General features: G+C 42.1%; 1 protein-coding gene across 1 annotated transcript; it reads right to left on the reverse strand.

Moving 5' to 3' along the window:
- Window positions 1-23056: 23056 nt before the first annotated feature.
- Window positions 23057-111848, reverse strand: LOC149278684 (transcription factor HIVEP2-like). The gene is made up of 8 exons (XM_089501871.1): window positions 108560-111848; window positions 106857-108247; window positions 86045-86196; window positions 71699-71874; window positions 52391-52492; window positions 49310-50187; window positions 24341-24626; window positions 23057-23061 (listed from the first exon to the last, which is right to left on the reverse strand). Exons 1-8 carry the CDS (start codon window positions 111822-111824, stop codon window positions 23057-23059), a joined length of 6255 nt encoding a protein of 2084 aa, XP_089357997.1. The 5' UTR covers window positions 111825-111848.
- Window positions 111849-144179: the final 32331 nt, after the last annotated feature.

The following is a 144179-nucleotide window of genomic DNA, read 5'->3' on the forward strand; positions in this document are numbered from 1 at the left end:
GCATGTGGTAAGCGTCTATGACTTTTCAGTGTAGTCCACACAGAACCGGGTGGAAACATCTCTTTTGGGGACTAGGACTACAGGGAAAGCCCATGGGTTGCAGGTGGGGCTCTATGACTTCCAGTAACTTCGTTTCCTCTAGCTCTGGCCGGGGGTCTCTACGGGATGGGTGGCTAAGTGTTATGCCAGGGAGGGCTATAGATTTGGAGCATCTTTCGTAATATGCAGGGGCTTTGGTGTCGGCCAGCGCCTTATCCCCTTCCTCGGTAAAGGAGGGGGGTGCATATGGCCACTATATCCGCAGGTCTTTCGTGGTACAGCCTGAGAGCATTGATATGGAACACGCGTTTGACCTAAATACTTGGTGACTACCTCCTATGGTCCCTCCCAAGCGGTCTGCATCTTTTGTCGGGTGGGGTGATATAGGAGTACCTTCTGTCTTAGCTGTAGTTCCAGGGGGGTAGAGTGGGCATTGTAGTACTCCTTCTGTCTTTTCTGCACTATTCTGAGATGCCCCTGAGCTAGATCCATGAGCTTGGCCAGCTTGTCCCTAAGTTCTACCACATTGATGACCACCGGGATCTCCTGGTGATTCCACTTTCCTTCCCAAATTTCCTGCAGAATGTCCAGGGGTCCCCGTATGGGTCTACCATACAGTAACTAAAATGGTGAGAACCCTGTTGATTCCTGAGGAACTTCCCTCTAGGAAAAGAGGGCATGGGAAATCGGTGTACTGGGCTGTGATCATCTGTTTGAGCGTCCCATTAACGCGCTCACAGAGTACCTACCCTTGATCAGCGAACACTTTCAGAGGTGATGATAGACCTCATAGGACCCCTAGCCAAACCAAACAGGTCTGGGAAGAGGTATATCCTCACCGAGGTCGACTATGCTACTCCAAGGTAATAGCTCTTCCCAACATCACCACTGAAACGTTGGCTGACTCCCTTATAGGAATCTTCACCCGGGAGGAGTCTCTTCGCTTGCCATAGATCACAGGTGGGGCATTATTGTGCAGCATCCTAAGCCAATTTGTCCAGAAAAAATGTTTTCGCTAGTTGTGGCGGGTCTTGGTACTCCCTAGGGGGGCAGCTAGGGCGAGGAGGGGGGCTCTGTAAAGAGAGGGGACAACTAACTGTAGGGGTGTAACAGTGTGGGGATCAGAGGTGTCTTCTAAGGGGGGCTGGTACAGGAGCCCATCTGTGATGGGAATGACCTGTACCCCGACTGATTACACCCATCAGACATTGCTACCTTCTGCCCATAGTCACCAGGAATACAAGACTTGGATCATTAGGTGGAAATAGTCTCTCAGGAACCTCTGTGATACTGTAACATAGCTTTACTGCCCTGACAAGGGCAGCACCGAGGCTTTCCCTAATAACAAGACAGAACCCGTATTGAGGTAAAACAGGAACTGCTTTATTTGAACCAAATATAGAACTATATATATACAAGTAAGAAAAAAATATCAAAGGATCTAATTACCATGTCAGGAAGGAAGTAATTAAATCACATCCTGCAGCACAATATCTGGGGAAGGACAGAATAACCTGAGACATAAATAATTATATTAAATGGGGAGGTAGACATAGAATTATGACAGACATATAATTGAATTGAAATAGACAATGGTTGGTAACAGAGCTAACAGAGGCTAACAGGATTAACAGCTACTGGCTGTGTATTTGGTAATTACATACATACATGGCATTAGAGGGAGTATAAGTTAATCAAAACACACATATATCCTGACATTACAAAAGATGGCAGGAAAGTACTTACACATTACACCTTAATGCACATTTCTTCACACAACACAACAATCAGCCTTCACCAGGATGTCCAGCTGGCATTTACAGTCTGAGTAGGAAATATGGTAAAACATGTACCAGGGGAAAATCAGTAGAATGGGGCCCCCCCAAGAACAGAAGCCCTTTCAATGGGCCCTGGCCCATTGTCAGCAGGCAGGAGGCTAGCCACCAGTCCCCTACAAAAGCCACAGCGATGGCAGGTTCCATCCCGTTTCTCCCCCTTCTGAACATGACTGACCCTGGAGGAGACCCCAAACGGGTTGACTTTGTAGTCAGTTCGCTTGGCCCATCAATCCCCTCCCAAAACTGGTGCCCCAAACAATATGCCCCTCCTAGAGCAGTACTGACCCACCCGACCTCTGCCTCTCCTGAAAAATATAACTGCCGCTGGAGAGAAGTGCCAACGGCATCTTCTCCCTGAAGGTTTCTCAGCCACTGGGAAGAAGACAGGGTTTCAGGGGTCCTGTCAAGATGAGGTTGCTAATATGGGCATTCTATCTGGTAGCTCCGGGGACCACAGGTAGTGACCATAGTCTCATCCATCTGCATTGTAAAAATACCCCCCAGAGTTAAATTTGTAACATCCGCTGAGAGGGGAGGAAAGTCACATGTGCCCTCTCCCGGTTGCTCCCACTGCCTCTGGAGAGGAAGGACAGGTTTCTCAACTCCTATCTGCCGCCGGGGAGATGTGCCAGGTGTGTCATTTACTACGCACTCACTCAGCCATTGGGGAGCAATGCTGTCTGCGTCCCCTCCCTGGTGCTGTTGGGGAGATGGGCCGGCTCCTACATCTCCCAGACACTCACTCAGCCGCTAGGGAGTGATGCCGCCTGTATCCCCTTCCTGGAGTTCCTGCTGCCGCTGGGGAGATGGGCCACGTGGCAGGACACCCTGTACCCCGACTGGGTACTCCTGCCAAACACGTCCTCCTGCAGGGTCACCATCGATGAACTCCAAACAGCTCCAGACAGAACCAGAATTGTAGAGAGAACGGGGGGATGTCGCTGCACCAGAGCTGCATTGGCACTGTGGCTAGCTGAAGCTTAGCTGCACAGTGTGACTATTGTCCTAAAAAAGGACAATAAAGGATCATAGCAGTCCACCCCAAGCATCAGACAGCACTCATGTTGCGGTGAAAACAGGGTTCTGTTTATTTAAGACAGAACAGATATTTATACACACAAACATAATAGGATTAGGGTTTTAATACCATCAACTACCAGACAGTCCCGTGCCTCCATATAGTTCTATGGCCAGCAGTGCCCACCTGATAAAGAGTCACTATTTTGGGGTGATCCCGAGGGAGCGGTGTCAAAACCGGGGTACTAATGGAGAGCGCAGCCGTGGCTGGGTAAACCCCAGTCCTAAAGATTGGTAATACAACCAAGGTTCCCAAATGAGCAACCTCTCTGTAACCACCACTGAGTGTTGTCCCACCATGTCGCTCTTTTTGGGTTACACTATGCTTGTGGTGGACAACAGGTGTCCTTAGTGTCACAGTTCTGATTGTTGACGGACATCTCTGCAGTTCCTAGACCTTACTCAGCTGCTATGGAGGGATGCCAATATTTGCCCACTCTTCTTTGCAAAAGCGATCCAAATCTGTCAGATTCTTTTGTACCCTTCTCCTGACTGATATCTTTCAACAATGGGATCCCTCTGATGCTTTGGAAGCTCTCTGCGGGCCATGGCATTTGGTCTGAGATGCAACTAAGCAAATGTCAGGTAAATCCTACTAAAACAGCTGAACTTTATTTGTGATTAATCAGCGTCACTTTAAATGATGGCAGGTGTGTAATGACTTCTATTTAACATGAGTTTGAATGTGGTTGGTTAATTCTGAACACAGCCTCAGTTATAAGAGGGTGTGCAACCAGGTTATTGTGAGTTTTCGTTTTTTCCCCCTCAAAGATTTCAGTTTGTTTTGCAATTGAATTGTTCACGTTATAGGTCACATTAACCCCTTCGTGACAGGCTGATTTTACTTTTTGTACCCTTCGTGACAATGGCCGTTTTAACATTTCTGCGCTGCTCGTGTTTAGCTGTAATTTTCTTCTTTCCCGTTTACTGAACCCACACAAGTTATATATTGTTTTTTTCAGGACAAGAAGGGCTTTCTTTAGATAACATTGTTCTGATTGTATCATATTATTTACTATTAAAAAAAAAAGTATAAAATATGGTGAAACATTTAGAAAAGACTTTTTCTAAATTTTAGTTGAAAAATATTTTACTCATCTATAAAAGGTAATGAAAAAACCTGCTAAATAGATTCTACTATTTGTCCTGAGTTTAGAAATACCAAATGTTTTTGTTTTTTGGTTTTTTTGCTTTTTTTTCTGCATGTTATGGGGCAATAAGTACAGGTAGCATTTTGCTATTTCAAAGCCATTTTTACCATATCTGGTAATTCTTCTCCCCATGTGCCATTTCGGGTATCTTTGAAGCCGGCCAATGCAATTTATCCCATCAAATCATATATTTTTGAAAACTAGACCCCAGGGTATTTCAAATGCTGGCATTTTAACTCTTTCCATGCACCATATCTACCACCAGTCTTTGTCAAACTTTGTGGTACTCATTTTTTGGCATTTGTTTTTTCACACACATTTTACTTCAGGTATGAATTAAAAGGTTCTGGTATATGTCACTATCATAAAATACCCCAATATGTGTTCATCAACATCTCCTGAGTACAGCGATACCTCACATGAATGATTTTGCCTGGCTGTTTGGGGGGAAAAGGGCCACATTTGGGGCATGCGCATTTTCAATGCTGAACTTTGGCATTTGGGGATCCACTGCTATGCCCTATTTGGTACATCTTTGAGTCGGGCCATTTCAGTGTGACCCATATCTTTTTGAAAACTAGACACCCCAGGGTATTTTAAATGCTGGTATTTTAACTCTTTGCATGCACACATTTTACCACCAGCATTTTTTCTAAGTTTGCCGTAGTATTTTTTTGTGTGTATTTTTCCCCCCACACACCTATTTTATGTATGAATTTACATGACACCCCAATATGTGTTCAGCAACATCTCCTGAGTACAGTGATACCCCACATGCATGGGTTTGTAATTTTTTGGGGGAACTAAAAGGCCACACTTATGCAATTGGAAATTAGATGTGTGGCCATCGTTCCCCCCCGTGTTAATGGGCACATTGTTGAGCCCAGCCAATGGGCATTTAATATGCCAGTATTTTAACTCTTTCCATGCGAGAATTGATTTAAGCTAATGTGCTAATTAGGGCTGCAACTAACGATTATTTTCATAATCGATTAGTTGGCCGATTATTTTTTCGATTAATTGGGTAAAAAAACCAACAATATGCAAATGTTTCGTTTATTTAAAATAAAAACATAATTTACAATGGCATTTCACGATTTGCCTTCTTATTTTACTGACATGTTAAAATATAGCTTTAATTATTAAGAACCCCAAAAATACCAAAAAAAAGCTTTACTAGTAAATATTCATGTTAACTATTTTTGCCCAGTTATGCACATCTCACCCCCATCTTGCCTCTCTGTCCCAGAAATGCTTTGTACCCCCTATATGCTACTCTGCCCTATATATGCCTTATATCCTCCTATATGTCAGAGATGCCACTGTGCCCACTTATAGCCCCCTATATGCCACTCTGTCCCCTGATATGCCTTTTACCCTTGATATGCCACCATGCCCCTGATATGCATTTTACCCTTGATATGCCACCATGCCACCTGATATGCCTTTTACCCCTATATGCCACTGAGATGCCACTGTGCCCCCTGATATGCCTTATACCCCTTTATGCCACTGTGCCCCCTGATACACCTTATAGCCCCTTTATGCCACTGTCCCCCCTGATACCACTGTGCCCCCTGATATGTCTTATGCCCCCCCGATATAAGAAAAACTGACATCGCTAAAATAGTTTTTTTTATATTTATTAAATATAGACAAAAAAATACACAATACAATATAAATATATATAAATATATGGACAATATAAACAATAAATCAAATATTACAGACATCAAAAAATAAAAAAACACAAATGAAAGAATGCACATAATTAATAGATCCCGCAAAAATTCTACCTGCCCCACCAAGGCTTAATATATCAACAGAAGAAAAACAGGGCAAATGAACATAATTTGCCCTGGGTAAGTATTTTCTTTAGAAAATACTTACCCAGTGCTGCTTACTTGTCCTGTTTTTCTTCTGTTGATATATTAACCCCTGGTGGGGCAGGTGGAAGTGGCAGTGAGATGAAGTAGCGGAGGCACATCACGTACTAAAATTCAAATCCCCTGCAGCGCTGCACGGGACCTGGATCCTCTCCGGCAGCCGGTAGGGGTCTGTGCAGGGTTCAGTGATAGAAGCCCCGGCGGAAGTGGAGGGGAGAAGCGGAAGGGGAGGGGAGAAGCGGAGGATGTCTGCGCATTTTGCACAGACCCTCACCGGGTGGCAGAGAGGATCCAGGTCTCCTGCAGCTTTGCGGGGGATCTGGATTCTAGAGTTATAATCCGATCTCTATTAAAGTATGTGAGTTATGCTCTACTACTTAGTTATGTGACTGACTTACTATTTAATGATGATGGTTATGCTATATCACTGTCATTGTCCAGCGCAACATAGAATGATGGGAGTTGTGCAGTACAGCCATCATTGTCTGGATTCCTATACAATGATAGGAGTTAAGCTGTGAGGGGACGTGGCTTGGCTGTCGTGCGAGATGGTCGCTATTTAGAGGACCTCCGGGAAACATCGAGCCATTATTGAGAAAAAACAGCAAAAATCATCAATCCTTTTTTAATAATTATCACCTGCTACTTCAGAACTGATTTGGGTGAGAATTATGATGAAAAAGCCGGATAAAACTTTGTTACTTATGAGAACGAGTGACAAAACAACTTCTCCTTCCGGAAAATCAGGGGATAGTAAAAGGCAGATGGCCTCACAGGCATCATCCAGTTTCGAGATGTCGATAATCACTGCTTCTCTATCCCCCCCCATAAACATAAATGGTGTCGCTGGAATGCCTCGATCAGGAGGCATTCAGCGACACCAAACACTTAGCCCAGGACGGGCTGTGATTGCTCCGTAGAGCGGTCACAGCCACAGCTGCATGTAATCTTCACTATCCGCAAGATGGCGGCGGCCCGGGAAAAAAATAATAAAGATGAAAAAGTTCGCTAGAAGGTCTCCAGACCCTCTAGAGAACTCTGGCTCCACTTGCAGGTTGAATACAGGTACTGCATTCAACCATGCAAGTCAATGGAGCCCAGCTTTCTAATCACGGTGTGATTAGTAAAAATAAATTAAAAAATAAAATAATAATTAGAAAAAAATTGTTAAAAAAACAGTAAAATGTAAAAATTATTTCCCACTATCAGGGGAACCTTCAAGTTGAAAAAATGTAAAAAAAAAATGTAAAAAAGGCAAAAAAAATAAAATATATATAAAAAATATATTTTTGTGAGCAAGTCCTAAAATTAGCACATTAGCTCGCATGGAAAGAGTTAAAATACTGGCATATTAAATGCCCATGGGGTGTCTACTTTTAAAAAAAACAAATGTATGATCTGATGGGGTAAATTGAATTGGCTTAGAAATAGCAAAACGTTACCTGTACTTATTGCCCCATAACGTGTAGAAAAAAGCAAAAAAACATTGGGTATTTCTAAACTCAGGACAAATAGTAGAATCTATTTAGCAGGTTTTTTCATTACCTTTTATAGATGAGTAAAATATTTTTCAACTAAAAGTTAGAAACAGTCATTTTTTTCAAAATTTTTCACCATATTTTATACTTTTTTAATAGTAAATGATATGATACAATCAAAACAATGCCATCTAAAGAAAGCCCTTCTTGTCCTGAAAAAAACCAATATATAACTTGTGTGGGTTCAGTAAACAGGAAAGAAGAAAATTACAGCTAAACACGAGCAGCGCACAAATGTTAAAACGGCCATTGTCCCGAAGGGTACAAAAAGTAAAATCAGTCTTTGTCACGAAGGGGTTAATTGAAGTTAATGTGTTTACATGGTTCAAAGGGGAGCTCAGAGAAGAGATACGGAAAGACTTTGTTGGTGATTTAGTCGGGATTCGTAAAGATATTAACGAATTCCAAATTAGAACTGACGAAATTGAAAATAAGGTATTTCAACTTGAAACGAAACTTGAAAGTGCTTTAACCAAAATATCAGATTTGGAGGACAGGAGCAGAAGAAACAATGTCCGTATAAGGGGAATCTGTGATTCTATTAAGCCTCAAGAACTGGAGGACTTTGTTAAGTCCATCATCCTGGCTGTGTTGCCAAATGCCACAGAAACCCCCCTCTGCTCCTAAAGATGCTCCCATTGCTAGGATCCATTATTACAAAATTAAGGAAAACTTTTTAATTGCCTTTAGAAGTGTAAAGATCCTTGCAGAATTTCAGCATATAACATTTTTTCAAGACTGTTACTATGAGCAAGAGAAAGGAATTCATGCCCCTGACCTCAGTGCTGCAGAAGCTGAATATTCGATACAGATGGGGTTTCCCCACTAAATTGTTATTTCGATCTGATGGCAAAGACATGATTATCACATCTGCAAAGGAGGCTGTTGCCGTGGCTGCACAAATTAATCCTGAGGAGCCCGAAGACCCACTTACTCCTAGACCTCATAAGAAGATGAGGAGGAAAAAATTGATGTATTAATCATCTCTTCAACTGTTTGTTATTACAAATATTTTACATAGTTACATAGGTCTTTTTTCAACCTTATGAACTAAGTCCATCAAGTTCAACCCTTCTACCTAACCTTCCTATTCTTGATCCAAAAGAAGGCAAAAAACACCTACTTCGAATTCTGCCATCAGGGGGAAAAAATCCTTCTCGACTCCGAGAGGCAATCAGATTTGGATCAAGAATCTCTAAAATATTAATGTTATTCTATTTATATCCCTGTATGCAGAGGCATATCTAGGGTATGGCAGCTATGGCTCGTGCCATAGGCGCCATTTGAAAGGGGGTGCCAGTGAGCGGCTTTTAAACGCCGTCTTTTTTTTTTGATGGGGAGGAGAGAGAGGGGCGCCTAGCAACGGCTCGGCGCCCCTCATTCTCCTCCACGAGCCCTCTACCCAGTGGGGGGGAGCAAGGATTAACCTAGGGGGACCCCCCTTCCCCCCCTCTGTTGCCCCCCTGCCGAATTTAGAATAGTCGCAATGCGACTTTAAATCCCGTCTGTTTGGGGGTTTTTTTAATGCAGAGGAGAGAGAGGGTGTGGCCCGCGTAAGATCGGCAGCCAGGGCAACCGATCTTACGCGAGCCGCACTTCGAGCCCTGCTACTTACCTGTGGGAGGGTCTTCTGTACTGCATAGAGGAAGCGGAACCTAGCAGAGTTCACGTGACATCACATGACTGCTCCAGTCCTGCTTCCTCTGTGCACTACCAGAGAACGCAGAGGGAGGCCGCGCCCTCTGCTGAAGTCTGTGAGCGGCATCGAGGAGCTGCAGTGCAGGTAAGGGGGTGGGGAGGGTGTTTGAATGAGTATGCGTGATTGAGGGAATTAATCTGTGAATGAATGAGTATATGAATGAGTGTGTGTGTGATACCATGGATGTGTAAGTGCTGGAACCTAGGCATGATGGGACTGTGATTGCTGTTAGCAATCACACTCCTATCATGCCAAGTCAGCCAGTACATGCTGAAACCTAGCTAGCTGCCCCCCTTGTGTATTGATGCTGCCAGCAGTATGGGGTCTCCACATCACTTACAGCCATCCTGTACCAGCATGTACTGGCTGACCTGGCATGATAGGAGTGTGATTGCTAACAGCAAACACAGTCCCATCATGCCTAGGTACCAGCATTTACTGGTTGCCTGGGTATGATAGGAGTGTGATTGCTGTGTGGGCAGTGTGGATGCCAGGGCTGGCTTTGGGGTGTGCAACCTGTGATCTATGCCTGTAATTTAGGGGGTTTTAAATATACCTTTTAATGACGTGTTTTTATGTGAATTCCAGCTGCAAAGCTGGGTTTTTGCGTTATTCTGTAGATCCATATATATATTTCCATACATTATTTATGTATACCTGCAAATACAGTGTTTGTATGTCTTATTCAGTTGATTAATACCTGCAATGCTGTTTCCATGTACTGATTCTGTTTATTTGATCTATACATACAAAGCTTGGTTTGTGTGTTAATGTGTTGATCTATACCTGCTATCGGCAACTGGGGCTAATATTAATATATATGGGCAGCAGGGGCATCAATACACAAGAGGCAAAAACACTAAGGGGGGTATAAACGACAATGCAGTGTGAAAAATCCATCCTGATGTAGACGTCTTGTGTGTTTGGTCATCTGTTTCATGGCACTTAATTTACAGTAGGAATTATTTAATTTATATTTATCCAGAGATAAAATGCCCTCCAGAAGTTGTAGTGACTTCAGGGGACAAAACGTTCAAGGCCCTCAAATTATTTAGTGGAAAAGTTATTTATTGTGTTATAATATTTATTTCAAGGATTAGTCGCACTCAATTGTGGCTTCAGGCTTCCCATGTTGAATGATCAAGTATTATTTTAGCCCAATAACAAAAGTATAATTCCATAGCACATTACTTTTGGAAATTATGAATGCCCCCCCCCCCCAGTTTGACTGTTGTATCTTGTGTGCCCCCCTATATATATATTGTTTCTAGAGTCGCCACTGCCTCTACCTCCGTCCCGGTGCCGCCATTTCATGCTGAGCGCCCTAATATGACGTTATATTTCGGCGCTCAGCAGTGAAGCAGCGGGCACCAGCGAGCGGCTTTTAAACGCTGTCTTTTTTTTATAAATGAATTAAAAAGAAGACCGAGGACAGACCCCTGAGGCACTCCACTTAATACCTGCGTGAGAAACATCCATTCACAACAACCTTCTGCATTCTATCTTTTAGCCATTTTCTGATCCACATACAGACATTTGCCCCTAATCCCATTTCTGTTAATTTATAGAGTAACCTTATCAAATGCCTTAGCAAAGTCCAGATAAATCACATCTACAGCCACCCCCAGGTCTATATTTTTACTAACTTCTTCATAGAATGCTAATAGGTTCGTTTGACAAGACCGGTCTTTCATAAATCCATGTTGACTTCTACTAATTGGATTATGGATCAAGATATGTTCTTGAATGTATACCTTTAGCAACCCTTCAAATATATTTCCCACTACCGATGTTAAGCTTACTGGCCTGTAATTGCCCGGTTGAGATTTTGATCCCTTTTTAAATATGGGCACAACATCTGCCTTGCGCCAATCTAATGGAACTATGCCCGAGCTGAAAGAATCCCTAAAGATAATGGTTGGGCCAGAATTAGGCTCAGCTCCTTCAGTACCCTTGGGTGTATACCATCCGGTCCAGGGGCCTTGTCTACCTTAACAGTATTTAATTGCTTGAGCACTTTTTCTTGTGTCAGCCAATCCCATGTTTGCTGCAACAGTTCCTTAAAATTAGCCAGCAGGGGCTCCTTCATTGGTTCTTCCTTGGTATAAACAGAAGAAAAAAAAAGCATTTAAGATGTCGGCTTTCTCTCTGTCCTCACTAACCAAATTTCCAGTTTCAGATAATAACGTACCAACGTTCTCTACCTTTAACTTTTTTTCCATTTACATACTTAAAAAAATCTTGGGATTGGTTTTACTTTCCTTGGCAATAAGTTTCTCATTTTCTAGTTTAGCCGTTTGAATCTCCTTTTTGCAGGCTTTGTTGGCATCTTTGTATGCCATAAATGATACTACCGACCCCTCGCTTTTTTAATGCCTAAATGCCAATTGTTTATTCCTTATTTCCTGTTTTACTTTCCAGGTAAGCCACATTGGTTTTGATTTGTTTCTTTTGTATTTGTTTCCCATAGGCATATATAGGCAATGTGTGCTTAAAGGTATTCTATTTGTCCTCTGTGTTTAACCCAGAGAACAATCCATCCTAGTCTATACATTCCATGGTTGACCTTAGCCTGTCAAAGTTTGCCCTTCTGAAATTAAGTGTTTTGGTAGAGCAGTTACCCATTTTCTTTTTGGAATTAATCTCAAATGAAACCATGTTATGGTCACCATTTCCCAAGTGTTCTCTTACTTTCATGTTTGAGGTAAGTTCCTCATTGTTAGAGACAAGACAGGCATCCATTCTGGTTGGGGTCGCTACTAATTGTGACATAAATTGGTCATTAAGCAGGTTCAGAAACTTGCTGCCCTTAGTGGAACAAGTTCCACTATTTCAATCTATATCTGGGTAATTAAAATCTCCCATGATTAAAACTTAATTCCTATTTGCAGCCTTTTCAATTTGAAATAGCAGCTGATCTTCCCCCTCATTACTAATGTCATTACTCATTACTTACCAATATTTCCAGCTCACCCATTTTGTTTACCAAGCTTCTCGCATTTGCTAGGACATTTAAGGTTACTACCCATTTCTGGTGTAACAGTTGACAAATAATTCTTGACAGCAAGTTTTGTACTATGCAGCATCCATTTTCCCATAGCTAGACCCCCTTCCCAGTCTATTCCAGCTAGCACTTCATTTATATCTTTATCCTCCCCCCCAGAACCTAGTTTAAAAGATCCTCAATTCCCCTAGCCATCCTCTCCTCTAGCACTGCAGCCCCCTCTTCATTGAGGTGCAGACCATCCCTGCTGTAGAATCTGTAGCCAACTGCAAAGTCTGCCCAGTTATCCAAAAAACCAAATCCCTCTTTCTTACACCACACTCTTAGCCACGCATTGATCTCCTTAAGCTCCTGCTGTCTCCCTGAAGTAGCACGTGGTACTGGTAATATTCCAGAGAACATTACCTTGGAGGTCCTTTGCCTAGGTTTCTGACCTAGTGTCCTAAAATCATTTTTAAGGACCCCCCCACCTGCCCTTAACTATGTTGTTTGTACCAACATGCACTACGACTGCTGGATCATCTACAGCCCCTCCCAACAATCTGTCTACCCGGTCCACAATATGTCAAACCCGAGCACCCGGGAGACAGCATACAGTTTGGCATTCGGGCTCCTGGCGACAGATTACCCTATTAACCTTCCTTATAATTGAATCCCCTACCACCAGCACCTGTCTAGCCTTCCTAGCCTTCTGGCTCTCCAATATGCTGGAGAGGCTACTCTCCTGGCTGCTAGGAGAGTCAGCCTGCCCCAGAAATGCTTCCTCTGAGCTGGTCTCCCCCGCATCTTCGCACAAACTGGCAAACATGTTGGGGTGATCTAGCCCAGAACAAACCTCCCTAGCTCTCCGGCCCCTGCTGCCCCTTACACAACTAACCCTCTGCCCTCGAGACCTCTTCTTTCCCATCTCCACCCCCCTCAGCACTGGCCCTAGCCAATGCCTGCTCTGTAAGCAGTAAGCTCTTCTCCATGTTGTCTATGTCCCTCAGTGTTGCCAGTTGCCTCTTTACATCTAGTATAGTACATTCCAAAGAAGTAACCTGCTCACATTTACAACAGCAGTATGGCCCCTGGGGAGCTCGCTCCAAGAGCACATACATTTTGCAAGACATGCAAGTAGCATTATCCAACATTTTTTTTTCTTTTTTCAACAAAACTTTACACTGAACACCACACAAACAAACACAGTGCTTCCTCTTGTAATATAAATAAATATACTCTCCTTCTTTGCTTGTAACTCCTCACTTGACTATAAGTAAGGATAATTATCTGTCCCAAATGGTACAGGACCCGACCAGAGGGGGCGCCCTACTGGACTTAATATTAACCAACAGACCTGACAGAGTAACTAATGTGCAGGTCAGGGGGCATCTAGGAAATAGTGATCACAATATGATACATTATAACTTGTCCTTCAATAAGGGAACTCTTAGAGGAGCCACAAGAACCATGAACTTTAGGAAGGCAAAGTTTGATCAACTAAGAGAAGCCCTTAACACTGTAAATTGGGAAAATGTCCTCAAAAACAAGAGTACAGACACTCAATGGGAGATTTTTAAGGATATCTTAAATTCTCACTGTGAAAGGTACATACCGTATGGGAATAAAAGAGTCAGGAACAAGAGAAAACCAATGTGGATAAATAAAAATGTAAAGGGGGTAATAAATGGCAAAAAAAAGGCATTTAAGCTACTAAAACAGGAAGGCAGTGAGGAAGCACTAAAAAGCTATCGGGAAAAAAATAAAATATGTAAAAATCAGATAAAAGCAGCAAAAGTGGAGACAGAAAGACTCATTGCCAAAGAGAGTAAGACAAACCCCAAAATGTTCTTTAACTATATAAATAGTAAAAAGGTTAAAAATGAAAGCGTTGGCCCCTTAAAAAGTAATGAGGGAGAAGTTATAGACGGGGATCAGGAAAAAGCTAATCTATTAAATATATTCTTCTCTGCTGTATTCACAGAGGAAAATGAAATGCCAGGTAATATACAGCAGGATGAGATAACTGCCCCAGTACATGTCGCCTGTCTAACCCAGGAAGAAGTGCAGTGCCGCCTAAAAAAAATCAAAATAGACAAATCACCAGGTCCAGATGGCATTCACCCCCGCGTTCTAAGGGAGTTAAGTAATGTAATAGACAGACCCCTATTTCTAATATTCAAGGACTCTATAGTGACAGGGTCTGTTCCCCAGGACTGGCGCATAGCAAATGTTGTGCCAATATTCAAAAAGGGGACAAAAAGTGACCCGGGGAATTATAGGCCTGTTAGTTTAACTTCTGTTGTGTGTAAACTGTTTGAGGGTTTCCTAAGAGATGCTATTTTGGAGTATCTCAATGAAAATAAGTGTATGACTCCATATCAGCATGGGTTTACAAGGGATCGGTCCTGTCAAACTAACCTGATCAGCTTTTATGAGGAGGTGAGCTCAAGACTGGATCGGGGTGAATCGCTGGATGTCGTATATCTTGATTTTTCCAAAGCATTTGATACGGTGCCACATAAAAGGCTGGTACATAAAATGAGAATGCTTGGGCTGGGGGAGAATGTGTGTATGTGGGTAAGTAACTGGCTCAGTGATAGGAAACAGAGGGTGGTTATTAATGGTACATACTCTGAGTGGGTTACTGTTGCTAGTGGGGTACCACAGGGGTCAGTTTTGGGTCCTATTCTTTTTAATATATTTATTAATGACCTTGTAGAGGGATTGTATAGTAAAGTATCAATCTTTGCAGACGATACTAAGCTCTGTAACGTGGTTAACACAATAGAGGACAGTGCACGATTACAAATGGATCTGCATAGGTTGGAGGCTTGGGCTGGGATGTGGCAGATGAGGTTCAACACAGATAAATGTAAGGTTATGCACATGGGGAAGAAAAATCCAGGCTGGGAATATGTATTAAATGGGAAAACACTGGGGACGACTGACATGGAAAAGGACTTAGGAGTTTTAGTTAACAGTAAATTTACCTGTAGCGACCAGTGTCAGGCAGCTGCTGCTAAGGCAAATAAAATCATGGGGTGCATCAAAAGGGGCATAGATGCCCACGACAAGGAAATAATTCTACCACTGTACAAGTCACTAGTCAGACCACACATGGAATACTGTGTACAGTACTGGGCACCAGTGTACAAGAAAGATATAGTGGAGCTGGAGAGGGTTCAAAGACGGGCAACCAGAGTAATAAGGGGAATGGGAGGACTACAGTACCCAGAAAGATTATCAGAATTAGGGTTATTTAGTTTGGAAAAAAAACGGCTTAGGGGGGATTTAATAACTATGTATAAATATATAAGGGGACAGTACAGAGATCACTCCCAGGACCTATTTATACCCAGGACTGTATCTATAACAAGGGGACATCCTCTACGGCTGGAGGAAAGAAGGTTTCTACACCAGCACAGACGGGGGTTCTTTTCAGTAAGAGCGGTGAGATTATGGAACTCTCTGCCAGAGGAAGTGGTTATGGCAAACTCAATAAAAGAGTTCAAAAGGAGCCTGGACGTGTTTCTTGAAAGCAATAATATTACAAGTTATGGATATTAGATTAATAGGGACAGAACGTTGATCCAGGGATTTATTCTGATTGCCATATTTGGAGTCGGGAAGGAATTTTCCCCCTCGTATGGGGCAATTGGCATCTGCTTCATAAGGTTTTTTTTGCCTTCCTCTGGATCAACACAGTAGGGACACAATATGTATTTAGGTTGAACTTGATGGACTTTGGTCTTTTTTCAACCTTATGAACTATGTTACTATGTTACTATGTTACCTAGAGATGTCACTTAGGAGATGGCAGTAAGATTTGCCCCAGCTCAGGATTCGCTTGTGTGTCCAAGCTAAAAGCCACTACAAAAGCCAAGCAGAACTCAGAGTTCTGCTTTTTAAAGATTTAATACTCTGGAGTTCATTGATTTCAAGTGGATATACTATTGTGACCATGCTGTTTGTGCCATGTCTTTTTCGTTATTATTAGTTTACCACAAAGTAAAGATCACATGTTAAAGTTTGGCTTTCTGGAACTTAATGAACCACACGGACATTACTTTACTTTCCAAATACTGGTTTCAATTGCGGTCGAAGCAGAACTTTCCACCACTTGTGAAAAGTGCCGAGCTGTTACAAATTAATATAGCGGAAATGCTATATCCTATCGGCGCAATGAAAAGGTTATTTGGTTCTTTCATATTGTTGGTTGCAAATTTGTTTATAATTGATGATTGTTGCACAATGGTTATAATGTATAAGTGTAAGCTTTGGCTTGATGCTTCCCCTAACCTCCTCTACTCCCCCACACATGGGCCTTCATTTTTGTTTGAGATGGGGAAATTTTTTCTCCCCTCTCACTGGCCCTATTTTTTGTAAGTTTTTGTTTTGTTTATCTTTTTTTTCTCCCATGTTTGGGAGAGTTTTTGTCACCTCCACGCCATCCATTGTGGTCCATTATACAGCAGATCTTAATTTCCTAGGAATCATCGTATTTATTGTTACATTGATACCCAGTATACAAAGATACTTATGCATTCTTTTGTGCCAATTCATATTTTTAAAATTACTTTTTCTCTACCCCCTAACATATATATTTTTCTTCTTGTCTGTTTACACATTTGTTTTATATATATTGTTATTAACGAAAGTATGGTGTTAAAAATTTCTCACATAATGTTAGGGGGTTAAATATATGGCATAAGAGACGATTGCTTTATAAAGAAGCCAGATCTCTGCAGGCTGACGTCTTATGTGTTCAAGAAACGCATTTTAAGTTAAACTACGTCCCTAAAACTCTGAAAAAACCTTATCCAATACAATTTCATTCAGCTTATACCCAGAAATTTTTTTTTTAGTAAATATGTGGCTGTGACGACTGCAAAGGTGATCACTGACACAGAGGGACGATGTATTGTTTGGGTAGGCACCATTAATAATATCTCTAACACAATTATCAATGTTTACTTTGCAAACTCCTGTCAATTTCGGTTCGGTTGTCTAAATACCATAGCAATAGAAACATTATATGTGGGGACACTAACTTTGTCTTAGATTATGATTTGGATACTACTAGAGAAAGAACAGATATTCATAATGTTCTGCACCCAAAAGATTATTTGCTTTATGTTCACAATTTTTATATTCCCAGGGTTTATATGATATCTGGAGAATGTTTCACGAAGGTGAGAGGGATTACTCATATTATTCCACGGCATGTAATATGTATTCCAGACTTGACAGGTTCCTGACGGATGGGCCCACTATTTCCGCTATAGAAAAGTGTGAGATACATGACATCTCTTGTTCTGATCATGCTCCTATTTCTTTACATGTCTCTGAATTGATCTCTTTATCTCCACACAGGTCCTGGAAACTCGGTGATTATTTATTAGAAGGGGAAGAGAATGCGGAATTGGCTAGGGATCGTATTAAAGAGTATTTTGCAGATAACACGTCTCCTGAGGTGAGTTGCAGTACGATAAAGCATGCACATAAGGCGGTTCTCCGGGGTCATTTTATTCAAAGAGCGTCCTATTTGAAGAAAGTTAGATCACGTAATTTGGTGTCGTTGGAAAAGAACTATAATTTAACTCGGGCTAATAAATTTGGGCTTTCTGCTTCGGTGACTGCTTTACTTGCTGACACGAAGAAAAAATTAGATGAACTCCCCTTGCAACATACCGCTTTAGCCTTAAAGAGAATGAAACAAACCTTCTACGCCAAACGTAATAAGGCCTCTTCTCTTTTGGCTTCAAAATTAAAGCATACAATATCGTCCACAAGAATACCTGTTAGATGAGAAAATTCTAAAAGTATCCCATCCAGTTAAGATTAGTAACTTTATTTGCTAGTTATCATCAGCGTTTATATAACCTTCATGATAATCCTGAAGAGTGTCATCTGACTATAGAGCAAATCACTACATTTTTAACCCCTTAAGGACAATGGGCGGTCCCTAAACCCATTGAAGACAATGCATTTTGAGCCCTACATGTACAGGCTTTGTCATTAAGGGGTTAAATTCAGTAACTTTACCATCTATTACATCTGATAAAGCAAATGTATTGCAGGAACCTATCTCTTCGGAAGAGATTATGTTAGCAATCAAGCAAGCTCCTACTGGTAAAGCCTCTGGACCAGACAAGTTATACTATGCATTATTATAAGAAGCTCTCTGATTTATTAACCCCGTATTTAACTACTTTATTTAATATGTATTGGAGAGAAGGTAAAATGCCGACGGAGGCCTTAGGTGCCAAAATTGTAACATTACCTAAACCAGGTAAATCACCAACTTCTTGTCCAAACTTTAGGCCTATATCTTTAATGAACAACGACACCAAGCTATACGCTGAAATCCTGGCAAATAGACTGTCCAAATTAATTCCATCTTTGATAAATGATGACCAAGTAGGCTTTGTTTATTAACTTGATTCAACACATTCATTCAGTCAAGTCACCTTCGATCTTTAGATATGGAGAAGGCGTTTCATAGACTACATTGGGGCTATCTGAGGGAAGTTTTGACTAGAATTAACCTGCCTACACCGTTTATCACTGCTGTGTTCGCATTGTACTGCAACCCTACAGCGAAGGTTTCAGCCTCGGGATATGACTATTATGACTTGCTTTGACTAATGGAACAAGACAGGGTTGCCCTTTGTCACCTTTACTCTTTATCTTAGCAATTGAACCTTTGGCTGAGACCATTAGGTCATCTCAGACTATAGAAGGTAAAACTACACATAAAATAGGTTTGTTTGCAGATGATGTTATTCTTTCTTTGTCTGGTCCTGCCTCTACGCTTCCTTTGATATTTGAGTTGTTACAAAAGTTTGGACAAGTATCATACTATAAGGTTAACACTTCTAAAATGCAAGCCCTATTGTTTTATGTGCGAAGAACTGTGTCCTGTGGAGAGAGACATATCTTTCCTTTTTGGGTATCCACCTTGCCAAGGACCTGTCAAAAATGCACTATAATAATTTAGCTAGGGCATGGACAAATATGAAGGCAGACTTGCATAAGTGGTGCGATTTTGAATTGTCTTTAGTGGGTCGAATAGCTTCGATAAAGATGAATATCCTCTCGAAATTTCTATACTTTTTGAGAACTATTCCCCTAACTATACTGATGTCCTTTTTTAAAATGGTCCATTCCAATCTATTAGGTTTCATTTGGCGTAATAAATTATGCAGGATTAAATTGGCCACTCTACAAAACCTTAGAAATTGTGGTGGACTAGGTATTCCAGATTTTAAGTGGTATTACTATGCTACTAATGCTGCCTCAGCTATAAGATATAACTCTAGATCATATAATTCTAAATGGCTAGCAATGTAAAATGCAAGAGTATCTCCACATTCTTTCTATGAGCTAACTTGGCTTCCTAAAGGTAAAAGACCTGTTGTTAGAAAAATGTTCCCAACAACTGAATTAGCTTTAAAGGCTTGGGATATTTTATTTTCGAAGGCCCATTCCGGGAAATTTTGGTCTAGAGCAATGTCCCTGTCCATATTAGAAAAACATTCTTTACAAATTTTCCCTAAAAATTGGCAAATTTACCAAATTACCCATTTGGACAATTTTTTTTCCTGGTAATTCTTTACTAACTTTTAAATCAATGAAAGAGAAATTTGGCCTACCAGAGGGTATGGAATCTGAGCACACCATGATTATGACTAAATTGCAGGACTGCTATCAGGTTCCTGTGTTGGGCCAAAAAATGAGAGAATTGCAATTATCATCCTTGGAAAGAGTTTGCATCCATAGTCCTTATCAAAGAAATACAATTTCTCTCTGTTATCAGTCACTAATGGGCAATTCAATTTTGTAGAGAAATTAGATTTCATGCTTGCGTGGGAGAGGAAACGTACTTTACGATTCGATTTGGAAACATGGTCTTCAATAGTGTAAGCTTTGAAAGGCATCACGCAATGCTCCAATCATCTGGAAACTCATTATAAAATAATTTACCGCTGGTATCTTACACCTGCTGGGCTCCACAAGATGAACTCTTCTGTAAGCGATAGATGCTGGAGAGGATGTGGGGGTGAGGGCACCATGTCCCATGTTTGGTGGGAATACTTGTCCGAAAAATCAGAAGTTTTGGAGGGATGTTTATAAACTTGTGAGCAATATAGCACCCTTTTCCCCAGAACTTTTGTTACTCAAAATGCTATCGACCACAATAACTAGGATTGATAGGATACTAATAGGGCATGTTTTAATTGCAGCCGCATCAGTTCTGCCCAGATATTGGAAGTCCTCTGTTGTTTCTACTGTTACGGAAATTGTTTCCTTAATAGTGGAGAATAAAGGATATGAACTGGCAATGCGACGTGTAAACAACCTCGGGTATTTCTGGGATATGTGGGAAGCTAATAATTTGAAACAAACTCCATAACTAGTAATTTTTTTCATGTTCCCCCGATGATATTTCCATATTATATTTACTTTACATCTCTTATTTTTTATATTTTTATTTCTCCTGCACTCATTAAAAACAACCATGGTATTTCAATATGTCTGTTTGTGTATATGCCTAAGAGGTACTGTGTTCTTACATTTGACTGTATGATACTGTCATTGATACTTATGTTTGATGGATGGAGACCCTTTCCCTCCCCTGTTTCATCTTGTTTATCCCCTTATTTTATTGTTGTTATATATTGCAAACTTTAATAAAATATATTTGAAAGGAGTTAAGCTGTACCACCATCTGTGCCTGGATCACTATGTAATGATGGAAGTTTGGTGCCACTGTCAGAATCAGTATATATAGATTATACCAAACCACCTTTAGGCTCAGTATATCAGTAGATAATCATCATCAATATCTGACGTGCATAAAATGATGGGATTATGCCGTACCACTATCATTGTCCAGCTCAATAGATAATTCTATGGGAGTTATGTAGAACAACCATTGTTGTCTGGGTCAATATATATAGTAATGGGATTAATGCTGCATAACATATGTCAGGCCCTCTATGTGTTTATTTTCACTATGTGCTACACTGTACCATGCTATGCTATAAGAACTGTACATGAATAATGGGGATTATAGTAATCCCCATTATTAACAGTTTATTTTTTATTTATTTAACCTAATAGTTTATCATGTTAATTTTCATTTAAAAAAATAAAAAGTAAACAAAGAAAAAGCCAAATCAATTCTGTGTTTGGTGCGTCCGCCCCTTTGCCTTCAAAACATGTTGGTGACTTGTGAGTTCACTATTTGTAAGTCACTCCCAGTTCCATCATGGTCTTTTAAAATTTAGGTGAATAAATGCTACATTTAACCTAATGGTCCAGCCTTGTTGAGATTTTTTGCATGGTCCTACATTTAGCTCTTTTTGGAAAATTGTCAGACTTGCATAAAGTCAGGGATTTTATATGCATATAGTTAGGAGCATGACTAAACAATTATACCAAACAGGTGCTAATCATTAACTGAAAGAGAAAAGGCTCTGTAGGAGAGAGAAAAGGCTCTGTAGGAGGAATAAGACTGGCTAAGGAACAGCCAGACTCACTAACAAGGTGAGGTCGCTGAAGAAAGTGTAATGTCAAAAGTCATACACCATGGTAAGACTGAGCAAAGCCACAAGACACAAGGTAGTCTTTAACATTTAACTGCATTAACAAGAAACGGTTAATGTTGAGGAGCATGGACACCCTTGGTCGGCCAAGGAAACCTAGTGCAGCAGATGACAGACATGTCATTCATACTTCCCTTCTCAACCTGAACATCTCCAGCAGTGCTCGACATTGGCAGTAAACAGTGGGATTGTGGTACACCCATCTACTATCCGCATACGTGGTCTTTCATTGAAGACTTGGAGCCAAAAAGCCATACCAGCCTCCTCCCTACAGACTATGGGCCCTGGTAAGGCTGCTATGATCCCTTACTGTCCTTTTCAGGACAATAGCCACACGGTGTAGCTCAGCTTCGTCTAGCCACAGTGGTAAAGCAGCTCTGGTGCAGCGACGTCCCTCCTTCTCTCTGCAACGCTGGTTCTGCCTGGCGATGAAGGGGTTAATTGTTGGTGTCCCGGCAGGAGGAAGCAATGTTTGGCGGGAGTACCCAGTCGGGGTACAGGTCAGTCCCGTCACAATAGAGAAAAAAAGGTGCACAGGACTGACAAGAAAAAAATGTAAATATTTGGCTGTAACAAAAAGCAGTTTGTTCTCTGAAGGGCTGGAGAGCGGTACAAGAATGAGTTTTTGCAGCCAACAGTGATGCATGGTGGAGGTTCCTTGGAAGTTTGGGACTAAATGGAGTTGAGAGCTTGGTCAGCATTAATGACCGCTCCAATGCTGAGAAAGGCAAATGCTTATCCATCTATATTTCATGATGGATAAGTATCTGCCTTTCTAAAAAAAACTGTGTGCAATTGCATCTGGAAGCCACCAAATATTGAGTTTATATACATGTTTCTTCTGTTTACGTATTTCACATTTTGTTAAATAATAAAAATAAAATGTTATATCTATTTTTGAAACTATTCTTACTTTAAAGCATTTTTTCATAACTGCCTAAAAATATTTTTTATTTGATTTGTAATGCAATATGCAAACTTCCTTTCAGAGAATTAGAATCTACTAAAAAGTACAGCAGATAACTCTGTTCCATACAGTTTGATGTGCTTTAACACTTTTTTAAGACACTGCACTAAATTGAACTGGTGACTGTGTGTCCAACTGAGAGTTGCATATCATTACACAAGTGATGCACCTGTACATATACATTTTGATAGAATGTTTACCCATAAGTAGTAACTAAGTATACACAATAACATGTTGGCATAAGCTGAAATACTTGTTATGTAGTCATACTATGTTGAGAGCAAAAAAGGCATTATAAGCACATTCATACTTTTAATGCTTTACATTACAATAGTTTTAAAATCACAATCAGCACTTAAGTTATAATCGATTAAGCAAAGGACACAATAGTACAAGCATTAAAAACGGACTATTACACCCTTAATCGGATTTGCTTAACCATTTTTTTCAGTTTAAACATCTTGTTTACACTATACATTTCTGTTCTAATTATGCAGCCTCATGCTTCACATAGAAAAAAGTAATTCACAACATTAAGAAAAAAAGGACAATTTGTGAAATAAAGAAAATAAATATCAGTATTACACAAAGCTGTACATAAAAGCTGCTTAGTTTCAGTTATATAAAAAATATGCTTTAGTGCAACCTCACATATATTGATGCTATTTTACTTTACATTGACTTTACTCAGTGCCCCAAAAAGGCAAGGAAATTACATTTATTACAAAGCAGATACACAAACTCTAAAGAGTAATGCTAAAATGCTTATAAGAATATAAGCAAAGGAAAGAAAAAGGCACAAATATCTGTACAATGAGTACTATCAAGACCCAATTAGGAAGTTTATTTTGGTCAGATCTTGGGGGGTATATAGTTAGTGATTTGAGAATATATCACATTTATATATATATATATATATATATATATATATATATATATATATATATATTATAATATAATATATATATAGACACACACAATTACTTGTTCTAATAAAGGTAATTTCAGGGAGAATTTCTTTAAAGTAAATCAGACATGCCGTGAATGTGTTTTCTTCCACAAGAAAAACTCATAAAGCTTACATGCCCATCCAAGTCAACAGAATTCACTGGATTCAGGTGACGTGCCTTTCACTTAATGTGTGTTTTGTGGATCCTCTTTCTTATGAAATCCTAATTTTGCTATATCTTTTATAGAATTGTGAATGAGCTGGTGTAGACAGTCATGTATTCAAATTGTCTTTTTCTATGTGCAAGTCAACATGGGTGGTTGAAGGACATACCTCAGGTTCAGTAAAGTGTCTAATGCCAAGCTGTGCGCGTAATGATTTTTTTTTATTGGGTTCAGTTGAGAGTTGGTCCTGGTTCAGTGGTAGACCTTCCTCTGTGGCAATCCTTAGGCAAGCAATGCCTTTTGTACAAGTATGTATATTTTCTTCCTGCTCCCCTTCTGTTGGTTTGAAGCGCTGCCTTGCTGCATTTGAGATGGTCCAGGCAGCTCTTGAAGGGTCTTTTGAAGAAAAATGTTTCTCATGATGCAGTATCTTACATGACTCAGAGGCTACATTTCCTTTCTCTGGGCTTCTTGGGTTCAGGGATTTGGTTGTAGAGGGAGGGGGACCAGGCTGAATTGTAGAAATTGAGTGAATCATTTGGATCCCCCCTATCGGGATCATTGGTAAAGGTGCTCGAATCTGTTGCTGTGAGTGCAATGGAAGGTGGCTAAAAATATAGTCACTGTGACCATCTGGAGTCATGCTAGTGCTTTGATGTTCAGGAACATCTTCTGTTGAGAGTCCTGTATATGGAACCTGGGTCCAGCTCTTTCTTAAATTCTGTAGAAGTAAAGAATATATAATACATAATTTGAAAATGGTGTCCACAAAGAAATATCTACAATACTAATCTATAGTTAAAGATCCCCAAAACATGAAAAATTCTTATTTGAAATATTAAATCAATATAAGCCAAATCTATGTAAAATAGTTGAAAGCAATAAAAAGTACAGAGGCAAGACAACAGAGAATAAAACGTAATATTGCTTTATAGAAATCACAGGGTTCTAACTTGACCTCGCAAATCGATGTCAAAGAAAAAACTACAAATCAAGTCTATAGATCCAAAGTACATAAAATCCTTATTTGCAACAATATGACTTTTTTGTACCCTCCGTGACCTAGGCTGTTTTTAACATTTTAATTTTCTCCTCTCCCATTTAGTGTACCCACACACGTTATATATTTTTTTCAGGGCACGAAGGGCTTTCTCCAGATATGATTTTTTTATCATATCTATTTTCCTATAAAAAAAAGAAAATATGCTGAAAAAGGTAAAAAAAAAAGCATGTTTTCTCACTTTTATTAGAAAAATATTTTACTCATCTACAAAAGCTAATGAAAGAAAACTGCTAAATAGATTCTACTATTTGTCCTGAGTTTAGAAATACCCAATATTTTAATGCATCTTTTTTTTGTTTTTTTTGTTATAAAAGTATAAGTAGACTTTTGCCATCTCAAAACCATTTTTTCCAAATCTGGTCACTCTGCCCCATGTGTTATTTGGGACATCATTGGGCTGGTCAATGCAAATTAAAATGCTGGTATATTAAACCTTTCCATGCACTAATTCTACTACCCCCCCTTTGTCAAACTTTTTGGTAGTAAATTTATTTTGTGTTTTTTTTTTTTCAACTTGTAATTCAGGAATACATTTATATCTCCTGGTATATGACACTGCCAAACAACCCTCCGATATGTGTTTAGCAACATCCCCCAAGTACAGTGATACCCCATCAAACCATATTTTTTTGAAAACTAGACACCCCAAGGCATTTCAAATGCTGGTATTTTAACCCTTTTAATGCATGAGATGCTACCACCAGCTTTTGTGGTAGTGATTTTTTCTGTATTCTTTTTCACACACATTGTACTTTAGGTATAATTTAACAGCCCTTGGTATATGTAACTGCCAACAACACCCCAATATGTGTTCCGTAAAATCTCTCGAGTACAATGATATCACCCATGCATGAGATTGTCTGTTTCGGGGCTAAAAGGCCACATTTGGGAAGTGTGCTTTTTTCATTTTAGTCAGTCTGTACCTATGTCCTATTTGGGACATCTCTGAACCCGATCCACTCAAATTTAACCCATTATACCATTCATTTTTTTTTAAAGACGACACCCCTTAGGTATTTGAAATGCTAGTATTTTAACACTTTCCATGTCAAGATTTTTAGGAAGATACAGAGCTAATTTTAGCACATACTTTTTTTTACATTTTGTTGGAACTGAATGGTTCCCCTGATGGTGACATCACTGCATAATTATTTTAAATGTTACTACAGTTTTATTTTATTTTTTAGCTAAATGGAATTTTTTTCCATTTGTCCCGTCTCGCTAGAGTTTCCTCCCGTCTCGCTAGAGTTTCCCCTTTGCTGTAATCCATTCCTGGATTTCCAAATGCTCTGTTCTGTGCTTCTGATTCCTTGATTCCGGTTTTGCTCTTAGCTTCTGCTTCGTTTCCTTTATAAGGTGTGCCCCACCCGTTTGTTATGTTTGTCTCAGTCTGCAGTCTATAGGTATGTCCTTCTTGGTTTTGTGTTTAGAGTCAATGTTTAGTTTCAGTTTATTAGTAATTCAGTAGAGAGGGTTTAGTGCTTCTATAACTTTGGCATAGTGGTGGGCTAAGCATACTATGGCCATATGATGTGACGGAATCTCCAATTGTTATCACATAGTCCAGGGCCGGCCTTTGGGGTGTGCGACCTGTGCGACCGCACAGGGCGCCACACTCCAGGGGGTGCCGCGGGGTCCGACGCCACCGTAGCGTACCGTTGCCGCCAGCAGCGTACCTAGCGGGGGGGGCGGTCCGCACCGGGTGCCGCTCATCGGGGGCACCCGGCACCCCACCAGAGACGGACAGTAATGTCCGCCGCTGGAGGAGCAGGCTCGCAAGGGAGCGGTATCGGAGGTCTTTAACAGACCTCCGGCTCCCTTGAGTGATTTTAATCCGGTTCAAGGATCTCCCTTGAACCCGGTTTAAAATCACTCAAGGGAGCCGGAGGTCTGTTAAAGACCTCCGATACCGCTCCCTTGTGATCCGCGCGGCAACAGCTGCTGTGCGCCGGGGTTTGTTGTCAGATCCCGGCGCGCAACACTGAAGCCGCGCCCACCGCTGTCTGTGCCCTCTGACCCGGAAGAAGACAGAAGAACTGAAGAAGAGGAGCGAAGAGAAGGCAAAGGAGCTGTAAGGAGAAAAGAGGAAAGGTAGGAAAGCATTCAGTGAGAGTGAGAGTGGATTGGTGTATATGTGTGGATTGGTATATATGTGTGGATTGGTGTATATGTGTGGATTGGTGTATACGTGTGGATTGGTAAGTGTGTGAGAGTGATGGGTGTTATGCTGTACCATTTCCAATGTCTTTTTCATGATCTAATTATGCTCTAAAAGTACATCATAACTCCCATCATTCTATACTGTTCCATACAGAGCTGGGAGGCAGAGGCCTTGCACCCCCACCGCAGGACTCCTGAAAGGTAAGTGAACTTCAAAGAGAGGGAAAGGGTAGATAGTTAGGAGGGGGTAGATAGGGAGAAGGGAGTGAGACAGGGGAAAGGGGGTAGATAGGGCAGAAGAGAGTGAGAAGGGGTAGATAGGGCAATCATACTCCTATCATGCCAAGTCTGCGAGTAAATCCTGGAATATGGGCATGATAGGAATGTGATTGCTGTTAATTTTATATATATATATATATATATATATATATAAATATTATTTAATTGTTTTGTCCTATTTTGGTGTGTTACTTACTTTAAATAAAAGTGTTAGATTTTTTTTATGGTGTGGGGGGGGTCATATTCGGTTTTGGCCAGGTAAATGCTGCACTTTCGGTTGCAGTCCAGAATTCGTTTCGGTGCATCCCTACTACTAAGCCAGACAATGAAGTGGTAGGCCTAGACCACATCAATGTTTGGCGTAGTATATAGTGATTGGGGTTTTGTTACAAGTTTTGTTACAAGATTTTATTCCTTTCTTTTTTTGGGATGGGGGGGCGCCAGAGGAGTAGTCCGCACAGGGCGCCGGAACACCTAAGGCCGGCTCTGACATAGTCCATATAGTTCCTGTATGTGTTCCTTGTTCCCTGTCCTTTGTTGTGTCCAGTACATGTATGTCTTGTCTGGCTATGTTTCTTGCTTGGTCTCCCTGTCCCTTGCTTGGTCTCCCTGTCTCTTGCTCACTCTGTCCGCCTTGCTTGCTATGTCTCTGCTGTTACTCTGCTTAGCTTCCCTACTCCCAGCCTGCAGCATCCTGTACATGATTCTAGTGCTATGTTTCATGCCTGCTCCAGGGTGCCTGCAGGATATCTCCAAGTTCTGGTCAACATCAGCTGCTATGTCAGGGCCCTGGTATGTGGCCACACAACCCTAGATGCCCACTGGGAGAGTGCAGTCGCCCTGCTCCAGGCCCTGTCCAACTCCGCTTCTGCGCAATAACTCCTGAACACAATCTTTGGGCGCTCTGGGTCATTACAGTCGTCTGTATGGACCAAGTCCATGACAGCCCTCTCCCCTTAGGTCTTTCTCTGTGTCCCCTGCCTTTATCCCATAATCCTATCCATTCCCCAAAAGCATTCTCTAAACTTCCTTGCCCTGTCTGTGCCTTTGCCCTATTCTCTGCCCCCTCTCCATCTACTCACTCAACTTCTCCAGTCACTGTCTGGTCTCATCTGATATCTCTATGCAGATACAGAAACAATGCTGATATGGGACAGGGGAATGAGGTGTACACAGGGCATTCAGTAGAAGTTGCCCTAAATTATAACATAATCCTTGCTTGCCTGTAGAGGTAATACACAGCTTTCTTTATGGGTACTGAAATGGTTAATTGTCATTTGCATATCTATTCTGCTAGATTTTATCAGATGTATTAGTCTGAGAAAAATGGTTCCTCTGCCCAAACCATGTATGTTTAGCTTCAATACCCAATACCCCAGTTTTATTTTTCAATTTTTTTCTTTTTTTTAAAAACATAAAAATGAACTTCACTGCAGATAAGAGCCATTCAGCCTGTTGTCTGCCTGTTTTATCTCCTGTAAAGGCTCAAAAAATAATGTAGACACAAAAAACCCTCACAATATACAGATGTCCCAGATGCACAGGTCTGTCATGCTTTTGGAACATTGTGGGGTCTAAATTGGTACATTTTTTCAAATCTAGCATACTAATGGTCTTACTTGGGCAAGCACTTGCCACATAAATGTTTTTTTAACATTGCTTTCTATTGAATGCTTTCATGCACGTGATGCATTTAAAACCCCATCCCATGCGTGTAAGTACCTTCACTGGTATCCATGCAGCATCTAGTAGCTGCTCTGCTGCCGATCGTTGTGAAAATGCTACTCTTGAGGAAAATTAACTACATTGTCCTACGTCCTCAGAGGTAAGAAACGCAAGCTGTGTTAGTACCTCTTGGGTCAGGAAGGGGTTAACAGTTAAAATCATGATATAATAGATATGAAAATTGTTATATTTAAACAATACTTCAGAACAACAAGATAAGGAAATATTGTGGATTTAGGGATTGTGATAAATGCTTATGGGTCATAACTTAATTTGTTAACTTAAAATTGACTCACTGCATCTAAGAGGCTCAGTAAAAACATATCCTTTTGAGTGATGGGGGTTGTACCGATTTTTCCCTATCAAAGGCAGAGACAATTTTTTTTTTTTTTTGGTATAATTACATTTATGTGACAACTTACATTTTAGGCATGGAGACCTAAATATTTTATTCAGGAAAAATAAACCTATTCATAGATACCTAGTTTAGGTTTCCATATTATTATTATTATTTATTATATATTGGTAAAAGCATAAAAAAATGAAATTTTTTCTCTTATGTCCCAAAAAATCCAAATTATAAAAGTTATGGAAATAGAAATAATGTTCTTAAAAGCAGTTGTCCGCTTGGTTACTTTATCCAACAGATATGGTTGTACATTTACCTAGATTAAACACATAGGTGAGAGTGCATAACATATCGGTTTAGGCACATTTCATATACATTAGACTTACAAATGTTCATCTACCCATTTTAAAAAAATAAATAAAAATAAAATGTATTTCAATAAATAAATGTATCTCTGTTTTCAGTTATTAATGGAGAAGGTGGTGTTTAGGGACACACTTGTAATGTTACAGTCTCTGATCCCTGCATGATATGTATACTGTATATGTGCCCTCCATGCGCTATTTCATTTATTTACAATTAGTGAATACTTTATGGAAAACCGGTGACTGGGTACGGTGACTCAAGAAAAGCTAAAGAAAACCTAAAAGGCTAAAGAAATATTCTTGATCTTAAGAACTGTGAGAGAGACCATGTGTAAAATTAAAACTGTTTTACCCTTTATTACTGTAGTGGACATGGATTGCGCCGTCCATTATTAGTGATCCACGTCACAGACGCAATAGCTGTATCTCCCTTTGGATAAACCACTCCCCTAACTGTGGCATACATTACCATACCAATTAGTTCTATTGTTTAAGAAGTGCATTACCTCTACCACCAGGTAGCACAATAAACAATATATGTACACATCATCACTCACTCTAGAGAGTGAGTTATATTGTATATATTGTTTATCTAAGACCATAGATAATGGCTGCCTACATGAAAAGCCATGTGGGCTATACCCATGGGCGTAGGAACCCCTAAAAATCTGGGGGGGCAGCATTTTCCCCCATCAGATCCCCACTTTCTCCCCATCTCTTTTTTTGCAAACACGTATAATAATATATAACTTGAAACACTGGTAAAAATAATGTACGTTTAATACATTAAATATAGGAAAACACTGCTTTGTAACAAAAACATTTTTTTTAAATATTGAAAAACTGGACCCTAGGCAAGCATTTCCTTTGGATGCCCTACATACTCCCTAGCATGCAATCACTCCGTCCGCTCCCAGATTAGGGGAAGACTGTGAGAGTCAGTGCAGTCTTCCCTCCTTCTGACTACTCCTTGACATTAAATCCAAAATAGAGAAGCAGAGGCTCAGCACTGAAATGGTAAATTGAGTTTATTTCACACAGGCAATGTTTCGACACACAGGTCTTTTAACGTTGCCTCTATGAAATAAACTCACCTTACCATTTTAGTGCTGAGCCTCTGCTTCTCTATTTTGGATTTATTGAAGGACTTGGTGGTACCCTGGCTTGTACACCATCTCACAACTGAGTGCTGCATTCCAACCTTTGTTTCTGTGTATACTCTGTGACATTGAGAGGTCCTCACCCCCCCCCGTAATCATCCCCTAAATCTCTTTGTCCCTCATTCACTAAACCACACCTCTCTTTTACTTACTCCCTGTAGTTCAGGTATAGATCAAATAAACAACACATGGAAACAGCACGTGCAGGTATAGATTAACTAAATAAGACAAACCCTGTATTTGCAGGTATATATAAATAATGTATCGAAACACAGCATAGTAGATATAGATCAACAGAATAACACATAAACCCAGATTTGCAGGTATAAATCAACTGGAATTCACATATAAACTCGGCATTAAAGAGAGAAACCCCCTAAATTACAGCATAGATCACAGGTTGCACACAACAAAGGTCAGCCCTGGCATCCACATTCTCCACATAGAACCTGACCAGCACTCAGATTACACAAACAAATTACAGCCCAGTGTGAGCCAACTTTGTCCCCAAACAGCCCAGCGTGAAGCAACTTTGTCCCCAAACAGCCCAGCTCAAAAATTAAAGCAATTCATCCACACATTAATACCCCCTTCTCACACTATCTACCCCCTCCCTACCCCCCTTCTCACTATCTACCCCCTCCCTACCTCTCCTCTTCTCACTAGCTACCCTCTTTCCCCCCCCTTGTCACTAGCTACCCTCTCCCTACCCCCTTCTCACTAGCTACCCTCTCCCTACCCCCCTTTGTAGGTCACTTTCCGTGCAGTCCTGTGGTGGGAGCGCGAGGCCTCTGTCTCGCTGCTCTGCCGCCATACGCGCAGCTTCAATGCTGAGCGCCGGCACCGAGACAGACGCCTCACGCTCCCACCACTGCAGTCGGGTGGCGGCAGGGAGCAGAGGAGACAGAAGGACGCCGAGCGGTTGCTGAAAACTACCGCACGGCACCCCTCTCTCCTCCTGCGGCGCGGGGGATTTCTTTATTCTCGGTCCCCCCCCCCCCCCGCATGAGTTACTAGGGGGATCTTATTTATTGTTGTATTGTTAGATGTGTTTTGTCTAAATTGCCTATTAAATATTAGCATAATTCTGCATAAAACAGGCCATGACCACAACAGTTGGCGTAGCTGGCAGGATACAGTAAAGATTATTAATGAGAATACCGTGTATTTACTGTGCATTTATCGCATAAAGTTACAGATTTGTATGTTTACGCTCTAGTGCTCTAAAGCCATGTGTTGGTGTGTTTAAACTCTAGTGCATAAGCCCTATATTACAGTACAGAGTCTAGTGCATAGAACTCGCTTGTAATAGTGTGTAAAGATGTTCAGAACACTCAAACAGAAAGCAGCTGTGCAAGAAAGATCAAAATATGGAACGATTCCTGTATGGGCAGAAGTTGGTAGTTGGAAAGCCATTGCTGATAAAATATGCAGCTCCCGTCTATCCTGATGCTGGTACTGAACTTGGTGTGCAGGTGTTCAGACCTAGGAGTTTACTCCAAGAAAGAACGGAAAGTCCCTGCCACCACAGGCTGGATAGTTGTGCAGGCCCTTAGCCGTGAGGTGCAGAGCAATGATGTATTAAAGAAAGAGTTGCAGGAAGTCAAAGATTCTTAAGTTATGACCAAAGAATGTATGTGTAGTAACGCATGCCATGTGGCTGCTCTAGAAGAGAAATGTACTAACTTAGTGGTAAGCAAGATCAAGCGCAGGTGGTTACAGAGATGTAGAAAACTAGTGCCTGTAAGTAAGGTGCGAGCAATGGTTGCAGGTCCCACATGGGATCCTACATCCGATGATGCGTATGTGTCCTTGTCTGAAGATGATAATGAACCAGACAGGCGACAGGCCTGCCCTATCATTATACAACAGCAGAAAAGGAGAATACACTTCGACCAAGATAGGGAGCATGGTTTGATAAATGGTGCACGTGATAAGATGACGGAAGTGGTAAAGAGTTACAAGCAAACGGAGCTCATGGAGCTGGCTAAGACATATAAACAGCAAGTGGGTGAAAATGTGGGCGAGTCATTACTACGCATGTGGGATGGAAGAACTGACAGTATGCTGTTGAGTGCAAGGGAAGCCATAAATATGGGGCAGCTGACACTGAATTTGCAGCTCATGCAGGCATTACGGAGGGTGAGAGAGATTAGGGGGGACTTTTCATTGGTAGACATGGTTTGCCATGCTTTATTACAAGTTTATCCATCACACTCAGATATTGAGCCATTGACCCCATTGGTAACAATTAAATATGCCATAAATCATGTAAGGGTTATGGGTTGTGTTGCAGGATTGAACAAGGGTAATTGGAAAAGCCCTTATACAGGTAGCATGCGGTCAAAGCTTCTAAAGACTGCACCGCCAGATCTAAAAGTTCCCCTGTTATCTCTGCTCTATGGAATGGGAAACAATAGAAAAATACACTGTGTAACCACCCTATTGGCTGAGATAGAAGAGTTAAACATGGAAACCAAAGGGACAGATTGTTTATACAGCAGAAAAGGCTAGAGTGCAGTTTTCAGAGCAAAAGTCAGATGGGAATCAGAGTAGCATGACTAGAAGGCAAATGTGGCAATCTGTAGTGAGAAGGCTTAGGCAGGTACACAAAGTTGCTTACAACCCTTGTAGTATTAGTGGGTCACTGACAAAGACTTCTCCACATTTAAACACACATACAAATGCACATTTAGAAGAGCCACCCCTACCTAATGATAAAGATGGAGGGACGATTAACAGGGCCATGACCTCCCCATTATTACAAGATGGTGCGCTTCCAGTGGTACATGTGGCAACAGTATTCACTAGAGATTCGGTGCCAACAGGTTGCTGGGGGAGGGATAAGGCAAGGAAAGAGAATGGGGTATGGATAAGGGGGGCCAGGAACTAAAGAGGTGTTGCAGGACAGCCCTTTGACAATTGAAGTCCCTGCAGATGTTTTAACTCTTTCCAAATTTGCAAGTCAGAAGTCAGGGGTTAATCATTTGAAACGGGATAGTACGGAAACTATTAGTGAGGGGTGTTTGTTTTCGTGCGTCCCTAGTAAAAACCACTTAAGGGAACCTGTAAAACCTGTAAATGTTTCTTCCTCAGCCATGCTGGTTTGCCATATGCAGAACCAACAGCCTGGAGGACAGAAAAGAGGTAGATATTCAACCAGCTGACAGCTCTATTAACACGTTTGTCTTGCCTGTTTTTAAGAGTCAGATGACTCTGAGTTGACTGCTGACGATCTGGATGTGAATGCAGCAGCAACATCAGCGAGTGCTGCCGTTCAGAGTAAGTCAATACAGATGAATGTATATGTATACAGGCAGATGCGTGATAAGCTGGGATTGAATAAGAGAATGCTCTCTCTTAAATTCTCATTGCACCAGTGGTGAACAAACAAGTTGGCTCTACCTGGAAGAAGAAATTGTATACATACAGGTAGTGCATCAAGACACAGTGGACTGAGTATATTTGAGCATAATGCAAGAACAATTCACAGTGGCAGATTATGAAGATACAAAGAATAAAAATCGAGCAAGATTGCCAGTCACAGAGTACTTTGTAATTCCGTACTCCTGCAGCTGCAAACCTGTTAGAAAACGGGTCACAGAAGATGTGAATTTACTCAGAGAAAGAGAATGAGTAGTTGATTCCTCATGAAGAGGGTGGCCATACAAAGTAGCCCTAAAGAAAAAAGATGGGCAGGTTACGCAGTTCAGCTGTGGAGACTGAAGACCTAAAGGTGGATTGAATTGCCAGAAGAGTTGTGGCTTGTAGTGGATCCAGCAAGAAGACACTGTTAAAAGAATTCAAGAAAGAACCAAAAGAGATGAACTTATGCATATATGGACTTTTGTATTATCCAATTACCACTAAGCATATAGTGGTCCCTTGCCTATGACCTAAAGCTACTAGGATGGTAGAGTGGTGCAAAGAGTTTTTAGGAGAGCTCATTCGAGTACTGTCCCCAGTAGTGATAGATTGAGAGTGGGTTTGCAACCATTAAAGACCACAAAAGATTATAGTGTGGGAATTTGGGTTAAATAGGATGTTAGAGTATGAAACATGTTTTCAGGTGGCGTGCTTGTGACTGAAGGGACACCTTGTCTGATTAAACTGAAACCGGAGGGGTTGATGTAAAGAAATGAAACATTGATGTTTGCTTTGTGGAAGGGTTGTATTGTTTTCAGAACCCTGGGAACTGAATTGGATTAGAAATCTGTTTGGATATCCAAATCAGCTCTGGTAGTATAAGGATGACCGAGGGATAATGCTATTATAGGAAGATGATATTAATGGAGGTTACTAGGCTTTAGGCAGGAAGGCAGCAAATGTACTGTTGTGCATGATTTGTAGTGCAATGATAAGTGTGATGCTTCACTGTGTCTTATTTTCTCTCTAGCAGATTGGTGTCCTTTTTAAGACAACCTGGATTTCTATTGAGGATAAGACACTTCAAACAGCAGGGAGCTTGGAGTTCCACTTCCAGGGATTTTATTGGAATTGCTGTCTTGACAGGATCAAGATCAAGAGGAGTGTCACATGAGGGAAAGATTCAGTTGGACATTATTTTGGGAATAACATTTAGGGTTATTATAACTGACAAGATATCTGTGAAATGGGTGCCATAGTGGGGGGGGGATTATTTTCTGGAGAGATACATTTATGTATCATTGCTATATGATGTGAATCGAGGTGGAATGTAGTGGAAGTGGATTGCGTCATCCATTATTAGTGATTAACATCACAGGCGCAATATCTGTATCTCCCTTTGGATAAACCCCTCCCCTAACTGTGGCATACATTACAATACCAATTAGTTCTATTATTTAAGAAGTGCATTACCTCACCAGGTAGCACTAGAGAGTGAGTGATGATGTGTACATATATTGTTTATCTAAGACCATAGGTAATGGCTGCCTACATGAAAAGCCATGTGGAACAAGAACAATGGGATATCCGGAACTCAAGAAAGAAGTGGGAGGAGCAGAAGCAGCTGGAAGGAGGGGAAGGAAGCAGAATGGCAGAAGGTAAGGGAGCTGTGAAACCTTTTTCGATATATTGTTTTTTACTGCTAGAGGTATTAATAAAGTATATCATTATATATCATAACATCTCTTGGTATTCATCTTTACATAATTTAACTGTATTCTTGAATCAAATTTATTGTTGTATTGTTAGATATGTACTAATTCCAATTGTAAAAATAGTAAATTCTTCAATGACACAGGACAAAGAACAAAATAATAAAGAAAACAAAAAACCTCAATAGTCACCAAAGTGTTTTGTCCATGTTGCTGGACTAGATACACACCCATTCCTTCTAGGTGGTATTTATAGCAAATACTTAATGAGGGAGTGTGTACAACTTGGGCCACTATCCCACTATCAATTAAAACAATTATAGGTAAAAACAATCTTTGAGATATTGTCAGGAACCACTTTTTCGCTGCCTGAACCATGGCTTTTTCATACCTGTGGTATATAACTCTGCTACCACTAGTGGCCACCCTCCACCCTCTGAAGCACTCAGAACTCAATTACTAGGATCAGGTGTGCCTTGTTACCTGGGTTGAGCCGTAGTTAATACATCCAGCTGGGCCTTGTTACCTGGATTACCCTGCCTTTATGAACCTGCCCTGCCCTTTAGTCAGGGCCTTTGTATTGAAGTCTGTGGACCTTTCTGCTGTGGCTCTGCACCTGTACCATTCCTGGTTGTGCCCTTCCAAGTGGGCTCCGTGCCTTTCGTGCCCATCCAAGTGGGCTCCGTGCCTTTCGTGCCCATCCAAGTGGGCTCTCTGCCTTTCGTGTCCTCCCAAGTGGGCTCTCTGCCTTTCGTGTCCTCCCAAGTGGGCTCTCTGCCTTTCGTGCCCTCCCATGTGGGCTCTCTGCCTTTCGTGCCCTTCCAAGTGGGCTCCCTGCCAAAAGACTTATTACCGGTATTTATTTATCCTGCCATACGTCCGGTTTCTTGCTTACAGACTGTATTAACCTTATTTGCTTGTCCTGTCGTATACATACAATACATTGCATTAGATTTCCTTGCCATTCCAGGTGGCACAGGAGAAGAGAAGGCCTACCAGGTAGGGCAGGAAATACTATAAAAAAAGGAGACCTCCCCCTTCCTCCCCAGTGTTGTTTCCTGCCCTACTCAGGTAGCGGTTAGGCTGAAGCTTACCTTTCCCTCCTTTTTTTGTTTTCTCGGAGCCCCGGGGGGGCATCCTTTTCTCATACCCGGCAGCGATCCCGTGTGGATGCAGGGTTTGTGCGGCAGCCTCGGAGGCTGTAACTCCGCGTTCATCGCGGCACGCACACGAGGCTCAGTCCTCGTTCAGCTCTGCCCACAGCCCAGCCCACAGCCCAGGGGGCTCACTGGGATGTGTATCCTCGGGCTCCGGTTCACCCCGTCCCGGGGAATCCTCAGAGTGCGGCACGGCAGGAGGAGATCTCTAACCGGCTGTGCCGGTTTCTCGGCACTCGTTTGTTCACTCTCAAATTCGGCATCACTTCCGGCGTAGCGACCTGGGGTCACGAGAGGTCAATTGGCTGGGAATTTCCCGATGTGAGGTTTCCGGTCCTGGGCACCTAAATGCCTCTGTATAAAACGCCAGAATGGGTAAGATCTTTCCTTGCTCCTCGTTTCTGTGCTGTAGTATTGTATCTACTTCTCTACTATTGTGCCTGCCTGTGCCTGAGGATTGTTTACTGCCATTTAAAGTAGGTGTTTTCCTTTCGGCGTGGAAGGAGTTTCCGTTGCCTATGCCATTGTTTTTCTGCGGTTATATCTTGTGTTTTTTCTCCTCATGTCAGACAAAAATCCGGATATCCCTCCTGAGGCCTCCCCACATAGGAAATCTGTGGGAAAAATGAAACACAAAGCCTGCTCATCCTGCAAAAAGACCCTGCATGACCCTTCGGCCAAAACGTGCAGCTCCTGCTCTCGGCCTAAAGAAGTTTCCACGACAGAATTTACCTCCTGGTTGAAGGGGGAACTTCAGTCTACCTTTGACTGTTTTCGAGCCATGGCTAGCTCCTCTCAGGCGCCTGTACCCCAGCAACAACCTTACCAGCAGGGTCCACCAAATTATCTCCCTGATAACCCAGAAGATTATTCGGCTCCTTTTTCTGAATATGACTACCAGTCGAATGACCCACAGTCTTCAGATGAGGATGGGGAGATTAAAGAAGAAACCTTTTTCTTTCCAGTCGAAGAAACAGGGAAACTCATCTCTGCAGTCAGATCTACTTTGAATCTACAGGATGACATGCCAGTTGCAAAACCAGATCCTTTTCAGGGTCACTCTAGGAAACCGCAGACCTTTCCAGTCCACGATTCACTCTCTGCCATTATCACGGAGCAGTGGAAATATCCTGACAGGAGATTCTTCACATCCACCAGAATCAAGAAGCTTTTTCCCTTCGATAATAAGAATTCTGAGGCCTGGGAGGTCCCGAAAGTCGACACCGCAGTAGCCAAGGCCACGAAAAAATCAGCCATTCCGTTGGAGGACGCGTCCCATTTCAAAGACCCCATGGACTGGAGGGCTGAGAATGCCGCCAAAAGGTCTTTTGAAGCAGCAGAGGCGAACTTTCGTCCAGCTATTGCTATGGCGTCAACTTCTAGAGCCATTAAAATCTGGCTCCAGGGGCGTGGCTTGGATGGCTGCCTGAGCAGACGTGCCTAGTGAGAGCTCCAAGGCCCGAGATCTGAATCGCACGGCATCCGTATTGTTTATGGACTTCTTTTTTTTACAAAGTGCTCCCTTGATGATGGCGCACTCCCGCTCACGTAAATCTACTCATATGCCCGTTTTTTTCTAACCTAAAACTCGAAAGAAACAGTCGTCCCGGGATGGCGGCCTACTGCGTGCGCCAGATGAAGACTCAGAAGTCTCCCAGGACCCGCACTCGCCTTCTAGATCTGATCCGCCTTCGCCAGCCATGCAATTTTCACATCGTAATCCGGATGACCACGACGACCAGCAATTTACCTCACACATTCTCAAGTCCCTACTTAAGGACATGAGGGAACAACTTAAAAGAGACTTTCAGGAGATTGCATCCTCTCTCCGCAAAGATATTGACGACATTGGCGACCGCACGGATCACCTGGAGAGGAAGATGGATGACTTCGTAGAAGCCCACAATACTCTCTTTGATGGTTATGCTACCATGCAGGCAGAGTTGGATGACCTCCGTACGAAAGTTATGGACCTTGAGGACCGCTCACGCCGTAACAATATCCGGCTGCGGGGCATCCCCGAAAAGATATCGGCGACTGACTTACCTCAATTTGTCCAAAGCCTTTTTCAAGCCCTTCTGGCTGATGAATCCTCTTCACCTGTTCGCATAGACCGCCTCCACCGTGTCGCCAGACCTCCGTCAGTCAAATCTAATCTACCTCGTGATGTTTTAACCCGGATTCATTACTTTGATGTCAAGGACAGACTCATGCAGGCTGCTCGCCGCAAACCTCAACTGCCTGATCCTTTCCACGATATCCTGCTCCTGACGGATCTATCACAGCTTACTCTCCAGCGGAGACGGCTCTTTACCCCCATCACGTCTCTCCTACGAGCTCGACAGATCCCCTATCGCTGGGGATATCTGGTACGCCTCTATATTCAAAAAGATGGCTCAACCTCCACCGTTACCTCACCTGACGACGGTCTTACTCTTTTGGCCTCCTGGGGTCTTCACCCGGATCAGCCGTCCCGCGCCGAGTCCTCATCTACAACGCTGCATCACACTTCGCCGCAGAAGAAGCTCCAAAAAGTTTGGACGACCCAGGCGAAGCCATGAACCTCCCGGTGATTGTTGTCTCCCATCATCGCTCTTCACGCTGCATCCCACGTTTGTTACGAACAGACTCTCCTGCATCTCCGCTTCCATCGGTTCCTTCTCCGGTCAGTTTCGCACGTTCTTCTGGATAGTCGACGCTCCTTCTTCGTGCCGCCTGATTCCACGCTTCCCACCGTGACAACAGCCGGACGCACCTCGACACCGTAGCTCTTGGACCCACGCTCGAACTTTTCACTTCACCTCTGGGACTCTTTATCGCCACTCAGCTAAGTGTATTATAGGCTCTAAGCCTTCCCTCTTACGTTTTCTATTCTGGGGAGCCTTATAGTGTATACCTACCGCACCTTTCCCTCCCTACTCGGCTCTCGGGCCCGACAATGGCTCTCCTTTCCACCCCATAGCGCTGGCACTTTTTGTGATTCTATTTGTTTTTGTTTTTTTATGTTGATTTGTTATACATATGGTTCTTTTTTTTGCTTTTTGTTTCTTATTTTTATTCATGCAACACCTGTAATATGGCACACATTGCACGCTGGTCGGTGCGCTGCACCTCCCTGGGATATACGGTACCTCCTTATTTTGCCCTCCTGCGTGCCTTCCCTGTGGGTCCCGGACACACATTCAGATCAACTTAACTGCCACATCACCTTATTTACTCCCGCACATGGCCAGTCTTAATATCTTGTCCTTAAATACTAAGGGCCTTAATTTTCCTCATAAACGACGTCTGCTGTGGGATGAGGCTAAACTTTCAAAAGCGGATATTATCTGTGTGCAGGAAACACATTTAAAGAAAACCTCTAACCCTATTCTTTACTCGAAATTTTTCCCTACACAATTTCACTCTATGGCTTCTACTAAAAATGCTGGAGTCTCCATTCTCATCTCTAAACGCCTCTCATTTACACTCAATCATAAGCTTCTGGACCCACGGGGGAGGTAAATTATCCTCAACTGTATTATAAATTCAGTAGAATATACTGTGGCCTCGTTCTATGCTCCCAATACTGATCAATTAACCTTTTTCTGTCCCTTTCTGGAAAAACTAGACCGCACTAAGAAAGGCCAGCTTTTATTATGTGGCGACCTTAACGCCTCTTTACACCCCCCGTGGACACCCTTAAACCCCGGGGTTCTCCACATACCCAACGTTCCCTGTGGCTGGGCCATGACTTGTTGGGCTTACTCCACCTACACCACCTTTATGACACTTGGCGCGTTCTTCACCCTACTGATAGGGATTATACCTTTTTTCCAATCCACATAAATCTTACTCTCGCTTAGACTATTTCTTCTTGGACAAACTATTACTTCAGCTAACTATCTCCTGCCGCATAGGCACTATTTCCTGGTCTGATCATGCCCCAATAATCCTTACCCTGAAGTTAGCCCACCCAATAGCAGGCAAGGGCACTTGGCGACTCAACGACACGCTCTTACATTCCGAAACTCACAAATCACAAATTCTCTCACATCTCACGCAATACTTTCAGGACAATCAAGATCCTGAAGTCCCTATCACCACCCTCTGGAATGCCCATAAAGCGGTCATCCGAGGCAGACTTATTAGCTTAGCCTCTCATGTAAAAAAACAGGCCATGACTTCCCGTGACACCCTTCTCCTCAAACTTTATGACCTAGAAACAGCTAACAAACTAGGCCCCACAGATTCCCTTCTCACTGAAATCAAACGTCTCCGGCTCCAGCTGGCTGACCTTAACTCCCAACGTACTTCTTACATGCTCATGAAACTGACGTTTTATGCTAAAGGCAACAAAGCGGACACCATCTTGGCCCGTAAATTGCGTCAAGTTTTAGCACAATCTCGCCCGTCACACATACTTGACCAAGCCAGACGTAAAATCTCTAACCCATCTCGAATGGTGGAAGTCTTCGCAGACTTTTATGCTCGCCTTTACAACCTCCACAATGCACCGACGTCTCCTCATCCCACCTCCTCTGACATTGATTCTTACCTCTCTTCACTGGCCCTCCCTTCTATACCCTCGACCGTAGCAGAGAGTATTAACACACCAATTGAGCTCCACGAAATTGAAAGAGCGGTCGCCCAACTTAAAAAGAATTCGGCTCCGGGCCCCGATGGTTTCACCTCCTTTCTATTACCGCACCTTTCTCGATACCTTAGGCCTCCATATGCTAACCCTCTTCCGATCTTATATGTCCTCCGGTTTAATCCCCTCAGAAAATTTACGTGCCCATATTATCACAATTCCCAAACCTAATATGCCCACCGATGTTTGCTCTAATTATAGGCCCATCTCCCTCCTTAATAATGATATCAAAGTTTATGCTAAAATTGTTGCCAACAGATTAAGTCCCCTTCTCCCATCTCTTATACGCAATGATCAGGTGGGTTTTGTCGAGGGTAGGCAACCCTCTGATAATACCCGTAAATTTATAAATGTAATATGGTCAGCTAACCGACGCAAACTCCCGACTCTCTTAGTATCGTTTGACGCGGAAAAAGCCATTAATAGGCTCCATTGGCAATTTCTAAAAGCGACACTTCACAAATTTGGCCTCCCCCCCCTGTTCATACAAGCTATTTTAGCCCTTTATACCTCTCCGTCGGCATGTATCTCCATGTTAAGCTTTTTATCTAATGCATTTCCAATCACAAATGGGACCAGGCAGGGATGTCCTTTATCCCCCCTCCTTTATGCACTTGCACTCGAGCCACTAGCAGAAAGCATCCGTCAGGACCCTCTTATCTCAGGTTTCCCTATGGACCCTGGTCCCCCCTGTACTCTCGGTCTCTTCGCCGATGACATCCTAGACTGTATTACCTTGCCCATTATCTCCCTACCAGCCCTTATACGACAATTTGACACTTACGCATCAATTTCCTATCATAAGTTAAACATTTCTAAGACTCAAGCTTTATGCCTTAACATAGACCCACCCCTCGCACGCACCCTCTCTACACTCTATTCTTTTGAATGGAGGAAATCCTCCTTGACTTACCTGGGCATCCAACTGACTAATGACGTAGACTCCCTCAACACTCACAACCTACTTTCTGTTTGGCGACGAGTTAAACTTGACATTTTACGTTGGAAAAGCTATGAACTATCATGGCTGGGCCATATCAACGCTCTCAAAATGACTGCCCTTCCTAAACTCCTATATGTTCTCTGTACTGTCCCTATCCAACCCCCCCCCTCGTTACTTCACTCTATACAATCTTACTTTACTGACTTCACCAAACATAAAGGTAAATCGCGAGTGGCTAACCGTATTAGGTTTCCCCCCAGGCTTTGTGGAGGGTTGGATTCCGCATATCAAATCATACCACGAGGCTTGTATTCTTTCCCACATCCTGATGTTTCACGCCTCCACCAATGTTCCAGCCAATGTTTGGCCCATGAAAATGCCTATATCTCTCCTAACACTATTCCTCAACTTCTATGGACCAAACACAGTTTACACCCTCCATTACCCCCGCTCCCCCCTACCACCTCTTACATGCTCACGACTTGGACTCGACATTTACGGAGGTTTCCCTCCCTGGCCAGGGTTTTTTCCTTTTCTCCCTTAGAGACACTTGACCTCATGGTCCCAGACTTGGCCATTTCCAACTGGCGGCGCCCGACTTTACAAACTCTGGGAGACTTATATCTTAATGGCTCTCTGAAGCCCTTTGCACATTTCACTCAAACGCATGACATCTCCCATCGAGACTTCTACAAATATTTGCAGTTACGGCATGCCCTCGCTTCCTCTACTTCCCCCGGTAGCACCATCCCACTATGCCCTTCAGCCCATTCTCTCTCTATTCCGTTCGGCCCCTGTGGTATGAGGAGCAATTTCTCGCTGGTACTCCCTGGTAGTCTTCACTTTCTATGCTAACAAACTCCCTCATATGCGAGCCTGGGAGAAAGAATTGAACCAAACATTTCCACTGGAGTCCTGGCTGGATTCAGAATCAATGATGAGAGGGGTCTCCCATTGCCTCAATCACTTGGAATTACAGAAAAAAGTTTGCTGTCGCTGGTATCTGACTCCATCCCGGTTATCCCACATGATTACTAACTACTCTAGCTCCTGTTGGAGGGGCTGTGGCCGGGAGGGTACCATGCTCCATATGTGGTGGTCATGTCCACTCTTGACCCCCCTTTGGCTCCAAGTATTCTCCACTATACATTCCATTCTACGCATCCGTTTGGAACCCAGCCCTGAGATTGCTCTTCTTCACATGTTTCCAGACCCTCTTCCTAACCCCCAACGCAAATTAATAATCCATATCTTTTTAGCCGCGAAATTATGCATAGCGAGACATTGGAAAGCCACTTCTCCCCCTTTGCTCACAGAAGTATTCTCGATTATTGATCATCATAGCGTTTTAGAACGGATGTCTCACACTGCCTCTCACACACCATTACACTTCCAAAAGGTCTGGACGCCGTGGCTTCACCGTGACACCGGGGCGCTGTCTACCCCCTAAATATTTCACACCCACCTCATTTTGTGACTCCATACCTCTACTCTTACCTACCGCGCCTGACCAGCTGTCGCCACTTCCTTTACAGCGTTCCCCTACGAGACGCTCCTGTTGTGAGGGTTTCTCCTTTTCCCCATCACACGTTCTGTCTGGCATTTCCCGGAGCACAGTACAGATCCTTTGCTTTTCATTATTACCAGACTCACGCCATATACCCTATTGTGCCACACTTATGTACTTTGTTTTAAGGTTATGGTTAATTTTTTATTTTTATGTTTTCTTTCCTTTTGTGAGCGCATAATCGACATTTGTAGATGCATATTTGTATCATTATTGACCTTTTCTTTTTTTCCCAGACCATGCTCACATGTTATATGTTTATTATAAAAAAAAAAAGTCGTCACGTTTCTAATGATCATTTCTGCCTTTTGATGCGAGACGATTTTTACAATTTCGTTGTATGCTCTTGGTATCTGTAACATTGTTCTTTGTTGTATCTCACCTGCCTCATTGGATCAGAATAAAAAACTTTTAATTCAAAAAAAAAAAATCTGGCTCCAACAGGCGGTGGAACACCTTGCAGCCATTCCAGGGACAGGTCGCAAGAAACCTGTCCGACAACTGCCTAGCAGTTGATTTCATCTCCGATGCCTCCATTGAATCAGTCCGTACGTCTGCTAAAGCCACTGTGCTTTCAGCGGTTTCTAGGCAAGCTCTCTGGATTAAGTCGTGGTCTGCAGATAATGCCTCTAAACACAAGCTGTGCAGCATTCCGTTCCAGGGGAGCCACCTCTTCGGCAGCGATCTAGACACGATTCTAAAATCCACCACGGGGAACAAGCGCACTGGTTACCTCGGGGGAGAGGACCACCTCGTTTCAGGTCAAATTATTACAGAGCTCCAAGAGACAGAGAGTCCTACAGGCCCTCAATCTCCAATCAAGACTACCAGTCCTTTCGGGGTAAACCCTACACAAGAGGAAGATTCCAGAGAGGAAGAGGAAGAGGCAGGGACGGTAAAGCAGGAAGGTTCTGACGCCAGCAGGCTTCAGGTAGGGGGCAGGTTGACTGGTTTCCTTCATGCCTGGGAAGAGATCACCTCAGACCCCTGGGTCCTTCGCATCATCGAGCAAGGCTATGCTCTGGAACTTACTCACCTACCTGCCCAGAAATTCCTGCTGTCCATGCCCCCCGCAGATCCTTGGAAAAGATTGGGCTTCTTCTCCACTCTCAACAACCTAATTCACGAAAGGGCTCTGGTCCCGGTCCCTCATCAGGAGGTAGGAGAAGGAACCTACTCCCACGTCTTTGTCGTGCCAAAACCATCTGGGAAATTCAGGCTAATAATCAACCTACAGGTGGTGAACACCTGTATAAGATACAACAGGTTCCGGATGGAATCCCTGAAGTCCGCCACAGAGATCATTTCTTCGGGGGACTTCATGGTCACCATAGACCTGTGGGATGCCTATTTACATGTTCCCATCAGAAGAGACCACCAAAGGTTCCTCCGTCTGACCGTTCCATTACCTAAAGGTATTCGACATGTTCAGTTTTTGGCTCTTTCTTTTGGAATTGCTTCAGCACCTCGGATCTTCACGAAGCTCATGTCGGTGGTCGTGGCCTTCGTGAGGCAAAAAAGGCATAAAGGTGGTCCCATATCTGGACGATTGGCTCCTCGTAGCGGCCTCAGCAACTTTGATCCAGTCCCAGCTGGAGGTTTCTCTCAGGACCCTCCACAACCTAGGATGGCTAGTAAACATACTCAAGTCACAGTTGCCAAACAGACGTTGTACCTTTCTGGGACTGATCCTCGACACACACGTACAGAAGACGTTTCTCCCTCGGGACAAGATCCAGAGATTGAGGGAATTCACGCACGAGGTCCTAAAGAACAAGTCGGTGTCCATCAGAGGCATCATGTCATTGCTCGGTCTAATGACCGCCTCCATCTCAGTGGTTCCCTGGGCACTTGCTCACGCAAGACCTCTTCAACAGTTCCTACTGGATCACTGGGATCGCTCCAGGATGTCCTTTCGCAAGAAGGTCCGACTTTCTCCCTTCGTTCAGGAATCACTCCGATGGTGGCTGACAGCCAAGAATCTTTCACAGGGACTCTCTTGGCAGACAAGAGACTGGGTGGTAATTTCCACCGATGCCAGTTTGAGAGGCTGGGGGGCTGTTATGGGAAGCAATATTACCCAGGGAACTTGGTCTCCTCAGGAAGCAGACCGGCACATCAATTTTCTAGAACTGTTAGTGGTCTGGAGGGCTCTAAGGTTCTGGTCTCCAATCCTGCGGCACAAGTCCATCAGGATCCTTTCAGACAACGTCACCGTTGTGGCCTATCTTTCCAAACAAGGTGGCACCAGAAGCAGTCATTGCACTCTCTCCGCAGTTCATCTCAAGGGTTCACTGAATCAGGAGGCAGATTACCTCAGCAGGAACTCAGTACTTCCGGGAGAATGGTCCTTAAACAGAGGGGTCTTCGCCTTCATCTCACAGAAATGGGGTACTCCTCAGATAGACCTGATGGCCACGCACCTAAACAAACAGGTACAGGAGTTTTTCTCTCTCTCTCTCTCTCACCAGTCGGCCGTCCCCGAGCCCTGGAAGCACTCTCGCAGACCTGGGACTTCGATCTCGCATATGTTTTTCCTCCGCTTCCCCTTATCTCCAGAGTGCTCCGGAAGATTCGGGAAAACCCTCAAAGAGTCATCTTGGTTGTTCTATTCTGTCCTCGAAGAATCTGGTTTTCGGACCTTACCAACCTCGCCATAGACGAGCCCATGCTTCTTCCTCAGGTGAAGGATGTTCTCGTTCAAGGCCCTGTTCTCCACCCAGATCCCTCCCGGTTCAACCTCTCAGCATGGCTTCTGAAAGGGAGATCCTGACCTCAAAGGGATTAACTTAAAAAGTGGTGGAAACGATTCTCTCCAGCTGCAAGAAGACTAATGCTGCTAAATACCAGAAGGTTTGGGAAACGTTCATCACCTCGTGCAACGGGCACGAAGTATCCTCTCCATCCATCCGTGAGGTGCTGCGCTTTTTACAAGACGGCTTCGATAAGAGGTTACAACCCGCTACTATCAAGGTCCAGATCTCAGCTCTCAGCAACTTCTTGGACTCCGCGGGAAGAGTACCTCCCTCCGGCCTGAAGGCACACTCGACCAGATCCGTCTCGACTTCCTGGGCTGAATTCTCCGGGGTGAATCCGTCTCTCATTTGCAAGGCAGCGACCTGGAGGTCGATTCATACGTTCGTAAGGCACTACAGGCTGAATCTTCATCTCTCTGACGAGTCTCAATTTGGTCATCGTGTCCTGCAGACTGGAATCCTTCCCTCCCTATTTCGCTAATTCTTCTCCTGTGCCACCTGGAATGGCAAGGAAAGTGAGAATTCTTACCTGGGAATTCCTTTTCCTTGTCCATTTCCAAGGTGGCACACTTTTACTCCACCATTAAATTTACTTTTGCTTGTCTATTATTTGTCTGAGTCTTTCTTTTTAACCACACTGGGGAGGAAGGGGGAGGTCTCCTTTTTTTTATAGTATTTCCTGCCCTACCTGGTAGGCGGAGCCTTCTCTTCTCCTGTGCCACCGTGGAAATGGACAAGGAAAAGGAATTCCCAGGTAAGAATTCTCACTTTCTGCTTGTGGTGTCTTTGTTTGTATAATCATGCAGACGAATCCCAAGTATCCCCTGCGCATGGGCTCCTACCAGACCTGATTACCCTGGTCCTGACAGATATTTATAAATCATTTAAATAGATAAATAATTAAACAGGATACTAGGACCTGTTAAATACTTTTACATACTATACATTTATAAAGAATATGTGAAAACTTTATAACTTAACCCATATAAGTAATGCTAACTCCTATCTATATTTAATGAGAATGTACTATGACCATGTCTAATAGTCAATGAAAAACCTGTATATTGAGGAGTTGCTAAAAGAAATGACCTACATTCCATTCAGAATGTAAACCCACTGGTATATGAGTGCCCAAATAAAAAATATAAAAGATCTCCCTTTGACAAAGAAATCTCATCCTATCGCCGCGTCTAATAGACGTTCTAACTCTATTATTTGGCATTTGAAAGGTTTAGTGCCTTCCATATGGCTACTAAAATGTAAACCCTCTGGTTTATTAGTGTTGGAATCTCTAATTGCACAAAGGTGTTCTCTCATTAAAATTTTTAATTCTTTACTTGTGTGAACTACATATTGCTTTTTTCAGCATATGAGTATGAGTATATGATCTGCCCGTGACTAAAGGAACAAAAGTAGGTGATCCTATAATGAAATTACAGCACATACACACCTTATTACCACATTTTTCTGATGTAGAAAAAAGGAGCATACTAGGTGCCAGAATATTACCTAATACTTTGGCCCTACGGCTGGAGAAGCTGCATCCATTCTGTATGTAATGTTTCCATTACTTGTCAGAGTAGAAGATGGGAAGATGTTTGTCAGCTTACAAATAAGTGGGTATTCTAAACTAAAGTGAAAAGTAAATGAATAAAACATGGGAATCATGAATTTCAAAAAGTACAGAGGTTTCCGAATATTCCAGGAACATAGCTGCTTGCTGTGGTATACTTTAAGAAATTCTGGAAAGTAAAATGTTACAGCACAGGTGCCAAATCTTGTCACAAAAGGTTGCAAATGTTCTGATTTATTCAACTAATGTTGAATAATGTAATGTAGTAACAGTAATGTAAGTTCAAAACTTTTTTTAACATTATTGTTGCATAATTGTCAGTATTTTGCAACAGAAAGATAAACTAACATACTAGATAGGATGAATTTCAGTGACTGCAATAAAATCAAAACATGTAAAGTTAAATTAAATCACAATTCTGTGTGCAAGTGATGGTACGTGTTGGGCTGATTTTCTTGCCATTTAGAGAAACCCCAAAGTTAGGTTGTGAGAAATCCGTTTTTTACACTAAACTCCTCAAATGCACATTACAGACAAATTAGATTAAACTTAAAATAATACATGGATTTTCAATATTTTGTTAAATTGTAACTTACTCCATGTCCCAGAAGTTCTGGGTCTGAGTGTAAATAGTGACTTGAAGGTAAACTTGTGTTACGGTGTAAACGTCTTCGTGGAGAAAGTGCTCTAAATGAGGCCATGTATCTCTTCTCTTGTCTTGGAGACAAATCTCTCCCAGAGATCATATCTTTCCCTGGTGACATTGGCCTCAGAGGTGAAATGTTTTGTCTTCGTGACACATCTCTTCCAGGAGACAATTCTCTCCCCAGTGCTGCTTCTTTTCTGGGCGATAAGTGCTTCATAGGTGAAGCATCTCTTCTTGGTGATAAGTGTCTTCTGGGAGACAAATCTCCTCTCAGTGATAAGTACTTCTTTGGTGAATTGTCTCTACAAGGAGAAGGATCATATCTTGGTGAGGAAAGGCGGCTACAAGAAGAGAGGTCCTTGGAATAGGAGCTGGGTGCAGAAGTAAGCATGTAATCCTCATCTATGCCATCATGTACATCTATTTTATCTCTGTCACACTCTAGACTGGTAAAGGAAAGAGTTGGATATTCCACCATTTGTGAGTCTCTGAGCGTAGTACTCTGTTTCATGAGATTGGTAACCTGAATACTAGGCAAAGTGGACAGGTAACTCGTTATGAATGAATGCCCTATGGAACCATCTGGTGAAGCTCTGTGGCATGCTGAAGCTACTGTGACAAGCTGTGTTGAGAACCTGGGTGGCTGGGGGCTAGTACTCCTTGATCTTGTTTTGGGTGTAGAATCTCCATGGGTGTCATCAAAATCCTCCTCATCATCATCCTCATCCTCTTCAGCATCATCTACATCTGATTCTTCAGCATCTGAAAACTGGTGATCTGTTGCAGCTATGCCCTTTTCTGATTCTCTTTGTATATCTTCAATATTTCCTGGAAAAAAAAAAGCATTTACACATGAACATTTACGTTATATTAACTATATTACTATATACTGTATACAGACCTGAAGAGGAAATATTTTTATTTGTCTTAATCTATAATTTTTGTAGAATTGGTGGGATATATTAAAAAAGCCAGAGTAGTCGTATACAGGGCCGGCCTTTGGGGTGTGCGACCTGTGCGACCGCACGGGGCGCCACACTCCAGGGGGTGCCGCGGGGTCCGACGCCACCGTAGCGTACCGTTGCCGCCAGCAGCGTACCTAGCGGGGGGGGCGGTCCACACCGGGTGCCGCTCATCGGGGGCACCCGGCACCCCACCAGAGACGGACAGTAATGTCCGCCGCTGGAGGAGCAGGCTCGCAAGGGAGCGGTATCGGAGGTCTTTAACAGACCTCCGGCTCCCTTGAGTGATTTTAATCCGGTTCAAGGATCTCCCTTGAACCCGGTTTAAAATCACTCAAGGGAGCCGGAGGTCTGTTAAAGACCTCTAATACAGCTCCCTTGTGATCCGCGCGGCAACAGCTGCTGTGCGCCGGGGTTTGTTGTCAGATCCCGGCGCGCAACACTGAAGCTGCGCCCACCGCTGTCTGTGCCCTCTGACCCGGAAGAAGACAGAAGAACTGAAGAAGAGGAGCGAAGAGAAGGAAAAGGAGCTGTAAGGAGAAAAGAGGAAAGGTAGGAAAGCATTCAGTGAGAGTGAGAGTGGATTGGTGTATGTGTGGATTGGTATATATGTGTGGATTGGTATATATGTGTGGATTGGTGTATATGTGTGGATTGGTGTATACGTGTGGATTGGTAAGTGTGTGAGAGTGATGGGTGTTATGCTGTACCATTTCCAATGTCTTTTTCATGATCTAATTATGCTCTAAAAGTACATCATAACTCCCATCATTCTATACTGTTCCATACAGAGCTGGGAGGCAGAGGCCTTGCACCCCCACCGCAGGACTCCTGAAAGGTAAGTGAACTTCAAAGAGAGGGAAAGGGTAGATAGTTAGGAGGGGGTAGATAGGGAGAAGGGAGTGAGACAGGGGAAAGGGGGTAGATAGGGCAGAAGAGAGTGAGAAGGGGTAGATAGGGCAATCATACTCCTATCATGCCAAGTCTGCGAGTAAATCCTGGAATCTGGGCATGATAGGAATGTGATTGCTGTTAATTATATATATATATATATATATATATATATATAAATATTATTTAATTGTTTTGTCCTATTTTGGTGTGTTACTTACTTTAAATAAAAGTGTTAGATTTTTTTTATGGTGTGGGGGGGGTCATATTCGGTTTTGGCCAGGTAAATGCTGCACTTTCGGTTTCAGTCCAGAATTCGTTTCGGTGCATCCCTACTACTAAGCCAGACAATGAAGTGGTAGGCCTAGACCACATCAATGTTTGGCGTAGTATATAGTGATTGGGGTTTTGTTACAAGTTTTGTTACAAGTTTTTATTCCTTTCTTTTTTTGGGATGGGGGGGTGCCAGAGGAGTAGTCAGCACAGGGCGCCAGAACACCTAAGGCCGGCTCTGGTCGTATACACCACTAATTAGTGGGTAACTAAACATATAAAATAACTCTGATTGGATTCCAGTCAATATGACAAACAATTGTTTTTGCTTACTTTAATGTTGGGCATAATGTGTTAAACAGATCTGAAAGTGCACTGATATTGGCCCCTAATAAAATAAAAAATTAAAGCATAGCTCTAAAATGTCGTTCTGTAGATAATACTGTCCGTATGTATACAACTAGTCTTAAGTATATAGCTTAACAAAGCACCACAAAGTTAGAAATCACTGCATTGTACAGAAGTGAAAGTGTTGGTTTTGCATAATGTAATTCTACTCTACAAAAAAAGGAAACAGAAAGCAGAAGTGGAGAATAAGCCAAATTGTGGAACCACCTGCTCTCTGAGATGATGAAGTTAACATACAGCATTAAGAACCTATGAGCTAGTTTTGAATGTTAATTGTCTATTGTTATATCACTAAAGGATGACACTTAGAAAGCCAGACCACAGGATAGAATGTGTTCCTTATCTGCGAACAGAGACACCAAGACCCTAAAGAAGCTGCTTTTAAGAATAAGCATTTTTGTGGTCACAGAAATCTGTCTTATATATGACAATCTAGTCAAAGACACTGGTGTCAACAATACCGATTCAGTATTTACACATAAAGTCAGATGTGGTACCTGATTCTTCAGTCTCCACATCATCTATGGATGACATTGCTACTCCTAGCTCCAGACATTTTTTCATGTGAGCTTTTGACTTCATATGTTTTGTAAGGTTTCCTGTAAGAAGACAGATATAAAACTGATAAATTAGTTGCAGAATACAAGGTTTTTTCGGGGGCATTTACATTTTGATCTAGAATGTACCTCTGATTAAGGCTCGATTTTCAGAACAGTACAGTCTGCCCTTTTCTTAGTATTTTAATGTCCAAAATATCAAATGCAATCAATAAGCAGCGGTGGAACTACAGGGGTCGCGACTGCGACCGGGCCCTGGAGTTCTGCCAGCCAGGGGGGCCCAAGGGGTGCCGGGCGGTCGTTTTCAGCAACCGCTCGGTGCCCTTCTGTCTCCTCTGCTCCCTACCACCACCGCCTGCCTCAGCGCTGCCCCGACTCCAGTGGAGAGTCGTGAGGCATCTGTCTTGGGAAGATCAAATACGACTTATTGGATATAGAATTTCAGCAATCAAAATTCCCAAACATTCTGCCTCATTTCTTTAGCCTAAGGGTACACATGACACTAGCTCATGGTGCTGTTTAGCATTTGTAAGCTTGTGAGCAGGGCCCTCTTCACCTAATGTATTGGTCTTTCTTATTCTGCAATTCTAGTCTTGTCATACCCCTTGAATTATTGTATTAAGTGCTGTGTAAATTGTTGGTGCTATATAAACAAGATAATAATAGTTTGTTAAAATATTCCTTAGACGTGAGGGCGTGATGACGTGACAGTGATAATATGATTCTGAACCAATTAATGCCTATTTGGGCAAAATTAAAAATGAAACTAGGTCTTTGGAATAAAATAATCGGCCATGTCGATATTAAAATTCTAGAACAATGTATGGATGACCTGACTATTCTGCAGTGGAAGAAGAGAGGAATTAAATATATTAGAGACTTGACATCTAACAACTCTGTTAAACCCTTTGAGCAGTTAAAATCTGAATTTAATCTATCAAATGATAATATATTTAAATATCTAAGAATAAAAAATTTCCTAAAAAATCACTGTATCCTAGATAAAGAACTAGTAAATATAAAAGTGATTCAGATACTAGAACAAAGAAAAATTAAAAAAGGTGCATCAAGACTTCTAGATGCCCTCCAAGTAGAAAATAATCTGACAAAAAAATATAAAACTATAAAAAAATGGGAAAATCTATTAAAAGTCCAGATCAATCCAGAGGAATGGAACAAGGCCTTCAGAAATGTGTCTAAGGCTGTAAGAGATTTGTCTCTAATCGAAACACATATATTAATGCATATGACAAAAAACATATCAACAGTTGACATATTATCACTGTCATCACGCCCTCACGTCTAAGGAATATTTTAACAAACTATTATCTATTATTATCTTGTTTATATAGCAAAAAGAGATGAAAATCAGCTGGGTAAAGGCAAACTTTTAGGGAATATTTCCTATACTTTTATTTTAGCTAGCTTCATGCAAACTTAATAATCTATTAATATACCATACAGTATCTATTCAATTATAAGCACAGTGATTACATGATGTTGTTGCCAATGAGGTTCCTACAAAACCGAAGTCACCCTGGGCCCACACACCACTAGGAACAATACATACTTATACTTAGGAACACTCTGGAGTCTCTGGGTGAAGCTCTGCTTTACTCTCCTAGTTCTCTGGGGCAGGGAAGTGACATTAATGCTATCTGGGGATAGCTGTCACAATCCCGGCTCCGGACGCCGCCGGGCGAAGGGTTGTCCGCGGGTCCCGGGAGAACATCTCCCCGGACAGCGGACAATCCTCCGCCCGAGGTATAGGGAGACGGGGAGGATTCGGCTCCGGGAACAGCAGTTCCCTGAGCTTGCGTACTTACCCGTCCTCCGGTCGTCGGTCCGCCTCTCGGGCACGCTGCACGTTGCAGGAAAAGTGATGGATGGCTGGGGGGCGTGGTTTTGGTTCTGGTCCGGAAGGGGCTTGTGGAATGGCGCCAGTTTTAAAAGCCGGCTGTGCCTTTCACAAGCACCCTGTTGTGGTCTTACAGTTTGAGTATACTGCTCGTGCAATCTAGTTTTCTGTTTTTGACCTTTGGCTTGCCTGACTCTCCCTTGCACTACGATTTGGTACCTTTGCTTGTGATCTCTGGTTTTGACCCCTGGCTCGTCCGACTATCCGCTCCGTGCATCTGACCTCTGGCTTGGCTGACTACCTGCTCCGTGTATCAGACCCCTGGCTCGTCCGACTATCCGCTCCGTGCATCTGACCACTGGCTTGGCTGACTACCTGCTCTGTGTATCTGACCCCTGGCTCTGCTGACTACCCGCATTGTGCTCCTGTCTCGTGCTGCGCCTTGCCGCGGCTGCTGCCGCTCAGAACCTATCTCCGGCTGGTGGGAGGTTGTCCACTGTTGGGATCGTCTAAGTCCTGGACTGCTGCTGCCGGGAACTCCCCTCTCAGTAGCGGTAACATAGTAACATAGTTCATAAGGTTGAAAAAAGACCAAAGTCCATCAAGTTCAACCTATATACATATTGTGTCCCTACTGTGTTGATCCAGAGGAAGGCAAAAAAACCCTTATGAAGCAGATGCCAATTGCCCCATACCAGGGGGAAAATTCCTTCCCGACTCCAAATATGGCAATCAGAATAAATCCCTGGATCAACGTTCTTTCCCTATTAATCTAATATCCATAACTTGTAATATTATTGCTTTCAAGAAACACGTCCAGGCTCCTTTTGAACTCTTTTATTGAGTTTACCATTACCACTTCCTCTGGCAGAGAGTTCCATAATCTCACCGCTCTTACTGTAAAGAACCCCCGTCTGTGCTGGTGTAGAAACCTTCTTTCCTCCAACCGTAGAGGATGTCCCCTTGTTATAGATACAGTCCTGGGTATAAATAGGTCCTGGGAGTGATCTCTGTACTGTCCCCTTATATAGTTATACATAGTTATTAAATCCCCCCTAAGCCGTCTTTTTTCCAAACTAAATAACCCTAATTCTGATAATCTTTCTGGGTACTGCAGTCCTCCCATTCCCCTTATTACTCTGGTTGCCCGTCTTTGAACCCTCTCCAGCTCCACTATATCTTTCTTGTACACTGGTGCCCAGTACTGTACACAGTATTCCATGTGTGGTCTGACTAGTGACTTGTACAGTGGTAGAATTATTTCCTTGTCGTGGGCATCTATGCCCCTTTTGATGCACCCCATGATTTTATTTGCCTTAGCAGCAGCTGCCTGACACTGGTCGCTACAGGTAAATTTACTGTTAACTAAAACTCCTAAATCCTTTTCCATGTCAGTCGTCCCCAGTGTTTTTACATTTAATACATATTCCCAGCCTGGATTTTTCTTCCCCATGTGCATAACCTTACATTTATCTGTGTTGAACCTCATCTGCCACATCCCAGCCCAAGCCTCCAACCTATGCAGATCCATTTGTAATCGTGCACTGTCCTCTATTGTGTTAACCACGTTACAGAGCTTAGTATCGTCTGCAAAGATTGATACTTTACTATACAATCCCTCTACAAGGTCATTAATAAATATATTAAAAAGAATAGGACCCAAAACTGACCCCTGTGGTACCCCACTAGCAACAGTAACCCACTCAGAGTATGTACCATTAATAACCACCCTCTGTTTCCTATCACTGAGCCAGTTACTTACCCACATACACACATTCTCCCCCAGCCCAAGCATTCTCATTTTATGTACCAGCCTTTTATGTGGCACCGTATCAAATGCTTTGGAAAAATCAAGATATACGACATCCAGCGATTCACCCCGATCCAGTCTTGAGCTCACCTCCTCATAAAAGCTGATCAGGTTAGTTTGACAGGACCGATCCCTTGTAAACCCATGCTGATATGGAGTCATACACTTATTTTCATTGAGATACTCCAAAATAGCATCTCTTAGGAAACCCTCAAACAGTTTACACACAACAGAAGTTACACTAACAGGCCTATAATTCCCCTGGTCACTTTTTGTCCCCTTTTTGAATATTGGCACAACATTTGCTATGCGCCAGTCCTGGGGAACAGACCCTGTCACTATAGAGTCCTTGAATATTAGAAATAGGGGTCTGTCTATTACATTACTTAACTCCCTTAGAACGCGGGGGTGAATGCCATCTGGACCTGGTGATTTGTCTATTTTGATTTTTTTTAGGCGGCACTGCACTTCTTCCTGGGTTAGACAGGCGACATGTACTGGGGCAGTTATCTCATCCTGCTGTATATTACCTGGCATTTCATTTTCCTCTGTGAATACAGCAGAGAAGAATATATTTAATAGATTAGCTTTTTCCTGATCCCCGTCTATAACTTCTCCCTCATTACTTTTTAAGGGGCCAACGCTTTAATTTTTAACCTTTTTACTATTTATATAGTTAAAGAACATTTTGGGGTATGTCTTACTCTCTTTGGCAATGAGTCTTTCTGTCTCCACTTTTGCTGCTTTTATCTGATTTTTACATATTTTATTTTTTTCCCCGATAGCTTTTTAGTGCTTCCTCACTGCCTTCCTGTTTTAGTAGCTTAAATGCCTTTTTTTTGCCATTTATTACCCCCCTTTACATTTTTATTTATCCACATTGGTTTTCTCTTCTTCCTGACTCTTTTATTCCCATACGGTATGTACCTTTCACAGTGAGAATTTAAGATATCCTTAAAAATCTCCCATTGAGTGTCTGTACTCTTGTTTTTGAGGACATTTTCCCAATTTACAGTGTTAAGGGCTTCTCTTAGTTGATCAAACTTTGCCTTCCTAAAGTTTATAGTTCTTGTGGCTCCTCTAAGAGTTCCCTTATTGAAGGACAAGTTATAATGTATCATATTGTGATCACTATTTCCTAGATGCCCCCTGACCTGCACATTAGTTACTCTGTCAGGTCTGTTGGTTAATATTAAGTCCAGTAGGGCGCCCCCTCTGGTCGGGTCCTGTACCATTTGGGACAGATAATTATCCTTACTTATAGTCAGAAACCGGTTTCCTTTATGAGATTCACAGGTCTCTGTTTCCCAGTTTATGTCGGGATAGTTAAAGTCCCCCATAATAACCACCTCATTGTGATTTGCTGCCTTGTTTATTTGCTTTAATAATTGATCTTCTGCTGCTTCCATTATATTTGGTGGCTTATAGCAAACCCCGATCGGTATTTTATTATTTTTCATTCCATATATTTCTACCCATAATGACTCCACATTATCATTTCCCTCACATATATTCTCCCGCAGTGTGGCCTTTAGGCTGGACTTTACATAAAGGCAAACTCCTCCCCCTTTTTGTTTTTTTCGATCCTTCCTGAATAGACTATAACCCTGTATGTTAACCGCCCAGTCATAGCTATCATCCAACCATGTCTCTGTTATACCCACTATGTCATAGTTTTCTTCAGACATTATTAACTCCAGTTCGTCAGTTTTATTGGTCAGACTTCTGGCATTAGTAAGCATACAATATAGTGATAGGTGTTATGCTGTACCCCAGTCAATGTGTGCCTCAGTATATAGTGATAGGTGTTATGCTGTACCCCAGTCAATGTGTGCCTCAGTATATAGTGATAGGTGTTATGCTGTACCACCATCAATGTCTGCCTCAGTATATCACTATATACTGAGGCAGACATTGACGGTGGTACAGCATAACACCTATCACTATATACTGATATATATATATATATGTGTATATATATATATATATATATGTGTATGTATATATATATATATATATATATATATATGTGTATATATATATATATATATATATATATATATATATATATATATATATATAGGTATATGTATATATATATATATATATATATATATATATAGGTATATGTATATATATATATATATATAGGTGTTATGCTGTACCCCAGTCAGTGTGTGCCTCAGTATACAGTGATATGCTGTACCCCAGTCAATGTGTGCCTCAGTATATAGTGATAGGTTTTATGCTGTACCCCTGTCAATGGTATGCAGTTTTTCCCAATAAAAAAAATAAATAATATATATATTGATCCTTTATGCAGCCCGGAGCCCCCGCTCATGATTCGCTCATAATTAATTTTTGCGGTGAGAATTTCACCTTTAGAATAGACCATGGAGTCAAAAGGGTTGGAAATATATAGCTCCACCCCCTTGCAATGTGATTTTCAGCTCCACCAACTTTATATGGACTGTAGAAGCATATTGTGCGCACAAAATTTTGCACAACAGAAATTTTCTGCACACATCACCCAAGAAAAATTAGAGGGAACATTGGCTGTAGGTCTTTAATAATTTTGCGGATTTCCTCAAGAGTTGGGTTGTAGGTAACTACCAGAGGGATCTTGCTTGTGTTATCCTTTTTTTTGTTTTCTAGAAGCCTTTCCCATGGTGTTCTTACAGCAGATGAAATTTTTTGGATATAGTTTTTTCCTTGTAGCCCTTCTTCTGAAATGACTCTGCCAGCGCGCCCAGGTGTTTGTCTCTGTCCTGAGTGTCAGAGCAGATACGGTGGTATCTTATGGCTTGGCTGTAAATGACACCTTGTTTAGTGTGTTTGGGATGAAAGCTTGAATTGTGAAGGTAGCTGTACCTGTCTGTGGGTTTTCTATACACGGAAGAGTGAAGAAAGCCAGAATTCCAGGAAGCTCAAACTGTGTTTTGAGAAACTCATTTTGAGTTTTATAGATGGGTGGAATGAATTGAAAGATTCGTGGAATTTTAAAAGGTTTTCTTCTCCTTCTGTCCATATAATGAAGATGTTGTCTATGTAACGATAATAATTATGCGGTTTGTGGGGGTGAGTGGCTAGGAATCTCTGTTCCAAGTCAGCCATGAAAAGGTTGGCATATTGCGGTGACATTTTGGTGCCCATGGCTGTCCCGGTCATTTGTAGGTAATTAGTGTCATAAAACTTGAGAAAAGTATAGTTAAAATGATACCATTTATTAGCTAACTGAGAGTTTGATTGCGAGCTTTCGAGACCAAGTTGTTAGGTCCCTTCCTCAGGCTTGAAATAGTTGTGTGTCAGTATAAATTCTATGAGCTTGGCGATGGTTTCAAAAACATGATAATATTTTTGTGTGGCATTGCTGGAGGGGAGGAATTTGATGCAGGCCTCAATACCATCTTTATGGGGGATGTTGCTATATAACACGTATCCACATCCATGGTTGCAAGTATAGTATTGGCAGGAAGGTTACTAACTTGGCTCAGTTTATTGAGAAAATCAGTGGTGTCCTGTATAAAGCTCTCAGTGCTGATAACTAGGGGCTTAAGAATGTTTTCTAGAAGGCCAGATATAGATTCAGTAAGAGTTCCCATACCTGTAATAATGGGCCGTCCTGGGTTGCCTGGCTTGTGGATACACACGTATATACATATAGATATATATATACGTGATATATATATATATATATATATATATACGTATATATATATATATATATATATACACGTATATATATATATATATATTGTGACAGAAAGCAGGGGATGATAATGGAGGGAGTGTATATATCCCCTTATATTTTGCAGGGTGGTTACCCACAATAGGTTTTCTAGCCCCAGGGAGATGTACTGTCAATATTGGAATGACTAACGTCTGTTGTTATTTCTGTGTTTTGGGTCCCTGGGGTGGAGCATTTGGAGAGTAGGGCGGGCCAGTGCTCCACTCCACAGTTTATGAGCAGCCGAAGACCAGCAGGTGGGAATCCAGTCCGGAGATTATCAGATACTCTCCTACTACTCACCTGGTTCCACTAATGAATGGGAGAGGCAGTTAAGTAGCCTCCTGGTCTCAGTGCAGGAGAGATCATTTGGCTCCCTGAGAGAGAGGGAGAGAGAGCTGCCAAAAAACACTGACTGCTGCAATTATTGCATATATTGTGTTATTTTGTTTTGTTGGAACGGATAAGCCGTCCAACTGCAGTTAGGTTGGAGAAATTTGTATTAGTTAGTGCTCACAAGAGCGAGGCTTTTTGTTTTGATTTATTTATTTTCTGTTACGCCTGTGGCGAAAAATAAAAACAGGCCCAGCCTTTTATTTTACCCTCCTCGTGTCTGAGCCGTCTCTGCAGCCTGGAAGACTGTGTGTAAGCAAAGATTCCCGGACAGAGTACCAAAGTGAAGGGGTATTCTGTCACATATGGTGGAGAATGCGGGCAACACACGAACAAGTCGGTAAGGTGTAAAAGAGACTAAAGAAAATGGAGGATGTCATTAAAGCACTTATCCAGTGCACCACAGTGCAGCAAGAAACTAACAAAAGGGCAGCTGAGACTAATACTATACAGCAAGAGAATATCGCTGCACTACAGCAACTGGTGCTAGCCCAAAAAGAAAACACAGAAGCTATGATCAGGCAAGCCGCATTAGCTCAAGCTGAAGCTCATCAAATGCTCAGAGAGGAGCAGCAAAATGCCACTCGTGCCATGCAGCAAGAGATCCAGGTCCTATCTGAAAGGCTTACCAGGGACACCGCAGAAGGACTGCAAGGTCCCAAGGTAATCAGAGCAAGTAACTATCTGCAAAAGATGGTGCCTACAGATGATGTTGAGGCCTACCTTATGGCATTTGAGCGAACAGCGGAAAGAGAAGGCTGGCCTGTGGCTGAATGGGCAAGCTTAATAGCACCGTTTCTAAGTGGAGAACCCCAAAAAGCATACTACGATCTGGAACCAGACCAAGCAAGGGATTATAACAAGCTAAAATTGGAGATCCTGGCACGTTTGGGAGTTACAGCCGCTATCCGCGCACAGAGATTTCACGCCTGGATGTACAGCCCAGGAAAAGCCGTTCGGTCACAGATGTTTGACTTGATACATCTCGCCAGGAAGTGGTTACAGCCGGAGGTTAACTCATCAAGCTACATAGTGGAGCAACTAGTGATGGACCGATTTTTGAGAGGTTTACCAGTTACTCTCCGCCGGTGGGTCAGTCAGAGCGAACCCCAGACAGCTGACCAGTTGGTTGCTTTAGTAGAGCGGTACATTGCAGCCGAAGAAGTAATCCAACATCCTGCAACGGAGCGACCTCGAAACCTAAAAAGCCCCAGCAAATATGGTAAGACTGCTCCTGGGAAAAGGGGAACTTTTGAAGAGCAAGTAGGCTCTTATAATTCCAGGGACATAACGCCAAGAGAGAGAGGTTTTTTCATGCAGGAAGAACCTACAAGGGACACTAGAATGATAAAATGTTTTAAATGTCGGGCATTTGGACATATAGCAAAAGACTGCCCTGATAATATTGAACCAATGGAGTGTAACTTGGGTAATAATAGGGATGGTTATTCATTATATTCCCGATCCGTGTGTTCTGCAAACAAAAGTGGTTGTGAAAAAAATCATCCATGGTGTTCGGTGACTGTGGAAGGGAAAACAGTACAGGCCTTACTGGACTCTGGAAGTATGGTGACTCTGCTTGACAAGTCTTTGGTTCCCGACATTTGTATTGATAATTGTAATAAGGTAGATATCGCATGCATACATGGGGACATACACAATTATCCTACTACTATAGTACGAGTTGAGACACATTGTGGCACAGTAAACTGTCAAGTTGGCCTGGTACCAAAATTAGCACACGACATGATAATCGGTAGAGATTTCCCACATTTTTTAGGGTTGTGGAATTCCTCTGAGAATAATGCATCTAGGTTGTCGGATGATTTTCCTTTTGCAGAGATGCTGGTAGACGAGCTGAATAATGATGAGAAGCCTGAAGCTAAGTTGTTATGTCCTATTAAAACACTAGTTGGCGACAATCCAGAACAAACTGACACCTTGAATAGTCCGGAACAAGACATGGGGTTAATTGATTTAGAAGTTAGCCCAGGTAACTTCCATAGTGCACAGTGGTCAGATCCTACTTTATCAGTGGCTAGAAGCACTATTGCAGTAAGCAACGGATCGCCTACTGACCCAGGAAAACCACTTACCTATCCGTATTTTGAAGTTGATAATGACTTAATATATAGAATTGGTAAAAAAGAGGCAACAAAACAGTTGTTGGTGCCACGAAGTTATAGGCGCACAGTGTTAAATCTTGCACATAGCCATGTCTTAGGGGGTCATCTAGGAGTGGACAAAACAAGAGAAAGGATACTCAGAAGATTTTATTGGCCAGGGGTGATTGCAGACATAACAAATTACTGTGCATCCTGTCCTGATTGTCAGCGCACCGCCCCATTTAAAGCATTCCGTAGTCCATTGGTGCCCTTGCCCATCATTGAAACCCCATTTGAACGTATTGCAATGGATTTTGTTGGCCCGTTGGTGAAATCTGCGAGAGGACACCAATATATATTAGTAATATTGGATTACGCCACCCGATATCCCGAGGCGATACCTATGCGTACAACCTCTGCAAAGTCTATTGCCAAAGAGTTGTGGATGATGTTTAGCAGGGTTGGGATCCCAAAAGAAATTTTGACAGACCAGGGAACACCATTCATGTCTAATGTCACTAAAGAGTTATGCAAGCTCCTTAACATAAAGCACCTGAAAACATCTGTGTATCACCCACAAACAGATGGCCTTGTAGAGCGGTTTAACAAAACCTTAAAGGCAATGCTAAGGAGAGTAATTGATAAAGACGGGAAAAATTGGGATTTTCTGTTACCCTATTTAATGTTTGCCATTAGGGAAGTGCCCCAAGCCTCTACGGGATTTTCACCATTTGAATTATTGTATGGTAGGCATCCCCGGGGGCTACTTGACATAGCTAAGGAAACTTGGGAACAAGAAGGTACTGCATATCGTAGCGTCATTTCCCACATAAGCCAAATGCAGGAACGTATGGAGGCTATTATGCCCATAGTACGAGAGCATATGGAAAAGGCCCAACAGGATCAGAAGAATAGTTATAACAGGAACGCCAGGGTTCGGGTGTTTCAGCCTGGTGATAGAGTCCTAGTCCTGGTCCCCACCGTAGAAAATAAATTCCTAGCAACCTGGCATGGACCATATGAAATTATTGGAAGGGTAGGAGAAGTAAACTACAGGGTGAGACAGCCAGGCAGAAGAAGGCCTGAACAAATATATCACGTAAATCTGCTTAAGCCATGGAAGGACAGGGAAGTCTTAGTTGCAGTGGAAGCCACTACCTTTCCCCTAGAGGATAATGTTGAACCAGAGGTTAACATACCAGTAACCCTGTCAGTACACCAGACACGTGAGGTGAAGGAATTTATTCGATTAAATAAAGATGTGTTTTCTCTAAACCCAGGCAGAACAAATGTTATAAAACATGATATTATAACAGAACCAGGTAAAAGGATCTACCTCAAACCTTATAGAATACCTGAAGCTCGCAGGGAGGCAGTTAGGGCAGAAGTTAAAAAAATGCTACACCTTGGGGTAATTGAAGAGTCATGCAGTGATTGGAGTAGCCCTATTGTACTTGTACCAAAACCGGATGGTACAATAAGATTTTGTAATGATTACCGTAAATTGAATGCCATCTCAAAATTTGATTCATATCCCATGCCCAGAGTTGACGAGCTAGTAGAAAGACTGGGGAAAGCCCGTTACCTTACCACACTTGATTTAACCAAGGGATACTGGCAGGTTCCGCTAACAGAGCGAGCGAAAGAAAAAACTGCTTTTTCTACCCCTGACGGTGTTTTTCAATATAAGGTTTTACCTTTTGGGTTACATGGAGCCCCTGCCACCTTTCAAAGGATGATGGACAGGATATTGAAACCACACATGCGTTATGCAGCTGCATATTTGGATGATGTAGTCATACATAGTGAAGACTGGGAATCTCACCTTCCAAAAGTGCAAGCCGTATTAAATTCTATTCGAGATGCTGGGTTAACGGCTAACCCTAGTAAATGTACGATTGGTCTAGAGGAAGCCAAATACTTAGGGTATTCAATTGGAAGGGGGTTAGTGAAACCTCAGCAGGCAAAAATAGAAGCCATACGAAATTGGCCACAACCAACCACTAAGAAACAGGTGAGAACGTTCCTAGGTCTAATTGGATATTACAGGAGGTTTATCTCTGAATTTGCTACAATTGCAAGTCCTTTAATAGACCTTACAAAAGCGAAAGCCCCGGTGTTGGTAAAATGGTCCCCAGAACTTGAGAAAGCATTCAAAAAGTTGAAAGAAATCATCTGTACCCAACCAGTGTTAGTAACCCCTGACTTCTCCAAAGAATTCATTTTGCAGACAGATGCATCTGATGTTGGACTGGGTGCAGTCCTTTCTCAGGAAAGCCGGGGGGAAGAGCACCCAATCTTGTACATAAGCAGGAAGCTTAACCCACACGAAAGGAATTACTCTATTGTAGAGAAAGAATGCCTTGCTATAAAGTGGGCAGTAGACCATCTTAAATATTACCTGCTAGGGAGAAAATTTAGACTAGTAACTGACCATGCACCACTTACATGGATGTGCCAGAACAAAGAGAAAAACAGTAGAGTAACGCGCTGGTTTCTGAGTTTGCAACCTTATCACTTTGCAGTAGAACACAGGGCTGGATGCAAACAGGGAAATGCTGATGGGCTCTCAAGAATGCACTCGCTGATGTCTATGGTCGCTCACCCCATCAGGTCTGAGCTGGGGGGGAGGATGTGTGACAGAAAGCAGGGGATGATAATGGAGGGAGTGTATATATCCCCTTATATTTTGCAGGGTGGTTACCCACAATAGGTTTTCTAGCCCCAGGGAGATGTACTGTCAATATTGGAATGACTAACGTCTGTTGTTATTTCTGTGTTTTGGGTCCCTGGGGTGGAGCATTTGGAGAGTAGGGCGGGCCAGTGCTCCACTCCACAGTTTATGAGCAGCCGAAGACCAGCAGGTGGGAATCCAGTCCGGAGATTATCAGATACTCTCCTACTACTCACCTGGTTCCACTAATGAATGGGAGAGGCAGTTAAGTAGCCTCCTGGTCTCAGTGCAGGAGAGATCATTTGGCTCCCTGAGAGAGAGGGAGAGAGAGCTGCCAAAAAACACTGACTGCTGCAATTATTGCATATATTGTGTTATTTTGTTTTGTTGGAACGGATAAGCCGTCCAACTGCAGTTAGGTTGGAGAAATTTGTATTAGTTAGTGCTCACAAGAGCGAGGCTTTTTGTTTTGATTTATTTATTTTCTGTTACGCCTGTGGCGAAAAATAAAAACAGGCCCAGCCTTTTATTTTACCCTCCTCGTGTCTGAGCCGTCTCTGCAGCCTGGAAGACTGTGTGTAAGCAAAGATTCCCGGACAGAGTACCAAAGTGAAGGGGTATTCTGTCACAATATATATATATATATATATATATATATATATATATATATATATATATATATATACACACACGTCATGTCCTGATGAAAGTCTGAAAATAAAAGACTGAAACGTTGACTTGTAACACAGAGCTTTGAGAGATTTATTGAAATCAAGTCCCATGAGTGCCGGCAACTATTTTTGGAATCTATATGCATTACTGCTTCAGTTACCAGGCACCGGGCAGAATAATTAAGGTTGGTGTGCAATTGTGTACTTTGGATTTATATACATATATATACATACATACATACACACAGTTTTCTATTTGTGACACTTTTTTTTGTCTTCCAACAGTTTACAGATGTGCATTGTAATGTGTAAATTGTACAATGTATGTGTTCTCTCATATACAAATGCTTTAATGAAATATTAAAATACATTAAAAAACAAACCACCTTTGCAAATCCCAATCTAGAGAAAATATGAAACCTCAAGATTTGTCTGTAGCTGCAACTGCGTTGTTTTGGAAAAAAGTCAAAGAGAGCAAAACCAACCCCAACAAATCCTGTAAGTATAAAAATTCTTAAAAAATACACTGAAACGTACATTGAAAACAGAGATGGGTGTGTTAGTTCATGAGGACCAGGAAAAAGCAGAATCTTTAAACAACTATTTTTGTATAGTATTTATTAAGGAGGAACCTATGGCAATGGAAATGCAAATGATTACTGCAAAAGAATGCAGACAAACTGTGATTGGATGACTGGATGTCTCAGGACAAGTTTCTACAGCAACTAAATAAAGTTAGTACCCACGGGTACTTAAGGAGCTAAATGTGGAAATAAGTGTTGTGGAAATAACCTGTTTTTAATCTTCCAGGATTCTTTTCTTTTAGGAATTGTACAAAAGGATTGGAGGAAGGCAGATGTGGTTCCTATATTAAAAAAGGGTTCAAACTCTTTGCCTAGAAATTATAGACCTATGAGCTTAACTTAATTTATGTGGCTGGGATAATATTTGAAGGGTTATTACGGAATAATATTCAGGGATTCAGTGTTATTAGCATACCTGGGAACTCTCCGGGTTTGCCAGGAGATTGCCGGGTGAAGCACCGGTTCTACGGGTCAAGACCAATGTTCCCTCTAATTTTTCTTGCGTGGTGTGCGCAGAAAATTTCTGTTGTGCAAAATTTTTCCCAGTGCCAAAATTTTGTGCACACAATATGCTTCTACAGTCCATATAAAGCGAAGTTGGTGGAGCTGAAAAAAATAACATTGCAAGGGGGGTGGAGCTATATATTTCCAACCCTTATGACTCCCTGGTCTATTTTAAAGGTGAAATTCTCACTGCAAAAGTTAATTATGAGCGAATCACGAGCGGGGTCTCCGGGCAGCATAAAGGATCAATATATATATATATATGTGTGTGTATATATATATATACCGTATTTGCCCGATTATAAGACAAGGTTTTTTCCAGAGCAGATGCTCTGAAAAATACCCCTCGTCTTATAATCAGGGTCGTCTTATAATCAGACCTCAAATAGGTCAGGTTATGAGACTAAGATCCAGATCCCCCGCAGCGATGCTGGGGACCTGGATCCTCCTGTGTTATGCCCCCCCAACTTACCGGTGCTTCTGAGTCCCCGGTGCTTAGTCCGGACTGCGTGTAGAGCTCTACACGATACAATCGCGTAGAGCTTTACACGATACAATCGCGTAGAGCTCTACACGATACAATCGCGTAGAGCTCTACACGCTGCCCGGACTAAGCACTGGGGACTCAGAAGCACCGGTAAATTGGAGGGGGGGGGCATAACACAGGAGGATGCAGGGGACCTGGATCCTCCTGTGTTATGCCCCCCCTCCAACTTACCGGTGCTTCTGAGTCCCCGGTGCTTAGTCCGGGCAGCGTGTAGAGCTCTACGCGATTCGCGTGGAGCTCTACATGCTGCCCGGACTAAGCACCGGGGGCTCAGATGCAGGGGACCTGGATCCTCCTGTGTTATGCGCCCCCCCAACTCAGAAGCACTGGTAAGTTTGGAGGAGGAGTGTTAAATGGGGGGGTGTAAGGCATTTCTGGATGCAGAGTGCTCTGTGAAATGCCTTTTAACCCCTTTAATGCCACTCTGCCTCCTGAAATGCCTTTTACCTCCCTATATGCCACTGTGCCCCATAATATGCCTTTTAACCCCCTAAATGCCAGAGTGGCATATAGGGGTATAAGGCATTTCTGGAGGCAGAGTGGCACATAGGGGGTCAAAAGGCATATCAGGGGGAACAATGGCACATAGAGGGTTAAAAGGCGTATCATGGGGCACAGTGGCATTTAGAGGGTTAAAAGGCATATCATGGGGCAGAGTGGCATATATGGGGTATAAGGCATTTCTGGGGCAGAGTGGCAAGCCTGGGGGCAGATGTGCATAACTGGGGGGGCAGGTTGAAAAAAAAAAAAAGAAATAAAAACAAAATATTTTTCTCAATCATAGCTTTTATTAACAAACAATTGTTCACATAGTTTACATGAACTAACATTTACTGGTAAAACTTTTTTCCTATAGGGTCGTCTTATATTCAGGCTTTTTCTTTTTTTCATAAGTTAATATTCAGATTTTGGGGGGTCGTCTTATAATCGAGCAAATACGATATATATATAATTATTTTTTTTATTGGGAAAAACAGCATAGCTTCTGTCGTTAGGCAACCATTGACAGGGGTACAGTATAACACCTATCACTATATACTGAGGCAGACATTGACGGTGTTGCAGCATAACTGCTATCATTATATACTGAGGCAAATATTGACAGTGGTGCAGCATAACTGTTATTATATACTGAGGCACTCATTGACGGTGGTACAGCATAACTGCTATCATTATATACTGAGGCAAACATTGACGGTGGGGCAGCATAACACCTATCACTATACATTGAGCCAGACATTGCCAATAATGTAGCATAACCCCTATCACTATATACTAAGCCAAACATTGATGTGGTGTAGGCCTACCGCTTTAGTGTCTTAGTATATAGGGATGCACCGAAATGAAAATTCTGGACCAAAAATTAAGCATTCACTTGACCGAAACTGAAAATGAAAAAAAAAAACCTTTAAAAAAACCCCAACACTTTATTAAAAATAACACACCAAAATTGGACAAAAAACCCAACAATATTATATATATATATATATATATATATAATTTATAAGATTTCTAACAGCAATCGCACTCCTATCATGCCGAGGCAGCCAGTACATGCTGGAACCTGGGCATCATATGAATTGATCATGTGATTACAGCCTCCCTATGCCGTGCTACCCCCCCCCACTTACACATCCATGCTATCACATACACACTCATTCACAAACATTCAGCATAAAGTACAGCATAACACCCATCACTCTCATACACTTACTAATCCACTCTCACTTAATGTTTTCCTACCTTTCCTCTCTTAGTTACTTTTCCTCCTCCTCTTCGTTCTTCCTCTTGACTCTTCTTCTTCTTCTGTGTCCTGTCCTTCCGGTGCAGTGAAGGCGGTGGGCGTGGCTTCAGTGCTGTGCGCCAGATATGCCTTATACCCCCTTATATGGCACTATGCCCCCAGATATGCCTCTTGACCCCCATTTGCCACTCTGCCCCGATATGCCTTACACCTCCTATATGCCACTCTGCCTCCCTGATATTCCTTTTAAACCCCTATATGCCACTCTGCCTCCCTGATATTTTTTAACTCCCTATATACCACTCTGCCTCCAGAAAGCCCTTACACCCCCTGTGACAGAATGACCTGTCATACAGGGCTCCAGAGTAGTCAGAGATGGCTCCAGCCTGGCTGCCAAACAGGCAGGAACTCTATTGTGTAAACTAATCCCATAACAGGGGGAGATTCAGTAGCTAAAGGGGATTAAAGGTTGGGTTGTCTACATGTACCTGTTTATCAATGTTAATTTATGTTAATGAAGTTCTGTGGCTATATGAGTCCATGTTTTACATCAACTGTTCATTCCTGCTGTACTCAATTCAAGGTAGTTGTGTCTACTTATTGGGTACACATAGCAGGGTTCCAAGGTTTGCATGCTGGCTGGTGCTGGAAGTTATTCCGGGGACAACAGGAGGATACTGGGTGATCTCTGGGAGTTACTACAGCTCTCTTGGTGAACCCGTCACACCCCCCATATGCCACTCTGCCTCCCTGATATTCAGTTTAACCCCCTATATGCCAGTCTGCCTCCCTGATATTCCCTTTAACCACCTGTATGCCACTCTGCCTCCTTGATATTTTACTTTTAACTCCCTATATGCCACTCTACCCCCAGAAAGCTCTTATACCCCCCATATGCCACTCTTAACCTCCCCGACTTACCAGTGCTTCCTTATACTTCTCCCCGTGCTTCAGATTCCTTGTTGTGTAGTGGTGGTAGCCGGGTGATGCACACAGACAACCTCCGCTGCTGCTGTCGGCACTTCTGCTGGGGCTTCTATGAATGAACACTGGAAGGTCATGTGACGTAGGCGCTCCGTCATAGGAGCCCAGGCAGAAGTGCCGGCAGCAGCGGAGGATGTGTACATGCATCGCACGGACCTCCACCAGCTGCCAGGGAGGAAGATCCATGTCCCCTGCAGCTCTGTGGGGGATCTGGATCTTAGTCTTGTAGTCTGATTAGAAGACGACCTCGAATATAAGACGATGGTTATTTTTCAGAGCATTTGCTTTGAAAAAAACCTTGTCTTATAATCGAGCAAATACGGTACTTTGCTGCAGAGGGATTTAGATAGACTGGGGGACTGGGCACACAAATGGCAGATAACATTTAATGTGGATAAATGCAAAGTTATGCACTTCGGGGTAAGAAATGCACAAGCAACTTACACCCTAGTTAAATAGGGATAACAACAAATGAGAAGGATCTGGGAATTGTTATAGACAACAAGGCAATAATGTGCAATGTCAATCAGCAGTATCTAAGGCCAGTAAGGTATTGTCATGCATAAAAAAGGGGCATCAATTTGCGGGATAAAAATATAATTTTGCCTCTTCATAAATCAATGGTAAGACCACACCTTGAATATGCTGTGCAATTTTGGGCACCTATTCTAAAGAAGGATATTATAGCGCTAGAAAAAGTGCAGAGGTAGGCTACAGCATTAATGAAAGGAATGAAACACTTTAGTTATTAAGAAAGGTTAACAAATTTAAATCTGTTTACTTTAGAAAAACGGCACCTCAAAGGGGATATAATAGCATTATATAAATATATTCAGGGCCAATACAAACATCAGGCATTTAGACTGGAACAAAGGAGATTTAGGCAAAGGAAAGGGTTTTTTACATTGAGGACAATAAGGATGTGGAATTCTCTGCAGGGCTGCCCCTATCCTTTGGAATACCCTCTTCCGGCCTATCCATCTTTCCCCCTGCCTTCGGTCCTTCAAAAAATACCTCTGCAGAGGTAGTTTTATCAGAGTCTGTACAGATATTTGAACAGCAACTCGATGAATACTTGCAAAAACATAATATTCATATAAAATTTTTAAATTATGGGGAAATGATCACCACTTCATATCCCGTTCTCTCACCTTGCCTCCAGGCTTCAGCTCTAGAGCATAACAGAGTAACCTCCCTCAAAACAAGGGAGTACTAGTTGTGATTCATGCTACCCTTATTCAGGGTAAGTACAACAATTATATAAATGCTTTACAGTATGAAACTTATGAAATCATATTTACTATGTGTCTCTGAATCTTTAGTCTGCATACTTAGTAAAACAACTTATTTTCAACGATAATCCTGGCCTGGTACACTGTTATATCTGTGCATGTGCAGACACAGATCTCTCAGCTCACCATGGACAGGGGGCTGTGCGACTACACTCCATGGAATGTGGTGCCTGCATGCACATCTGATCTCTACAATAAATCCCTGGTCAATAATATAAATCTGGATATTGAACTTTCAGAGCTATTACATACATTTTCATATTAAAATAAGCGACAAAATGGCAATAAGAAAAGACCTTAATATGCTTAGGTTGCGACCTTTATCCATGCAATGGGTTAATATTTTTTAACATACCTTTTGTTTTGAAGGCAAAATTGCACAGTTTGCACACATAAGGCCTTACATCGGTGTGGGTGCGGATATGCTTCTTCAACATGCTTGGCTTTTTGCAACGTATACCACATTCTTCACATATGTATTTTCCACGACCTCGTCCTCTAACATATACATACTCTTCGTTTGATTTAAAACTGTTAAAGAGAAACAAAAAAAAAGTCCAAGGATTACGATTGCACACCAACCTCTGTTTTTCTGCCCGGTGCCAAGTAGCTGCAGCAATGATTCATATAAATTCCAATAATAGTTACCGGCACTCCTGGGACTTCTATAAATGATTATACGAAACTCCGATATTCTGGTCAACGTTTTAGTCTTTTTTATTTATAGACTTTCATCAGGACATGACAAAAAAAGGAGTGCAGAAAGTATTTATACTATATACCATAAAGAAATGTAATTAGCAGAACTTACCACACCTGTAGTGCTCAAGGTAACCAAACTCAGCGTGTATAGCTCTCAAGTGCGCATGTGCGTGACGTCACCAATGAGCCCGAGCCTCAGACGTATAGTCTGAGGGCCGGGTAGTTATGGCAACGTTTATGTAAAATGCAGTTAATCTGCATAACAAGTGTCTAGTATGCCGATATGTGAACCTTTGTGGTATGCCCTTATATGATTGTGTATAATAATATATTTGTGTATACAAAATAAACTATTATTTATATATTGACAAAAATATTAGTGTAAGGGCAAATATATATAATAATAATTAAATAGTGTTATGTGATATCGTGTTGTATAACTTTTTTATAGCAGAATATCATTATCCTTCACTATATTTTAAATATAAAGCTAAGTAAAAACATAGTATTTCAAGTAATCATGAAACCATGAAAAACAGTGCCATCAAGTATTGTATAATAAATAATAAAGTGATAAAAATTGTGTAAATTCAAAATAAACACGATTATTACCTGATTATGTCCATACTTTCAGAGCTAGGACTCTGCCTATTGATATTCACCTATTTATTTTTAAAACACCTAATAACCACTACCAATTAAAATAATGCACTACATATCATAAAGCGTAATTATGTGAAGTATATTAGACTCTTATGTACTATAATAGTTACAAGACTCAAATGGATACACAGATAGCCAACAGTCCGTATATCAGACCCATTAATATGAAATAGATCTTACCCCATAATTCTATATTTTCTGTTAATGGATAAACATTATAACACTATAGAAACGAAGAAAATTATAATTTCTCATTTAACCCACCTAGCGCCATAGTTTTTAAATGAACTATCCAAAATGTCTCACGCTGTAACAGAATTTTTCCTCTATCCCCCCTCTTCGAGAATCGGGGATGTGATCAATCGCTATAAAGCAGAGAGATGTCAATGGATGTCGCTTATCGAGGAAGTGCCTGGCTACTGATTTATCCGAGACCCCGTCCCTATATGCCACCCTAATACTGGAGCTATGTCCTCTGATTCTTTCCCCTAGTGTATTTTCTGTCTTCCCAACATACGCCAATCCACATGGACATTGTATTTTATAGATCACGTACCTTGTTTTGCATATGATCCTATGTCTAATGTTAAACATCTTTCCTGTATGTGGATGGGCAAATGTCTTACTAGGTGTCATGTGACTACATGTAACACACCCTAAACACCGTACACTACCATAATTACCATATTTTTTACTTTCGTTGGTATAACTGTCCACTGGATCAACATGAACCAACAAATCTCTTAGATTTTTATTACGCCTATAGCTTATCACTGGTCTGTGGCGAAACGATGTAGGGAGTGTGTTATCTTTGGCTAATATATTCCAATTTCTATGAATACTGTTAGTCAACTCATGACTACTCCTATTATATGTGGTCATACAATATAATTTAGAATTCTCTGTTGTCACCTTCTCCTTGGGACCTAATCTGGCCTTCATCAAGGATTGTTGTATGCGGTCCTGTATATACCCCCTTGCTAGAAATTTATGTTGCAGTTGTTCCAATTGTTTCTCTGTATTGGTAACATCTGAATTATTACGTAACACTCTCAGAAATTGTGAAAATTGTAATGACTGAATTAGATGTTTAGGATGTGCACTATTGGCATGTAAAATAGTGTTACGATCAGTAGGTTTAGTATACAGTGTATAGTTTAAAATGTTATTTGCAACATAAATTTCTAAATCTAGATATTGAATCTTAGTTTTGTGTATCTAGGAGGTAACTTTTATCGGTGTTGGTAATTTGTTGAAGCTTCTTCTTCTGTACCTTTCCATATAATGAGGATATCGTTGATATATCGAAAATATCTGACGATGTTCTCCTTATATTTGTCTAACCAATATTGCTTCTCTACCCCATAAACATAGGCATTAGCATACATGGGAGCCATAGCTGCTCCCATGGATGTGCCTGATACTTGCATAAACCAATCAGTTTAAAGTTAATGTCAGCAACTCCAAAACAAATTCAAGGGGAGGTCCTTTATAGTGTGTTGATTTTGACAAAAGATTACGCATTGCTTCAACCCCTTCTTCGTGAGGGATTACAGTATAGAGGCTACTAATATCCATGGATATTAAAACTATTCCATCCATATTCATATCCATTTCTTTCAAATGATTAATCAGAGTATTTGAGAGTATTCGTTATACAACACGATATCTACACATAACACCATTTAATTATTATTATATATATTTGCCCTTACACTAATATTTTTGTCAATATATGAATAATAATTGATTTTGTATACACAATCATATAAGGGCATACCACAAAGGTTCACATATCGGCATACTAGACACTTGTTATGCAGATTAACGGCATTTTATATATAAACGTTGCCATAACTACCCGGCACTCAGACTATACGTCTCAGGCTGGGACTTGGTGACGTCACGCACATGTGCACTTGAGAGCTATACACGCTGAGTTTGGTTACCTCAAGCACTACAGGTGTGGTAAGTTCTGCTAATTACATTTTCTGTCATGTCCTGATGAAAGTCTACATATATATATAAATATAACAAAAACCAAGTTGGCCATGTCACGGACTTAACTACACTTTACAAAAGGTTGGCTTAGCCCTTTATACAGGAGATGTTCATCAGGGTATATTATCAATATGTTTGTAAGGATGTTAGTCTGTGTAATTATGTTACTGTATGTATGTATGTTTTGTTTAGGTGTGTAGGTATGTTACTGTATGTGCAGAGGCAAAACTAGAAACCACAGGGCCCTGGGGCCCCCAACTTCACCAGCTGGTCTGTGCCATCATTTCCACCAAACAACTTGTCTGTGCCTTCTTTATTCCCTCTCCAACATACACTCTAGCACACATATGAAAACAAACTTACACAAATTACACATACTTACTCATACTAACCCACGTACACATCCACGCTCACACACAATTACACATCCACGCTCACACACAAAACATGTGTGTGTTTATATAGGTATAGTGTTAGAGTTAGTGGGTGTTTGTTAGTGTATCTTGTTGGATAGTATGTGCATTTATACTGATCAGCCATAACATTATGAATAACACTGATAATCTTAACATCATGGCACCTGTCAGTGGGTGGGATATATTAGGCAGCAAGTGAACAATTTGTCTTCAAAATGAATGTGCTGGAAGCAGGAAAAACGGGTGTCTAAGTATCGGAGCGACTTTGAAAAGGGACAAATTGTGATGGCTAGATGACTGGGTCAGAGCATCTCCAAAACTGCAGCTCTGCATTAGTCAGTATCTATCGAAAGCGGTCCAAGGGAGGAAAAGTGGTCAACCCGCGACAGGGTCATGAGCGGCCAAGGCTCACTGATGCATGTGGGGGAGCAAAGGCTGGCCTGTGTGGTCAAATCAAACAGACAATTTACTGTAGCTCAGATTGCTGAAAAAGATAATACTGGTTCTGATAGAAAGGTGTCAGAACACACAGTGCATCACAGTTTGTTGCTATGGGGCTGCGTAGCTGCAGACTAGTCAGGGTGCCCATGCTGACCCCTGCCCACCCTCAAAGGCACCTCTATTAGGCTTGTAACATAACAACTTCATCATGCAGCAGTAGAAGAAGGTGGCCTGATCTGATAAATCATGCTTTCTTTTAAATCACGTTAATGGCCGGGTCCATATGCGGCGCTTACCTGGAGAACACATGGCATCAAGATACATCCATGGAGGCCTCACCTCGCACCTTTCAGGACTTAAAGAATCTGCTGTTAAAGTCTTGGTGTCAGATACCACAGTACACCTTCAGAGGTCTAGTGGAGTCCATGCCTTGATGGGTCAAGGCTGTTTTGGCGACAAAAGGGGACCTACACAATATTAAGCAGGTGGTCATAATGTTATGGTTGACTAGTGTATATAAGAGTGTGGTGTTAGCATATATGTGAGTATGATGTTGTGTTTGTATATCTGCATGTAGTGTGTGTCTGAGGTTAGCATGTGCGATTTGTTTGCATTTCTGTTCCTTTAAGATGAGTCGCCCAGTCCCCAGTTGTTAAGCAATCAGAAAACCCAGCAGAGCTGCCTAGCAGGACACTTATAGCAGCTGCTGGTAAAATAAACAAGGGTTTTTCTGTTCATTAAACAAGGGTTGCCATATGTTGGCCAACATATTAAGTGATGCCCTGAACTATATGTGATTGTATAACATTTAAGGCATTTGTTCCTGTATGTGTTTATACACTCTATGGCCACTTTATTAGGTACATCTGTTCAATTGCTTGTTAACACAAATAGCTAATCAGCCAATCATGTGGCAGCAATTCAATGCATTTAGGCATGTAGACGTGGTCAAGACAACTTGATGAAGTTTAAACCGAGCCTCAGAATGGGGGAAAAAGGGGGATTTAAGTAACTTGGAACGTGGCATGGTTGTCGGTGCCAGACGGGCTGATCTTCTGGGATATTCACACACAACCATATCTAGGGTTTAAAGAGAATGATCTAAAAAAGAGAAAATATTGAGTGAGCAGCAGTTGTGTGGGCGAAAAAATGCCTTGTCGATGTCAGAGGTCGTTACAACAAAGGTATGCAGAATACCATCTCTGAATGCGCAACACATCGAACCTTGAAGCAGATGGGCTACATCAGTAGAAGACCACACAGGGTGTCACTCAGATGTCAGCTAAGGACAGGAAATTGAGGCTACAATTCCACAGGCTCATCAACCGAAGACTGGAAGAGCGTTGCCTGGTCTGATGAGTTTCAATTCCAGCTGCGACATTCAGATGGCAGGTTCAGACTTTGGTGTAAACAACATGAAAGAATGGATTACTCTTGCCTTGTAATGGTGTGGGGGACATTTTCTTGGCACACTTTGGTCCTCTTAGTACCAATTGAGCATTGTTTAAACACGACAGCCTACCTGAGTATTGTTGCTGACCATGTCCATCCCTTTATGACCACAGTGTACCCAGGATAATGCACCATGTCACAAAGCTCACATCATCTCCAACTGGTTTCTTGAACATGACAATGAATTCACTGCACTCCAAGGGTCACTGCACTCCACAGTCACCAAATCTCAATCCAATAGAGCACCTTTGGGATGTGGTGGAACGGGAGATTCGCATCATAGAGGTGCAGCCGACAAGCCTGCAGCAACTGCGTGATGCCATCATGTCCATATGGACCAAAATCTCTGAGGAATGTTTCCAGCACCTTGTAGAAAGTATGCCTCAAAGAATGAAGGCAGTTCTGAAGGCAAGAGTATAAACAAGTAGGCAAAGTGAAAATTATGTAAAAAATGATTGACATCCCTACACCAAATCACTACAGCTGAAAAATATATTGTTTCTACTGATGTGGAAAAAATAATTCCCAACTGCCCTTATAGCATGTTGAATAGCTTTCATGCAATGTTTCACCTGATCATTTTGTTGCAGCTCCTCTATCCGATGATCCCTAAAAGGGAATTTTGTCGTCACAGGTTAATCTAATAAAGTGCACACCAAGTTTTACTTCTCTTTTTTCTTCAAGTGGCTGCATGAGTACTAATTGATATGTTTAATTCTCAAGTATGTGAACATGTATTTGCCATTCCAAAGGAGGCTTGTTATGCTGGGGAAGGACAAGTCGACCAGTTCTGGATAAGTTGCCCACAAAAGACATCTCCTGCTGCTCGCCAAATATGCACACCAAGATAGTCTGACAGAAGAGATACAGTATCTATTAGAGCTAGCTCGTTCTGTCCCAGATTTTGATCGTGAGTCTTGTTGGTGATATAATGTTGTTTAGAAACCCATCAATTTGTTTAGCTGATGGTTGGTGTGTCGATGTAACGACACCCAGGCTGCGGAGCTGCATGTCTTTTGTTTCCCTGTCTTGCTGTGGTCCATTTCTTGATTTCTGTATGTTCTGTCCTGAACCTCTGATTCCTTGATTCCAGTCTTGCTCTTTGCTTCAGCTCTGTTTCCTTTATAAGGTGTGCCCCACCTGTGTGTTCTGTTTGTCTCAGTCTGTAGTCTACAGGTATGTCTCTCTGATATGTGTATGGATGTTCAGTTTATTTCGTACCTCTGTAAGCAGGCTTTAGCATTAGGACCAACCTTCATTGGAGTACTTTGGTGTAGTGGTGGGCTAATCATGCTATGGCCATAAGATGTGACGGAATCTCCAATAGTTATCATACAGTCCTAGGCTAGTTCCTGTATTTATGTGTGTCAGTCTGTCCTGTCTTGTAACCCCGGTAGAGGGGTGTCCTGTCTTGAATCCCTGGTAGAGGGGTGTCCTGTCTTGAATCCCCGGTAGAGGGGTGTCCTGTCTCGAAGCCCCGGTAGAGGGGTGTCTTGTCTTGAAGCCCCGGTAGAGGGGTGTCCTGTCCTGTTCGTGTCAGATCTTGAGTATTCCTTGTCTTGTTCCCTGTTGTGCCCTGTATTATGTATTTCTTGTCTGGTTATGTTTCTTGCTCTGTCCCTCTTGCTTGCTATGTTTCTCCTGTACTCTGCTTAGCTTCCATACTCTCAGCCTGCAGCATCCTGCACATGATTCCAGTGCTATGTCTCATGCCTGCTCCAGGGAGCCTGCAGGATATCTCCAAGTTCTGCTCTGTTCTGCCATCATCCGCTGCTATGTCAGGGCGCTGGTATGTGGCTGCACAACCCTAGATGCCCACCGGGAGAGTGCTGTCGCTCTGCACCAGGCCCTGTCCAGCTCCGCTACTGCACTGTAACTCCTGAACACAATCTTGGGGTCATTACAGTCGTCTGTATGGACCCGGTGCCTGACAGTCAATTCATCATACCTTAAGTTATATAGTGAGCAATAGAATGTTGCCATTTCATTCACATATAGGGTTATGAATTTGGTAACCAGCTTGCGAGCAGGTGACTTGCTTTGGACTGAGCATATTGCTTTCTTAGTGATTGTAATCTGTTTACCAGATCTTTCAGGTGCTGTTTGCTCTTTAAAAGAACACCCTACTGGATGGGCAGCCCTCTTACAACTAGTTTATGTGCTAGCCAAACTGTGGCTGTGGATTTTTGAGTAGCATAGTGGAAATACCATATTTGCTCGATTATAAGATGACCCTGATTATAAGACGACCCCCCAAAATCAAAATATTAATTTAGGAAAAAAACAAAGCCTGAATAGGAAAAAAGTTTTACTAGTAAATATTAATTCATGTAAACTAATTTTCATATTTAATAAAAGCTATGATTGAGAAAAATATATTTTTTATTTCCTTTTATTTGCCAACCTGCCCCCCCCATTTATGCACATCTGCCCCCCGGCTTGCCACTCTGCCCCCAGAAATGCCTTATACCCCCCTATTTGCCACTCTGCCCCATGATGTGCCTTTTAACCCTCTATATGCCACTCTGCCTCCAGAAATGTCTTATGTCACTGTGCCCCATGATATGCCTTTTAACCCCCTATATGCCCCTCTGCCCCATGATATGCCTTTTAACCCTCTATATGCCACTCTGCCTCCAGAAATGTCTTATATGTCACTGTGCCCCATGATATGCCTTTTAACCCCCTATATGCCCCTCTGTCCCATGATATGCCTTTTAACCCCCTATATGCCACTCTAAAAGGCATATCATGGGGCAGAGGGGCATATAGGGGGTTAAAAGGCATTTCTCGAGGTACACATATACACATATATATATATACACACATATATATACACATATATATATATAATTGCTAACAGCAATCACACTCCTATCAAGCCAAGGCAGCCAGTATATGCTGGAACCTGGGGATGATAGTAGTGTGATTACAGCCTCCCTATGCCATGCTACCACCACCACTCCCCTACACATCCATGCTATCACAAACATTCACAAACATTTAAATACTCATTCATTCCATCACACATACTTTACACATTAATCACAAAAACCCTCCCCCACCCCTTACCTGAACTGCAGATCTCCCACTCGCAGACTTCTGCAGGGGCCGGCTGTGCGAGCAACTTCTCTGGCCCCGCCCCCAGAGGAAGGAGGGGGGGAGGTAGAGTTATGTGAGGACTGTGCTAGCTTCCTGTTCTCCTGCTGCTAGTGGCACAGACGCTGCTCGCGACCAAAGGTAAGCAGCACGGCCCCAGCAGAATGAGGTCTGATTAGAAGATGACCTCGATTATAAGACGAGGGGTATTTTTCATTGCTCTGGAAAAAACCTTGTCTTATAATTGAGCAAATACGGTACTCTGATTGCCCTCCAGGTCTTGAATTCATGGTCCCATAGAAAGGTTGCATTTAAATGCCAGGTGCCCGAGCTGGTGGGTATTCTTTGGTTAGTGAGACCATTACTGACCACAATATGTTCCCCATTTCATCCTTCTGAATATATTGAGCTTCCATGAGGATATAGTCTGGTGAAGCATTTTTGTGCTGTGAAGTAGTATGTAAATTCTCTAGAACCTGAGTTTAAGCATGTCCAAATGCCATATATGTCATGTAGATAGAGAAGAGTCAAGAGATTTCAGATTAAAGATTAAAGTCCCCTGTCACAATCGTTTTGTTTTTGTACTTTATCAATGCATTTTGGACAAATGGAACCTGAGCTTCATTTATTGTTTAGGAAGCAACTTCTTAAACAGCATCTGCCCTTTGGATCTTTATGTTGTTTAAGAAGTGTAAAAGACCAGTCCTTGTTTATCAGTATGCATACCCTTTCTTTTTTTTTTACAGCATTCATAGTGTGGAATGCTTGTGGGAAGTGTTTGGAGTGACAGAGCTGCATTCTTCATCTACCACTTCTGCTGGAAAGCTATTCCATGCATCCACCACCATTTCCATAAAGTCATATTTCCTGATGTTACCTTTAAACCTTTGCCCCTCTAGCTTAAGACTATGTCCTCTTGTTGTGGTAGTATTTCTAAATAAACTCTCTTCCTTTATCTTGTTGATTCCCTTTAAGTATTTAAATGTTTCTATGATATCCCCCTAGTCATGTCTTTCTTCCACTCTATATATGTTAATAACCTTAACCTTTCCTGGTAAATTGTATCCTGTAATCCATGAACCATTTTGGAAGCCCTACTCTTAACTTTCTCCAACATATCTATATCCTTCTGGAGATACGCTTCCCAGTACTGTACACAATAGTCCAAGTGAGGTCTCACCAGTGCTCTGTACAACGGCATGAGCACTTCCCTCTACTACTGCTAATACCTCTCCCTATACAACCAAGCATTCTGCTAGCATTTCCTGCTGCTCTACTACATTGTCTACCTACTGTTAAATCCTCAGAAATAATTACCCCTAAAAGTAAAAGCAAAGTAATGCATCTAGGGCATAGAAACCCGAGGGCGTAATATAGAATATTTGATACTGTCCTAACCTCAACGTGTAAGGAAAGGTCCTTACACGTTGAGGTTAGGACAGTATCAAATATTCTATATTACGCCCTCGGGTTTCTATGCCCCAGATGCATTACTTTGCGTTTATCCAAATTAAATGCCAGTTGCCACAGCTCTGGTTTATCAGCAAAAAGACATACCTTTCCATCAAGACCTTCTGCAATATCACTAATAAAAATATTAAAGAGAATGGGTCCAAGTACCGATCCCTGAGGTACCCCAATGGTAACAAGACCTTGCTCTGAATATATGCCATTGACTACAACCCTCTGTTTTCTGTCATTCAGCCACTCTCTGTCAATCTCCATTCCCACAGATCTGCTTCTGATCTTGCTTGTTCTTTTTCTTCAGTCTTCTCTCTGTCAGCTTTTCTATCAACATCACCTATGTAACTTTTGATACACAGAGGTTACCTTTTTTCAACAGTGATCTGGGAACCAATCTGGATTGGTGCCTGTTGGTTAGTAACAGGAGATTCGTTCTCTCATATGGTTTTGTCACTTGATACACTATGTGTCAAAACGTATGTGTAAATCTGACAAGCTTACATGAGCTTGTTGGAAATCTCATTCCAAAATTGGAAAGCTTTTCATAATATATTGGATTGTGCCCATTCAGCCAAAACAGCATTCCAATTCACCCCAAGGGTTAAGGTCAGGGCTCCGTCCAGGCTGCTTGAGTTCCTCCACACTAAACTTATCAAGCCATGTGTTTCTGTACCTTGTTTTGCGCACAGGGACACAGCCATGCTGGAACATGTTAAAAAAACTCTGTCCCATGATATGCCTTTTAACCCCTATATGCCAGAGTGGCATATAGGGGTATAAGGCATTTCTGGAGGCAGAGTGGCATATAGGGGGTCAAAACGCATTTTTGGAGGCAGAGTGGCATATAGGGGGTCAAAAGGCATTTCTGGAGGCAGAGTGGCATAAAGGGGGTTAAAAGGCATATCATGGGGCAGAGTGGCATATAGGAGGGTATAAGGCATTTCCGGGGGCAAGCCTGGGGGCAGATGTGCATAAATAGGGGGGGGCAGGTTGGCAAATAAAAGGGGGAAAAAAACAAAAAAATAATTCTCAATCACAGCTTTTCTTAAATATGAAAAAAATAGTTTACATGAGTTAATAAAGAAATAAAAGTTTCTTACAAAAATATTGTGAAGAATAATGTGATCACTGTTTTGTTCCACTGAATAAAATGGAACTTTTTAATCTAAAAATGTTTGCAGTTTTGATTCCATTATGTCTAATGTATTTAATTTATTAGGGCCTTTTAACACTTTTACTTTCTGGCATTTTAATACAAATAATGTGATAAAAAGAATGTTTTATAGTTATTTGTATGGCAAATAGTTTGACTCGGTATGTATAAGGGGTGTGCGTGGGTATAAGAGCTCGACCGCGAGATAAGCATTTTTATCAAAGTTTTTTTTTATTCTGCTGTTTGTTTAACATCCTATGTTGCTTTATTAAATTATTTTAAATAAATGAAACATTTAAATTTTTTTATCCGATTAATCGAAAAAATAATCGGCCAACTAATCGATTATGAAAATATATATGTCAGGGTCCATCCAGGGTGCGGAGCTGTGTATCTCTGTTTTTCCCTGCCTTGCCTCAGTTCCCATGTTTAGCTATAATCCGTTCCTGGATTTCTGTATGTTCTGTCCTTAACCTCTGATTCCAGTCTTGCTCTTTGCTTCAGCTCTGTTTCCTTTATAAGGTGTGCCCCACCCGTTTGTTCTGTTTGTTTCAGTCTGCAGTCTAAAGGTATGTCCTTCTCGGTTCTGTGTTTGGATTCAATGTTTAGTTTATTAGTAATTCAGTAAGCAGGGTTTAGCGTTAGGACCCACCGTCATTGAAGTACTTTGGCGTAGTGATGGGCTAAGCATACTATGACCATAAGATGTGACGGAATCTCCAATTGTTATCTTTTAGTCCTAGGCTAGTTCCTGTATTCATGTGCGTCTGTATTTTGTGTACCTTTGCCCTCCTACCCTGAATCATCTGAGGATTTCGATTCCTCTTTCCTCTCCCCATGTTCCTGTTAAGTTGTCCTATCCTTGAAGCATCCGAGGATTCCAGCTCCTCAGTCCTTCCCCTGTGTTCCTTGCCTTGTTCCCTGTCCTTTGTTGTGCCCTGTATTATGTATGTCTTGTCTGGTTATGTTTCTTGCTTGGTCTCCCTGTCACTTGCTTATGTTTCTGCTATACACTCTGCTTAGCTTCCCTACTTCCAGCCTGCAGCATCATGCACATGATTCCAGTGCTATGTCTCATGCCTGCTCCAGGGTGCCTGCAGGATATCTCCAAGTTTAGCTAGGTTCATATAGAAGCCATGAGAAACTATGAGGCAAGAAAAAATGGGAGGTCAGGAGAGGTACAGCTCCAATATTGAAGAGGCAATGTATGGGAACAGCCCGCCCTGGACCAAACAGGCTGCAATGCTATTCTTCTAATTGTCACCTGAGGCATCTGAGGATAAAGCTCAAGGATCCCCAAAGGATTAGTGGAGAAGACCAACCTGAAGTAGGGCAGGAACAAAACAATCATGGGACAAGTGAAGGGGGGGCACTAGGTTTGTGTGCGTCCTACCAAGGTGAGAAGCTATCTCATGGTCAATACTGCCAGGAATAGAAATGTCTATTATATTTTACTGAAAACACGTCGAAACAGTCTGCTGGCGAAAGAATGTGCTCTTTTTGGTTGACTTTCAGCACATGCTCTGTCCAATACAAATGACACCCCAGGTAGGAAAATTATTTATTTAATTGTATTTATTAATTTATTATAGTGAGAAGAAGGGGTGCATATACATAGGGAGAAAAAAAAACCAAATTCCACAACAGTGTATTATGTTTGGGAAAGGTAGACTAGAGGTACTCTGATTACTCTGACAAATGAGCCCAGGTTGATATAACGTCCAAAAAAGTCTCAACACATTTCGCCAGTTTGTCCCAGCTTCTTCAGGAGAATGTGGTAAGTCATTTGCTTTGACTTACCTGTACTGGGCTCGTTCGCATCACTCTTTTGTTATGCCTTCATGTCCTGTAAGTGTTTTAGTATTTTAATGTATGAAGCTGCACTATTGCTGCTTTTACTTTTATAGATTTCAAAAAAATATATAAAACCTTTTTACAACATTTGAAGAGCCTGATATTCACCTACTTTTGTGAGTGTAATCAGAGTACCTCTAGTCCGCCTTTCCCAAACATACTACACTATTGTGGAATTTGTTTTTATTTTTTCTCCCTATGTATATGCGCCCCTTCTTCTGACTATATTTGATTTTGGAGTATTGGAGGAATACTCCGGCTGGGTGCTGCAGTGCAATATTGGGGGAGTATTATATATATTTTTATTTTTGTTCACATTTTATTGAACACATATATCATGTGTTAAGGAATACTTTTTATTGATCAATTTATTAATTTATACAAGGTTCTGTTTTGTGCATTCAGTGAAGATTATCCTTTTAATTAATTACAGTAGTCAGTTACAACGCCCACAAGGAACATTATTTCAGCCTTACACACATATATAATCTGTCTCTCATATTCACTCTCTATTACACACTCAAATCTTTCAGGTGTCTTGCTCCTATGCTACTACTGTAGCCCACCCTTGGATGCTGTGAATGTCACTATGTGCATACAACAAAAAACTTTTTCTTCCAGGGTAGGTGCCAATCCTAAGCAGCAACCCTCCCTGATTCAGGCAACAAAGGCAGTTGCCAGTGGCGGAACTACCGGGGTAGCGACTGCGACCGGGCCCTGGAGTTCTGCCAGTCAGGGGGGCCCAAAGGGTGCTGAGCGGTCGTTTTCAGCGCCCTTCTGTCTCCTCTGCTCCCTGCTGCCGCCTGCCTCAGCGCTGCCCGACTGCAGTGGTGGGAGCATGAGGCGTCTGTCTCGGGTGCCGGCGCTTTACGCTGAGCGCCGGCATATGATAGTGAGAAGGGGGGATAGGGAGAGGGTAGATAGTGAGAAGGGGGGGTAGGGAGAGGGTAGATAGTGAGAAGGGGAGTAGAGAGAGAGAAGATAGCCTGAGAAGGGGGGGGGAGGGGGTAGATGGTGTGAGAAGGGGGTAGATTGGGTTGGGGGTGGGGGGCCCTTAAGAGATTCTCGCACTGGGGCCCTGAGGCTTCTAGTTACGCCCCTGGCAGTTGCCTTGTCTGGGATGCCTGGTACTAAGACCTACAGACATAAATATTTATTTCTCATGAGAAAAAGAAAGGTGTTATATTGAAGAACATGAAATTAGTTACATTTTACTAAGAACTCAGCCAGCACAGAGCAGTTTATTTTTGTTATATAATGCGAAGAAAACTAGGCATATGTCAATAGGAAACATATACCACCAACATGTGCATAGGACTGAAGCGCCTATAATGCACCATTCATGCAACCAATATTAGGACAGATATGCAAGCAGATATTCTATGTACATTAGATTCATGTTTTTCATGCATATATTTTATGGTGCCCTTCACCCCTTGTTGGGTAATCATCTTACCCTCCTTCAAAGATTTTAATCCGCATTGGCTCAGTGTTTTTAGAGGTACTTTCTTTCTCTCCATGAAGTTCTCCCTTTGACCTTTCTTTGTTGCTTCCTGTTGCTGTCTTTTCAAGCTTACTGCTTACCAGGAGATATGACTCAGGCTTCACCTAAGTCACAAAAATAAATATAACAAATAAATTAAAAAGGACAATTGCACTTTACAGTTCCTTGCAGCATTCTTGTAGAATACCTGGATGCATTTGCATTAATAATCTAATCCATATTTATTCTAAACACCAGCCACAGAAAACAGACCCATAGTAAATTCTTCCAACTTTCCACCAGGGCTTTAGAACTGCATGCAGACCTGTATTTCTGTGTATATGAGTTGTTGAATTAGTTGGGCACCATAACCTTTTGCCATTTTTACTATGTATTACTCACATAAACTATAGGTCTTTCGATATCATTTGTATAGTGCATCATTAAGTATGAAGATATAATAAAATTACAGAAAGACAAAGAAAACCAAATGTTCTGCCATTTACTTTCCACAGGTTAGGTGCCACTGCTGAACAAAAAACTGATTTTAAGGTCAGCAATGTACAGTACAAATCCAACATGTGTATATTCCCTTACACACTGAACTGGGTTTTATTATTTTAAATACCATTGGACTGAGGATCAGATAAGCTTTTATTTTTTATTCTAGATTTCTAGTGGGAGCGGTGTCTGGGTAGCTTTTTCATACAACTTTTTATATTTCTTCATTCCCTCCCCCACTTAATTATTATTATAAGTTTATATTGGACTTACCTGTTGATGTAGTTTAACAATGTATTCAAATGGTTATTTCTTTTTTTCCATCACTTATTCAAGGCAACATTACCCAAAATATTATTCTAGAACTTGTAATTTTGACACTGTTTTTCAGACTAGGCCTGATACATCAGGTATTTGTTTTATTCATAAAAATACATTAAACATAATTATTAGTAATAATTAAAAAAACCAAAAACAGTATACTAAATAAGTGAGAGGTAATCTGCAGTTCATCAAAGACAGTAAAATGGCTTTGGCCCTTGATGGGACACTTCACCATCATATGCTCTTTAATAGAATTTTTTTTTTCCAATTTTGCATATTTTCTATCATGTAGGTGCCACAGCAAAAAAATTAACCAATCTATGTCCAGGATATCTCCTGAGGTTGTTGTCCTGGAGGTTAGATGCTTATTTGTTTGGGGGTTCTGTACTGGACAGCAGCAACGCTATAAATTCTGCATCTTTGAGGTAGAAGGATAAGTTACATAAAAATATTGCCCATATTGAGCATTATTTAGTTAGAACTTACATGATATAGTAAACTTAAGTCACTATTCAGAAATGTTGCTGAAATGCTTTGACAGCCAGACATTCAGCAACACCGAGAACCCACCCCAAGATGCACTGTGACTGCTGCACAGATCGGTCAACAGTGCCATTATGAGAGAGTTTTTCTCTCGCAAGATGGCGGTGCGCATTAAAAAATAAACATGCTTCCAAGAGGGTCTCTCCAGACCTTCCTGAGAACTGTGAGCTCCCCTGCAGGTTCAATACAAGTACTGCATTGAACCACTAAAGTCAATCACAATGTGGTTAAAAGTAAATAGTTAAAATACCATATGATATACCCATGAGTTAGTTTTTTTTTGTTTTTTTTTTAAATGTATGGATTGATTGAATTGGCCAGGTTCTAAGATGTCCCAAAAGGGACAGGGAAGAAAAGTGATGAAAACCAGTATGAAGTGGGTGTGTAGAGAAGAAAATTCAATAAAAAATACTTCCCTTTTTATAGTGTAACCTTCCCGGATACTCAGCTGCAGCCCGTACAAAACACTCTCCAGGTGTTTCCAAATAAGAACTAAGAACACTAGGGGGCGCTCGTGTATACCGGTTTCAATGAGCAATGAAATAAACAAGAAAAAATATAATTGTGTAATAATAGACACAGGTGATATCGCTGCAAGTCTGTGCGATGCACTTACAGTGTTTACACGTATACAGGCTTCAAAAGTCAATCCCGTCTTCCAGATGGGTGTGTGACCAATATGCAAAAAAGCAGAGAGACAGGTAGGGACCCCAATGGTGTATTATCACGCAACGTTTGTACCACGCAAAATACCAAAATGCACTTACACTTCGGGAGGGGTTTATGAAACCCTTACACAGCAAATGTCTTTTCTCTGCTCCTTTTGTGACTGCTTCAGATGATCTGTATGTGTGGAGCTGTATCCAATACTGGAATCAGACTACATCCACTATATGGTGTAATATAAAAACTATTTATTCAAGGCTTACAAGCCAAAATAATAAAAGATTCACAATCATCCGCTAAGGGATGCTTAAAATAAATAAAAAGTCCAAATAAAAAAGTAAGAAGAGCTCTATAAAATCCTCGACGCGTTTCGCCAGTTCCGTGGCTTCATCAGGAGTGTTCTTCATTATCGGTGTGTGGTCCTTTTAAATTGTGTGCGGCGCCATCTTTTTCCGCCGGCGTCCGACGTCAACACGTTCGTTGTCGTCATTCCGTCCGTTTCGCTGTCCTCCCGTTTGTCTCCTCCTCTCCAGACGTTCCATAGGGTTCAAAAAGCAATCGGTAAGTAAAGGTTATATGTTATATGTCTTAGTTAAAAACGATCGGGTATACCGATCGATATCTTAACTCAATGATCATCCAATATATTCGTTATAGGTGCCTATTGATGCCGCCCATACTGTATATTATTTTGGTGATCGAGAAACGATATTTCAATAGTGGAGAAGGAAGTGGGAGGTAACCAGTGTTGTTTTAAAGATCGTGCCATTCATTATATCCATCGGGTGTCACCCCCTTAGATCGTGATATAGACGAATAAGTAAAGGAGGCCTCATGCGGACAAACATAATATCTGAGGTAAGTAAAGGAAAATCATACAGCCGGACTGTGCTTTAGGTGATTTCATATGTGGTATATATAGATATTGTATTCTGTTTATTTTTAGGGGCAGTACACTCCAGACATAGAGCACTGGAGACAATATACAGAATGTCCTCTATCCTCAAGGAACATTTCTACAACCCGGTATCACTATAGAATGTAGGTCCATTATACCCCAGTGATAGAGATAACTATTAAATAAAATAATATTAAAAATAATATTAAAAGTTATGAAATGTGAGAGAGTTTTTACAATAGGGAAAATCCTAAGGATATAGATAGTCCTATTTTCCTGTGCTGAATGTACTAAGGATATAGAGGATCCTTTTCTGTATGTATTTTTATAAAATAAAACATATATATTTAAAAACTGTGTCCTGTTATTCAACGGGTTCAATATGTGAGTATATCTGTAGTACAAAAACATCCAGAGATGTACCTATGTTGAAAAAAAAAATAAAAAATAAAATAAAAAAAATCTCACATATACGTGAATATGTCTAATTCCATATTGAGACCACCTTTTTTGAAGGTTTTCAATTTGAAAATCCATTCGGTCTCCCGTTTGGACAAATTCTCTACAGTGCTGCCTCCTCTCCAATTGGGAGGTACCCAGTCTATCCCTATAATTTTTAAGGACTCTATTGAATATTTTGGACACATATTGCAGTGTCTGGGGACGCTGTGTTTGACGTCTTTCTTCCTTATATTCCCAAGATGCTCCAGTATCCTTTCCTTCATAGGTCTTATTGTCCTGCCCACATACTGAAGGCCGCATCCACATTCTAATAGGTAGACTATATTTTTCGTTAGACAATTTATGAAATGCTTTATGGTATATGTTTGACCTGTTGTTATGCCTGTAAAATGGTTGGTTTTTTTGGGTAAGAACGTACACATCTTACAAAAGCCACATTTATGAAAACCACTCGGTTTACCACCTATAAGTATTTGGGGTTTTTTTACTACTATATGTTTTGGTAAGACACTAGGGGCTAATATTGTTTTTAATGATCCTGTTTTTTTTTTAATTATCTGTGGTCTGTCAGGTAGTACTGTACCTAGGACCTCATCATTTTTTAAGATATGCCAGTGTTTATTTAAAATCTGTTTAATTTTATTTGCTTGCGTATTGTATTGAGTAAAAAATGAAAAGCTGAAATCCCTATCTTGAGAAGGTCTCGATACCCTGTTCTTGTTGTCCAAAAGTAATTGTCTATCGACTGCCCCTACTTCTAAAAGACTTTTGTTTAGTTTCTCTTCCGGGTAATTTTTCTCTATGAATTTCTGTTTGATTTCATCTGTTTTAATTTCAAAATCTTCTTTCTTGGTACAATTCCTTTTTACCCTCAGAAATTGACCCTTGGGGATGTTGTCCAACCATTGAGGATGGTGGCAACTGTTATAATTTATGTATCCATTTTTGTCGGTGGGTTTGCTGTAATTTCTTGTGCATATCTGGTTGTCTTCATGGAACAGTTCTACATCTAAGAATTCAATTCGTTGATCTTGAATATTTGAGGTAAACTTTAAGTTGCATTTATTATTGTTCGTATACTTAATGAATTCATTCAAATCTTCCTTAGATCCGCTCCAAATAATGAGGATATCGTCTATGTATCGCTTCCAGAGCACCAGGTTTGCACCGAATGGGTTGTTGTTCCATATATACTGATTTTCCCATTCTGCTACGAATAGGTTCGCGTAGCTCGGTGCAAACCTGGTGCCCATGGCAGTGCCGCAAAGTTGGAGGAAGAATTCTTCCTCAAACCAAAAATAGTTGTGTGTCAATATGTAATTAATACATTTTAAAATGAATGATTTCTGTAGTGAGTTTATGTCCATAAAACAGATGAAATCAAACAGAAATTCATAGAGAAAAATTACCCGGAAGAGAAACTAAACAAAAGTCTTTTAGAAGTAGGGGCAGTCGATAGACAATTACTTTTGGACAACAAGAACAGGGTATCGAGACCTTCTCAAGATAGGGATTTCAGCTTTTCATTTTTTACTCAATACAATACGCAAGCAAATAAAATTAAACAGATTTTAAATAAACACTGGCATATCTTAAAAAATGATGAGGTCCTAGGTACAGTACTACCTGACAGACCACAGATAATTTTTAAAAAAACAGGATCATTAAAAACAATATTAGCCCCTAGTGTCTTACCAAAACATATAGTAGTAAAAAAAACCCAAATACTTATAGGTGGTAAACCGAGTGGTTTTCATAAATGTGGCTTTTGTAAGATGTGTACGTTCTTACCCAAAAAAACCAACCATTTTACAGGCATAACAACAGGTCAAACATATACCATAAAGCATTTCATAAATTGTCTAACGAAAAATATAGTCTACCTATTAGAATGTGGATGCGGCCTTCAGTATGTGGGCAGGACAATAAGACCTATGAAGGAAAGGATACTGGAGCATCTTGGGAATATAAGGAAGAAAGACGTCAGACACTGCAATATGTGTCCAAAATATTCAATAGAGTCCTTAAAAATTATAGGGATAGACTGGGTACCTCCCAATTGGAGAGGAGGCAGCACTGTAGAGAATTTGTCCAAACGGGAGACCGAATGGATTTTCAAATTGAAAACCTTCAAAAAAGGTGGTCTCAATATGGAATTAGACATATTCACGTATATATGTGAGATTTTTTTTATTTTTTTTTAATTTTTTTTTCAACATAGGTACATCTCTGGATGTTTTTGTACTACAGATATACTCACATATTGAACCCGTTGAATAACAGGACACAGTTTTTAAATATATATGTTTTATTTTATAAAAATACATACAGAAAAGGATCCTCTATATCCTTAGTACATTCAGCACAGGAAAATAGGACTATCTATATCCTTAGGATTTTCCCTATTGTAAAAACTCTCTCACATTTCATAACTTTTAATATTATTTTTAATATTATTTTATTTAATAGGTATCTCTATCACTGGGGTATAATGGACCTACATTCTATAGTGATACCGGGTTGTAGAAATGTTCCTTGAGGATAGAGGACATTCTGTATATTGTCTCCAGTCCTCTATGTCTGGAGTGTACTGCCCCTAAAAATAAACAGAATACAATATCTATATATACCACATATGAAATCACCTAAAGCACAGTCCGGCTGTATGATTTTCCTTTACTTACCTCAGATATTATGTTTGTCCGCATGAGGCCTCCTTTACTTATTCGTCTATATCACGATCTAAGGGGGTGACACCCGATGGATATAATGAATGGCACGATCTTTAAAACAACACTGGTTACCTCCCACTTCCTTCTCCACTATTGAAATATCGTTTCTCGATCACCAAAATAATATACAGTATGGGCGGCATCAATAGGCACCTATAACGAATATATTGGATGATCATTGAGTTAAGATATCGATCGGTATACCCGATCGTTTTTAACTAAGACATATAACATATAACCTTTACTTACCGATTGCTTTTTGAACCCTATGGAACGTCTGGAGAGGAGGAGACAAACGGGAGGACAGCGAAACGGACGGAATGACGACAACGAACGTGTTGACGTCGGACGCCGGCGGAAAAAGATGGCGCCGCACACAATTTAAAAGGACCACACACCGATAATGAAGAACACTCCTGATGAAGCCACGGAACTGGCGAAACGCGTCGAGGATTTTATAGAGCTCTTCTTACTTTTTTATTTGGACTTTTTATTTATTTTAAGCATCCCTTAGCGGATGATTGTGAATCTTTTATTATTTTGGCTTGTAAGCCTTGAATAAATAGTTTTTATATTACACCATATAGTGGATGTAGTCTGATTCCAGTATTGGATACAGCTCCACACATACAGATCATCTGAAGCAGTCACAAAAGGAGCAGAGAAAAGACATTTGCTGTGTAAGGGTTTCATAAACCCCTCCCGAAGTGTAAGTGCATTTTGGTATTTTGCGTGGTACAAATGTTGCGTGATAATACACCATTGGGGTCCCTACCTGTCTCTCTGCTTTTTTGCATATTGGTCACACACCCATCTGGAAGACGGGATTGACTTTTGAAGCCTGTATACGTGTAAACACTGTAAGTGCATCGCACAGACTTGCAGCGATATCACCTGTGTCTATTATTACACAATTATATTTTTTCTTGTTTATTTCATTGCTCATTGAAACCGGTATACACGAGCGCCCCCTAGTGTTCTTAGTTCCAAAAGGGACAGGGGGCAGATTGACCAGATGTCAAAATGAAAAGAAAAAATGTGGCCTATTAGCCTCCAATCTATCTGACAAACCCATGCATGGGTGGTATCACTGTACTCTGGAGATGTTCCTGAACACATACTGGGGTGTTTGACAATGAGATATACCAGCAGCTATGAATTCACACCTTAAGTAACATTTGTGTAAAAAAGAAGAAAAGAAAAGATGACTACCACAAAATTAGTTGAGTAGCTTAACACACATTTGAGTAGTTTTAAAGCGACATATACCAGGAGCTGTAAATTTATACTTGCAGTACAATTTATGTGAAGAAAAAACACAAAATCAATTACTACCACAAAGTTTGTCAAAGGGTGCTAGAAGAATTTGTACATGGCATTTGAAATACCTTAGGAAGTCTAGTTTTCAAAAATATATGGTTTGATGGGGGAAATTTCATTGGCACATGGGGCATTCTGAAATAGCAAGTTGTACTTATTGCCCTATAACTGGGAAAAAAGCAAAAAAACTGTAAACTAAGGACCAATAGTAGAATTTATTTAGCAATGTTTTTCATTAGCTTTTCTAGAGGAGTAAAATATTTTTCTAAATAGATGTCAACATTCACCTTATTTTACTATTTTTTTTATAGGAAATTAGAGGATATGACCAAAAAATGTTATGTAAAGAAAGACCCTATTGTTCTGAAGAAGAAAAAAACAACAATATTTAGCTTTACACTAAATGAGAGAAGGAAAAATTACAGCTAAACACGAGCACCACAAAAGAGTTCAAACAGCCCTTAATTGTCCTTAATTGGTTAATATACAGGCTTTGTTGGTGAGGCTGCATGGGACAGTAGACTGTTTAATTATTAAATAAAAAAAAAATTGAAAAAGCCTTGAAGGGGAACTCCTGCCATATGTTAATACTAGTATCAGATTACAAATATATTTTTTCAAAATTATTGTGCAGTTTTCTTGGAAAAAAATGTAAAAACTGAAAATTCCTAAAATTTGTCCCTCTTCATTGCTAAGGCTGTCCATCTCTGACATCACAGAAGGGGAAATTCATGGCCATGAACTGGCAGGTGGGAGTAGCTGCTGGTGGTCAGACAGCTATAATGTAAGAGGGGCTTTGGAGGAACAACTAAACGAATGTAGTATTTGAATACATTTTTAAACACAGTTTTCAAGAGACATTTAAGAGAAAACCAAAATAACAAAAGGCTTTCTTTTTTTCTCTCTCTCTCACTCTAGATGTTGCAGAACTTATACAGGGATATTTAAGATGCACCCCTTCTCATGTGGAACAGCTCCTTTAAGAAGGTTAAAACACAAACAAAATAAAATCTAAATAGTCCCCACCTCTTTAGTAAATGTATCTAATAAAGATATTTGTATCTAATATATGTGTATACATGAAGGTTGCACATAAAGACAATGATAATACAGAATATAGTGCGTGGTTGGCACAGATAATTATATCTGCCAATCTTTTTACACCTCCATTGTCTCCATCATGAGTGGTACACCCTGATCATTGCTATTGCTAGGTTGAGGAAAATTATATCTGACTTTTTTAATTTAAAAACAATGTGTTTAAATCATTTAATGTGTTAAGTGTTTTTATTAGACTTGCGCATTCGTCTTCGGGTGAACATGAAAATGAACACGAAGAGTCTGTTTTTTTGTTCGTTCCGAAGAAACGTAAAACAGAATACAGTGCCGGTAAAACGTAGGTGAAGACTCACAACCACGAAGAAACGAAGGTTCTTCGTGAACGTCTTCGTTTCCGCGGCGCAACCACCGAAATTTCAAACAGGAGTGAGCTGATCCTCGTCTGTCCAATCAGCTCGCTCTTGTGACGTCACGCTAAGGGTCTCCTCCAATGCCTGTGCTGCTGTTTTTTTAATTCTGAAACCGCCTTTATAAGACCAGAGCTTGCCTGAGAGATCCGTTCATTTTTCGCTGTGACTGCTTTGGCAACACTGCTGTGCTGCATCCGAGCGTTACAGAGAGAGATAGTTCTGCGTGAGACCGGTAAGCCTCACCCTGCCATTTCTCACAGTGTACTCTTCTTCACTTCAGTTCTACTGAATTAATAAATTTATTAATTTAGTCATTTTTTTATTTAATTTTTTTTCCCAGTGCTTCTGTCTGTTATCAACTGTGTAGTGCTGTTGAGTTGACAGTGCACCCAGTGCCTCACTGGCACTGGGGTGCCCTTGCCCTGGGCTGGCAGTGCCTACTGCCCTGTCTTCACTTAGATAAATTAAATAATATAATTTATAAATAATAATTTTATAGAATATATAATAATTTAATACATTATTATATATATTTGTCAGTCATATATACCATTACATAAGTTATGGTGGGTAAAAGGTGATGGAAACCCTTCCACTTAAATTTAAGGGGTAAATAGAAGTATTATTAAACACCCATCTACACACACCAGACAAGCCAGAAGGCTTGTTTTTCCCTCAGAAATCTCATGGTGCTTTCACAACCACAAGGGATTCTGGGTAGGCACATGCAAACAAGGTTAACAATTATCACCTTTGCCTCTATATCCACTTTATACATGGATTCCTTGAAAGTAATTGCCCGCTGTACAAGACAGCCTTTAGACAAAACTCAGAAAGAGGTACAATAGCCAGATCACCACTCATGGACAGCTGTCCATGAGTGGTGATCTGGCTATTGTACCTCTTTCTGAGTTTTGTCTAAAGGCTGTCTTGTACAGCGGGCAATTACTTTCAAGGAATCCATGTATAAAGTGGATATAGAGGCAAAGGTGATAATTGTTAACCTTGTTTGCATGTGCCTACCCAGAATCCCTTGTGGTTGTGAAAGCACCATGAGATTTCTGAGGGAAAAACAAGCCTTCTGGCTTGTCTGGTGTGTGTAGATGGGTGTTTAATAATACTTCTATTTACCCCTCAGTCATATATATATACTATAGTATACTAGTGTAGAGTGTAGACATTCAAGACAACTACTAGTGTCTAATCTAAAATCATTATAGTAATATTATATAATTCATTTTAGCTAGCTTAATAATTAATTAGCTATAAAAAATTACTACTAGGTTATTTTGCTTGAGACTGTCTGTTAGGTAGAAGGGTTAATAATTTATCCAACATAAAGATTAACCAGTCCACTACTACCTTTAAACTCAATATAGAATTTGATAATTCATTTTATTAATCAATAATAAACAAATTATTAATAATAACTTACTTTAATAATAATAATCATTAATAATAATTTAATAACTTTATAGTTCAGCTAATCTTATTAGTACTGGTGCTGCAGCTCTTTAGTTTGTGCTTTGTTTTAGCAACAGCAAGAGACCAAGTCAATTTTTCTTAATTAATATTTAATTTTATTTCATTTGTTTTGCTCACCTCAGTCTATCAGTGAAGTGAACTTGTTGGGCTAGTGAGTGCAGCCGCATAAGTGCTGTGTGTTTTTGTTCAGCAAGCAGTGAAGCTAACTGTTTTGCAAAGATTAATATCTTCTCATTTTACATTTTATTTTAATTTTATTAAAAGTACCCTTAGTGTTTTGCTCACCTCAGTCCATCAGTGAAGTGAACTTGTTGGGCTAGTGAGTGCAGCCGCATAAGTGCTGTGTGTTTTTGTTCAGCAAGCAGTGAAGCTAACTGTTTTGCTGTTACATTTTATTTTCTAATTTATTTTCAAGAAAGATTGACTGTGTGACGACAACAACTGTACTAAGCAAAGCTTCAAGGTACTAGCTGTAGTACTATTAGAAAACAAAATAATTCTAATCTTTAATCTTAATCTATAATATATTATATAACATAATATAATAAATTCTAATTCATAATCTATAATATAAGTGTTACTCACCCGTCCTCGGTTCCCACGTTGCTGCAACAGCCGCCGCGAAGGAGAGGGAGACCCCCCTCCAACGCACGGCCACCTCCGCAGCAGCTGCCGCGAAGAAGAGGGAGACCCCCCCCTCCAACGCACGGCCACCTCCACAGCAGCCGCCACGCAGGGGAGGGAGACCCCGCTCCAACACATGGCCACCTCCGCAGCAGCCGCCACAAAGGAGAGGGAGACCCCCCTCCTAGCACAGCCGCTGCCGTCCTCGGAAGTGCCGCGCAGGAGAGACAGACCTCCTGGTATACGGCGTCCTGCGCCAGCGTTTGCGCGCCCTCTAGTGGCAAACTCCCGAACAGGGCTATATGAAGGGAGATTACGCCCCACTTGTGATGGCCGCGATTCCCAGACACCGGAAGTGACGTCATGACGCTTTGGCGGGAGATTCAAACTTCCCCTGCGGTTCCCTATTTAAACCTTCTCAGTTCAGTTATGCCTTGCCTTCTGATGGTTGTCTATGCCTTGTGCTAGTGCCCAGATTTTCCCGTGTTTGATCCTGGCTCGCCTGACTTCGTTGTTATCCTGAATCCTGACCGTTGTTATCCTGAATCCTGACCTTGGCTACGTTTACCGTTTATCCTGATCTCCTGAATCCTGACCTCGGCTTGTTTGACCTTGTTCTGTCCTGGAGTCCTACCTGACCACGGTGTCTCCTACTACTTGTATGTGACAGAATCAGAAGGCCATCATGAGACCCGCTTCCGTGGGACTTCAAGGTTCTTGTGAGGCTCGTCTGGACGAGATGGATCATTGTCTGGATCAGTTTGCCCAGGCACTCCAGACTCTCCTTCAGCGCACTGATCCCGGATTACAGGTGCATCCTCCAGCAGTAGCACCTCCACCAGTTCCTTCTCCGGCTGCAGTCTCCGTGGTCCATGCTCCTATGAACCTTCCATCGCCACCACGTTATGGAGGAGATCCTGCTACATGTGGTTGTTTCCTTAACCAATGCGAAATTCATTTCGAACTTTCCCCTTATGCCTTTGCTTCTGACCGGGTACATAATTTAGCTCCTTACCTACAAGGCTCTGGCATGGGCATCTCCCCTGTGGGAGAGGAATACTCCGGTAGTTCGCTCCTACTCCGAATTTGTGTCTGCACTGTGCTCCGTATTCGACATTCCAGGCAGGAGTTCAACCGCTTCGTCCTCTCTCCAACATTCGCCAAGGGGAGCATTCTCTGATGGAATATGCTATCGAATGTCACAGGTGAACTGGACTGGCGAGGCACTGATTGCAGCCTTTTTGAATGGGTTATCTGAGATAGACGAGATTGCGGCTCGAGATCTACCATCTGACTTAGACTCTGTGATATCATATGTAACACAGATTGATCTTCGACTCTGCGAGCGTCAGGTGCAGCAGGACAGTCTGAGAGCACGTGAAAGAGGAGTTCATTCCTTTATGCGTCCTGTTCCTCAGTTCGCACCACCACCTACGAATCCTTACACCTTGGAGGAGCCCATGCAGCTGGGTGTCAATTGTCTGTCGGAGAGTGAAGTCCAGGAGACGTAGTGAGGGTCTCTGCTTGTACTGCGGCATGGCAGGACATTGGGCGAGATCTTGTCCTAAGAAGTCGGGAAACGCCCGCAGCTAGAGTGGTACAGAGGACCTGCTTTGGGTGTGTTGGGTCTGTCCTCTGACTCTAGCAACACTCGAATGACTGTTCCGATTTGGGTGTCCTGGCCTGCGGGATCCGTTTGCACAGAGGCCTTTTTGGATTCGGGAGCTGCAGAGAACTTTATCGATGCCCGTTTTTGTGAACAGCAGCTTATTCCCACTATGCCTAAAGACACGCCTGTAAGACTTGAGGCCATTGACGGCAGACCACTTCATCCTGCTCAGGTTACCCAGACTACTATACCTGTGACACTCTCTGTAGGCATGCTTCATAACGAGAGACTTCAGTTCCTAGTTATCTGCTCTCCCTCTACTCCAGTCGTTTTGGGTTTTCATTGGTTGCAGACGCACAATCCTACCATCGATTGGACGACTGGAGAGATCACGTCATGGAGTCGAACCTGTGGGGAGCACTGCACCAAACCCTTTAGACTGGCCATGGTGTCTACTACATCGGAGATTGTCGCGACAGCCCTTCCCAGTCAATACCTAGCTTAGAGGTTGCCTCCACACAGACCTTACGATTGCCCTATTGATCTCCTCCCGGGTACCATGCCACCCAGAGGCCGAGTCTAGCACTTGTCCGTTCCTGAGACTAAGGCCATGGAGACGTACATCGAGGAGAATCTCAAGCGGGGTTTCATCCATCGGTCGACTTCCCTGGCTTGGGCTGGATTTTTCTTTGTCAAGAAAAAGAACGGGGAACTGAGGCCATGTATCGACTACAGGGGTCTGAATAGGATTACAAGACGCAATTCATATCCTATTCCCCTCATTTCCGAACTCTTCGATAGGTTACGTGGGGCCCAGATCTTTACCAAGTTAGATCTTCGTGGGGCCTATAACTTGGTCCGTATGCGTGCCGGCCATGAATGGAGGACAGCATTCAACACACGGTCTGGACACCACGAGTACCTGGTCATGCCGTTCGGTCTGTGCAATGCTCCGGCGGTGTTTCAGGAGTTTATTAACGACTGTCTTCGGGACTTTCTCCAGCAGTTCCTCATTGTTTATCTGGACAACATCCTGATCTACTCTGCAGACTTGTCCACCCATCGCGAACAGGTTCGTCAAGTACTGAGTCGTCTTCGACAACACGGACTGTTTGCCAAATTAGACAAGTGCGTCTTTGAGACCCGCAAAGTGACTTTCCTGGGGTATGTTATCACTCCTGAGGGGTTCGATATGGATCCATCAAAGGTACTGGCGATCAAGGACTGGCCACGGCCTATGGGCCTCAAGGCTCTTCAACGTTTCCTTGGTTTTGCCAACTACTACAGACGCTTCATCTGTAATTACTCAAGGATTGTTGCACCTCTAACAGACTTGACCAAGAAAGGAGCCAATGTCTCCGACTGGTCCTCCGAGGCCGTTTCTGCGTTCGCTCTTCTCAAAGAGAAGTTCACAACGGCTCCGCTGTTACGGCATCCCAACCCTCTTCTGCCGTTTGTCCTCGAGGTGGATGCTTCCGAATCAGGGGTTGGAGCTATACTCTCCCAACGTGCTTCGTACAGCGGACCACTGCATCCTTGTGGCTACTTCTCCAGACACTTCTCCGCAGCCGAGAGGAATTACTATATCAGGAATAAGGGACTGTTGGCGATTATTCTGGCCCTAGAAGAGTGGCGTCACCTATTGGAGGGGGCTTCTGTACCTATCTTGATCCTGACCGATCATAAGAACCTCCAATACATGGAATCTGCCAAGTGTCTCAATCCGCGTCAAGCTAGTTAGGCCCTCTTCCTCTCCCGCTTTCCCTTTGTGCTGACGTACCGCCCCGGTTCAAAGAATGCTAAGGCATGTATGTACGACCATTCGGTTACAGGGTTATGCTCCCCTCCTGGATCGCATCACTCACTCTCAGGGTCAAGCTCCATGGCGCCAGAACCTCGGGACATTCTGGTGTAGCGCGCACCAAGGATTTATTGTCTCTGACTTTTTGGTGGCCTCACTGGGGTAGGGATGTTACAGCTTTCGTCCAATCTTGTACCAGGTGCGCAGCTAACAAATCCTCCCACACTCGTCCTGCTGGACTCCTTCGGTCTCTTCCTTGTCCCTCGGTTCCCTGGACTCATGTGGCTATGGATTTTATTGTTGAGTTGCCTTCATCCAGGGGACATACCGTGATTCTTGTGGTGGTCGACCGTTTCTCAAAGATGGCTCACTTTATTCCGCTACGGAAATTGCCCAGCGCCTCCACCTTGGCATTTTTATCCGGGAGATTGTGCAGCTCCACGGAGTACCATCTGAAATCGTGTCAGACAGAGGTACACAATTCATAGCAAGATTCTGGCGCGAATTTACTAAATCCTTGGGCATCACCTTAGCCTTCTCCTCGGCATATCACCCTAAGATGAATGGTCTGGTTGAGAGGACTAATCAACATCTGGAGCAATACCTGCGTCTCTTCATCAATGACCACCAGGATGACTGGGTCGATCTACTGCCGTTCACGGAATTTGCAAGGAACAACACGCTCCAGGAGTCCACTAGAATATCTCCGTTTTTCTGCCTGTATGGTCTTCATCCACAGTCTTTTCCGGAGACAGTACCAGTATCACCTGTTCCGGACCTGGAGGAGAGACTTGCTTCCATCCGTGCCACCTGGGCTTCTGTTCATTCCGCACTGGAACGCGCTGCTCAGCTCCAGCAACGTCAGGCCAACAAGAAGCTTTCTCCCAACCCCTCGTATAGGCCTGGCGATAGGGTTTGGCTGTCTACACAGTTCCTGAGACTCCGGGTTCCTTCCATGAAATTGGGCTCTTCGTATTCCTCGAGTATTTCACACCTCCTTGCTGAAACCCCAGGTCTGCAACCAGTTTACCCGAGGTGAACGCTCTACGGCTGAAACTGCCAGGAGGGCTTCCGAGTGACACACTCCTCAGGTCATTCTTGATTCCCGGCGGCAGCAAGGCAGCCTACAGTATCTGGTACAGTGGAGAGGTCTCGGTCCCGAGGAGCGTTCCTGGATACCAGCCTCGCTGTGTCGTGATTGATACGTGCATTCCACGCTAGACGTCCGTCTCGTCCTGGTGGTCGCCCCGAGGGCGCCCTTTTGAGGGGGGTACTGTTACTCACCCGTCCTTGGTTCCCACATTGCCGCAACAGCCGACGCAAAGGAGAGGGAGACCCCCCCCTCCAACGCACGGCCACCTCCGCAGCAGGCGCCACAAAGGAGAGGGAGACCCCCCTCCACCACACAGCCGCTACCGCTGCCATCCTCGAAAGTGCCGCGCAGGAGAGGCAGACCTCCTGGTACACGGCGTCCTGCGCCAGGGCTCTCGCGCCCTCTAGTGGCGAACTCCCGAACTGCAGGGCTATATGAAGGTAGATTACGCCACACTCATGATGGCCGCGATTCCCGGACACCGGAATTGACGTCATGACGTCCCTGTGGTTCCCTATTAATGTCTTGCCTTCTGATGGTTGTCTATGCCTTGTGCTAGTGCCCAGATAGCGTTTTCATTACTGTTTTCCCGTGTTTGATCCTGGCTTGCCTGACTTCGTAGTTATCTTGAATCCTGACCTCGGCTACGTTTATTCACTATCCTGCTCTCCGGAATCCTGACCTCGGATTCTTTGACCTTGTTCTGTCCTGGAGTCCTACCTGACCACGGTGTCTCCTACTACTTGTACGTGACAATAAGTAATTCTAATTCATAATCTATATTCTATCTATAATCCATCATATAACTAATTCTAATCTATTAATATTATATAACTTAATATTAATTAATAAATCATATACTGAATCTGATTTAACCTCACTTTAGCTTAGTGGGCTTGAGAGCGTCTGCCTAGAGATAGTAAGGAAATATAGCTTTAGCATAGTAGTAGGCTAGGCTCTTAGGCGTGTGTAAATTTAAATTAAAAATAAAATACTGCTAGTTAATATAAATAGTTAATCTTGAGTTAATAATTTAAATAACTTGAGCACTTTGGGAGATTGCACACAACAGCACAGTGCAGTTGTGCATAGTTTTACTTTTTCAGCAGTAGGACTGAAGAGAAACTTCCTCTAATTTTTTTGTCTGTAATTTTTTTTTCCTTTTTTTAATTTTTTTTTTTTTATAATTGTAAACACTACACTACACACACAACACAAAATTTGAAATGGATCCTCCTTTTGGGACTAAGGAGGGACAAGCTCCATCTACCAACACCACCACTACCAGCACCACCAAGTAGGCCAAGCTCTCGCTTATCGTTTGGGGAAGCATTGCTTGAAGGATCATCAAGTAAAGGAAAGGCACCAAAAGCAGGCAGTAGTAGTGCTGCTAGGCCCACAAGCTCTATGTTTTTTTACGGAAAGCCTAAAGCACCAGGAGCATGTTCAAAGTTAAAGGGTAGCATAACTAGTACTTCTACTAGCCCAGTGAGTAAAAAGAAGTGCCTTTTGCCCCAAGCAGCATTTTCCCCATCCACAAGCAGCATGCAAGGTACCAAGCAGAGCCAAATTAGCAGCAAGACTCAGAGGGGTTTCCCAAACCAAAGCGATCTCATTCCTTTGTAGGGAAAACCACCACCACCACCTCTACCACCACTAGTGCTGCGCCTACTGTTACCACCAGTAACGCCACCCCATGTCCTCCTAGCACCTCACCAAGACAGAGAGAGGGCTACACATAGTGGAACTCCACCTAGCGAGGTACCAGAGGAGCCTGAGACTGAGAGGCCAGATGCAGATTGCTCGCACTACAAGTCATGATATCAGTCTTAGCTCCAGCCTAGCAGGAATTCCATTTGATCTGGCTAATGAAGAACTTGACTATGAGCCAGAGGAAGTAGAGGAGATGAGCGGTCAGGAATCAGATTCCTCAGGGAGCAGTGTACAAATGACTAGTGCAAAAATTTCAGTGATTGCCCAGCTAGTGGCAGTCCTTAAACCATTCAGGGATGCCACAGAAAATTTCAGCTCAAACACTGCCAGTCTGGCCCAGGTAATCCCAGTGTTCTCCCATCTAGGCAGCAAGATGGATGTGTTGCTTGAAAACCGTGAGGCTGTTCAAGGTGGCAATCTACATCCTGACGTAGCAGCCATGGTCAGGAAACTGAAAGATCTGCTTAAAGTATGCCTTCGCAAACGCATGGAAGAAAGTCCCAAAATGATGCTAGCGTGTCTTTGCGATCCAATGTTCTCAGTAGCTACCGGGAGCAATTGGTTCAAAAGGTGAGTGACTGGCAGCGTAAAATGGAAATGCTGTCCGAGGAGGGAGAGGTGCAGGAGGAGGAAGAGATGATGTTGTCTGCTACTCCTAGCAGCAGCAGCATCAACAGCAGTGCCACAAACAGCACAACACAGCTGAGTGGAGCAGCTGCATTTTGGGAAGAGGCACTTGGGAGTATAGTTGGACCATGTGACAGAGCTAGCAGCAGAAAGGAGAGTTGTGCTGCTGAAATGGTCAAACTTTACCTCTGTGAAGTTCCTTCTGCGCCTAATGTTGATCCTCTTAGCTTCTGGGATGAAAATAAGATGTGTGGCCTGCCAACCACTGTTCAAAGTGAGCGGGTGTTTTCTATGACTGGAAACATACAACAACAACGCTCACGCATGGCACCTCAACTGATGGAGCAGATTGCCTTTCTTAAATTCAATCTGCCCAAATTGGGTTACACAGCTCCTAGCTTGGAAAGTTAATTTTCTTTCTCTAATGTTCAAGCTAGTTTCTCCCCCTGGTTGCACGTGTTTGCGGTGTGGCAACGTCTGCTACCTCCGCCGGTGTAGCCAATTTACGCTAGGGCCTACTGTCTGAGTTCTGAAAGTCCGCTCCGAAACGTCTAAGACTGACAGTCTTTGGATGCTTTGCCCTGGGGTGAAACAGGTTAGCGGGTCGTTCGCCTTTCCCAATGCTGCTGCTGCTGGTGGCAGCATCTTTTGCCAGTTTGCTTCCTGGCTGAAATCATGCCTCAAATGTCCTTAATGTTCAAGGTAGTTTCTCCCCCTGGTTGCACGTGTTTGCGGTGTGGCAACGCCTGCTACCTCCGCCGGTGTAGCCAATTTACGCTAGGGCCTTGTGTCTGAGTTCTGGAAGTCCGCTCCCAAACGTCAAGGACTGACAGTGTTTGGAAGCTTTGCTCCGGGGTGAAACAGGTGAGCAGGTCTCCAATTGCCCACTCATTCGCCTTTCCCAATGCTGCTGCTGGTGGTGGTGCCAGCGTCTCTTCTCTGCCAGTTCGCTTCCTGGCTAGTGTCATGCCCAAAATGTCCCTAATGGTAAGGGTAGTTTCTCCCCTCCGGCTGCGTCTGTTTGCGGTGTGGCAACGCCTGTTACCTCCGCCGGAGTAGCCATCTTACGCTAGGGCCTAGTGTCTGAGCTCTGGAAGTTCGCTGCCAAACGTCAAGGACTGACAGTTGTTTGGATGCTTTGCAGTTGTTTGGTTGTTTGGAGGTGAAACAGGTGAGTGGGTCCCACTCATTCGCCTTTTTCATTTTTCAATGCCGGTGGTGGTAGTGCCAGCGTCTCTTCTCTGCCAGTTGGCTTCCTGGCTAGTGTCATGCCCAAAATGTCCCTAATGGTAAGGGTAGTTTCTCCCCTCTGGCTGCGTCTGTTTGCGGTGTGGCAACGCCTGCTACTTCCGCCGGAGTAGCCAGCTTACGCTAGGGCCTAGTGTCTGAGCTCTGGAAGTCCGCTGCTAAACGTCTAGGACTGACAGTTGTTTGGATGCTTTGCCCTGGGGTGAAACAGGTGAGTGGGTCGCCAATTGCCCACTCATTCGCCTTTTCCATTTCATTTTTTTCCGTCTGATACACAACCACCCAAACACAACACACACAATAACACATATAACACAATGACATAACACACACACTTACAATTCACAAATCCCAAGGACCTTTCCTCCTGTTATTTGCCCTGGCCTTCACTTCTACACTCACTAGCATTAACGCTATAACTCACACTTCACCCTATAACATTTTTCCATCCACATACCTGCCAACAGACCCAACTTTTTCAGGGACAGTCCTGCTTTTTCCAGTCCTGTCTCATCAAATTTAGCTAAACTAGGTATGCTAATGCACGTAGGTAGGTATAGTTGGGTAGGGTAGCACTACATCATTAAATACAATAAAGTAAATAATAAATATAACTTTAAAATAAAATTAAACCCCTTTTTAAACACCCATTAAAATTAAAATTAAATTATTTAGACATAATACATCTTTAACCAAAACAGTGCATTGCTACTACTCAAACATAACCGTACATTAACCCTAAGATATTTTTAGTTCTTGTCCCACATTTTCCCATTCGCATACCTGCCAACACACCCAACATTTTCATGGACAGTCCTGCTTTTTTCCAGTCCTGTCCAGTAAAAGTTTGGTTGTTGCAAAGTATGCCATTGTAAATAGGTAGCAAATGTTAGGCATGTATTTAAAAGTGGTCTAAAATAGATTTAAAAATGTAAAATAATACCTATTCTTTTATTAAACATCTATGGATGTGTGACTGTGTATGATAAATAAAGAAGGCCAAGTTCATTTGTTTAGGTCTCAGACAAGACAACTGCTCGGAGGAACTTGGCCCTCAGTTTCGGGCAATGTGTATTGTGTACACCTCGGATAGCACCATGAAGGTACGTGTGTGCAACTCTATTGGTCGTTCCAGCAGGGGGCTCGCCTGCCATCAACGAATGAAGTGCATTCTGCAGTTCTGCAATTCATTAGTTGATCCAAGACGAGCCCCCTTCCGGCAACCAATAGAGTCGCACACACGTACCTTCATGGCGCCAACGCATCTGCTGCTGCTGCTCCGATGTGTTCTTAACCCCGTATTAACCCCTGCTAAGCAACCGGGAGAAAACGAAGATGAAACGAGCACGAAGAATGTCCACGAATATTCGCGGAATATGGAAATTTTTTTCCCCCGAAGACGAGCACGAAGACGAACACGAAGATCCCCCTGGTGCCCAAGTCTAGTTTTTATATATTTCCCATGTACCACACATGTGGCCAACACTGAAGGAGTTTTTTTTGTTACACTTGAGCTTGAGAGCTGTTTTGCATTTTCACAATGTGTTTCTCTTACTAACACTAACACACGGACAAAATGTTTTGATATTGAAATAGATTGTGGAAAAGGACTAACAAAAATCAAATCATACACATCGTTATAAATGTAGTATGTGTTTTCATTTAATTACCTGGGCAAACTGCAGCTTCCACATACTTGATGATGTTAACTTGTCAGTTCCAGATTTCTGAAAAGCAGCTATTGTGTATATTGCCACACTATTTTTCTGCTTGGATCTTAGAAGTGCTAAAGAAGTCCTTGTATTAAGTCCTGAAGGGTTAGGATTGCATGAGCTGGTACACCATGAAGCATAAACAGACGATTTCATAGACTCTTGTTCTATATGATTGGGTTTTGAATAATTTAGAAAGCACCAGCTGACTGTTGTTGTTGTACGTAGGCTTGGGAATTGTAGACAATAACGTTCTGTACAACCCTTAACAGGATTATATGACGCCCTTTCTGTTATGCTGGAACTATCTGACATCTGTTTTAAAGTGCCACTCTTTGGCTTATTGCTGTTTGGGTGGCCTTCACCTGGGGTCCTCTGTGGGCTTAAACTCATATCTGATGACGTATCCTCATCATATAATTCGTCTGGTGACATTTGACATTCAGGACTGTCACTGCCCTTAGGTTCAGGCAGTTCTTTACCTGATGATAAAGGTAGTAGCCCCGGTGATGCAGAGGAAAGACTGCTCTTTTGCTCAGTGGTGCAACCTTGCCTTACCAGCTGTGGTTTAGATGTTCGACACAGAGTTTTTTTTATGTCAGAACTAGTAAGTTCAACTGCACTGAGCTCCTTAACTATTTGCCCATACATATTTTCATCTTTGTCTCTCTTTTGTTGTTTGGTCTCAATGAAAAGTTCCAAACTGCTAGCTGGAGAAAGTACACGTTTTCCTCCTCCAGAAGTACTGTCGGAGCTAGAAGCCAAACACAATGGGATGGCTGATTCCAAGTCAAGAGCTAATGTCTGTGGCATTTTCCATAAAGGATATTGTTCTAATTCTCCACAAGGTGCTAACATCTGGGCTATGTTAAATCCTAGGCTTCTCATAGATGCAGTTGTTGCTAGTATACTTTGGGATGTGCTGCCATATTCTTTGCAGATTGTAGATGTGTGTGTAACAGCAATTTGTGAAATACTGGTATACATCACACTTCCATAGGATGGCACATGGGTCTGAATTCTGACTGGAACAAATGTTCCTGGCATAGGTTGAAGAGAAATTCTGTTCGCAGAAGCAGTAACGATTTGGAGGTGTTGATCAGAGTCACTTGACCCACCACTGTGGTTACTCTGTACCTTTACAAGCATATTTTTGGATGTCTGGGCAGATGTTTCTAAATATGGCTGGTAGACCTTTTCTGTTCCATGACTATAACTGACTGATTTGTGTTCAGCATGCTTGTGAGCTGCTTCTAAGTAATATGTAGGATGCAATTCTGACTGGTTTGATGGTTTTAAATATGATTTCTGTAAAGGCCAGTTTGGTTGGAAATGTCTTTGCAATTGGTCTGCAGAATTTGGCCATGAAAGAAGATGATGGGATGGTAGGGAATTCATACACACTGAAGTAAAAGGTAAATTAACTGCATTCTGTATGACTGGATAGAACATGTTCTCAGGATGCTGCTGTTCAGAGACATGTCTTCTAGAGATATGAGATAACGGATCCTTAAGTGCATTGTGGCTACTAACAGTCTGCTGTGAATAGCGGGATAAGGGACTAGTCGGTTGTGCACTTGTAGCAACAATTATATTTCCAGAATTTTCAGTAAGGAGGCTTGCTAATCCTGATAATGTAGATGAAGGTAAGTGATACCAACCAAGTGGAGATATGCGAGTGATATTCATCTGATCTGATGGTTCTTGATATCCAATAAGTTCTTGGTCTGCCTGCATATTTTCAGGAAAACCACTAAAAGAAGCTTGGCGGACAAGAAAGCATTTTTTCCTTTCACGAGCTGGAGAGAGAGTTGCAGTGCTTGATTCCATCTCTGAGGAATGTATCAGGTTACCGTAGTCAAAAGATTTGCTACGAATCTCAGGGGTCTCTGTAGGTATGGGGCATGGTATCTGCTCTGATGAGGAACGTCGCATTTCTTTTTGATGGTGGCTTGAAACAGAGAGAGAACAGGAACCAGGAGGAACTGTTAGAAACTCTGACTGCCTTCCTAATTCTTCTTGTTTAGTAGGGGTTGTAGACTTCACGAGTTCTTCCCTCTCAAATGACATTGACAAGCTTGAACTGTGGGATAAATTACTCTCCTGGCTTGGGCTGCGAGACAGACTTGTGCCTGTGGACTCAAAGCTGGATTCTCCAGATGAGTTATCCAAGTCAGCCAGACGAAGACGCTTCTTTTTTGGTGGTAGTTTCTCTGCAGGGAGTTGAGAAAGGGTTTCACTTCTTTGAGGCCACTGAAATTCTTCTGGAGGTTTTTCAGGTTCTTTAACAGGAATCGCTGGTTCCTTCTCAGGTTTGTCTGGCTCCTCTGTGACACGGATTTCAGGTACAGTAATATTGTGTTGGCGAACTAGTCTGTGACATGCTGATTGTTGGGATTGCTGCGATGGTTGACTTGTGGCTACAGAGTTGTCAGTTAGCTGTGCCCAGTCTGAGCTCATTGAACACATAGTGTTTCCACTGTCAGAGGTTTCAAAAGGCGAACATGTTTTATCTTGCTGGTATGCAAGAAGCTCTGTAGACTCAGATTTGTCAAAAGAATTTGGCCTGCTTAAAGAGTTAGTGTGCTGGATTACAGAGATAACATTACCTGGTGTTTTGTTGTTTAAATCTACCATTTTGTCCAAATCAGTACCAGAAGCAGTTTCATCTAGAACAGGCAAAGGGCAACCTAACTGTGTATATAATCTACATATATCAAAATGCTCTGGTGGCACACAATAAGGATACTCTTGCCCTTGAACAACAATTCCTGATCTTGTTGCTCCATGTTTGTTGTCAAAATCCGAGATGACTGGGCTGACAATCCCACTGCAAGACATTGTATTATCGTCCTCATCTCCAACACTTTTCTCTTTCCTCCGCTTCCTGTTCTCAACCATAGTTCCAAATCGAGACTGTAAAGGTACCATCATTTCAGTAATATTATCTCCACCTGCTTTAACTATTTGCTGTTTTTGAACTTCAAGTTCATCACATATTTTAAGGGGAACTCCTGAGACATCATATACAACCCTTTCTAATGAACTAGTTTTCTTTTCTTTGGTTAAAGGTTTGTCATGCATTGTTTTACTGTTGAACACTGCAGTTAAATTCTTGGACATTCTTGCATAACTATCAAAATCAGAATGACTCTCAAGGACTGAGGGCAACTCAAAAGCTCCTTGCCGCTTTAGCAGTTTCTGATGTGTAACACCAACTGACCCTGAATAAAATACATCATCAGTGCCAGTCACTTGCTCATCAAAGGAATGGCTTCCTCTTATAGAAGGGGGGATGCTTAAATTTGTTCCATAAGATGGCATGGAGTTGCTTCTTATAAGTGGAGAGGTATCAGTGGGAGCTGCTAAAAGTACTTCCTGGTCATGCTGACATTCTGGATACAGTTTAGTGTTAGGTTCAACAGGATCTGTAATTGAATGGGATTTATGCTGTTCAAACGTGTGAATACCAGATAATCTGTACTTCATACTTTTAAATTTACCATGTTCTACTAAACCTTCCCTCTTTGTTATAAGATGTGAGACGTGCTCTTCAAGCATAGCAGGATTTACAACTAAGAAGCTAGCTTCTGGGTTAGGCATTGAGGATCTGGGACTTAGTCTTCCGTATTTCCCAAAAATAATTTCCTCGTAAGACGTTGCATTGGCGTTAGGAGAGCAGATCTGCTGCTCAGCACTTTCTGAGCGTGAAAAGTAGCCAGAGTCTGTGCTTCCTTTACTGTGTGGGCTCAAAAGATTTAAGGATTTTTCAGAGTCTTGCACTTTTTTTTCAGTTAGCCGCAATGCAAGTTTTTGCCTAACAGTGTGGGAATCATCTATTTTATCACTTAATGATGGGTTGTACATTAACTCTGATTCCATCAAATGAACAGCTTCACTGGGTGTCTGAATGCCACCTTTTGGGATTATAAGTATTGGCACTTTCATTGAACCTCCTGAAGAGTCATCTGAAGAAGCTTGTACAGCTGCATCTAAGTAATCTTCACTTCTAACATTTACATTCAGAGAAATTTGTGAATTTGTGGATTTTCGAGAATCTTCAGCAAGCAATACTGTTTCTTCATCTGTATCAGTGCTCTGCTCCCCATCAGAATGTATTTCTGTCTCCACATCAATACAAGAAGCATCTAATTCTAATTTGGAAACAGCAGAGTCTGAAAAAGGAACTAATCCAGCTTTAATGGCATGGGCATGTGACTTTCTATGCTTGTACAAATTGCTTTTTGTCTTAAAAGAGAAACCACAAGGTATACATGGGTATGGGCGTTCTCCTGTGTGGGACCTAATGTGTTTCTTCAGCACACTGGGTTTGGCACAAGCCCGTGTACAATAAGGACATATGTATTTGCCAGGTTTTTTGGGCTTTTGCTCCTTCTTATAAGCATCATCTGATGGCTCCATACACTTTTGTGGGAATTGGCTATAAGTAGAAGTAATTCCTGTAAATTTCTTTCTACTGAATCCTGCACTGTGTCCATATATTTGGAAGAACATGTCATCAGAGGCAACAGGCAAATGAGTATGAAATTGGTAGACATGTCCTTCAAGGCTGTGGTGTGCTTTGGTGTTGTGCACTATCCTCTGTTGGTGAACATTATGTTGAGGAAAAGAAAGAGAATGTCGCTGGACATAGGTACTAGGATGCTTCAGTGAATTTTGCTTTTCTGGGGCATATTGAACACCATCATTCTGTGATACTGCTCTTAAGGTATTAAACTGCTGTTCTAATGTGGGGCTCCTAATATGTTCAGGATTAACCTGCTGCTGCTTTTCTTTTTCTTCACTGCCAAGAGTGTTCATTGAGGCAACATCCAACATTTCCTGTCTCCATTTCTTTTGTACTTTCTCAGACTCTCCGGATTTTGAAGTAAGTTCTTTCCCTAAACTTGGATCTTCAAAGTCCATTTTGATACAAAGGGTCTTAAGTGTTATCTTATTTTAACACTATGCAAGCTCATTGATTGCATATAGATGCAATTCAAAACAATGTTGCTTTCATCTTTCAAAAATCAGGATGAAGTCTTCCAAGTTATATGTGCAGCATGTGTATATTAAATGTGATTTGGAAACATTCTCACAAGTACTTGTTATGGCTTTGATGGGTTCCTTCACATAGTTCTGTTGAAACATTAGATGTAGCTGTCATCGACATATAACCTAAAATGAGAAACAAATGCTAATCTCAATCCATCTCTTGAAAACATACAGAAAAATATTACAATTACAAAGGAGAGCACGTAAGGAAAAAGGGTATATACAAAGTAAATCTTTATTAGACAACGTACGTTTTTGCCCCCTGACGAAGCTCATTGCAGCGAAACGTATGTTGGGGTTGGTACGTTTGGATTTGGCACCAATTATCACCAGGCTTTTTGCCGTTTTCAGCCTTGTTTCTTGGTTAGTTAGTAACTTTTGAGCACCGATGTACCATTGCTGTATGTTATTTCATTTGTTCCTTTTTACTTTATCGCTGTGGTCATCCTTGTGTTTATTATTTGTGCCTTTATATACATACGTATTTCCATCCTAGTTCCTGTAGTCCTGTGCCCTTGTTCATATGTACCTTCCTATATGTGTCTTGGTGCCGAGATGCGTTTTTATTATATATATATTTTTTTATATGTATTTAAATCATTTTGTCTAATAAAGATTTACTTTGTATATACCTTTTTTCCTTATGTGCTCTCCTTGTAATAGGTTTTGGTGTTTATACATATAGTATATACAGTATACCAAAAGCATTTATATAGCAAACATTTTAAACTTTATTACATCTTTTTGCACCACTGATTGCTGCTTGAATAAGCCAATTAGTGGTTGCCTTATGTTCCAGATGGCAAGTCCAGGCCTGGTTAATACTTGAAGCGTCTGATTGTCAGCTTATTCATGAAATTCCTAAACTGATAGAGATGTGACTGTTACGTTTAATAATGACTGTTGCAGAGAGAAACATATAGGGAGTGTTTAAGTGTTTTTCTCTGTCTTAAATCTCACACAAGGCTGCACCAAAGTTCTGTTTCTGTAATTAAACAACAAACTTGTTAGAAGGTAGAAAATAATAACGCTTTTAAGCATAAAAAGGCCATTGAATGGATAATGGTGAATATACTAAGGTTTTGAATTCTCTTACAAACATAAGGCAGATTATTGGGGGCTTAGAATCAATGTATCCACGTGCCAAGGATAACAAAGAACAAGAAGTGTAGTGAAAGGTGACATTTTTCTTTGCACACCTATGTGTGCAAAATCAGTTGCAAAAGAAAATAGGGTATTAAAACCATCAGCATGCTAACAGACTACTCAGTATTTTTTTTTTTAACTTGTTCAGTATTTTGTGAAAGGTAAAAGCACTTTATGCAGAGAGAGAGAGAGAGCAAGAGAGAGATATAATTATTCCAATCAGCTTTAATTAGTGACTAAAAACAAATCCCAAAATTAAAAATTAAGTAGATGTTTCCGCCATTCCCATTGCTAACAGGTGTATAAAAAATCAAGCACATAGGGATGCTATCTTCATAGACAAACAGTGACAGCAGCATGGGTCATACGGAAGAGCTTAGTAACTTTAATAGTCGTAATAATAGTAATAGTCACTGAAAACAATTCAAATACTGGTATAATAAACTTAATATACTTAAATAAGAAAAGATTCATCAGACATTAGAGCCCTTTTAGTGATATAATTGTATAGCAATATTGTCCAATGTACACTATATAGACAAAAGTATTGGGACAACTGACCATTACACCAACAGACACTTTTATGATATTCCATTCTAAATACATTAATATGTAGTTGGTCCCCCTTTGTAGCTATAATAGCTTCTATTCTTCTGGGAAGGCTTTACATAAGATTTTTTTAAATAAATATTTTATTCTTCCTTATACATACAAAAAAAGTAGACCGAAAACTTGTTCTTGCCGAGTGATGAGTAGGAGTCAAAATCGTTAGTGATTTTTTTTTTTTTAATTAAAGGTATTGATTCTTGTGCTAAGGTTTCTTTTACAAAGTTTTTAACTCTTAGATATGAGAATAATTCTGAATTTGACACATTGAATTCCTGCTTAATCGGGGGAGGGGGTTTATGCCTTTATGATCCATTATTTGATCTATGTAATTTATGCCACTTTGTTTCCATTTTAACAAGTTCAGATCTGCAATGTAGTATTCTTTTTTTTTTTCTTTTTCTGCAATATAGTATTCTAATGCATGGATTGTGAGATTTCTCGGGATTCTGTTTTTTTAAAGCCCCATTAATGTTTTAATTTTATCCAGAGTCCCAATAAATTATCCAGAATTAGATTTGACGATCTAGCTCCTTTTATCACTTCCAAGTTTTTAGGGTGCCATAATAATAGGCTTAGGTCTTTTAGATTACCAGCTTCACGTTCTATTTCGTACCAACGCTCACTTTTTACAGCATCTAATTGAAGTCTAAAAGTATTTTTTTTTTCCTCTTTGTCATTGTTTTTTTCGACGCCATTTTACAGCAATGTGTTGCAGGTAATCTCAGTCAGTGGAAGAATCAAAAAGGTAACTTTTTCTTTCCAATAGCTAGGATTAACCTAATCAGTCTTTAAATATCTAGATTGAAATGGGTTGTAGTAAGACTGTCTTCTAGAACTTTTATTTGTTTGTTCTTCTTAAGGTAGTCCAGTTAGTATTTTCTTTGTAAATATGTTTTTATTGGTTTTCACAATCATTGTATAGTTCAGGAAGGGAAGGAGAGGAAGGGATAAGTGGAATACAACACGCCAAGGAAAAGGGAGACATGAGCCCTGTCGCAGCAGGACTAGCAAAACAGTAAATGTCCACATATGATATCCTGTGAGGTACAGAAACACATAAGCGTATACATATGTCAGCAAACAAAGCACATCTCATTCATAGGAACATCGTTGAGCACAGAAAAGCATAAATCCGATTAGTACAATTGGTACAACAAGCAGAAGACGCACAAGGTAGAAAAAGGAACTGGACAGAGAGGAAAGGGGACAGAGAAACAAAGACTTAGAGAGAACAAGGATAGGAGAGGGACAAAAAAAACAAACACAGCACCCTAAACAGCATTCCATCTCTTACAATCCCAGTATGGACCGAACATCCGGAGTTGCAATAAATTCCATCCAATAATACCACATTCTCTTGTATTTCTCACTATGGTCATCAGAGGTCATAGCTAATTCTTCCAATGATCTTATGTGTTCCACTTTCAAGACCCACTCCTTGAATGAAGGTCTTTCCAATGAAGCGGTAATTGCGGCATTCAATAGGTGAGGTACTATCGACTTCCTATAACTTGAAATCGATTGAGTGGTATGATGTAATAGGAATGTTGCAGGTAAAAATGGTATTGAACAGTCTGTGAACCTAGGCAAGAGCGCATGAATCCGTCGCCGGAATGTAACTATCCTCGGACACTCCAGCCATAGATGTAAAAGCATACCCACCCCAGTCTTGCATCTCCAACACATATTTGGCAAATCTGGAAAGGCACCATGGAGCGCTTCAGGGGACCGGTACCAGCAAGTAAGGAGCTTATACGAAGTTTCTTGTAACTTCGTGCTACACTTATGAGTGAGAAGGAAAATCTTTTCCCACTGATACAACAGCGAAATGCCATGGGTAGGCAAGGAAGGCCTGGTACACAGGAGCTCAAAACTAGTAAGCTCCCCCATCACATCCCGTTTCCGTAGAACTTTAGAAAAAACTCGCTAATTGATGGTAATGAAATTTGTCCATAACAGTAGGTATTCTGTCTGCTATAATGAATTCTAAGGGTCGTAATTTAGCATCAACCAAAAACTCCAAAAGCAGAGCTTTGTCCGTTGGTGACGTCAATAAAAGCCTGCACTCTGTCCCTGTGGGAAGTCGGGGGTTATTTCTGATAGGTGTCAAGGGTGAGGGGTACGTCGTCAAAGTATGCATCAAATGTAGGGAATGTAGTACATGTAGTGTAGCTGTGTCACGATCCGTAAGTGAGCTGGTAAGCGAAAGGTTCCTAATCGCAAAAACACCAATCCACACAGGACAAAAATCCAGACGAGGTACAATAGGGCACGAGCAGAGGCAGCGTCAAAAACAAGCAAGGGTCAAAGGCAGGCAGCAAAATAGATAATGGTCGGTAAGCGAGAATAGGGTCTGGTACACAAAGGGTCAAAACACAGAGAACGCTTCAGTATAGGAAATAAACTTCAACTGATACTTCAGCAAAGGATACTGGGACTGAAGCGTCTAAATACGTTCAAATTTGGCGCCAAAATGACGTCAGTATTTGAAACGTGTTGCTATGGCAACGGTGGAGCGTGTCCTACGTTTCACTTGATTCTGCCGGCAGCTAGAGAGAGACGCGTCTCCCTGGCAACGGAGCGAGCGCCCCCTCCCTCCTGTTAACCTCCGGCTGCAGCTGCGTGGGAGTGTAGCTGGAGAGGCCCTGCTTGCTGCTGTGTCAGTAAGCCGGGAAGGAGCGGAGACATCAGCGTGGGAACGATGGCGGGGGTGAGCACTTGATTTATGACAGTACCCCCTCCCGAACGGTAACCTCCGGGAACCGATAGGACCAGGTTTAGAGGGGTAACTCCTGTGAAACCGACGAACCAAGACAGGTGAGTGAACTAAAGAGGCCGGTTCCCAGGAACGGTCAGCAGGACCGTAACCCTCCCAATCCACTAAATAATACAAACGGCCTCCCCTAAGACGGGAATCCAAAATGTCTTGAACGATATATTCAGGATAACCTTCAACAATGATAGGAGGAGGAGGTAAGGAAGACCGTGTGGCCAGTCTATTGGTAGTAACTGGTTTAAGCAGAGAGGTGTGGAAAACCGGATGGATTTTGACAGATGGCGGTAACGCAAGTCGATAAGTGACTGGGTTAATACGGTGAGTGATGGTATATGGACCAATACATCGGGGTCCCAACTTTAAAGAGGGTATGGCTAGTTTCATATTTCGAGTAGATAACCATACTTTATCCCTGGGTTGATAGTCAGGGCCATTACGTCTATGTTTATCCGCTTGACCCTTATATCGTTGTTGAGCAATTGTCAGATTTTGTTTTGCCATGCGTAATGCTTTATGTATTATTCGTAGTCTTTTCGCCGCTTCGGGCACCATCACTGGGGTTATGGATATAGGTAAGTCAGGAGGATGGTAACCGTATAGCAGAAAGAACGGGGTTTCTTGTGTTGATGAGTTCTTAATATTGTTGTGTGCAAATTCTGCCATAGGTAGCAAAGATGACCAGTCCGATTGGAGGTAAGATGTGAAACAACGAATATATTGTTCTAGACTTTGATTTATTCGCTCCGTCTGACCATTAGTTTGAGGGTGATAACCAGAAGATAGGGCTGGTTCAATCTTCAACCCTTTACAAAAAGACCTCCAGAATTTTGAAGTGAACTGAGAACCCCGGTCAGTCAGTAGTTGAAGAGGAACTCCATGTAAGCGAACAATTTCTTTTATGAACATGTCAGCTGTCTCAGTTGCTGATGGGAGGTGTTTCAGTGGTATGAAATGCGCCATTTTGGTCAGTCTGTCTACAACAACCATGATGGTATTATATTCGTTAGATAAGGGTAATTCCACTATAAAGTCCATTGATACGGAGGACCATGGCGATTGGGGAGTGGGAATAATTTGTAACAATCCCGGAGGGCATTGGTGTGAGGTCTTGTTCCTTGCGCAAACTTGGCATGAGTTCACATAGTCTTTTGCATTCATTGCCATGTTAGGCCACCAGAAGCGACGGCGAAGCAAACTGAGCGTTCCTGAGATCCCTGGATGCCCTGCCAACGGAGCGTCATGGCAGATGCGGAGAGCGTCGGTCACAAAAGGTGGAGGTATTATCAATTTATTTTGATGATAAAAGAGTCCTCCTCTCCTCTGCAACGGCTGGACTGTAGGACGATGAACTCTAAATATGAAGTAGTCCCTCAGGGAGCTAATAAAATCTTTCTTGGTGACCAAAAAATGTCTCGGGGGAATTATTGGTTGGGTGGTGTTGGGGTCCACCTGTTCATTGACATATTGGCGAGATAAAGCGTCAGCCTTGCCATTTTTACTTCCTGGTCTGTAAGTTATGTGAAAATTAAATCTTGTAAAAAAAAGAGACCAGCGCGCCTGACGAGGTCGTAGTCTCTTGGCTCGTTGAAGATACTCCAGATTGCGGTGGTCGGTAAAGATAACAAACGGATGTCGAGACCCCTCGAGATGATGTCTCCATTCCTCTAGTGCACACTTTATTGATAGCAATTCACGATCGCCTATGTCATAATTCTTTTCAGCCGGTGAGAGTTTGCGAGAGAAAAATGCTATAGGGTGAAGTAGATTTTTAGGTCCTTGTCTTTGAGAAAGGATAGCCCCCACCGCTACTGTAGAGGCATCTACCTCCACAATGAAAGGCAGATCAGCATTGGGATGTACCAGTATAGGAGCAGAGGTAAATCTTTGTTTAAGCATTGCGAAAGCCTCCTCGGCCTTTGTGCTCCACAAAAACTTGGTATTTTTGGATGTGAGGGTTGTGAGAGGAAGGACGACTCTGGAAAAATTATGAATGAAACGCCTATAGAAATTAGCAAATCCAAGGAATCGTTGCACATCTTTACGTGATTGAGGCTGTGGCCACTGTTCAATGGCCTTAACTTTATTTTTGTCCATTTCGATGCCTTTGGATGAAATGTGAAATCCCAAGAAGTCTATATTATTCGTTTCAAACTTGCATTTTTCTATTTTGGCGAACAAACGGTGGGCACGAAGACGTGAAAGAACCTGGTGGACATGGCTGCGGTGCTCTTGGAGGGTAGCGGAAAAGATCAATATATCATCTAGATAGACGACCATGAACGTATCTAATAAATCCCGGAAAATATCGTTGACAAGGTTTTGAAAGGTAGCTGGAGCATTACATAGTCCATAGGGCATTACTAAATATTCGAAGTGTCCATAACGAGTGCGAAATGCAGTCTTCCACTCATGACCGTCTTTAATACGAACAAGGTTATATGCTCCTCGTAGGTCTAGTTTGGTGAATATAGCGGCTTGTTTTAAACGTTCGAATAATTCCGGGATGAGAGGAAGAGGGTATCGATTTTTTATGGTTATAGCGTTTAGTTCTCTATAGTCCACACAGGGCCGTAAACCCCCATCCTTCTTTCCTACAAAGAATATCCCTGCCCCGGCTGGCGAGGTGGATGGACGAATAAAACCCTTGGCTAGGTGTTCGTCGAGGTACTCTCGTAGTACTTTCAGTTCTGATTCCGACAAGGGATATATACGGCCGGAAGGAATTTTAGATCCAGGTATGAGATCTATAGGACAGTCGTATGAACGGTGTGGCGGAAGACAATCAACTCCCTTCTCATCAAACACGTCCGGAATTCCATATAGCATGAAGGCAAACCCGGGATGGAGGTTCTGGATACAGTAGGGGACGTTTGAAGAGTAATATGTGCAGTACTGAGACAATGGCGGATGCAGAACGGAGAGGAAAATGTAACTCGTCCTGTAGTCCAATGAATGACGGGATCATGTTGCTTGAGCCAGGGCAGGCCCAAGATTAATGGAAATAAAGGGGAATTGATGACATCAAAGGTTATTTTTTCTGTATGCCTATTCCCTATAGAACAGGTGAGTGGGACAGTCTCTAAATGCACTGGTCCGGAAGACACAGGTGAGCCATCAATGGTCTGGATAAATACCTCATGTTTCTTAGAAGAGGTAGGGATCTTCTGTTTGGCGAGGTATTCTTTATCAATTATATTGCTGCTTGCCCCGGAGTCGATGATGGCTTGGAGATGAAGTTGATGAGACCCCCACTGTAAACGCAGAGGAACAGATAGGTGAGTAGCGGTCTCCAGAAGTATGGATGAAATACAATACGATCTGTTTCTGGACTCACCTCTAGGTGATTTAGGACAGATAGGGCAGGCCGACAGGAGATGGGAATCCGCTCCACAATATAAACATAAATTATTGTCCCTACGTCTGTTCTTTTCTTGAATGGACAGAGAAGATCTTGCTAGCCCAATCTGCATAGGTTCCACCTCTGATAGAGGTGAGGATGTAGGAGTAGGATCCTGTGAACGAGGCATAGATGTTCTCCATGAGGGAGTCCAGGAACGATGTTTCTCGGCCCTACGTTCTCGCAATCTCCGATCAATAGAAAGAGCCAAAGCCATGAGAGGTTCAAGTGAATCGGGAACTTGGCCATGAGCCAATTCGTCACGCACAGCATCCGAAAGACCTAGGCGAAATTGGTCAGCGAGGGCATAATCGTTCCATTTAGTATCCGCAGCGAGGCATCGGAACTCTGTAATGTACTCCTCCACTGGACGGCGGCCTTGCAATAGGGTACGGATAGCTGAACATGCCGAGGAGTGGAGGTGTGGGTCATCATATAATGAGGACAAAGCAGCAATAAAGGAGGTATAATTATGAATAACAGGATCATTTGAAGATAATAAACGATGTGCCCAACTGGCAGGTTCACCCTCCATTAACAAAATTATTGAACGAATCTTCACTCAGAATTATAAGTACGTGGTTTAACAGAGAATATGAGTTCGCAATTCGTAATAAACGTACGGAAAGTCTTTCGGTCTCCGGAGAATTTGGTTGGTAAAGGAACTTGGGGTTCAAACGACGGTCCTGACTCAGGTGCTGCAACGGGGGGAGCAGGTGGTGGAGAAGGGTTAATAGGAGCAGCAACTTGGTTCTTTAGGTCCGCTACTTCATTATGAAGATTTCCATATTGAGCTTGCATGTCCATCATCATTTGGGCCAGCTTCTCCATCTTTTCGTTCATATCTGAAAGCGTGGCTTGGAGTCCTGCAGGAACCATAGTCATGGCTGAAGTATACTGTCACGATCCGTAAGTGAGCTGGTAAGCGAAAGGTTCCTAATCGCAAAAACACCAATCCACACAGGACAAAAATCCAGACGAGGTACAATAGGGCACGAGCAGAGGCAGCGTCAAAAACAAGCAAGGGTCAAAGGCAGGCAGCAAAATAGATAATGGTCGGTAAGCGAGAATAGGGTCTGGTACACAAAGGGTCAAAACACAGAGAACGCTTCAGTATAGGAAATAAACTTCAACTGATACTTCAGCAAAGGATACTGGGACTGAAGCGTCTAAATACGTTCAAATTTGGCGCCAAAATGACGTCAGTATTTGAAACGTGTTGCTATGGCAACGGTGGAGCGTGTCCTACGTTTCACTTGATTCTGCCGGCAGCTAGAGAGAGACGCGTCTCCCTGGCAACGGAGCGAGCGCCCCCTCCCTCCTGTTAACCTCCGGCTGCAGCTGCGTGGGAGTGTAGCTGGAGAGGCCCTGCTTGCTGCTGTGTCAGTAAGCCGGGAAGGAGCGGAGACATCAGCGTGGGAACGATGGCGGGGGTGAGCACTTGATTTATGACAAGCTGTCACAAATGGGTGGTTGCGGGCAGGAGCTCGGGAACGATGGCGCGGTAGCCACAAAAGGTGATCTAACGGCAAAGTAATTGCATGAGTTTCAACGCTCACCCAAAGTTTATGGTTAGGTCGATGGGACCACTCCAAGGCCCTGAGAAGGAGACATGACTGGTAGTATAATCGTGGGTTGGGGAGACCCACTCCACCGCACCTTTTAGTCCTACACAGGGTCCTAAACTTTATTCTGGGTCGCTTCCGTGCCCAGAGAACATGGACCGTACAGAAGTAAAAAAGCTAAAGGAATCGCAATCGGATTCTCCCAAACCAAGATATGTGTTGCGGAATCCATTTATTAAGATCTTTTTGTATGACTACCAACATAGAGGCGAAATTAAGGCGATATAGAACAGTCAGATCCCTCGTGAACCAGACACTCAAATATCTCAACTTCTCCGTACATTTGAAAGAGGAAGCTAGTTTGCAAATGCGTTGCAGTGTTGGCAGCCAAATTGATGTTCAAGATTTCTGATTTAAAATGATTAATTTTCAAATTCGCCATTTCCCCATAACCCTCTATATTCCGGTTGTGTAACCGTGAAGAGCAAAACGGCAGCATAGCCTAAAACTGTATGCGTGGTCTCCCCAACTTGAAGTCCCTGATTGTCCGCGTTCTGCTGGATGGATTCCATAAAGGGCTCCATTGACAGTATAAAGAGCAGGTGTGACAGCAGGCAACCCTGCCTAGTCCCATTTACAATGGGAAAGGAATCATTAGGCACCCCAATTCTGGCTGACAGGCAGGAGTACAAAGATGCCACCCAACGTCTCATGTTGGGACCAAAACTCATATGACATAGTTACATAGTTAGGCTGAAAAAAGACATGCGTCCATCAAGTTCAGCCTTTCCCATATCTGTATTTCTTGCTGGTGATCCAAAAGAAGCTAGGGAAAAAAATTCCTTCTTGACCCCAGAATGGCAGTCCTTGGATCAAGAAGCTGTTTCCCCGCAATCTAAAAGATATATCCCTGGATATTATGTTTTTGCAAATATTCATCCAGTTGCTGTTTAAATGTCTGTACAGACTCAGAAACATGACTTTCAACGCCTATTGCAAGGTCTATAAATACGTTGAACAAAATTGGTCCCAGAAAATGTAAAATTACAAAAAGTAAAATCAGCCTTTGTCACGAAGGGGTTAAAGTTTGTGCTTTTTCCTGGTCCTCCTTAACTAACACTCCCATCTCTGTTTTTAGTGTACCTACTTTCCTTTTTTTTTTTTTTTTTTTTTTAGCATTTATGTACTTTTTTTTCCAGTGTAGCCCATCTAATCACCCTATCTTATATAGGATGCCTCTGATTTGTCTGATTTAAATGCTTTAAAAGCCCTTTTCTTCTTATTAATTTCTTGGTTTACTTCCCCGTTAAGCCACATTGGTTTCAATCTGCTTCTTTTATATTCATTACCCAATTTTACATACTGAGAATATATTTTCTAATATTTGTTTGAAGATATTCAATTTTTCCTCAGTGTTTTTATCAGTAAAGAGTTTATGCCAGTCAATATGTTGTTAAGCTGCCCTTATCTTATTGAAATTGGCCTTTTTAAAATTGTATGTTTTAGTATTCCCCATGCGCAATTCCTTTTTTTGAGTTTATTTCAAAAGAGACCATATTGTGATCACTATTACCCAAGTGCTCCCTCACTTGAATGTTTGACAGTAGATCAACATTGTTTGTAGATCAGAGTTCTCTGACAGCCGGGGAAGGTCTGCGCGATGGACACAGACAACCCCCGCTGCTAACCACACCTCCTCCCGGCTGCAGCAGAAGTTGTCTACGCGAATCACGTAGAGCTCTACACGCTGCCCGGACTACGCACCAGAGATTCAGAAGCTCCGGTAAGTTTGGAGGAGGGAGGGGGAGGGAGTGTCAAATGGGGGCATAAGGCATTTCTGTAAGCAGAGTGCTCTGTGAAATGCCTTTTAACCCCCTTAATGCCACGCTGCCTCCAGAAATGCCTTTTAACCCTCTATACGCCACTCTGCCTCCTGAAATGCCTTAAACCTCCTTATATGCCACTCTGCCCCATAATTTGCATTTTAACCCCCTAAATGCCAGTGTGGCATATAGGGGTATAAGGCAATTCTGGAGGCAGAGTGGCACATAGGGGGTCAAAGCCATATCATGGGGCACAGTGGCATTTAGAGGGTTAAAAGGCATATCATGGGGCCATATAGGGGGTATAAGGCATTTCGGGGGCAGATGTGCATAACTGCAGGTTGAAAAAAAAAGGAAATAAAAAAAAAATATTTTTCTCAATCATAGCTTTTATTAAAAAAAAATGTGTTCACATAGTTTACATGAATTAACATTTACTGGTAAAACTTTTTTCCTATAGGGTCATCTTATATTCAGGCTTTTTCTTTTTTTCATAAATATTCAGATTTTGGGGGGTCGTCTTATAATCGAGCAAATACTCGGGGATATAATCTTTACTTATGGGCAAACGGCTTATTGATCCAAGGAGAAATGAGACTGCCGTTTTGGGGTCAAGAAGGAATTTTTTCCCTGGTTAGTGCAAAATTGGAAAGAGCCAAACTGGGTTTTTTTGCCTTCTTTTGGATCAACGGCAACAAATTAACAGATATAGGAAAGGCTGAACTTAATGGACGCATGTCTTTTTTCAGCCTATATAACAATGTAACATTTGGGAGACACGTGGAGGTGTATAGGAGTGCCCTTCAGAAGTATCCACCCTTCTGTGGAAAATTATGACATAGTGGGTATAACAGAGACATGGTTGGATGATAGCTATGACTGGGCGGTTAACATACAGGGTTATAGTCTATTCAGGAAGGATCGAAAAAAAGGAAAAGGGGGAGGAGTTTGCCTTTATGTAAAGTCCAGCCTAAAGGCCACACTGCGGGAGAATATATGTGAGGGAAATGATAATGTGGAGTAGAAATATATGGAAAGAAAAATAATAAAATACTGATCGGGGTTTGCTATAAGCCACCAAATATAATGGAAGCAGCAGAAGATCAATTATTAAAGCAAATAAACATGGCAGCAAATCACAATGGGGGACTGTAACTATCCCGACATAAAATGGGAAACCGAGACCTGTGAATCTCATAAAGGAAACCAGTTTCTGACTATAAGTAAAGATAATTATCTTTCCCAAATGGTACAGGACCCGACCAGAGGGGGCGCCCTACTGGACTTAATATTAACCAACAGACATGACAGAGTAAGTAATGTGCAGGTCAAGGGGCACCTAGGAAATAGTGATCACAATATCATACATTATAACTTGTCCTTCAATAAGGGAACTCTTAGAGGAGCCACAAGAACTATGAACTTTAGGAAGGCAAAGTTTGATCAACTAAGAAAAGCCCTTAACACTGTAAATTGGGAAAATGTCCTCAAAAACAAGAGTACAGACATTAAATGGGAGATTTTTAAAAATATCTTAAATTCTCACTGTGAAAGGTACATACCATATAATATAAATAAAATAGTCAGGAACAAGAGAAAACCAATGTGGATAAATAAAAATGTAAAGGGGCAATAACTGGCAAAAAAGGCATTTAAGCTACTAAAACAGGAAGGCAGTGAGGAAGCACTAAAAAGCTATCGGGGAAAAAAAATAAAATATGTAAAAATCAGATAAAAGCAGCAAAAGTGGAGACAGAAAGACTCATTGCCAAAGAGAGTAAAACAAACCCCAAAATGTTCTTTAACTATATAAATAGTAAAAAGGTTAAAAATGAAAGCGTTGGCCCCTTAAAACGTAATGAGGGAGAAGTTATAGACAGGGATCAGGAAAAAGCGAATCTATTAAATATATTCTCTACAGAGGAAAATATACAGCAGGATGAGATAAATGCCCCAGTACATGTCGCCTGTCTAACCCAGGAAGAAGTGCAGTGCCGCCTAAAAAAAATCAAAATAGACAAATCACCAGGTCCAGATGGCATTCACCCCCGAGTTCTAAGGGAGTTAAGTAATATAATAGACAGACCCCTATTTCTAATATTCAAGGGCTCTATAGTGACAGGGTCTGTTCCCCAGGACTGGCGCATAGCAAATGTTGTGCCAATATTCAAAAAGGGGACAAAAAGTGACCCGGGGAATTATAGGCCTGTTAGTTTAACTTCTGTTGTATGTAAACTGTTTGAGGGTTTCCTAAGAGATGCTATTTTGGAGTATCTCAATGAAAATAAATGTATGACTCCATATCAGCATGGGTTTACAAGGGATCGGTCCTGTCACACTAACCTGATCAGCTTTTATGAGGAGGTGAACTCAAGACTGGATCGGGGTGAATCGCTGGATGTGGTATATCTTGATTTTTCCAAAGCATTTGATACGGTGCCACATAAAAGGCTGGTACATAAAATGAGAATGCTTGGGCTGGGGGAGAATGTGTGTATGTGGGTAAGTAACTGGCTCAGTGATAGGAAACAGAGGGTGGTTATTAATGGTACATACTCTGAGTGGGTGACTGTTGCTAGTGGGGTACCACAGGGGTCAGTTTTGGGTCCTATTCTTTTTAATATATTTATTAATGACCTTGTAGAGGGATTGTATAGTAAAGTATCAATCTTTGCAGACGATACTAAGCTCTGTAACGTGGTTAACACACGTGGTTAACAGTGCATGATTACAAATGGATCTGCATAGAGTGGAGGCTTGTGGCAGATGAGGTTCAATACAGATAAATGTAAGGTTATGCACATGGGGAAGAAAAATCCAGGCTGGGAATATGTATTAAATGGGAAAACACTGGGGACGACTGACATGGAAAAGGATTTAGGAGTTTTAGTTAACAGTAAATTTACCTGTAGCGACCAGTGTCAGACAGCTGCTGCTAAGGCAAATAAAATCATGGGGTGCATCAAAAGGGGCATAGATGCCCACGACAAGGAAATAATTCTACCACTGTACAAGTCACTAGTCAGACCACACATGGAATACTGTGTACAGTACTGGGCACCAGTGTACAAGAAAGATATAGTGGAGCTGGAGAGGGTTCAAAGACGGGCAACCATAATAAGGGGAATGGGAGGACTACAGTACCCAGAAAGATTATCAGAATTAGGGTTATTTAGTTTGGAAAAAAAAAGACAGTTTAGGGGGGACTTAATAACTATGTATAAATATATAAGGGGGCAGTACAGAGATCACTCCCAGGACCTATTTATACCCAGGACTGTATCTATAACAAGGGGACATCCTCTACGGCTGGAGGAAAGAAGGTTTCTACACCAGCACAGACGGGGGTTCTTTACCGTAAAAGCGGTGAGATTATGGAACTCTCTGCCAGAGGAAGTGGTAATGGTAAACTCAATAAAAGAGTTCAATAGGAGCCTGGACGTGTTTCTTGAAAGCAATAATATTACAAGTTATGGATATTAGATTAATAGGGACAGAACGTTGATCCAGGGATGTATTCTGATTGCCATATTTGGAGTCGGGAAGGGATTTTCCCCCGTGGTATGGGGCAGTTGGCATCTGCTTCATAAGGGTTTTTTGTCTTCCTCTGGATCAACACAGTAGGGGCACAATATGTATATAGGTTGGACTTGATGGACTTTGGTCTTTTTTCAACCTTATGAACTATGTTACTATGTTACCCTGGGTTCAAGAGCCACGTTGAAATCACTGCCAAGGATCAACAGACCCTCCTGAAAACACTGCAATAACCTGAGAATCTCGGAAAGGCAGTGGTGCTGCTGTCTATTGGGTAAATAAACATTAGCAAAGGGATATAGGGAATCTTTCACAAAAACAAATCTACCACCGGGGTCAGTCACGTGGGCTTTCTCAATAAATGGCGTATGTTTATCAAAAAGAATAGCTGTGCCTTTGGATTTAGATGCTAGATTATTACTAAAAAAACCCCATCGGGTAAGAAGCATTGAGTAACGCAGGTGGCATAGATTCCTTCAAATGGGTCTCCTGAAGAACGGTTGCAATTGCAAAGATCAGCATATATCATAAAGTGTAACCTAGTGAAGGACATTATAGAATAACATCTAGAATGCAAAGCCCAGGCAGCCGTGTCCGATCACGAAGTATGGATTCATAGGTGGGGGGGGATTATGTTGTGAAGGCATTGTTGTTAATCCTTTCCCCCCCCCGTTGCCCCCCTGCCGAATTTGGAAAAAAGTCGCAATGCGACTTTAAATCCCGTCTTTTTTTTTTTTTTAATGCGGAGGAGAGAGAGGGGCGCGTAGCAACCGCTCGGAGCCCCCCATTCTCCTCCACGAGGCCTCTACCTCCGTCGCGGTGCCGGCATTTCATCCTGAGCGCCGAAATATGACGTCATATTTCGGCACTAAGCAGTGAAGCAGCGGCCACCGCAGCAGAGAACGAAGACAGAAGCCTCGTGTTAGAAAGTGATAGGGGGTTAGAAAGTAATAAGGCAGGGGCGTCCAACATGCGGCCCGCGAGACCTCGAGGTGCGGCCCGCGTAAGATCACCAGCAAGTGCAACCGATCTTACGCGGGCCGCACCTCGAGCATGAACTGGCTGACTTGGCATGATAGGAGTGTGTAACAGCAATCACAGTCCCATCATGCCTAGGTTCCAGCACTTACACATCCGACCAGTAAATGCTGGAACCTAGGCATGATGGGACTGTGATTGCTGTTAGCAATCACACTCCTATCATGCCAAGTCAGCCAGTACATGCTGAAACCTAGCTAGCTGCCCCCCTTGTGTATTGATGCTGCCAGCAGTATGGGGTCTGCACATCACTTACAGCCACCCTGTACCAGCATGTACTGGCTGACTTGGCATGATAGGAGTGTGATTGCTAACAGCAACCACAGCAAGCACAGTCCCCATCATGCCTAGGCATTTACCTAGTATGATAGGAGCTGGGCTGGCTTTGGGGTGTGCAACCTGTGATCTATGTGTGTAATTTAGGGGGTTTTAAATATACCTTTTAATGACGTTTTTTTGTGAATTCCAATTGATCTATACCTGCAAAGCTGGGGTTGTGTGTTATTCTGTAGATCCATATCTGCTATGCTATATTTCCATACATTATTTATGTATACCTGCAAATACAGGGTTAATATGTCTTATTCAGTTGATTAATACCTGCAATGCTGTTTCCATGTATTTATTTGATCTATACCTGCAATGCTACGTTTCATATACTATTGTATACCTGCAAATACAGGATTTGTATGTCTGATTCTGTTTATTTGAGATCACAAGTGAATTTCAGTTGATCTATACATGCAAAGCTTGGTTTGTGTGTTAATGTGTTGATCTATACCTGCTATCGGCAACTGGGGCTAATGTTAATATATATGGGCAACAGGGGCATCAATACACAAGGGGCAAAAACACTAAGGGGGGTATAAACGACAATGCAGTGTGAAAAATCCATCCTGATGTAGACGTCTGTGACGTAGATTGTGTCCTGCTGTTTGTGTGTTTTTGGTTATCAGTGTAGCAGAGCCTGTCCTCGGTGTGTGTGTATAGGTGTTGGTGTGGCAGAGCCTGTCCTGGTGTGTGTTTGGGTGTTGGTGTGGCAGAGCCTGTCCTGGTGTGTGTGTTCGGTTGTCAGTGTGTCAGAGCCTGTCCTGGTGTGTGCGTGTGTTTGGATGTGGGTGTGGCAGAGCCTGTCCTGATGTGTGTGGGTGTCTGTGTGGCAGAGCCTGTCCTGGTGTGTGTGTGTCTGGGTGTCGGTGTGACAGAGCCTGTCCTGATGTGTGTGTCTGTGTCACAGAGCCTGTTCCTGGTGTATGTGTCTGGGTGTCGGTGTGACAGAGCCTGTCCTGGTGTGTGTGTTCAGTTGTCAGTGTGGCAGAGCCTGTCCTGGTGTGTGTGTCTGGGTGTCGGTGTGACAGAGCCTGTGTTGGTGTGTGTGTTTGGTCATCTGTTTCCTGGCACTTAACTTAGAGTAGGAATTATTTAATTTATATTTATCCAGAGATAAAATGCCCTCCTGAAGTTGTAGTGACTTCAGGGGACAAAACGTTCAAGGCCCTGAAATCATTTAGTGGAAAAGTTATTTATTGTGTTATAATATTTATTTCAAGGATTAGTCGCACTCAATTGTGGCTTCAGGCTTCCCATGTTGAATGATCAAGTATTATTTTAGCCCAATAACAAAAGTATAATTCCATAGCACATTACTTTTGGAAATTATTAATGCCCCCCCAGTTTGACTGTGGTATCTTGTGTGCCCCCCCTATATCTAGAGTCGCCACTGCCTGGGTGTAACCCTACTCCTTAAATAGCTGCTTCCTCCTCCATTGGGTCCCTTTGCATTGCAGTTTAGCAGCCTATTGCTGTGGCTCTGTACCAGGTCCTGGCATCCTGCTTCTGATCTTCGGCTTCTAACCCGGCTTGATTTTGACCACTCTCCTGCATACCAGCTACACAGAGTGGGCCCCTGCCAGTTCAGCTATATGTGCCCTGCCAGAAGGGCCTCCTGCTGTGTGCCTGCCAGAAGGCTTCCAAGCGGTGTGCCCTGCCAGAGGGCTTCCAAGCCGTGTGCCCTGCCAGAGGGCTTCCAAGCCGTGTGCCCTGCCAGAGGGCTTCCAAGCCGTGTGCCCTGCCAGAAGGCTCCTTGCCGTGTGACTGCCAGAAGGCTCCTTGCCGTGTGACTGCCAGAAGGCTCCTTGCCGTGTGACTGCCAGAAGGCTCCTTGCCGTGTGACTGCCAGAAGGCTCCTTGCCGTGTGACTGCCAGAAGGCTCCTTGCTGTGTGACTGCCAGAAGGCTCCTTGCCATGTGACTGCCAGAAGGCTTCTTGCCATGTGACTGCCAGAAGGCTTCTTGCTGTGTGTCCAGTGCCCTTGTCCGGTTGCCTGCCATAAGACTTACAGCCTGTCATCCAGCTTCTCCAATACAGACCATATTCAGCTATTCAGCTTGTGGTGTGTTTCATTTTGCCTGTTTGTATCATCCTTCTGGTTGTAATGCATTGTGGAGTACAAACTGAGCCACTGGTATTCCCTGCGACTGGGCTCCTACCTGACCTGCTTACCCGAGTCCTGACAGAGGAATAGGCACTATGAAACATAGGCACAACCATCTGAGGACAAGGTTCAGATATCCTCTGAAGGATATATATATATATATATATATATATATATATATAAACACTCACCTCCCACTTTATTAGGTACACCTGTTCAATTGCTTGTTAACACACACAGCTAATCAGCCAATCACATGGCAGCAACTCAATGTAGACGTGGTCAAGACGATTTTCTAAAGTTAAAACTGAGCATCAGAATGGGGAAGAAAAGTGACTTTAACGTAGCATGATGCTAGACAAGCTGGTCTGAGTATTTCAGAAAGTGCTGATCTACTGTGATTTTCATGCACAGCCATCTCGAGGGTTTAAAGAGAATGGTCTGAAAAATCTCTGAACTACACTACAGCAGCAGAAGACCACACCGGGTGCCACTCCTGTCAGCTGAAAACAATAAACTGAGGCAACAATTCGCACAGGCTCACCAAATTTGGACAACGGAAGACTGGAACAACGTTGTCTGCACTGAGGAGTCTCGATTCCAGCTGCAACATTCACATAAAAGCATCAGATTTTGGCATAAACAACATGAAAGCATGGATTCATCCTGCCTTGTATCAACGGTTCAGGCTGGTGGTAGTGCTGTAATGGTGTGGGGGACAGTTTCTTGGCACACTTTGGGCCCCTTAGTACCAATTGAGCATCGTTTAAACGCAACAGCCTACCTGAGTATCAGTCCATCCCTTTATGACCACAGTGTACCCATGTTCTGATAAGCAGGATAATTTCCCATGTCTAGAAGCTCCAGTAGCAAGGTGGGTCGGGTATGTTCCATATCAATTAGAAACAAAAAACACAAATTCCTGTGGCCCAGACCCAATTGCCCAGAAGAAAACATATCATGTTGATATAAGGTAACTACCTTATCAGAATGTATAAAAAAAAATAATAATGTATTAATAAACAACAGACCAATAGTAGAGTCAGTGACCCTGCTCACGCGCAGGATAACCCCTTCCTTGCAGGTTACAGCCGCTATGAAAACGTATTGATAAATAATGCCGGGAATCATGGCCCCCTGCCGGGCTGTGCCAGAGGCTGAATGGATTGATCCACCCTCACTGCAACAATACCAAGGGGGGGTGAATCAATGTAATTCCTAAATGGCGGTGAATCAGATCTTCTCATTATACCTGGGGATCAAATTACTCAAACGTTATCATGTCCAAAATTTTATATGAGGAATAACTAATTATGTTTTATTCTCAGATACCCTGGATATTACAATCAGGTGTATGTGTTGTGGATTTGCATGTGTTGTGGTACTCTGCAAAGCTATCGTCTACTTTGCCATCTACTTACTTGATCTCTGGATATCACTGACTTCATGCGAAGGCAACTGTACCCAGGATTGCTGAGCTTATCGATAAGTTTCATGGATGGTATTGTCACATGCTTGGTATTGTTATTGAAATTGGTAACAGTAGTACACAACTGCCAGGGAGCCTCCAAGATAATTCTATATGGTTATCACATCAGCAAACGGCCAAAAGGTTGAATGTCACGCAGTGCCAGGTGCGCACACACATTCCTCTCAATCATAAGTGGGTCCCTTTAGTGGGAATCCCAAATACAATCCAAGAATTAATGACAAAGTTTCCTTATAGTCCGACTGTTGACATCATACTAGGTTGAATCTGTATAACAGTTCAAACCCCATTGCAATTCTTCAATTTCTATTTTAAGGAAATCAAAGGTGAGGTGAAGTCAAAGTCCACAGTGTTGAAAGCAGCAGAAAGGTCTAGTAGGATTAGTAAACAGTAGTAGGCCATTGGATTTAGCAGTGGGTAGGTCATTAGTAAGTATCGTAAGGGCAGTCTCAGTAGAACGTGGAGAGTGGAAACCAAATTGAACAAGGTCAAGAAGCTGGAGTCAGGAAAGTTAGTTAATTGGGTATAAACAATATTCCAAGAATTTTAGAGGTGAGAGATGGGATGGTAGTTAGACAGATAAGTCGGGCCAAGGAAGGACTTTTTCGGGATAGGAGTTAGAGTAGAATGCTTGAAGGACAGTAGACAGGGATAGGTTGGAGATATGAGTTTGAGTAAGGACAAGAGTAGATGAAAGCGACTGGGTAAGATGAGTAAAAAAGAAAACCTTTTTTTCTCTTTAACCTCTTCTTCAATGAGAGAATTGATTTTAATTTAGAGGAAGAAGAGTTCAATGGCTTGGAGGGCATATAGTGAGAGGGTCCAGGGGTAGTTGTGATAGGCCAAAGAAGGGAATCAAAACCACTGAAGAGTCATTTAGGGTTATGAGAAAGTGTGGAGATGAGAGAGGATGAGAGAGAGATATAGATAGATAGAGGTGAGGCAGAGGAGAAGTGCTCAGGAAAGATGTTAGCAGTGCCAGGGGGATGGTATATAACAGCATTGTGTAAGGAGATGGGGTAAAATAGCATTGACTTCAAATGAGGAGAAAGAGAGTGATGGAGCAGAGGGAATAGGCTGAAAAGTGCAAAGACCACTACCCTTTCTGTCATCAGGTCTGGGGGTGTGAGTGAGGTTGGTGTCATCACAGGAGAGAGCAGCGGGAGAGTAGTGTTTTTAACCCTTGTTTCTTTCTTGGAAATGACCCTTTACTAGTAGAACATGAGAGGCTTGTCACTCAAATAAAATAGAATAAGGCTACAAAGGATCTTATACCTACAGTACCTAACAAAAGTGAGTACACCCCTCTCATTTTTGTAAATATTTTATTATATCTTTTCATGTGACAACACTGAAGAAATGACACTCTACTACAATGTAAAGTAGTGAGTCTACAGCCTGTATAACAGTGTAAATTTGCTGTCCCCTCAAAATAACTCAACACACAGCCATTAATGTCCAAATTGGGCCCAACATTTTTTTCCAGCACTGCTTTCTTGGGCATGGAGTTCACCAGAGCTTCACAGGTTGCCACTGGAGTCCACTTCCACTCCTCCATGACGACATCATGGAGCTGGTGGATATTAGAGACCTTGCATTCCCCTACCTCCCATTTGAGGATGCCCCACAGATGCTGGATTTAATTATTTCCATCATGACATGGAAAAGGTTAAAGTAAAACCATTCTTTTTTTTTTTTTTAAATTAGACACCCCTTGGGTATTTGAAATCAAATACCCAAGGGGTGTCTAATTTAAAAAAAAAAGAATGGTTTGATGGGGTAAATTGGAGTGGCCGGGCTCAAAGATAGGGCACAGACTGACCAAAATGGGGGGGCGCACTTCCCAAATGTGGCCTTTAGCCCCCAAACACCAGAAAAACCCGTACATGGGTGGTATCACTGTTCACCACATATTGGGGTGTTGTTTTATAGAGACGTATACCTGGAGCTATAAATTTATACCTGAAGTACAATTTTTGTGAAAAAAATTAAAAAACAATCACTACCACAAACTTTGGCAAAGGCTGGGGGTAGAATCTCATGCATGGGATTTCAAATACATTGGGGTGTATAGTTTTCAAAAATATATGGTTTGATGGGGTAAATTGAATTAGCCGGCTTCAAAGATAGCCATATTAGGACATGGGGACAGTAGGACCAGATGTAAAAGTTCCAAGTTAAAAAATGTGCACTTCCTAAATGTGGCGTTTTACCTCCTAAACAACCCGACAAACCCATGCATGTGGGGTATCACTGTACTCGGGAGATATTGCTGAACACATATTGGGGTCTTGTTTGAAAGTGACGTATACCAGGAGCTGTAAATCCATACCTGAAGCACAATTTTTATGATAAAAAAACACAAACTAAATTACTACCAAAGTTTGACAAAGGGTGGTAGTATAATTAGTGCATGGAAAGGGTTTGAAATACCTTGAGATGCCTAGTTTTCAAAAAATATATCTTTTGATGGGGTAAATTGCATTGGCCAGCTTCAAAAATACCCGAAATAGCACATGGGGCAGAATGACCAGATTTGGAAAAAATGGTTTTGAAATAGCAAAACGCTACTTGTACTTATGACCCAAGAAGTGATCCCTGCCTCACCACAACTTCTCCAGCATCTATCAGATGCATCCAGAAAGATTTTCTTTAAACAAGAAGGTACCACCTATAAGAAATTTTGTAATGATTCTCATGGTGATTAGCACATTGGGTGACACCTTTCAAATTGTTAATCATCCTATACCAGTCCTTTAATGAAATACTAATAGTCTAACTTAATGAAAAAAGTCTAACTTAACAGTATTAGTGGAAGAAAGATAATAATGATATAGGGATATTGAGTGTGCCTTATCTGGGTGTTGTAAATATAGTTTCTCTAATTTATTATTATTATTATTATTATTATGTTTTATTTATATAGCGCCAACAGTTTAAGCAGCGCTTAATACAATACATATATTCAAGGGGTATGACAAGACAAACTGTTGGTCTAATGCGTCAATCTTAAACATCTCCTTCAATTTATCAGTGATAAGGTTTGAAAAGTATTTGAAAAGTATTAGCTATACTATATATTGCCTTGATTTTATGAAAAGACATCAATGAACTGGAATCAAAGAAGTTATTCAGAAATCTAATACTTGCTCCACTCCATACTGAGCAATCAAAATTTGGGATAATATTCGCAAATACTGACAATGTATTTCTAAACTCAGGACAAAAATATTTTTCAAATAAAAGTGAGAAATCATATTTTTTTTTATAGGAAATCAGATCATATAATAAAAGAAATGTTATCTGAAGGAAGCCATTCTTCTCCTGAAAAAAACAATATATAACTTGTGTGGGTACACTAAATGGGTGTACCCACAGAAAAGTAAAAAACAGCCTGTTCCTTAAAGCTCAAGACTATGTCCTCTTGTTTTGGTAGTATTTTTTCTTTCAACCCCAAAAAAACAAAAATACCCACAAAAGTATATATTTCTGTAAAGCAAACAACCCAGACTATCTTCTCTGTGGTCTTGGGGCATTCTTCATGCAGCTATTTGGCCAATCATTGTCAAAGGTGGCCACAGAAATTATTTTCACCAACATTTCTGTGTTGCTTTATTTGCACCGGCTATGTGTTACTGCAGAGAAACACAACCAAAATAGTTTAGCTGCATCTCCTGATTATGGAGACACCCCACATCCTTTGTTTTCTTTCTTTCTATAGGGCCATATCTATCCCTTACATATAGTACCCTATAGGGTTGTATTTTTTTATGGCTTAATGGGTTTGGGGGTTTTGAACGCGGACAGGGGGGTTATACCTTTTAGATATTGTGTTAGGGCAATGGGATGTGAGTTTTTTTTTTTCTTTTTTATTATCTTTTTTAGATTTTCTTATTTTATTTTTTTTTAAATATATATCAGTGCAGTATGGTCAGAGGTCCTCTTAGGGACCTCTTGAACATGTTATTAATGCCAGTGATGTCACAATGACATCACCTAGCTCACTTTATTTTATTATTATTAATTGTATTATTTTAGTGATTTTTTTATTGTAAAAATAAATCACTTTTTTTTTCCTTTTTTTTTTTTTTGCTGATTCGTGTTTCAGCATGTGAGGATTCCTGCGATCCGCAGCACCGATCACACATTACCTGTGATCAGCACCTCATCGGAGTGATCAGATATCCCAGCAGGGTCTAGACCAGGGATGTCCAAATATTTTTTTTTGAAGAGTGCCAGATTTGATGAAGTGAACACATGCGAGGGCCGACCATTTTGCCTGACATTCTTTGAACCATTAAAATTAAATGTAAATTTAATTGGGCAACTTATCTGTGGGGCCTTCTTAGTCCGGACTTTGGACATGCCTGGTCTAGACAGACCCTGCAGGGGATATCCTGTCCTCTGATGACCTTCACGGGTGATGTCAGCAGTGACGCGTCCCGGAAGGGAATGCCCTATCGCGCGATCGGTATTATTATATATTAATATATATATATTAAGATCTGTTAACTATTCCTAGTAAATGTTATCCTGTAATATTGACTTTACCTCAGTTTACTGACTAGACATGTTCATAAATCAATCTAAACTACTAGCAGTAAAAGAAACATTTATACTAGATGTAGCAGATAATAGGTTATATCTAGGGCTGCAACTAACGATTATTTTTTCGATTAATCGGATAAAAAAATTAAAATTTTCATTTATTTTAAATTATTTAATAAAGTAACATAGGATGTTTAAAACAAACGGCAGAATAATTTTTTTTTCTTGTTTTTATTTCCCCAACCTGCCGCCCAGTTATGCATATTTGAGCCCAGGCTTGCCACACTGCCCTCCCCCGACATCCCACACTGCCCTCCCCGACATGCCCCATTAACTATAACTGCCCCTAAGTTAACCCTAAACACCCCATTAACTATAACTGCCCCTAAGTTAACCCTAAACACCCCATTAACTATACCTGCCCCTAAATTAACCCTAAACACCTCATTAACTATAACTGCCCCTAAGTTAACCCTAAACACCCCATTAACTATAACTGCCCCTAAGTTAACCCTAAACACCCCATTAACTATACCTGCCCCTAAGTTTACCCTAAACACCTCATTAACTATAACTGCCCGTAAGTTAACCCTAAACACCCCATTAACTATAACTGCCCCTAAGTTAACCCTAAACACCCCATTAACTATAACTGCCCCTAAGTTAACCCTAAACACCCCATTAACTATACCTGCCCCTAAGTTAACCCTAAACACCCCATTAACTATAACTGCCCCTAAATTAACCCCCACCTCCCCTAACTTTCAGCAGCCCAAATATTAATTTTAGACTCACAGTTAGATGAGTGTCACAGCCATGGCGATGCTAAGGAAATGGGCGGAGCCAATCGGCAGTTTGGCTCCGCCCCTTTCGTCCTCCCTGCAGTCACTGCCGATTGGCCCCGCCCCTTTCTTTCTCCAGTAGCGATTGCAGGGAGGGACTGGAAAAAGGAAGTGGGCGGGCCAATCGGCAGTGACTGCAGGGAGGAACTGTAAGTAGCAACTGCTGCTGTGACTCCTGTGAGTCACACTAAACGGATTATAACACGAGGGGTATATTTCAGAGCATTTGCTCTGAAAAAACCCTCATTTTATAATCGATAAAAATCGATTCAACTAATCGATAATGAAATTCGTTGCCAACGAATTTCATTATCGATTATCATCGATTTTATCGATTAGTTGTTGCAGCCCTAGTTATATCTATTGGCCTTTTCTGTCTGTTTTTAGGAGCGCTGATGCACCAAATGGCACCAAATTCTCAATCTTTTTATTTTTGCACCCATGCAATGAGAATTACATCATTCATCTATAATGACAATGTCGGGAATAACACAAAAAAAGTCGCTCAGCACTCCAGTAGTTCAGTGAGGTATATTTAATTCAGCAACATGGGCAACATTTCGACCTTAAGTTCTTTATCGAGCCAAGGTTGAAACGTTGCCAATGTTGCTGAATTAAATATACCTCACTGAACTACTGGAGTGCTGATCGACTTTATTTGTGATATTTTGGGGTGGAGCCCAGTTCAAGCACCAGAAATATTGGGAGTGCTGTTCTGCTATTTATACATTTGTATAATGTGGGGAATAAGTGCTAATCTCTTTTCACTGAAAGTAGCACAAATAACAAGACACGGTGTTATCACAGCAGAAATGTGTTGATTAAGTTTGAAAGGTATCAATGGAACTTCTGCAGTTTGAAAAAAATAGTTATCCAACAGGGTGTTCACAGGAAGAAATTAGTAATACTGTATTTAAAGCAGCTATAATACAATGTAAGTTGTAACGTTTCATATTAATACCATTGTATCAATTTATTGATGTGCTGTGGTGGAAAACATTTCTATGCATCAGTTGCATTGGCTGTATAAAATAGATCTAAGAACCAATAAAAATCTAAGAACCAATAAAAGGATAAACTGAAATGATATTCGGCAAATAGAGGCCTATGAAGGAAATAGCATTAATGTCACACTATATCTTTTAATACAATGTTTTCAACATATTTATAAGAATGTTTGGTTCTAAAGCATAGCATATTGAAATTTAATGAAACTTTTCAGGCAGCCTGGTGATGCATACACAAACTTTAAGGCAAGCCAGGAGGCTCATATTTGCATATCGCTCTTTACTGACACGAAACAGCAGCAAAGAAAGAAGATCATCAGTAAACTGGTAAACCAATCAGAACATAAACGAAGCCATGTAAGCCCTCAACAACCCCTTTCTTTGCTGCTCACCAAACAGGTCTGATCACTCACCATTTTACTGCTCGTTTTTTCTTATTTATGTAGACATTTGGTGTCTTTCCCAGTCTGCTCTGTTTTTCTTTTCCTCTCCCTTGTTTCAGCATGGGGGGTCCATGGCTCTCTCCTGGGGATCTTAACCCCTACCTAGGGCCCCCCTTCCCTCATCGTTCATTTTTTTTATCGCAAACAAGCATTCGTTCTGTGTTTTATTTGATTTTTATATGACGGCTTCTTCCGTTTTTACTCAGTTTCATTTCTGAGCTGTGTGCCACTCATTCTGCAGTTGTACCTGACTTTCAGACCCCTCTGTGTGCACGGACGAGGGAGCCGCTGAGGGTCCACTTACCCTCCTAGATGAATGGAGGCTGGGACCTCTGATTCAGAGCTTTCCTATGCACTGGACTTCGTGGGGGCACGACTCACGCTATGAGAGCCCCATCATAATTCAGCCATTACTACTTCAGCTCCCTTCCTGTGCCATTAGACGGCCCAGTCCTAGACCCAGCCAGAGTGGCTCTATTTGATCCCACGGCGATGAGGCACCCCAGGGCCACTGAGTGTTCTCCGCCAGGGCACATCAGTCTGTATCTGTAGAAATTGCTTTGTCACCCTCTGGAGCCCTCTTACTTCCTAAGGATTGTTGTTCACTTCAGAGTCTCGCTCGAGACTCCTGGGCAGACAGCAGCAGCGCCCCCGTGTGGTTACTCAGCCTCTTACATCCACATTTTTTTCTGGATGTAGGAGTGTTTTGAAGTTAATGCCTCAGAATGCCAAATTTGAGAATATTCCAATTTTGAAAAAATATGCACACTTTTCAATATTTACTCTATAACTCAGGGCTCGACAAATCCCAGCACATTTGTCAGCACAAAACCTAGGCGCCAGGACAAAATTCTCTGTCGCCATGGCGACCTGGCGCCTGGGATTTGTCGAGCCCTGAGTTATAGAGTAAATATTGAAAAGTGTGCATATTTTTTCAAAATTGGAATATTCTCAAATTTGGCATTCTGAGGCATTAACTTCAAAACACTACAGGCCCCTGTAGTATTAAAAGATGATGTTATGAAACATGTACATTGATCCAAGAAATGCAACAGGGGTCTATTACCAATAATACATTGGGCACATCTAAAAGATCCATACCACAAAAGTAAATGATTTTGAAACAAAGCTTGCAAGTCGAGTTTTCCCAAGCGTCTGCAATGTTTACCAGTTGTACTAAATTATACTATCCGCTCGGTTCTCACTAGTAAGCACTTACCATTTAACATTTGAAATTTACTTCAACTTCACGCTTCATCTGGGGATACAAGAAAAAGAGAAAATAAGCCTGACCCTCATAGGAGTACTTGCAAACCATTACTTCCTTTGGTTTCCTCCAAACACTCTCCCCTTTCTTCCTTTTCCCCTTCCCTATGATAGCCTTTGATTTTATATATACACACTATATATATATATATATATATATATATATATATATATATATCAAAAAACAGATGGAATAAGTATCTTGTGATAATACCTTTTTTATTTGGACTAACAGAATTTTGGAATGACAAGCTTTCGGGAGCTCTTCTCCCTTTCTCAAGTCTAAAACATTTTTGACACTACTGGACTAATACGGCTACAACCTCTACTCTACTATATATATATATATACACATATATATACATACATATATATACACACACACACACACACACACCATGTATTCCATGTTCTTAATATGAATAATGACATCCACTAGCCCTGAGCAGGAGTGTGCCAGCTTGTTCCTCCATCAGGAAAACATGCCTTCTTGACCCCAAAATGGCAGCTAGATTTCTCCTTTGATCAATAAACTGTTTCCCCATAATTAAAGATTATATCCCTGAATATTTTTTTTGTCAAATCTCTGTTTAGTAGATATGCACAATGTTAACACACAGCAGATGTAAAACAAAGGGTTACAACATGCATAACATTGTACAAAGCAAAAGGACGTTGAGTACAATTGATCCAGTAAATCTTACATCAACCAAAATAATGACGACATAGTGTCCGGATCGCATAGAGATGGCATGCCAGAGCCTGCGGTACTCTAGGGCATCTGTGCATCAATTCGAGTCTCAGTACGGAGCGCGTAACAGGTGAGTCAAGTATAAACGGAGATACAATGAAAATAAACTGCAATAACAAAAAACAAAGCACACGCTGCTATGTAGTGGACAAAATAAAAGCACATTCAATAGATACACATCAGACACAGTAACCGACCCAGTGTATGGTCCGGCAAAAGAGGGGGCTACAATTCAGGGAGCGGCCTGTTGTAGCTGCAATAGAAAGATCACCAGACGCCTGTGCAACCCGCTGCTAAGAGACCAGGCGAAGGAAATTAGAAGCAGACATCGATAAGGCGGGCGGAGGATAAGAAGGTCGTCCAGGGGAGCCAGGTCATATTCCTGTATTCTTTACCCTTGGAGATGGCCACTAGATCCTCCATTTGGTAAATAAAATTGACCCTGGCTATCCACACATCAATGGGGGGGGTCCCCGAGTCTTCCAGTAACGGGGAATGACAGCCTTGGCCGTCTGGATCAGGTGAATAAGTAAGGACCTTCTCTAAGCGCTAATGGGGGAGCTTGTATGGTGGAGCAGGAGAGCAGCAGGAGAGGCTACGAAATTGGGGTCTGCCACTTCTCTTATCACCCTAACCACCGCAGACCAAAAAGGGCGGATATCCCTGCATTCCCACCACAAATGCAAGTAAGAGCCGATCTGGTGGACCCGTACCGGTCCAGAGTGTGGGGGTGGGAACAAATCTCGCAATCCCCTGCGGGTAGTGGGATCAACTTCGGGGTTATATGTGAGGGGAAGCAGAGGGCCCGGGACTGATGTCAGGAGTTGACGAGAGGCTACTCTTTTCAAAACTTGTAGAGTTGCAGGGATCGTGAGGTGGTTAGAAACCGACAGCGTCCTAAAGCGGTCCAGTAGCCACGGGGCAGCCGCGATATGATGGGTAAAGGAGGCGTTCTCTTGGGGGATCCAGAGCTTAGGCGCACCGACGGACCATTTTACTAGTCGGCGTAAATGAGACGCCATCCAATACGATTCGATATTGGGAACCCCTAGTCCACCCTTGTTTTTGGGCCTGGTTAAGTGGGAGAGGGAGAGTCTAGGGTTCCGATCAGCCCATATATAATTACAAAAAATCTTGTGACATTTTCGAAAATACGTTTTGGGAAGAAAAATTGGTAGGCACTGTAAGACATATAGGAACCTGGGGAGGATGTTCATTTTGAGGACCCCAATGCGACCGAACCAGGATATATGCGTGCGGGACAGTCCATTTGCGGGGGTCCACCAGCACCGAGGAAAGCAGCGTATCAAAATTTAGAGACTGAAGTCGGGAAAGATCCGACGGGATCCATGGTCCCAGGTACTTAATTGCGGAGTCAGCCCACTTAAAGGGAAAATTGTGTGCTATGTTTGCCCTAATCGGGTCTGTAACGTTGAGCCCCAGGATCTCCGACTTCTGTAAATTAAGTTTATAATTGGAGAGGTCTGCAAAAATGTCGAGTTCCTTGACAATGTGTGGGAGTGAAATATTCGGCTGGGTGACCATGCAAAGCATGTCATCTGCGTAAATGGCAAGTTTGTGGGTATGGTTATCTACTGTTATCCCAGAGATATTAGTGTTCATTCTAATGGCCTGTGCCAGGGGTTCCATTACCAGTATGAATAGGAGTGGGAAAAGGGGGCATCCCTGTCATGTGCTGTCCCGAATGTCGAGGCTGGCAGAGAGGATGCCATTCACTTTAACCCGTGCTGAGGGGTTGGTGTACAGGGCTCTGATCAGATTTAGGAAGTGGTTCGGCAGGCCGATAGAGTCCAACACCATAGAGATCAGTACATATGGCGTCCAGAGCTCTCGGGCACGGGTCAACAGGTTGAGTACTCTGATGGTGTTATCTCTGGCCTCCCTCCCAGGAACAAAGCCCACCTGGTCTTTGTTTATCAACGATGGGATATAAGATTGAAGGCGTAGGGCCATAACTTTCGCTAAGAGTTTGAGGTCTGTGTTAATAAGGGAGATGGGGCGATAATTGGCACAGCGTTTGGCATCTCTACCCGGTTTAGGAATTACTGTGATATGTGCTAAATTGGTATGGGGGTCCGGGACAGCACCGTCAGCTTGAGAATTGAAAAGAGTGGTTAAGTGGAACGGTCGTAATAGCAGCTAGTGAAGCCGTCCGGACCTGGGCTCTTGCCCTTAGGGGTCAATCTGAGTGCAGCCTTCACCTCGTCGCACGACACAGGAGAGTTCAAAGCCTCTCTAGCGACCTCAGTCAGGCGTTGAGGCAGATACTTTGCTATGTACGTTTTTAGGGATTCGGCGTAGTGCGGGTGTCGGTCAGACGGGGGGGGGCAGATTATAAATGGATTGATAGTACTCCCGGAAACACCTAGCGATCTCAGAGGATTCATAAAACAAAGTACCCAAATGGTGTCTGATTTTTGGGATAAAGGCAGTGGCCCGTTTGGACCTCAAAGTCCTAGCCAGGAGCTTGCCCGGTCTGTCGCCCAGTTCATGGAAAGATTTCCGGGCCAGGAGGAAGGAACGCTTTGTTCTGTGATCTAGGAGGGAGGCCAGTTGCATCTGCAGGGTTTGCAGGCGGGGCTGGATTGTCAGGTCTAAGGAAACTTTATGGGACTGTTCCAAAAGGTAAATCTGCCTATGAAGCGACAGCACAGCGGCCAATTTAGCTTTTTTCTGCACAGAGCCTTAATGAGATGCCCCCTGATCACGGCCTTATGAGCTTCCCAGACCGTGGGAAAGGGGATCTCACCCGTGTTGTTGTCTAGAAAATAATTCTTAAGATGTTCTGAAAGATCGGAGAGGGAGGTGGGATTATCCAGGAGATTCTCATTGAGTCTCCAGTTCCAGATCTTACTTCTGGACAGGGACAGATGCAATGAAAAATGTACTGGGGCATGATCACTGAACGCACGTATGCCTATATCTGGACAGGGCAACTGTAACAAGTGGTAGTGGAACAGGAAGAACATATCAATCCTGGCGTACCGGTTGTGTGGATGAGAAAAAAAGGTGTAATCCTTTATGTCGGGGTGCTGTTATCCCCACACATCTACCAACTGATTAAGGTGTATGGCCCTCCGTACCCTTCTGATGTGGCGAAATGGTATATGAGAAAATTGGGAGGAGGAATCTTTTAAAGGATCCAAAGTCATATTCAGGTCCCCCCCCAAAGATGGCCAAACCCTCCTGGAAGTCCCCAAAACGGGACAAAACACGAGACAGGAACAGCGATTGACCGCGATTGAGTGCATAGACATTTCCCAAAGAGACCATTTGATTGCCTAGGTAACCCTTGAGGAAGATGGCCCTGCCTTCCTAGTCCCTCCAGATATCCAGCAGATGAAAGGGGAGTGATTTGTGTATGAGAATCACAACACCCTTAGTTTTAGAGTCTGGGGAGCTAGAGAAGTAATTTTGGGAGTAATGATGATTAGTTAGTTTAAATTCTTTTGAGGACTTATAATGTGTCTCTTGAAGAAACGCTATATGTGTCTTAAATGTGTGTAAGAACTTAAATCGCTGTTGGGGTTTATT

Source organism: Sceloporus occidentalis, unplaced genomic scaffold (assembly GCF_023333645.1).
Source record: "Sceloporus occidentalis isolate IW3139 unplaced genomic scaffold, rSceOcc1.0.p SCAF_184, whole genome shotgun sequence".
Classification (NCBI taxonomy): Eukaryota; Metazoa; Chordata; class Lepidosauria; order Squamata; family Phrynosomatidae; genus Sceloporus; species Sceloporus occidentalis.

Excerpts from the sequence above, each read along its gene's own strand:
- LOC149278684 (XM_089501871.1), bottom strand. The coding sequence starts at position 111,824 with ATGGACTTTGAAGATCCAAGTTTAGGGAAAGAACTTACTTCAAAATCC. Across the intron at positions 86,197-106,856 it reads GGAAGCTGCAGTTTGCCCAG|GTGAAGCCTGAGTCATATCT; the intron begins GTAATTAAATGA and ends TTTGTGACTTAG. Across the intron at positions 71,875-86,044 it reads ATTAAAATCTTTGAAGGAGG|TTTTAAATCAAACGAAGAGT; the intron begins GTAAGATGATTA and ends TCTCTTTAACAG.